This window comes from Salvia splendens, chromosome 1, assembly GCF_004379255.2.
Source record: "Salvia splendens isolate huo1 chromosome 1, SspV2, whole genome shotgun sequence".
NCBI lineage: Eukaryota > Viridiplantae > Streptophyta > Magnoliopsida > Lamiales > Lamiaceae > Salvia > Salvia splendens.
In genome coordinates, this window is record NC_056032.1 from 45388213 (window position 1) to 45504307 (window position 116095).

At 36.9% G+C, this 116095-nt stretch overlaps 12 protein-coding genes across 19 annotated transcripts; 5 read left to right on the plus strand and 7 right to left on the minus strand.

The window, feature by feature from the left end:
- Positions 1 to 1944: 1944 nt before the first annotated feature.
- On the minus strand, positions 1945 to 4601 carry LOC121801964 (sec-independent protein translocase protein TatB-like). Of its 2 annotated transcripts, none has more exons than XM_042201463.1 (7): positions 4378 to 4601; positions 3730 to 3827; positions 3376 to 3497; positions 2769 to 2907; positions 2607 to 2683; positions 2347 to 2539; positions 1945 to 2188 (listed from the first exon to the last, which is right to left on the minus strand). In XM_042201463.1, the coding sequence occupies exons 2-7, from the start codon at positions 3788 to 3790 to the stop codon at positions 2079 to 2081; spliced, it is 702 nt and encodes a 233-aa protein (XP_042057397.1). In that variant the 5' UTR covers positions 3791 to 3827; positions 4378 to 4601; the 3' UTR covers positions 1945 to 2078. The 2 variants fall into 2 exon arrangements, with proteins under 2 accessions (XP_042057397.1, XP_042057392.1); XM_042201458.1 differs by having other exon boundaries at positions 3730 to 3833.
- Positions 4602 to 8130: 3529 nt separating this feature from the next.
- Positions 8131 to 11613, plus strand: LOC121801977 (tryptophan synthase alpha chain-like). Its single transcript, XM_042201469.1, has 9 exons — positions 8131 to 8360; positions 9124 to 9270; positions 9372 to 9437; positions 9697 to 9805; positions 9970 to 10046; positions 10518 to 10595; positions 10922 to 10999; positions 11133 to 11192; positions 11286 to 11613. Exons 1-9 carry the CDS (start codon positions 8169 to 8171, stop codon positions 11418 to 11420), a joined length of 942 nt encoding a protein of 313 aa, XP_042057403.1. The 5' UTR covers positions 8131 to 8168; the 3' UTR covers positions 11421 to 11613.
- Positions 11614 to 11738: 125 nt separating this feature from the next.
- LOC121801984 (transcription termination factor MTERF2, chloroplastic-like) lies at positions 11739 to 14866 on the minus strand. The gene is made up of 7 exons (XM_042201483.1): positions 14249 to 14866; positions 14007 to 14144; positions 13688 to 13933; positions 13375 to 13488; positions 13089 to 13271; positions 12307 to 12524; positions 11739 to 12231 (listed from the first exon to the last, which is right to left on the minus strand). The coding sequence occupies exons 1-7, from the start codon at positions 14843 to 14845 to the stop codon at positions 11904 to 11906; spliced, it is 1824 nt and encodes a 607-aa protein (XP_042057417.1). The 5' UTR covers positions 14846 to 14866; the 3' UTR covers positions 11739 to 11903.
- Positions 14867 to 15614: 748 nt separating this feature from the next.
- Positions 15615 to 22445, minus strand: LOC121755531 (guanylate-binding protein 4-like). Its single transcript, XM_042150838.1, has 17 exons — positions 22059 to 22445; positions 21015 to 21117; positions 20170 to 20239; positions 20041 to 20079; positions 19825 to 19942; positions 19665 to 19722; positions 19125 to 19189; positions 18962 to 18968; positions 18788 to 18848; positions 18557 to 18616; positions 18437 to 18456; positions 18276 to 18341; positions 17769 to 17936; positions 17222 to 17479; positions 16936 to 17148; positions 16389 to 16660; positions 15615 to 16227 (listed from the first exon to the last, which is right to left on the minus strand). Exons 1-17 carry the CDS (start codon positions 22145 to 22147, stop codon positions 16095 to 16097), a joined length of 1800 nt encoding a protein of 599 aa, XP_042006772.1. The 5' UTR covers positions 22148 to 22445; the 3' UTR covers positions 15615 to 16094.
- A 2671-nt stretch (positions 22446 to 25116) lies between these two features.
- LOC121801991 (probable histone H2A variant 3) lies at positions 25117 to 27134 on the plus strand. 2 transcript variants are annotated; one of them, XM_042201497.1, is made up of 3 exons: positions 25117 to 25249; positions 25823 to 25963; positions 26600 to 27134. In XM_042201497.1, the coding sequence occupies exons 2-3, from the start codon at positions 25847 to 25849 to the stop codon at positions 26894 to 26896; spliced, it is 414 nt and encodes a 137-aa protein (XP_042057431.1). In that variant the 5' UTR covers positions 25117 to 25249; positions 25823 to 25846; the 3' UTR covers positions 26897 to 27134. The 2 variants fall into 2 exon arrangements, with proteins under 2 accessions (XP_042057431.1, XP_042057439.1); XM_042201505.1 differs by having other exon boundaries at positions 25153 to 25249; positions 25819 to 25963.
- A 15278-nt stretch (positions 27135 to 42412) lies between these two features.
- LOC121802000 (protein LONGIFOLIA 1-like) lies at positions 42413 to 45464 on the minus strand. Its single transcript, XM_042201515.1, has 4 exons — positions 45091 to 45464; positions 43889 to 45016; positions 43637 to 43817; positions 42413 to 43052 (listed from the first exon to the last, which is right to left on the minus strand). The coding sequence occupies exons 1-4, from the start codon at positions 45229 to 45231 to the stop codon at positions 42493 to 42495; spliced, it is 2010 nt and encodes a 669-aa protein (XP_042057449.1). The 5' UTR covers positions 45232 to 45464; the 3' UTR covers positions 42413 to 42492.
- A 10993-nt stretch (positions 45465 to 56457) lies between these two features.
- LOC121802008 (probable xyloglucan endotransglucosylase/hydrolase protein 26) lies at positions 56458 to 58551 on the plus strand. Its single transcript, XM_042201528.1, has 4 exons — positions 56458 to 56882; positions 57355 to 57455; positions 57710 to 57903; positions 58097 to 58551. Exons 1-4 carry the CDS (start codon positions 56702 to 56704, stop codon positions 58491 to 58493), a joined length of 873 nt encoding a protein of 290 aa, XP_042057462.1. The 5' UTR covers positions 56458 to 56701; the 3' UTR covers positions 58494 to 58551.
- Positions 58552 to 60876: 2325 nt separating this feature from the next.
- On the plus strand, positions 60877 to 63426 carry LOC121802014 (2-methyl-6-phytyl-1,4-hydroquinone methyltransferase, chloroplastic-like). Its single transcript, XM_042201541.1, has 3 exons — positions 60877 to 61604; positions 62249 to 62555; positions 62953 to 63426. Exons 1-3 carry the CDS (start codon positions 61051 to 61053, stop codon positions 63106 to 63108), a joined length of 1017 nt encoding a protein of 338 aa, XP_042057475.1. The 5' UTR covers positions 60877 to 61050; the 3' UTR covers positions 63109 to 63426.
- A 514-nt stretch (positions 63427 to 63940) lies between these two features.
- On the minus strand, positions 63941 to 70155 carry LOC121755538 (peptidyl-prolyl cis-trans isomerase CYP63-like). 4 transcript variants are annotated; one of them, XM_042150855.1, is made up of 15 exons: positions 70003 to 70145; positions 69667 to 69724; positions 68915 to 69020; positions 68737 to 68791; positions 68298 to 68386; positions 67526 to 67550; positions 67380 to 67418; positions 67181 to 67298; positions 66898 to 67058; positions 66451 to 66793; positions 65994 to 66136; positions 65666 to 65870; positions 65138 to 65479; positions 64737 to 64820; positions 63941 to 64486 (listed from the first exon to the last, which is right to left on the minus strand). In XM_042150855.1, exons 3-15 carry the CDS (start codon positions 68990 to 68992, stop codon positions 64135 to 64137), a joined length of 2034 nt encoding a protein of 677 aa, XP_042006789.1. In that variant the 5' UTR covers positions 68993 to 69020; positions 69667 to 69724; positions 70003 to 70145; the 3' UTR covers positions 63941 to 64134. The 4 variants fall into 4 exon arrangements, with proteins under 4 accessions (XP_042006789.1, XP_042006801.1, XP_042006781.1 ...); XM_042150867.1 differs by lacking the exon at positions 69667 to 69724 and having other exon boundaries at positions 65138 to 65476; positions 70003 to 70155; XM_042150847.1 differs by lacking the exon at positions 69667 to 69724 and having other exon boundaries at positions 70003 to 70155.
- Positions 70156 to 71575: 1420 nt separating this feature from the next.
- LOC121755561 (3-isopropylmalate dehydratase small subunit 1-like) lies at positions 71576 to 74114 on the minus strand. Its single transcript, XM_042150879.1, has 2 exons — positions 73307 to 74114; positions 71576 to 71837 (listed from the first exon to the last, which is right to left on the minus strand). The coding sequence occupies exon 1, from the start codon at positions 74076 to 74078 to the stop codon at positions 73314 to 73316; it is 765 nt and encodes a 254-aa protein (XP_042006813.1). The 5' UTR covers positions 74079 to 74114; the 3' UTR covers positions 71576 to 71837; positions 73307 to 73313.
- A 2442-nt stretch (positions 74115 to 76556) lies between these two features.
- On the plus strand, positions 76557 to 85574 carry LOC121755571 (protein transport protein Sec24-like At3g07100). 2 transcript variants are annotated; one of them, XM_042150898.1, is made up of 14 exons: positions 76560 to 76775; positions 78077 to 79236; positions 79317 to 79455; positions 80720 to 80910; positions 81568 to 81675; positions 81754 to 81957; positions 82160 to 82391; positions 82536 to 82685; positions 82886 to 83042; positions 83306 to 83433; positions 83645 to 83967; positions 84046 to 84219; positions 84815 to 85055; positions 85136 to 85574. In XM_042150898.1, the coding sequence occupies exons 2-13, from the start codon at positions 78115 to 78117 to the stop codon at positions 85046 to 85048; spliced, it is 3162 nt and encodes a 1053-aa protein (XP_042006832.1). In that variant the 5' UTR covers positions 76560 to 76775; positions 78077 to 78114; the 3' UTR covers positions 85049 to 85055; positions 85136 to 85574. The 2 variants fall into 2 exon arrangements, with proteins under 2 accessions (XP_042006824.1, XP_042006832.1); XM_042150890.1 differs by having other exon boundaries at positions 76557 to 76775; positions 83645 to 84219.
- A 6032-nt stretch (positions 85575 to 91606) lies between these two features.
- Positions 91607 to 110513, minus strand: LOC121755585 (protein SPIRRIG-like). 2 transcript variants are annotated; one of them, XM_042150914.1, is made up of 19 exons: positions 109743 to 110513; positions 108307 to 108376; positions 108094 to 108179; positions 107535 to 107670; positions 107394 to 107450; positions 106775 to 106948; positions 105928 to 106119; positions 105771 to 105836; positions 104715 to 104829; positions 103361 to 104508; positions 101955 to 102654; positions 101764 to 101866; positions 100547 to 101661; positions 98740 to 100390; positions 95537 to 98587; positions 94411 to 94719; positions 93958 to 94264; positions 93708 to 93854; positions 91607 to 93171 (listed from the first exon to the last, which is right to left on the minus strand). In XM_042150914.1, the coding sequence occupies exons 1-19, from the start codon at positions 109955 to 109957 to the stop codon at positions 91993 to 91995; spliced, it is 10821 nt and encodes a 3606-aa protein (XP_042006848.1). In that variant the 5' UTR covers positions 109958 to 110513; the 3' UTR covers positions 91607 to 91992. The 2 variants fall into 2 exon arrangements, with proteins under 2 accessions (XP_042006848.1, XP_042006843.1); XM_042150909.1 differs by having other exon boundaries at positions 108307 to 108379.
- Between the last annotated feature and the right edge of the window lie 5582 nt (positions 110514 to 116095).

The window sequence follows — 116095 nt, forward strand, 5'->3', positions numbered from 1 at the left end:
ACGGCCATATCCATCGCCATCACGACAAGGGCCAAGGAAACCGCCGTTGCCTCCGTCACCGCTGCCGCGATTCAGCATGCCCATCGGTGCTCTTGCGCAAGGACGGCGTTCGTGTCGTCGGCAAGAGCAGACCCCTGCTCGCCGCTGTGCTCTTGCCAACGACACAGACCTGCTCGATGCATAGAGCACGTCCGTGCCAACGGTAAGAGCACGAACAACCGACGTGGCATGCTCTGGTTGACCGTTGGTTTATCATTTTTTATTATTTTTTTTTTTGAAAAAACTGAAAAATTTAGATTTAATAAAAAAAATTATTTTCCCACTTCCTAATAAAATATATCCGTTTTTTCCACACTTTTAATTTGTTTTTTCATTATTTTTACCCCAAAATTCATACTTTCATCTATAAATACTCTCATTTCAAACACAAAAAATGACACTATACCAAACAACTCTCTCAATCTCAATTTTTAGGATTTTTTTTTTATTTTTAGCATTCTAATTATGTAATTTTTAATTTTTAGGATTTTAATTATGTAACTTTTAATTTTTTAGTAATTTGTAATAGTTTTTCGCATATTATTAATGCATTTAATATTGTGGAATGTTTTTAGTAATTGAAGTATTTAAGTTAAATAATATAATGGTGGGACCCTTGAGGAAGAGCATGAATGTGAGTGTTGTGCTCTTGCCAAAGAGCATGGAGTAAAAAATTAATAAAAGTGGGTCCGGGCCCACATACATGCTCTTTGTCAAGAGCATGGATGGGGATGCTTTAGTCTTCGTCTAATAGAATCTCTAATTCTTTCTTTAAAGTAGTCGCCAAAATTTAATTACTCTTTATACTTATCCTAGAGTAGTTCTATTTTCTCAAAAATAATTAAACTTGAATAACTATTGAACAGAATAGGAATCTTGGAAATAATGTCACCATATCTTAATATATTGTAAGGTTAATGCACTAAAATTTGATTGAATTAGTTATAGGCTCAAAATGCGGACACTTATTTGGAATTATTACATTGCAGGAAATTGAAAGTCGTATTACAATTACAAAATGCACGAATTATTTGAATTTTAATGAAAGCAAAACAAGAATTATTTGAGATTGATGCATAACGCTTCCAAATTGTTCCCGTGCCATTTGAATAGCTAACTCAAAGCAAAACAAGAATTATTTGAATTTTAATGAAAATAGGTGCACTATATAGGAGGAGCATATTTTTTATTGATATTTGATTGTGTTTAAATCAAAATAAAAAATTTCAAGTTTCATAATTGATTCCTATGACTTTGTGTTCAAATTACTTAATGTATACATTCATACACATACGTATATGAGTGTGTATAAATTGTGACAATTTATCAAACTCAATGCCACCAAAGTTTCCTAGGAAACCTGTTAATTGGAGAAAAATCGTTTTCAAGAATGCCAAAAGAGTGAACAAGTGGACCATTTTTATTTGTTAATTAAACTAAGACTTAACTGACTATAGCCTATAAAATTCATTCAAATTTTTTGTGCTATGCTTCAACATAATGTCACCAATAAAATAAGATTGGTAAAAGTGGGTTTCAAAATCTTTAGATATTTAGGAAGAAATTGAAACTAAGACTGAACTACATTGCTACTTTTCTCGAGTAAAAAACTAAGAGTAGAAGAAGTTACATAGTACTAATACTTAGAGAGTGGTGCAAGCCCATCAAAAGCCACCATATGTTACTGCGATAAGATTGATATGACGCGGTTAAGGGAAACGAAGAAAAAGTAGGGGCAGAAGCAAAGTACAGATGAGTGAAGATGCTCCTCGGAAATTAATTAAATCTTTTCGTGTTCTATTATTTGGAGCTGGGTAGGGCTCGAGTCATTTCAAGTAAAACAGCGAGCTTGATGCTTCCCAGTTTGCGCTTTGTTGCGTGATACTATCAAAACTCAGCCACAACTAAGTAGACTAATGCAATGTAATAATATGCAGCATAAAGATTATCAGGAGTAGTATTCAATTGCTTTTACTGGTTTGACAGTTATTTTTTTCCAAGACAATCTAACAAACTTGAGGAAAAATATTAGTACTTACTCATTCACTCTTTGTTTGGTTTTGGGCTTGAGAGAAGAAACTCTTTGCATTGCGGGCCACCTCTTCCTCAAGTACTGCCTCTAACAATAAGTCGGATCCACTCAAATCACCTGACCCCAAATTTACTAGTGAGTTTCTTAGTCCATGAAGTACGTGACACAATTTGTGCAGAAAAATAGGAAAAAGAGCTTTCTGCTGATAACGTAAATTGGTAGGTAGAAGCATGGTGATGAAAGAGTGTCCTAAACAGAAATTTAGATATGGTCACCTTTTTGACAGGGCAACAGTTTAGCAGTTTCAGCTGATATAGGTAGAACAACGAACTGACCAGAATCATCCTTTAACTCATTAAGAACATCGTCCATGGAATTTGCTGTCAAGGGTGCAGATTCAGCCAATCTTGCATATGCGCTTGCTTGACTATGTATATCAGACAGCGAAAAGGTCGACGGACTGTGATCCTTAAGAAAGTTGAAAGTTCAATAAGGACTTGAATTTATACTACTAGAATCATAGTTCTGAAGTCACCTTGGTCGTGCTACTGGAAACCGGGGTCTCAACTCTGACATTATTCTCCTGAGGAGGTTTTGAAGATACCTTTTCCACTGTAATCAAGTAACAAAACAAAATGAGAAAGACGAGAAAAAGCTACTTGCATACGACAACAAAAAGTTGTAACCAAATGGGTACCATTTGTAACAGGTGGTTGACTAGCAAGATTATCAACAAGTCTTGTAGTCAAGGGACCAGGGTTCATGAAAGAAATGGACCGAACTTCATGGCGTATTGCTTCTAGTTGTGCCATTGTATCTTGCAGTTCTTTATGCACCTGACAGAATTTAACAGATTTTCCCATGTTAAAACAATCAAATTGTAGAACGAGAACAGAAATTACTTTCAGACAATGAGGGTAATCTTGCATACATATATGACCATCGAAATGGAAATGGAGACTATCATACTATTTCCACTGAGAAGGTCATCACATACATAGCATCTGCCGGTAAAATTCAGAAACGGAAATATAACCATCACCTATTCACCTTAATATCTGAATTAAGAGATGGCACTGGTGCAATACCACTAAATGGCATAGCATACAACTAACAAACAAAGAATGGCTTTTGCATTTCAAAGTTTATGTCGTTAAGCTAATCCCTCTATAATTCTACAACTTAAACAAACAGAAGACAACATTAAAAACACCACTGCTAAGCAGAGCAATTTTCTAATAAGTTGCAAAATATAAACACCAATTGCATCGGAAGACATTAAAGCCCCATGCAAGAACCACTACCTGACGAGCTTGAGATTGATGCATAACGCTTTCAAATTGTCCCCGTGCCATTTGAACATATCCGATAGCGCGCCCAGCTAACCTCCCAGCCGTTCTAGCTATCACTGGAAGATCCTTTGGACCTAATTCAATCGCAAATTTAACCAATGTTATTTATTTTCACTATATTTAAACAACCACAAAGTTTACATGGTTTCTAAATTGCAGGAAACTGAGCCTAAAAGTAACATCACGCATTAGAAAATCCGGCCTTAAAATGCAACCATGGTACGATTCAGGGAATGACATGTGATGTGACGCTGATTGGACATATTCATACCGAATTACATATTTAGAGAGATAACGAGAGAGTACCAATAAGGGCGGCTGCAGCCCCAACAATGAGGAACAGCTCCCCGTAAGAAATGCCGAGCATCTTTATCCTGTGAGTAATTCTCCAGGGGGATGAAAATCTGTTACTGTATTGAAACACAGTTATGAGCAGTTCCTTAGCACCATTTTCAACAATCTGTTTCTTAAATATTAGTACATGAGAAACAAAAGTTCAACCAGCTTCCACAAAATATCAGTTAAAATGTAATACTAGTACCTAATATTTTGAACACAATAATGTACTAGAAGAAAAGATATTGTGAAGTTGCCATGATCAGTTGATTATATTCAACAGTTTCTCAACACTAGCCCTAATAGCTCATTGCATTCTCAATTGCAAAAAACAATAACCAGTTAGTAATGATTCAAAATTAAAAAATAAACTTAATTGATACATAAAATTTCATTTTTCCATACATCAGCTGTGTTTAGATTATGAACTTTTCCAGTTTCCAAATGTGCTGCAGAATAATTTTTCATCTTATTTCCATTTCTTAAAATTAATCAATACACGAAATATTCTTCACCAGAAAAACAAACAGCGCGAAGCTAGAAAATAATATGCATCCACAAAATCGAATGCAAGTGATGATATCTAATTTTCCTATACATAAAAACCTTAAAAATTACCTGTTCAGAATCTTAGGAGATGCTCCGATTGATTGAGAAGAAAATATAGAGAATCAAAACTTTAGAAATCGACATTCATTTCTTAGTTGGAGAAGCTCGAGAATATCGATTGATTTTCCATAACCAAAAATAACTGGAAAACGGGAAACGAATTTTATAAGAAAAACGTATTCTTCACATAAATGCGAATTGCTGCAGATTTTTCTGGGCTTTTTCTCAATTTTGAAATATTGGACTGTTTTTGGCTTTCACTGTTATTTAATTAATTTTGTTCTCTTTCTTCAATTTAGAGATATTAATACTATTTTCTATATTATTAGAATATATATCCCCAAATAACACAATAAAAACTTGGTTAATAATTTATGAAAAGCACACTGTAGTATAAAAACCTATCATTCTTTTATAAAAATTAGAATAACACTTCGTCCATTTACAATTGATAATCATGTTTTTCATGCCATAAACTTCATTTTTGGATACAAAATATTTGACTAATTTTGCATCATATGTATAAAATATGTGTGAAATAAATTTTGAGTTTATAGATGCTAGGATTAACTTAAATGGTTGTTGAAATTTTTGTTTGAAGAAATCTCAACTATATCCACAAAAATTTTGAGGAATGGCATAATAAATGTTCTTTTCCACAATCCCAGCCCATAATAAATTTTTGTAAACCTTTTCCATTAATTTCCATTGTCACACATTTGAATTTGTTTATAGCCATATTGCATTATTTTTTACTTTTCAATTAAGGCGCACACCTAATTGGTGTTGTTTTTCAATTAAAACACACCTAAATTGTGTTGTTTCGGACTAAATAAAAAAGAGTAGTGATTTAGAGACATAATGTCTCTATGCCATAATGCCCTTATGTCACTTTGCCATAACTATATTTTATATTGTGACTAATTTACCCTATTGTTATTTTAGAAAGACAAATCTTAAATTATGAAGTTTAATTAACTCATGCTTATCATGCTTACATTTAATGTATTCATAATTTCAATTAGACTATTTATTAGAGTATTATTAAATTTACGTTTAATAATTTTATGAGGAATGCTCATAAAAAGTTTAAAATATAAGATTAAAAATGATTGTCCTTATAAATAAAAAATATTAATTTTATAGATAATATAATTCTTGTGAGTAAAAGTTATTAATATTATTTTATTATATAAAATTTATTCTATTCATTGATAAAATTTATTGTCGTAATAAATAAAGTACGTTGTTATTTTCAAGAAAAAAATTGTTTTATGAATAAAAATTATTATCGTAAACAATGAATTTAATTAGTTTTAAAGCATCAATAGTCTTTTTCATCATATGTGATTGATTTATTGGATAGATGTGGAGCTTATTACCAATTGAAATAAACTTCATAACTGAATAAATTTTTTTATTTTAAAAATAAAATTTATATTTATTATGAAAAATCATATTTTTTAAATCTATAAAATTTATTGCTCTATTATATAGAATTATTATTCTTTTGAATAAAATTTATTACTTTAATTTTTTTAAATATAAGTTATCATTCATGAAAATAAAAGTTACTAAATTATTGTTTATGCAAAGTGTAAAACACAAAAGTTATTGTTGTTTTTATTAATAATATAAATAATTTGTTTCAGCGAATAAAAGTTACTACTATTATTTACTGCGAACAACCGTTATTGTTTATTGTGGACAAAAGTTATTTTTAATTTTCTATGTACAAGAGTTATTATGATTGTGAAAAAAAAGTAATCATTTGAAGAATAAAATGTATTTTACTATAGTTGTTAATAAAAGAATTATTGTAATAAAAATTATTTTTCTTTAAAAATAGTTCTAAGAAATAAAAATTATTACTCCAATAAATAAAAGTTTTTATGCGATAAACTCTATTATTCTTGTAAATAAAAATTACTATACCTTTTGCGAGTAAAAGACTGTTATTGTAAATAAAACTTAGCAATATTATTTTGTGAATAAAAGTTACTATTAGTTTAATAGATAAAAATTAGCATTATTTTAATTAATAAATAATTTTGTTCTATTGAATGCAAAGAAGTATTACTTTTTTGAATAAAAGTTGTGAAAAAGTTAACTTTTTTTATTGTTCCAAAATTCTAGTGAATACAAGTTTGTGTGAATAAAAATTAACACTATTTTTGTGAACAGAAAATTTATTTTTATGCATAAAAGATGTAATAATTTAAACCCATTGCTTTTGCAAATAAAAAAAATTGCTAAAAAAATTAATTTCGCTATTTTTGTAAACAGCGTTTACTTTTTTATAGATAAAAAGGTTGATCAAATATAGTGAAGTATATAAAAGTTATTGTTCTTATAAAGAAATAAAATGTGATAACTAATATTGATTAAATAGCTCAATATAAATTTAAATTTCCCTAATGAATCAATCTATCCTTATATAAAAGGCGAGTTTTGGGCATAATTTTGAATATTTATAAGTTTTGGATACTATTGCAATTACTTAGAATCTATAATTATATAATAAGTGTAATCATATGACTATCTAAATATTCTAAGCGTTTTCATAAAACGGTTGGCTAAGATATTGAGGCCATGCTAATTAATTAGTACTAATTAATTATGAGAATGAATACTCATGCACCATAGCTAATTAATTATGAATTAATTGTGAAAACTAAGAGTACTAATTATATACTAATAGTTGTGTATGACCGACCGTTTCATTGTTGAGAAAAATAAGAGTACTAATTGTGAAAAATAAGAGTACTAATTATATACTAATACTTATATACTAATTATAGAATCAATGGAATTACACTATTTTAAAACTTTAAATATGTGTCTTTAAATAAATGAATAGAAATATGAGATAAAAAAAAAGATTGTCAATCATAAATATAAAGGTTGTATGTAAAGAAAATAATTGAATAAGCATAATTAGAGCAATGTCCTTAATTAAGTATATTAATGAACAATTTAATGTTTTTATATGCACAAGGGTAGTATGGTATATGTACAAAACATTTATTTAAATAAAAATATAAAACAATCTAAAATGGCTACTATAACCTCATTATGTCTTAGACATTATGTCTCCAAAACATTTTTCATAAAAAAAATAATTGATTTGTACCGATTTTTTGTTTCTTCAAAATTTAGATTTTTCGGTTCGGCACCATTTGATTTTTAGATAAACAAAATCGAAAATTCAAATTCTAATACTTTTTAACCATTTTTAATATAAGTATGTATCTGTATCATGCTAATAACATTATGTTTGATTATAATTTATAAAAGGGGCTAACTGTAGTTTACAATTAAGTTCAAATGTTTACATGAAAATATTCGGTCTTATCCCCAATATCTGTAATTAATTTTTTTGTTTATGAATAGATTAAAAATTAATCATTTTTACTATTTTTATACCTCTAATAAAATGAAATGACTAATAATATTTTAATAACTATTTAAGTACTAGTATATTACAGACATTCGAGAAATAGGATGTACTAACTCTTTCAGTCCAATAATAGTTCGTCCATCAAAACTAGCCATTTTTTAAAACTTAATACTAATAATAGCAAGACTATCATTACCTATTAATATTAATATAACTTTTTTTATACTTTATCAAATTTATAATAAAATTCACACTACTATTTTAAAGTATCCAATTTAAATATTAAATAGGAATATTACCACACCAAAATTAATCTATATAAGTGCACAAAACCCCTTCTCTCAGGTAAGCGCACAGCAAAAATCAGCAGTTACAACTCCACAAGCTGTAGCAGAGATCAATGGCCGCTGCTTCTCTCAACTCCTCACGCTTATTCCAATCCAACGCCGGCAACGATTCAGCTGAATGCCGCTCGTTTGTTAGGTCTACCGCCAACAGGTCCTTCAAATTGAAGCCGATCACGGCCGCTCTCACTGCCGCGCCCACCGTTGGAATCTCCGAAACCTTCTCCAAATTGAAGAAGCAAGGAAAAGTGAGCTTCTCAATCTTATATCTGCTTTATCACTTTGATTGAGGATTGTTTTAAACATTTCAAGTTTATTTTAGTATTGAGTAATTCATATCATTGACTGATTTCTGACTCTCAGTGGTTGATAGAATATCATAGATTATAGAACATGTACATTGTTTTTTCTTTTTATGAGGTTTGGTTCATGATTTCGGCGGTCTATTTCATTTCATGCATTCAGTTGTTTGATTATGGCTGAATTTCTGAACATCCGATATGCTTATATTTGAGTATGTGATTTAATCTCGAAATCATCTTCGCTGGAAGATTCTGTTTTCAGCAGTGAATATTTGTTTAGCCTCAATTCGTTGCTGAATGGTATAAATATAATTTTCCATATTTATATGGAGATAAGTTGACCATAGCCGCAATTTGTCTTTTCCATCAATCTGGAGAAAAAGTGGCCATGGCAAAGTGATTCACTTTGTATTAAATAGTCTTTTCCATTAATTAGTTTTTTCCATTTATATGGAACAGAAAATGCCAAAACTTGTATGTGAGGTATCAGAACAAGTTGGTTGAATAACTTGAATTGTAAATGGATACAATGGATAGCTGCTGACTGTTTACAAATTTCAATTTTGCGACCTGGGAATGTTTTTGGTGTACAAATTCTTCCATAAACCTATCATTTTATATAATGATGGAAACCTGATGAACAAGTTGATTTCATGCATTCTTTCTCAACATTATGTTCTAACCATGCTTTTGGAATTTCGTGTAAAAGGTGGCACTCATCCCATATATCACAGCTGGTGACCCTAACCTTTCAACAACTGCGGAAGCGCTAAAGGTCCTTGATTCATGTGGCTCGGACATTATTGAACTCGGTGTACCTTATTCAGACCCCTTAGCCGATGGTCCTGTTATCCAGGTATAAACATGTGACTATGTATAATCTTGGCATCCAAGTGGTATCTTACCTAGCGGTTTTATTGCTCACGAATGATAATAAATCTATATTTTCTTTCATAGGCTGCTGCAACAAGAGCATTAGCCAAAGGAACCAACTTCGATAGTATCATCGCAATGTTGCAGGAAGTAAGTTCCACTACTTCTATACAGCATCAACAAAAGAGTATATCGTAGTTTTCTTTCTTGATGCATCTTAAACATCAAAGATATTGTAGTGCATGGGGAATGTTTCCTGTGGTCCATGATATACATATTGTTTTTAAAGTTTCAGAGATTAGTTTTGTTAAGCTTATCATTACTGTATTTTATGTTCTGTAGCTTCACTATCATTTTCAAACTATTTTGGTGTGATGAGACAGTTTCATAACATTTTGTCCTCTTAAAGGTGGTACCTCAATTATCTTGTCCAGTATCATTGTTCTCATATTACAACCCAATACTCAAACGTGGTGTGGAGCAATTCATGACCACTTTGAAGGATACTGGAATACATGGTAAATATACTTTGCAGCCTTACATTTTTTAACTGCAAATCAATGCCTTAGTTGCCCCATCTCTCATTTATTGGCTATATATAGCTTTTCTATTGCTGTAAATGTGTTCTACTATTATGCAACTACATTCTATTTAATTTCATCTCGGATTTCATTCATTTCAGGACTTGTTGTTCCAGATGTGCCTCTAGAGGAGACTGATACATTGAGAAAGGAAGCTGCCGAAAAAAATATTGAATTGGTTAGCTTTCCCATTGATAATTCATTTCCTGGCTATGTTTTATGTGTCTAGTTTGCACTGTTTGGCCGAATATTTTAAGACTTGTCGAATTGCCCCTGTTTTCTTCTTTTGGTTAGAAGATTTGTCCTAGTAATCATGATAGATGGTGACTTCTTGTAACTTCTCATTCTTTTTTGTTGGATTTTGGGTGTGGCATGTTCAGAAACTAAGAAAAAAATGATTATTATTGTTGATACCCAGCAATATGTCTCACCTTATGTTACATTTATATCTCTATTGATAATTCATATAATAATGCTTAACTAGAAGAGGGGCTGTAGTTCGTAGCTTAATTTTGTGCAACAATTTGATCGGTAGAGATGTGAAGGCACATGTTGTTGCAGAGTAAGATGATAAGTTTAGATACTTAGAAGTTAGATCTGAGCTGCTCTCATGTTTGCATTTTTGACATTAGTGGGAAATGTAATCCAGGTGCTGCTGACTACACCAACCACTCCAAGAGAGAGAATGCAAGACATTGTTGAAGCATCAGAAGGTTTCGTCTACCTTGTAAGATTCACATTTCCTTTTTGAGTAGTTACTGGTTGGATCAATTTATTTTTATCATTCAATAATAAAAAGAAAAAATAAATAATGTCACTAGCCACTTGTTGATTTTTTTTTCTGAATATTTGTTTGATCTCCTTCTGATGCAAAGCACATAAAAGCATTAACAACGTCAATAGCAAATGTCGATCTCCTTCAACTCAACTTCTCATTTTTGTCGATTATCTGCGGTCGTTACTCCAAGCTAGATAAACGTGACTCCAATTTAAGCTGCAACCTGACTCGTGAAATCAAAATAATTACTCTATATGTCCTTTGTCTATTAATAGGTGAGCTCGGTGGGAGTTACTGGAGCACGAGGTTCTGTCAATAATAAGGTTCAATCTCTTCTACTGGACATCAAGGAGGTAAAGATTTCTATCATATATAATGAGTCTCCAGTCTCCACACCTCTCAATCTCTCACTCCCCTTTTATAAGGCTCGAGAAAATCTTGGTAAAAGTCGATGCAAATAACGCTCACCCTTTTTACCCTCCACAGACAACGAACAAGCCAGTAGTAGTTGGTTTTGGCATATCAGAACCACATCATGTTAAGCAGGTATGTCTTGAACATGCTATTGTTTAGCATCTGATGCGCGTTACTTTGTTGTTGATAGTGGACATTTGTAAGCATGTAAATCGTCGTTTTCAGGTGGCGGATTGGGGAGCAGATGGTGTGATTGTTGGGAGTGCCATGGTGAGAATACTTGGCGATGCAAAATCACCTGAAGAAGGGCTAAAGGAGCTAGAGGTGTTCACCAAAAGCTTAAAATCAGCCCTTGAGTGATGAAATTCTTTCAAACTGAGCATCTAGAATTGCAGCAAAACTGAAAACCACAATTTTTTTATATGAATAAAATATGTTCAGTTTCCTACCATTAAAACAGTGGTGGTGGTGGTTGTTTCTTCTCCTATATTCTCTTTTCAGGGGTTTATGTTGTTTTTTCTCTTATGGAGTGCTAAATTAACCTTCTTTGTCATAGAATTTTGGTATGTATGTATATATATTTATCAAATTTGCTTTAAATAAATAAAGAATATTAAAAATATATATTCAGAAAGCTCAAAGTAAAAATAAAACAATGGTGAAAAACTCAACAAAATATAAAATCAAAGTGACAACCTATCATTGCTATTTCAAAGAATCCATATCATATACACAATCCTTAATTTTCTATCATAGTTTAATCTCATATACAACAACTACACAACCCTAAAACATCATGATAAAAAGAGAACGATCCCTAAAAACTAAGTGATTGCAAAGGTTTCAAGAGGGAGGAACAAGCACCTCTCCATCACCTATATATACATCTGCAAATTCCTCATCATTTTTGCCCAACATCTCCTTCAATGAAAGATCTATGTTCCTACTTTTCAGAACCCAATACCTCGGCTTTATCTTCTTCTCCAACGAGTAGCTGAAGTATCTCGGGTAATCCACCACGTCACGTACAGGCCTTCCCATGGTCTTCACTAGGAACTCCAGTTTAGGTCTCAAGACTTCATCAATGCTGTACCCGAGTAAAGGAAAGAACCTCCGTACCATGAACCCGACATCTTTCTTTGACAATCCGATCTCAATCAGGTACCTCATTCTGCCAAGAATCACATCTTAAGCATTTTTTTCCCTTTTTATGGTAATTATAGTTAAGTATAGTAAAATTCTTTACCGGGGAAGTAAAGCCCTGTCGACATCACAAACAAATAGTTCCGGGTATTTCCTGACAACTTGTGGGATGTTGGCTTTGGAGATGCCAATGTTAGATAGAAATTCCAACTTCTTATCAAGCATTTTGTCTATGTTTGCAGCGAAAATTTCAGGGCAACGGCCAAGCGTCCTAGCAATGGCATCCTCATCCATTCCTAACTCCTTAAAGAAGGACACCACCTGAATGCAAATGCAGGAAGAAAAAGAAAAAAAGTTTAACAAAAGAAATGATGCAAAAAAGGGTGCTCTGTATGCAATGGCTTCATAAAATCCTTCACCAAATTACCATGTTTTAAAGTTTTTTAAGTATGATAGTAAAATTTAAGATAAGAAAAACAGTCTGCAACACAAGATCAGGATTCCGTTTTACTAATAAAGATGCAACAGCCACCAAAACAATTTGCAAAGAGTAGCACATAAACCACGTCTTTGCAACATAACTCCACAAAAGGCCGTAAAAATAAACTATCATCATGATTCCATTATCGATAAATTGAACACATATTTCGACCAGGCAATCTGCCTCTAACTTGAATGGCCCAGATAAAAAAACAACATTTAGATTCTAATTCTGTGTATGATAAGCCTTTGCTTTGCCCTTATTCAACTGACCTCATGAGGTTCACAAGGAAAGCACCAAATTGGCACCAAATTGAACTGTTTTGATAACTAAACACAACAAAGTACAGTAAAGAAATGTTTCAATAGATTTAAGATTTATAAAGATATTTCTGTCGAACCAACCTGACGTAATTCCTGAGGCTTGCGAAGTAGTAGTTGAGGACTTGTAGCAATGACATGACCTAACTTCTTACTTTTAATATCCATTTTACTCAATTCTTCCACTATTAACTTCATCTTACGAACTGAACAACCCAAAATATGTGGCCAGCTTTTGATTGCTTGCGAGGAGCAGCTTCTTGGAACCTAGAGAGTGTCCAATAAAAAAATTGTAAGTACAAGAAAGATATCTATTCCGCAGCATCAGATTCCGAGATGAAGGAAACAAGCATCTGAACTCCACCAATACCTTCTCTTCATCGAAGAAATCGAGGATTTTCTCCAAGTTCTCTAGGATGCTAGCAGAAATAATCCATGGATACTTAACGAGCATCTTCCCAAGATCATTATCCTTCACGCCAATCTACAAGACAATATACCAATATAGCCAACCATGAACAGGCGGAACAGCCATATTAAATGTATCAAATTCACCAGCAACACAGCATCCTACTCAACAAGACGGGAATCACTAGATGCTCAAAATATCGCTTTGCAAATCATTGGCTCGTACACGAAGAAACTGAAGCAGCAAACTTAAAGAGGCAAATTGCCAATTGTACCTTCTCAAATGACCTCAATCTTGGTTTGATATCTATGTCAATATCATAGGTCAGAACGGGCGGGAACAGCAATATTAGGTTTCGTATGCATTCTTTAGGGACTCCGACGACTTCCAAAAACAACACGATTGGCTTCACACAAGATTCTAGAGGCAGGACAAGGAGACGAGGAAAGGATTCAATCAGATACCCAAAAGAGGCATTCTCAGAGCCTAATAGATGCAAACCCCCACGCTTCGCTTGAATCTGCACGATTAAAAATGAGATTAATACAAACCATGGCAAACGCATTATCAACAAACAATCTATCATCTTTAACCTTCTCTAAAAATGCTAAAGTTTGCTGCAATTCATCATCAGCCGATATGGAGATATGCGCCATCATTCTCAACGCATTTTTCCCAATGATTCCACCATCATCACTGCCACAAAATAATATTTCCTTCATATACTCAACCTATAATAGTAATTGAGAAGAACACAAAATCAGGAATGGAAAAACCACCATCACTTTTTTTCTGAAAGAAAAAAAAACAAAAAAAACAGGATTCGATCAAACACCTTGTGAATCAGGCGCGGAAGCGCGTTGGACCTGGAAGAAGAGAAATATCTCGCTAAGCGAGAAACCGAGGCGAGAGAAAGGCCAATACTCTCCAAAAAAGGAAGAACGCCCTTATCCCCTTTCTGCTCCGCCATTTGAGACACTTTCCTCTTGAATTCTACATTCTCCGAGGCGGCGGCCAACGAATTCCAACCGTCGAGGTCATCCACGCCGTCAATCAGCATGCTCAGATAGCTAGGGCAGTTTGAGGAAACGCAATTCGCGTCCTCTCGCGAAGCTTCGTATTTTTGCAGATACTCGGCAACGGCTTCCCGCGCTTCTCCAACGCGATTTTCGCGCGATTCTGGATCGGAATCGGTTGCGTGTGAGTCGGGGGCGAAGCTCGTGGGCTTTCTGCGCTGGTTTTGGAAGGAAACGGATGTAAATGTTTTGCTGAGGTTTAAGGGGGGTTTAGGAGAGATGAAGAGATTTGGTTCAGGAGCAGCGGGGCGCGTGGAATGGGAGGGAAAGGAGAGAGAAGAGGTGAAGTGGCGGTGGAGGGGCGGAGACGAGAGAGAATTGGAGAAATGGCGGTGGAGGAGTGGCGGAGCCGCCATTGGAGGTGTGTGCCGGCGTTGGTGCTCTCGTCTTTCTTTTAGCTTTTGATTTCTCATAAAATGGGCCCACAATGTAAGCCCATATTTGAAATTGTTGGGCTATTATAAATAAGGTCCACATCTATATTTACGATAAATTACTGAGTAATAAGTTTGGTCACATTTTGCTTCATTTTAGAATTAATCGGAAAAATTATACTAGTAGTAGTAAAGTTTACTTATTCGCAATTATCACACAACAATTTTTTTTTGTGAATTTGCATTTAATATTTATGACTGAGGATTTCATCATCATCGGTGGAGTACAAACGATGCAAGTCTATTCATAAAGAAAATAACGTTGTTTGGTTGAAAAACATCAACATATTACATGTATAGGATCAGTTTTTTTCGTCGCGTGATAATTGCAATTGACTCTTAACTTCAAGATATTTTACTGAGATTTGAATTTGCGGGATACACATCATAATTTAACCAAACTTCAGAATTATTCAGACAATTTACCCTTATAATCAAACTCGATTTTTTAAAATAATAGTACCAGCATAAAAACTTCAAAGTTCAATTTATTATTTTAATTCGTTTCAGTTTAACAATTTCAATCCTTTTTTTACTATTGTTAGATAAATGATTCACGTTTTACTAACTCATTCAACTCATATTCAATATATTTTTGTAGAACTATTGTATAAAATTGAGATTTACTATTATACACTAACCCTTTTTCCTCTCACATGCTTATTGATCTACTTATATTGTACGAACCCTCTTTCTCAATAGCTATTTATTTTTATCACTACATTAACAAAATGAATATCGACAAATCTATAGTGAAGCATAATCCATCACATGAAACAAAATGACCAAACAAACTGCTACAAAGCACATATAGTTGTGCTTTCTGTAACAACAAATCTGTAGCCGTTCTTGCCTCAAACCTTTCTTTCTGTTCAGGCTCGAAAACAAATCCATGGTTAAACGTTCGAAACGAGCTATCTAACACCGTAAAAGTGAACCTGTGACATATAAAAAAATCCGAACTGTACTCGAAGGAAAATACCATTTGTACATTTCGTTGTTACAACACCAAGAATCCAAGATCAAGCAGATCTGCCTTGAATCCCCTCCGGGTTAGTTGGTGTATATATGTATGTGGACACGAAAACCACGAGTGCTCGTATATAAAAAATGAAAAGCACCTGAGGCCGATTAATGGGATGGCTGTGTTGCACCACCATATATGTATGTTTCACTCTGATCTTCGTTCATCTTTCTGATTGGCATACAATGGTAACATCCAACGAGAACCGTGTTTCCTCCTCCCATAACACCGCCAGTAAAGCAACAGTATCCCGGCTATGACTACAAGGGGAATCACCCATCTGTAGAACAATACATGCACAATTAGAAGTTTTTTTTATCAAACGAATATTGGTTTTGCAACTTTCAACTTGTCGGGTTATCAACTCAAGAACAAAAATCCCTACTTGCCTCGTAAAACACAAAACATACGTAGTAACATACAGCACAGGATCGTAATTACCTGTCTAAATCGAGGACAGGACTGTAGACCAAAGTTTCCCAAGTCTTCACAATACCATGCCACACGGGGTTGTAGTAAAGAGATTCTGAGGACCAGAACATTCGTGTATACACCTCTAAGAATATAAAAAGTACCCATGCTCCCAACTCGATCAAAATGAACTTCACGATGAATCGACCCACCACCACCATGACCAGCGAGAAGGCCACCAACCAATTAAAGAGCCTTTGGTTGTATTCCTTGATAAAGAGAGATTTTGCTTTCCCCAACATCTGCATTCAAATATATATGGTCTTGAGATAACGGCAGGTAAAGGTGAATAAAAATTTATAAAAATATGCACTACTCATAGATGTCAAAACGGAGATTTTATCTAACGGGAGGAGATTCAGGAAACCCTCAACAAGGAGAGTTCAGCAAGCCAAACATAGGAATGAGCCAAATCTATCATTGATCAGTTTCTGTTTAATTGTACCTTCACCCAATCTGACAGAATTCTAGGGAATAAAAAGTTTACATAACCAGTATTAGATAGAGTGTCACGGACCTTCGACATTCGCATCTCGTACTTGGTTTTAGATGGTCCAACACAGTCGTGTTCAAAACTCTGGTTACACTGGTTGAATCCTGCATTAAATTTAGCCATAGATGGGAGTCTGAGTACTTGAAGTTGATCCATTTTTTCCTCGCATGAAGTATACAGACCCTCACACAACTTTGAGGATTGATATTCATTGATTAGAACAAAGTTCTTGTACACCTGCATAGACCTATGGATAAGCAGAGAGATTCCAACAACACTAGGAGGAAAGCTACTGTTCTTAAGTCCGTACCTTCTCAATCTCCTCCACCAACTGCTCGGCTGATCGCTTTGCATGATGATGCCCAAAATGTTGCTCATCAAATGCCACAAGAGATGCAGATTTGGCATCTTTATGAGTTTGTTGAAGAGACATCTCCGTTGTCGGGAAACTCAAAACAGCCATGTGACCATTATATAGTTTCAAACAACGCTCCAGAATACCCTTATTGAAGACCTCCACGAGCGAGCCTGTTGATGGAATCTCCCCTTTATTTAGTGCCTCAAGAATCTGGAACACAAATTTATCTATAAGGAACGGAAGAAAGCTAGAAAAGTTTCGCACATGTGAATTCACAGGGTAATTAACAATTCCTTCACCAAGAAGTTTAGACGATGTCTTAAAAGTCCACTAAACTAGAAAGGGTAATTTGATCATCCTTAATCTCTATGATCAATAGAATAGATTATAATCATTATATTTCAATATTTTGGACAGGAACAGAAAATAAAATAACAAGAAGCTACACGAGTTGTCATGCGAAACTGAACAAACGCCAGAAAGGAGTAGAAGATTGCACCTGCTTCAGGAAAGATACAAATTCCTTGCCATTGAGTGTATTACCCTGGACAATCTTTGGCCGGATTATAGAAGAAACGACTGCCTTCAACTGGTCCCTCTTCTTTACATAAATAGGCTCAAGTTCATCATCCCTCATATCACAGAGCTTTGTGCGCTGGAGATGGGGCTGTAAAACAGGGTACGGTTAGGATTTTACATCAGTATTAAACAACCACTACCAAAATGAAATGATAGGGGTCGTTCCTGCAGGATGGCAGATTGTTCCCAGCAGTCCATTATCTTTAGATCCTAGGATTTAGTTGTTCAGAAATATAGATAAGTTTAGCATTAGCTGTTCCGAGTAGTGGCCTCTTAGGAGGACAGTTATCTTTTATTTTCTATGTTCTTTTGTCTATATCATTCTATCTATTCTATGCTTTCCTGTCTTATGTTCAATTCCAGCAGCAATCACAATCTTCTCTATCAGAAAAGAAGAGCTGTGACACTTGAAAGTATAACCACAAACCTGAGGTAAGCTAAAGGCCGTGCTATTATCACCCATGACAGCCAATGACTCACGAATCTGGTTGACCTGAAAGCAATGATCAAAAATATTATATTAAGCCATTTTGAGCATCAGAACACACCATGCTAATGATAAAAGAAGAATCTAGAGATTTGACATACCTGATCAATATTCTTGTCCTCTGCTCAAAGAAAATCCCCCACAGTTAGATTTGCAATCAATGTAACTTTTTCTAATACACGGCAAAGAGGCAAAGACAATTTTCAGATTGAAAAACAAACCATTTGCATTAGGGACTCGACGCAGAGCCTCATCAACCATTTCTTGCACCGACTTCCCTTCTGAAGTTCCCAAATATGAATTTCACATAAGAAATATTAACAAGGATTAAAAGATAGGAAAAGGAAACACAGCAGCTATATTACCAAAAACTAAGGGTCTTGAATGTGACTTGACTGTGGACTATAATAATAGTAGGATAAGCAAGTAGATTAGGGTATTTGTACACTTACGTAGAAAATCACGCTGGATTAACCATAATAACTTAGCCGGTTCAAAAGCCACATCTTGCCCCTGCAATAAAAAGAAAATTTACAAAATTCAACTCTAAGCATTATTATCTGTATGCATAAATGTGTGTGTTTTTGTGTGTTCAAAGGAAAATTAGTTTGAAACAAGAGTATCACCTTGACTCTGTTCATCATGTTCATTTTCCAGAAACAGAAATAAAACAAAAAAAAAGTGTATCAGGAAAAATGAACTAGGTAGAAATGGCAAACAAAAATTAACCACAAAAATATATGAGCTATGAAAGAACTAGCAACTTCAAATTTACACGCTATTACGGACCTTCCATAAAATTCTTCAGCAAGCTCCACCGCAAATGATAATCTAGATATATCCGCCTCACGTATCTAAGAAAGAAATACCAAGCAGCTAATAAGTGCATTAATATTTGGTAAATATTAAATAATACCACTGCCAGTAGCAGTGAAGAACAACACATTTATAGGTATGTAAAACCATGCAAAAGCCATAGCAGCCCTTTCTCAACGTTGCAATCACCAAGGCATAATCTATACTTGCAATTTCCATACAATTAATCTTCTAGAGCAATTTAGCTTCTATGTTAAATTAAATCCCTGATCAATATACAACCTGGGCAAAGAACTGGCGGTGAATCTACTTGAGTGAGGCATTTATATAAACCTTTTGCTACCTCAAACTATTTTTCCTATCCAATAAAAGCCCATGCAACCCCATTCTATAGCCCCATACCATATCACAGCAGCAGGGTGCTTTCAAGATATTTTTTAATCATAAAAGTTGCAATCATCTGCATAAAAGTACTTCCTGAAGGGGATTGCAAGAGGGATGACAGTAACATACCGTCTCGGGTAGATTATATATAAGCACGGAACTCATTACAGTTGCCAGGGCAAAAATCCTACAGAGCAGGTGATGGAAATCCATATTAATCAATCAGAAGCATTTCTAACATACTTGGTATCAGTAACACACTAGACATATAAGTAATTTGGAAATTTACCTGTCATCATACACATTAGACTTCCCTACACTTTCAAAACCCTCTGTATCAAGGTAGAAAACAGAAGTCGTAACTCCATCGATATCCACTTCAACTGGAGTACCCCACACCCAAATACCTAGGGAAACCAATACAATGATTTGAACACACATATAAATCGTACTCATATATTATGCCATTTAGTACTGGCCAAGATTCAAAATCAGTAGCAAAAACCTTTGGTTTTAGTATCACGCATGTGCCCAACACCAAAACCTGCCAAATTATTACTTCAAAGTCAGGAATAGGGAAAAAGAGTTACAATGGATCAGCATTACTTAATATGCAAAGGTTATTAAACTGCACCTTCATCGCATGATAGGGAGAGAAGCTGATTAAGTAAAAACGATTTCCCAGACCGATATGGACCAATGACCTAGAAAATACAACATAAAACTGTGTCAGCAAAAAAAGGACGTGGGGTTTTGGAAAACATTACTAATGCCAACGAAAATTGCTAAGAGCATCCACAGTGGTGCGGATGTCCCGGCGGGCATCCCCGCGGACATCCCAAAAACACCTCCTGCCACGTCATAAGGACTTCCCACTGCACTGCCACGTCATAAGGACATCCCATTGCACGGTGGCGGACATCCCGACGGACTTCCCACAATAATAAAAAAAATTCACAAATTCATCAAATTAAACAATTTACAGAATTAAAATTTCGACACAAATACGGAGAAATTGCAACCACTTTATGTAAAAAAATACTCATTATTTAGAGAAAGAGATACTCGTTAATACAAGTGGTGCGAATGAAATGAAGTTCAACGAGCCGTATTTATCGAATTTTTGAAAAAATAATAATAAAATAACCGGGGACGTCCGCGCGGACGTCCGTGGAGTCAACGCAATGGCGGACGTCCCGGGAACGCCGCGGAACTCCGATGTCCGCAGCGGACGTCCGTATCCGCGTCACCGTTGCACAATGACGGACGTCCCGCGCGGAACTCCGGCACGCTGGCCGGACGTCCGCCGGGAGCGCCATTGTGGATGCTCTAAACATGAGGACATTTATTATCCTCCTAATCTAATGCTTCAAATTCTGTTATGTTCTTTTGAAAAGGTACGAACTGGACTCTTCCTCATGAAAAAATAAAAATATAGAGTAGCAATTGACATGCTGGCTTTATTAATCTATCCCTTACAGCAACAGCTGCTATAGGTGTGGTGATTTTCTCAATTGCTTCCAGGCCTTCTCTTGACAGGCGTAGTTTTGTGTGGCCAGGATCCGGTTCTATGATAGGAAACCTGTATAGAGAAAATATCAAATCTACGAAGAGATAGATATAAGGCACACTGGCCACTAAGATGATCGACTACGGCATGCTAAATCAGAATCCCAAAATAGATTAGGTAGAGTAGTAGGCAACCAACAAAGCAAATGTACAACAGAGGAAGAAACACGTAAAGCAGTTCAAATAAAATCAGATGGCCATTATAATGGCAGATTACACGCTACCTTATTCAATTTTTATTATCGGTTTCGTCTAGTTATTACCAGCAAACAACTTATGTTTATCAACAATGAACAGTTGTGTCAATAGTTCTAGTAGATTCTACTGCCCTTTCTAAGCTCGGGAAAGATTACAATCAGAGCCACATGCACACTATCATTCTTCTAGTGCTAAAAAAATCACAGCTAACAAAAAGAATGGAATTCTTTACCAAGCAAGCATCCACTCCAGCTCCAATTGCACTATATATTTTCTTTAGGACTTCAAAGCCAGCTCATCCATTCATCGACAAACACATTATGCAAGCAATCTCAAAGAAATCAAATACTACCTTAAACTTAATTGGTACGGAGTTCATCCTAGAATCCTTATAACTATTATGGCATCGTACTTTCTCCCATTCATGTCTTGCTCAATGTGACATATTTCAAAGCTAAATTTCAATACTACACTCTATTGCCCGTGAAGTGAGTACCGCAAACTACGCCCAACTGCAAAATTGTAAATATATTCCTAACCAACTCATCAAAAATATCAAACAAGCCTTTTCCATCAAATGCTTAAATTGAAACTAAAATCAGCCAAAGGTAAAAAACCCCCGATTACGCACAATCATTTCCAATGTTCATAGGAGCAAAAACGTTCACTACATCAATAATTATACAACTACACATTCACATAATCCAATACACTCTGGAAAATGCAGGAAAAAAAATGAAAAATAGGAAAACTCACGCTTGACGGAAATTCTCAATAGAGAGCGACACAGATGCGAAAAAGGAGAGAAAAATCGCCAAAACGGCAACCGGACTCAACGCCGGCATATCTGATCCGTGGAGAAGCAGCTATCCACAAAATGCAGTGCAGTTAAGCGCATAAATCGCACCACAGCAATCACAACGAAGGGGAAAACGTGTGGCTTTCGAGATTTGGAGAGAGAGAGGGGGTCAAGGGTGGGGGATCTCGAGATTAAAATGATAAATTTGAAGAGTTGAAATTGAATTGTAACTGGATTTCGGATCTTGAAAGTTGAAGGTGAAGATGAAGAGTGGAAGAAGAGTTTCTTCTCTTGATCCGTGACGGACTACAGTGGGCCGCAAAGTAGAGGATTATTTCGCACCCGTTTACAACTCCCGACAGCAATCCGATTTTAATTCCTCTCTGCGAAGTAAGCGCTCCGGACAAATAGCGACTTTAGTTTGTCTACAAAAAGTGATTTTTTAATACTTAAATAAATTAACACGGTTGACTCGATAATTTTATCATCAAACATTAATTGCTCAGATCGTTACAGAAATTTATTTCATTGTCCATAATTAATACTACTAGTCCACTTTTTTTTTGGGATTATCTATAACATTTACACATTTTGTAAAATATTTCTCTCTAGTAACATGGATTCCATTATTCAGTAGTAATATTCAAACACTTTTTTATCTATGTAACGTATTTTACTAATTTTAAATTAAAATTTATTTGTTTTTATCACTATCAAGACTATCGGTAATGAATGGATTATTTTTCCTTTGTTTTTTTGTTTACTTTTTTTTCTTAATAACTCGATTTGATTAATACAGTAAGGTTTACATATTTGTATTTATGTTATTAATTCATTTGTTTCTGCGAATTGTTTTTATTTGAGGGTATTTTTTGAATATGAAAATACATCACAGCATTAAATTCCATTACGAGCATTTTACCAATATATTTAAATTCAGTTCTACGAATATATTTAGTTTTCATTATATTTGTAACATTAAATTTTCGGATCCAAATCGTATTGTACATACCATTTCCAATTTATTTTAGTCAAACGATTTCCCATAGAAAATCTCTGATTAATAAACAATTCAAATTCAGGCCGATAAGGAAATTTTGGTTAACTGGTATTAATTAATAAATTTAACACCGAGGTAAATTGATACTGATTTCTGCCATAATAGCAATTATGCTTACCATTTTTTACTCAATTTAAATGTGCCTCGTTATTTTGTTTGGGAGGGTGTAGGGTTTGATTTTCCTAATCAATTTTCAATCATAAAATACAATTGGGTTTTAAATTTTAGTATTTAAAGTTATTGATAAAAACAAATAATAAAATAAGCTTTTGGTAAAAAATATGTATAATTAATACTCCTTATGTTTCAATTTGTATGATAACAGTTTTCGCTTAACTAAAATGGTTATTATAAAATGGTAAATTGCATATAAAATCTTAAACTTCTATAAATTCATATATTTCATACTAATTTTAAAATATTTTATAAACTACTGGACTATAGCTTGTTATGATTTTGCAACATACTTATAAAGCAAGTTTCATCACTCACACTAATGTGACCAAAACGACGTCACGTTTTAATCGGCAAAATAATATTGTATTATGCTAGATTAAATAATTTTTTTGTTGAATAAAATTTATATTAAATATGAATGAAAAGATAGTGAAAAAATGAGGAAAAAAAACAAAAAACGATATAAAAGATTTTATAACAAATAAAATTATTTAATTTAAAATAATACTTGCTCATAAAAAAATTTGTTTTTTCATTTTAGTTCGTCCTACAAAATTAGTCAATGTTTATCCTTGGTACTCCCTCTGTTTCTTTATAGTTGAAGTGAAACTTTTCGATACGGAGTTTTAGAAAGAAATGGTGGGTGTGTTAAATAAATAGATAAAAAAGTAAGAGAAAATAAAAGGTAGAAAGAATAAAGTATAAAGTGAATTAAGTAGAGAGAATAAAATAAAGTAAGAAAGAGAAAAAAGTTATACCATATATGGAAATGACTCAATTATGCAGGAACTTTCATGAATTGAAAAATGACTTAACTTTGAAGGAACGGATGGAGTAATTTTTTTTCTTATGGTGAGTCATATTCTCTGCTAACAATTTTTCAGCCACCTTTTCTTTTTTGCTTCTCTTATACTTTAAAATCGAGTCATTTTCAAATTCTTAATTCTTTAAGAGCATCCACAATAGCGCCTAGCGCACCGCCTAGCCGAGCGCCGGCGCTAGGCGGTCTATTGCAGCCGCCCAGCGATTTTCGCGAAAAAAACCGCCTAGCGCTCGGCGGTTCCGTGGCGCTAGGCGATCCGCTAGGCGCTATTGCAGCGTCCGGATCGCCTAGCGCACCGCCTAGCGCGAATTTTTAATTTTTTTTTGTTTCCGAAACACTATATATACGCGACTTGCTCATATTCGACTCCAAAGGATTTAATTGAAGAGTTATGGACGCGGAGGACTGCACGGCAGTAGTTTTTTTTGTTAATTATGTAATTTTTTTTAATTAATGTACTTTTTAAAATTTAATAATATTATTGAATTTTCTCGTATATGTATCGTAAATTAAATTGCGTATTTTGTGTGATTGTTAATTATTTGTTTTATATAATTTTGAGTGATGTGGCTATTGATGTGGCTGAGCTATTTATGATGTGCCTGGGCTATTTATGATGTGACTAGGCTATGGCTGGGCTATTTATGATGTGGCAGGAGGATTTTTATTGTTGATGATGTGTCAGGAGGAGTTTGTGGCTAGGCTATGGCTGGGCTATTCCTATTGTGGATGGCCTAATGAGGTACTACGATGTTATTTTGTTATCTATAATGCGATGTCGTTTTAGTTGAAATCCGAGACCACAAATAAGCCACGAAGCAATAACAACATCGAGATGGGCCGAGGACATGGGCCTAGACCTCGCATCTGAGCCCAATTGTAACAACAGAAGCTGAATTTCAACGCTAGGACAGGGGCAGAATCGTCCAAATTGAAATATTTTCCGGCTTGCGAAATTGCTTTTTCCCACCCAAAAGCAACCGCCAAAATTTCGATCCATATTCAAAAACCTTCACAAAAACGCAATAAATTTCCTCTCTTCACTGTTTACGCACACAACATTCCTGCTGTTTTCTCTAATTTCTCAGGTAGTAATGCTTTGTTACATCGTTAATTGTTTTCTCCTATGGTCGTTTTGATCTGTTTGGTGCTTGAGTTGTGGTGATGTTTCTGTTAGTTTGTGGATCAGTGATTTTATCACCTAAGTTGACCAGATCTGCTGTAGAACAGGACGTATATTAGATTTATGTTTGTTTTCTGGTTTTTTACAGCGATTATTTGTGAGGGTTCAGAAAAAGCGAAGGTTTTTGAGAAAAGATTTGAATGTTTTTCTAGTTTAATACTGAAAGTAGCTAGAGGATTGTAGAGATTTGTTTTAAGCCTTGATTTTTCTTGAGATTTAGTTGTGTGGATAAAATGATAAAAAGATTAACTAATTGTTACTGAGAATTTACATCTCTTGAATAAGCAATTAGTAGTGAGATTTGGTTCTTGTAAAGGTTTGATGAAACATCGTTTATACAAGGAAAAATTGGCCCCTATATTTGTTATTGGGAGCTATTTGTGCCTGGTTTAGTTTAGTCATTTGTTTTATGTTGAATCGTTGATGAACTGTGTATTTATTGATGTTCTGTCTAATTTGTTTGCCTTTATGAAGTTAGAGCTTAAGCTGCATTGAGATTAAAATGGCTGGAAAAGGCGGAAAGGGGCTTGTGGCAGGGAAGACAATGGCAGCTGCAGCAGCCAACAAGGATAAGGACAAGAAGCGGCCTGTTTCCCGGTCAGCTCGTGCTGGCCTCCAGGTATAAATACAGCTCAATACAACTGAAAACTTATAAAAACCAACATATAATTGACACAATTTCACTAGAATTTTAAATACTTGTTTCGTTGAAGTTAGCTTTCCACAGTCTGCGTTTCATTACTGATTAATCTTTCGACAATCATCTATAATATATCCAATGCATCACAGTTGTTGGAACATAACTATAACTTTCCAGTTGCCACACAATTGTATTTTGGTTTAATTGTTGCTGCTTGGTATGCTCATGTCCCAGCTAATGATTTGTGGTGTATGTTGAATATAAGTGCTCCATGAGTAGTATAGTAACTAGTAAGGCCCTTTGTCTTTGGTTAAATAGACAGTTCTGCTGGTCACATCTTTGGCATGTGGGATTGAAAGGGTTCGTGGTATTGGTTGCATAGTCACACCTATTTCTGAATAATATTCTATTAATATACTATAGTTTCTCTTATTTGCTAATTATATTGTCATATTTACTTTCTTTGGTGGCACGTTCGTTGTTGCCTTTTCATGTTTAGATTGATTATGGGAGAGATCTTGTGTAGAAAAGTTTTGATTTTGTTGGCAAATAGTGTGTGTTTATCTTGTCAAGTCACAAATGCTTCAAATTCTGTTCCTGTCTGTTGCTTTCTAGTTTCCCGTGGGAAGGATTCATCGCCACCTCAAGTCGAGAACCAATGCCAACGGAAGAGTTGGAGCCACAGCAGCTGTCTACTCCGCTGCAATTCTCGAGTATCTGACTGCTGAAGTGCTCGAGCTGGCTGGGAATGCCAGCAAAGATCTAAAAGTGAAGAGGATAACGCCAAGGCACTTGCAGCTGGCGATCCGGGGAGATGAGGAGCTCGACACCCTCATCAAAGGAACCATAGCCGGTGGTGGTGTGATTCCCCACATTCACAAATCCCTCATCAACAAAGCCACCAAGGAATGAGGATTACTGCCCCAGATCGATTTAATTTGATCCATAGTGATGCGTTTGTGACATTGCTTCTATTTGATTTAGATTTGTATGCTAGGAATTAGATTTCAGTCGTAATTATGAACAACCATTTGAACTGTTTGATCGTTTGATGTAGTTTGTTTCTAACGTTATGTTTGATGAAGTACCTGTCTTTTTAGTTTGCTATATGCAATTTGAATCATGCTGATTGCTGATGGTTCTATTGTTACATTATTTTGTTAGAATATCCATTTTATTTCGTATCAGAAGTTTATATATATTTATTTATTTATTTTTACAATATTTTGGATGCGCAGTTGCATGTTTATGTAAGACCCAATATTTTAATATATACTTCAACTAGTTTAAAATAAAAGATTTTAAATATTACTACTACTATTTCGAAAACAGAAGTAGTATGCCTGGTACTAGTATTTTAATTGAATTATTACACTTCTATAGTGGATTCAAAAATAGAACATAGGTTGGATACAATAAAAAGATCATAGTTAGCATCATAAGATAGAGCTAGTGTGACGATGTTACAGATAAAATATATAAAAATGGGACTCATATTTTACTATTTATTTTATTAACTTGAACGAAGTGACTGTTTGTACTATGTATCTACTAATCTACACTACTAAGGGCACTCGCAATGGGGCGTCCGATGGCGTCCATCGTCCTCGGGCGCGGACAATGCCCACATTGTGGGTGCCCGCCATCGTCCGCGCCCTACGTCCCCGCTCGATGCATCGTCCGCGACGTAGGGCGCCCCATTGCGGGATCGGCGGACGATGGTCGCGGACGATGTCACGCGTTTTTTATGGCTATTTAAACCTCGTTTCTCATTCACTTGTTCGTACGAACATCTCACCTCTCTCATTTCGCTCATCTCTCACATTTCTACCTCTCTCAAATATCAAAATGAACCACGACGATGACGCCACTAGTTCTAGCTCCTCGGAGTCGGGTAGTTCGACCTCGGCCACCTCGGAAGCCTTAGAGGCAGCCGTTGAAGAGGCCATGGCGGAATGCTTAGCCCAAATGCAGCGCGAGGAGGCTGCGGCGGCGGCGGAGCAGATCTACAGGCCTATTCGACGTCGGAGGTCTGTCCGACACGACCACGCGGCAGCTCACGAACGTCTGGTTGCAGACTATTTTGCCGATCAACCACGGTGAGGACAGACTGTTTTCCGCCGTCGGTTTAGAATGACGCGTTACCTTTTTCTCAGCATTGTCCGGACGGGCTTCAATGAGGTTCTAGCTAGATAGGCCACAATGCGCAACCAACATGACCATATTCAGCTGATGAACGACATGATTAAAGAAGTATGAGCCCGTAACCGCCGTCGCTGAGTTTGCGTATTTTTTTAAATTCGTATTATAATGTATTAATTTCTATAAATGAAATGAAATTTTTTCCTAATTTTTATAGTTATTTAAATATTTAAATAAAATAAAAATGCATAGCGCCTGCTAATGGCCTAATATACTCCCTTTTTTCAAGTGGAAATCACTATCTTACACAAAATATGATAACACGATTCCCCACACAATCACAACTTGAGCTGGAAATGGTCAGTCATAAAATTCAACATTATTTATGTGAAATGTTATAGGCATGCTTCACACACCAATCATTGAACCCAAATCCGATGAGAATAAAACAATTAAAGAAAACAAGAAAAACTCATTTGGTAAAGAAAATCTCTATATATCTTCTGTCAAACTAGTTTTAATAAATACTCCATATAAGCTCCTTTTTCAGGCTAAAAGAATAAATAATTCAACAACTTGAGTTTGCACTCTCATAAACTAATTGTGTTTTATAGTTTTTCATTGCATTAGATCCTATTTAAATACAAAAACGTAGTATTTCTGAAATTGCATGAATATAAATTAGGTAGTTGAGGTTCATAGATGCTAAAAAAAATTGGAAGGAGCTTTCAAGTATTGACAAATAAGAGGTGGAAAGTGGTTGTACTTAATAGCCTTTTCCCTCTCATGTCTTCACATGGTAGTCCCATTTTTGCTGTCTTAATTGTTACGACCTTAGATAACGTAGGTCCATTTCTATCCTTAAAAACAGTTATATTAACCTTTTCACTTCTAGGCTTCTACCATGTAAATTATAGTTTCGGTTGGAAAGAAATCAATTTGGAATCAATTAGGGACCAAAATTGATATGCTTGGTATTTATGCTAATTGATACTAGGGCAAATCTTTACCATGTATAGAGATAATTCTTTGTGTATTTAGGCAGCCTCCGCTCCTCATTGTAAGTTAAGTTGTTGAATGAATAAAATCAAGTCTTTCAATATGGTATCAGGGCATGGTTTTCGATCTCAATCGGTGAACTCAGAAATTGATTCATCATTGTTCGATACCTTCCTCAAACCTCCGACCAAAAACAGGGCAGAATCCATACCTACACAAACATGTCAGACAACGAAGAGGAGAAACCATACGTAGATGATTCGAAATTGAGAACGAGTAAACAAGTTACTCTGGCAGTCAAGCTCAATGGGAACAACTATCCCCTCTGGCATAAACTGATGAGGATAGCCATTGGAGGAAGACGAGCAAATCGACACATCACAGGCATACCAGCACCACCGGAACCGGGAACGAAGGGCTATACCAAATGGGAAGAAACCGACATGATCGTATTCTCATGGATAGTCGACAATATCGAAACTGATATCGCCATGGACTTTGCGCACCACCAAACCACACAGGCTTTATGGGAGAGTTTGTTCGTCACCTTCGCAAGCACCTCTGATCCATACCTGTTGTACGATTTGGAGGAAAAAGCGAGTACGATAGTGCAAGGAGAACAAGGGCTCGAGACTTACTGGCGATGCCTCCACGGAATTTGGATAGAGATAGATCGATGCGAAAATCGCCCAATCGATTGCTGCGACAAATGAGTCGGGCAGTTTCGAACATACATCGGAACAAGACGGTTGTTCAAATTCCTAACCGGATTGAATGAGAGATATGACGGAATCCGGTGAGATATCCTTAAGGAACAACCACTGCCCTCAGCCGAAGTCGAGTATGGGCAAGTGAAATGACTAATGAGAGGCTAACCAGCTCAAAATTATGCCACCGGCAGCAAGCTCGGATCTCCCGACTGGCGTGACAAACGATGATTCATCATCGAGCGGAGTAGGGCTCGGTTTCGCTGCCCGAAATCAACCTCAGCAACGCCCCAATCAACCCTCGCCGCCACGCACCACCGGACCCAACCGCAGGATAGGATTCAAACCGGACAAATCAAAGATGTGGTGCTCCCATTGTGGAAAACAGAAGCATACCAGAGAATCGTGCTTCCTCTTGGTTGGATTTCCCGACTGGTGGGACGATAATCAGTAGGCGAAAGCTCAATTAGCAATCGGGATGGAGGAAGGTGGAGGCGGTAGACTTTTTCCAGCCGGAGGGGCCAACCGCGAGGCCACCAACCCTCGGGGAAGGAACGGAGATGGAGATTCTCGGACAGGTGGGGGCGGCAAACGTGGAGAGGCGGACGTGATCGGAGAAGCAGCGTTTGCCGAGAGGAAAGGAAGCGCCGCCTCGTATGGAGGTAACGGATTGGGGTTTGACAATCCTAATCCACTAAATTTTTTGCATTCAGGTCCTCAAATTGTGTATGATACAAAAATAATACCCCATCATGTATAAAATGTAGAATTTGCCCCCTGTGTGAATTGTTGTGCTCAATTTAGCCCCCAGCATGTTAAAAACCAAAAATCATCCCTAAATTTGTCTGAAATATCATATGTGACCCCAAATCCCTTTGCACCCCTAGAAAGAATTTCCGCTGCATTATGGCCCAAAGTATAACTGATCCTAAGGAGAGTGGGTGGATATTTGATTGTGGGGCTACAGATACGATGACATATGATAAAAATGATTTTTCATTGATTAATGAGGCTACGAAAAGTTTAATCCAAACTGCCGACGGGGAACTAACAGCCGTTAGTGGGAGCGGGACCATAGAAATTTCACCAACCTTAAAACTCTCCAACTGTCTTTATGTGCCTAAATTATCCCATAAACTCATGTCCATTAGTCACGTGACAAAAGAGCTCAACTGTACATTATTGATGCATCCCAATTTCTGTGTATTACAGGATATCAGGACGAGGAGGATAATTGGGCGTGGCACTGAGCGTCAAGGCCTCTACTACGTGGATGAGATTACTCAACAAGGTGGCACCGCAATGCTTGCTCACGGATCTGCTAATCGAGAAGCCTGGTTGTGACACCGCAGATTGGGACATCCATCCTCGGGTTATTTTAAAATTCCGTTTCCCAAGTTTTCTAAGTTTAAAGACATTTCATGTGAATCTTGTGTTTTGGCAAAGAGCCACAGACAATCTTTCAAATCTAGTGAGACACGAGTTAAGGATATTTTTTCTTTGGTACATGCTGATGTGTGGGGCCCAACGCCTATTATTGGTGATCATGGTTTTAGATATTTTCTCATATTTGTGGATGATTGCACAACATTGACTTGAATATATTTTTTGAAAAATAAGCCTGAAGTTTTTGAAAAATTTGTCATTTTCTTCACTTTAATTCAGACACAATTCCAAACTTCTATTAAGGTACTTCGATCTGATAACGGTAGGGAATTTGTTAATAAAGAAATGGCAGAATTTTTTAAGAGTAAGGGCCTCGTTCATCAAACTACTTGCCCTTATACCCCAAAACAAAATAGAGTAGCAGAACAAAAAAATAGATTAATCTTGGAAGTCACCCAAGCCCTGTTTTTAGACTCAAATGTTCCAAATTTTTTGTGGCCTGAAGCTGTTGATACTGCTGTGTACTTAATCAATCGTCTTCCTATGAAAATGTTGGGTATACGAACCCCCTCTGCAGGTACTTTCAGCCCTTGCTAAAATTCTTGAACCTCTTACTCTTCCCCTTCAAGTTTTTGGTTGCTCTGTTTATGTACATATTCCCAAACATGAAAGAAGTAAATTTTATGTGTGTGCTCTTAAATGTATTTTTCTGAGATATGAGATTAATCAGAAAGGGTACAGTTGTTATGACCCAACTTCTAGGAAAATAATAACAACCATGAACTGTAATTTTCTGGAGTGTGAATATTTTTTCCAAGCCCAAACTCGGGGCCAGGGGGAGAGTTATGATAGCCAGGGGGAGAACCCGAGTGATAGCATTAGACCCCTTAGTTGGGCTGTGTTGCCACAATCAGACGACTCATTGGTGGAACCAACAGAGCAAGCTAGTGTAACCGCCGAGCCGATCCCGTCTGCTGTGGAGCCTCCTCAGCCGCCTACACCGCAGTTAGATCCTCCTCCAGTGATATCTAAGGTAATTCCTGAAACTAGCTCAGATGGTACAATTGTTACACTCCTAATGAGTCTGGTGTAGAAGAGAATGCAGTAGTTGACGGTGACACAGGGCAATATATACTTCCGCCAAGGAGTACTCGGGGTATATCAGCAAAGCGCTACAGCCCTGAAAGGACTAGCTCGAGAAGCCGGTATTCCGTGGCAAATCTGGCTAAGGCAAACTTGAGTGAGATGGCAAGGGCATTTGCAGCAGCCCTTTATGAAGAAGAGGAGCTCCCTCGAATAGCAGAAGAAGCCATGAAAATTGCCCATTGGAGATAGGCGATGCTAGTAGAAATGAGAGCTCTGATGAAGAACAAAACATGGGAGGTATGTCTGAAGCCGGATGGAGTCCGCACTGTGGGGTGTCGATGGGTCTTCACCATAAAAGGAGGCCATATGGATCGATTGAACGGTATAAAGCAAGGCTGGTGGCAAAAGGGTACACCCAGGCATATGGAGTTGACTATGCTGAAACGTTCTCACCAGTTGCAAAGATGAGCACTATTCAGGTATTGCTCTCTATAGCGGCAAACAGAGAATGACCACTACACCAGTTTGATGTAACCAATGCATTCCTACATGGGGAGCTATCGAAACCTATTTACATGGAGGCACCGCCAGGTTTTGCAGGGGAATTTAAAGGAGGAAAGGTCTGTAAACTGAAGAAGACTTTGTATGGACTCAAACAGTCACCTCGAACTTGGTTTGGGAGATTCACGGAGGTAATGAAGAAGTATGGGTACAAGCAAAGCAACTCAGATCACACACTTTTTCTGAAGAAAAGAGAAGGAAAGATCACATGCTTAATCATTTATGCGGATGATATGCTACTCACAGGAGATGATGAGGATGAGATCAACCAGTAGAGGAAAAAATTGTTTGCCGAATTTCAGATGAAGGACTTGGGCTTACTCAAGTATTTCCTGGGGATAGAAGTATTGAGGTCAAGAGAGGGAATCTTCATCAGCCAAAGGAAGTATGTGCTCGATCTTCTGGCAGAAACAGGTTACTTGACTGCAAGCCAGCTGACACTCCTATGGTGCAGAATCATGGTCTCCAGATAATTGAAGGGGCGGAATCAACCCATCGCACGAGGTACCAGCGCCTAGTAGGGAAGTTGATCTACTTATCCCATACTAGGCCTGACATTGCTTATGCAGTAGGAGTGGTTAGCCAGTTCATGCATGCACCACAAGCGGCTCACTGGGAAGCATCCTTGAGGATTGTTCGGTACCTAAAGGAAACACCGGGACATGGGATTATGTTTGAAAAACATGGACACCTGGAAATTCATGGCTTCACAGATGCTGATTGTGCTGGAAATCCAAATGATAGAAAGTCGACTGCTGGATATCTTACCTTCGTAGGGGGAAATCTTGTCACTTAGAGGAGCAAGAAGCAAAAAGTGGTGGCTCTGTCAAGCACTGAGGCTGAATTTCGAGGGATTAGGAGTGGGCTGATTGAAATCCTATGGCTGAAGAGGTTGATGACGGAGCTGGACTTAGTTTCACAAAGGTCTTGTAAACTGTTCTGCGACAACAAGGCGTCGATCAGTATATCTGATAACCCAGTCCAGCATGATGGAACGAAGCATGTCGAGGTGGACCGACACTTCATCAAAGATAATGTTGAAGCAAAGGTGGTGGAAATTCCTTTTGTTAGATCTGAAGACCAACTGACAGACATCCTCACAAAGGCTGTAGATTCAAGAAGTTTCCGTGGAGTATTAGACAAGTTAAGAATGTATGATCTCATTACTTAACTTGAGGGGGAGTGTTGGAAAGAAATCAATTAGGAATCAATTAGGGACCAAAATTGATATGCTCGGTATTTATGCTAATTAATACTAGGGCAAATCTTTACCATGTATAGAGATAGTTCTTTGTGTATTTAGGCAGCCTCCGCTCCTCATTGTAAGTTAAGTTGTTGAATGAATAATGTGAAGAACGAACCTACGGTTGTGATGATCGAAATGCAAATTAATGAAATGACAACATGCAAGGAAGAACACAAGCGAATTACGTGGTTCGGCGTAAGCCTACATCCACGGGCAGAATCTGGTGTGTTTCTTTATTGATCACTCGAGAAATTACAAACATAAGAGCACTCAAAACTCTCAAGAATTTACAAGATGGAAAACCCTCAACTCGCCCGAAAACTTCTTGCTTCGAGAGCTAAAAACGCACAGCTGAAAGATAACACTTCCTCTCTTGAATTCTCTCTCTATCACTTTTGATTTCTGTTGTTGTTAGTTCCGGAATGAATCGCAACTCCCTTAAGAAGTATCGATCAAGAAAACCGCCGAACAGCTTCCTTTGCCGAACAGCTTCCTTTGCCGAACAGCTTCCAATTGCCGAACAGCTTCCAATTGCTGAACAGCTTCCTTTTGCCGAACAGCTTCCAATTGCCGAACAGCTTCCAATTGCTGAACAGCTTCCTTTTGCCGAACAGCTTCCTTTGGCCGAACAGCTCCTTTTGCCGAACACGGTTATAACCGTTTCCAACGGCTAGTTCCTGTTTTGGTTCCCAACGGCTATTTCCTGACTTGATTCTTCCACCAGCTCAATCCGATCTTGATGAGCTCAAACACTAACAAATCCTCCACCTTTGAGCAATCTAAGATCCATCACCACCAGTTCCACCTTCCTTCCCATACTTACAAATTTCGGACCACCCCAACCAAATCCAAGCAATGTCGGAACTTGGATCTTGGTAGGGCTTTAGTAAGTGCATCAGCCGCATTGTGCTCGGTGCTGACCTTCTCAATCTTCACCGCACCCTTCTCAACCTCATCTCGAATGAAATGCAGCCTCACGTCTATATGTTTGCTGCGTTCATGATATGTCTGATGTTTCGAGAGACAAATCGCGCTATTGCTGTCGCACTTGATCACAACATTCTCTTGCTTCACCCCAAAATCACCAACTATACCCCTAAGCCAGAAGCTTTCCTTTACTGCCTCAGCAAGAGCTATATACTCTGCCTCCGTCGTCGATAGAGCCACCACGGATTGGAGATTAGACTTCCAGCTCACCGCGGAGCCGAACAAGGTAAATATGTACCCAGATTGTGAGCGCCTATTATCAAGGTTAGCTGCATAATCTGAATCGCAAAACCCAATAATGCTATCCTTATCTCCTTCATTCTCTGATTTGAACATTATTCCCAGATCACTACTTCCTTTGAGATACTTGAGAATCCCTTTCAAAGCCAACCAGTGCTCTCTTCCCGGACAGGACATGTATCTGCTTACCACGCTTACCGCATGAGAAATATCAGGCCTTGTGCATATCATCATATACATCACACTCCCAACTATGTTGGAATAAGGTATCTGGCTCATCTCTCTTTCTTCTTGCTGATTTCTGGGACATTGTGATTTGGACAGCTTAGTCTGTTGTGATAGTGGCACTGAGGTTGTTCTACTCTTGTCAATCTGATATTTGCGCAGTACTTTCTGAATGTAGCCTTCTTGGGACAACCACAACACCCTCTTATCTGCATTTCTGAATATATCCATTCCCAAAATCTTGCTAGCACTCCCCAGATCCTTGATTTCAAATCCCTTTTTCAATAAGGCTTTCACCCTATCTAGCTCCTGTCTATCTGGTCCAGCAAGCAAGATGTCGTCTACATATAATAGCAAATACACAGCAGGTCCCTCAGACTTTGATTTGAAGTAGACACAACTATCATATCTGGAATTTATAAATCCCATACTCTGCATATGTTCATCAAACTTGATATGCCATTGTCTACTTGCTTGCTTCAAACCGTATAGACTTTTCTTTAGTAGACAAACCTTATCTTCACTCCCATGTATCACAAATCCCTCTGGCTGATTCATGTATATAGTTTCCTCAAGCTCTCCATGAAGAAAGGCTGTCTTCACATCAAGTTGGTCCAAAAACCAACTTCTTTGAGCAACTATAGCTAGCAAAATTCTGATTGAGGCATGCTTTACCACTGGAGAAAATACTTCATTATAGTCTATTCCCTCCTCTTGTGTGAACCCCCGAGCTACAAGCCTAGCCTTGAACCTAATCTTGTTCCCAACCTCCAACTTTTTCTTGTATATCCACTTACAACTCACTGGTTTTTGTGTGGAAGGTCTCTTCACAAGCACCCATGTCTTGTTCTTGATCAGGGACTGTATTTCATCTATCATAGCCTCCATCCACTGCTTGCTCTCCTTAGAACTCATAGCTTCCTTGAAGCTTGAAGGCTCTGCATACTCTATGTTTTCTGCAACACATAGTGCATATAGCAAGTATTCTTCTTCACTGTATCTTGTAGATGGTTTAGGGATTCTTCTGACCCTATCTCTGGCTAGAACATAGTCACCCAAATCCTGCTGCTCTTCTTCAGGGTTCAAGACATCAGCATCTGCTTCTTCTTGTTCACTATGATTTCCCATCTGCTGTTCAGGCTCAGCAATTCTATCTGCTCCAGAAACCTCCACCTGAACTGATTCCTCAGCCTCCTCAGGTTCTGGAACACCCATCTCCACCATCCTCTCAGGCTCTGGTTCTTTCTCAGAATGAGATGGCCTCTGGCTCTCTTGAGCCTTTTCTAGAAATGGCATCCTACTTTCTTCAAATTGCACATCTCTAGAGATAATAACTTTCTGATTTCCTGGCTCTATGCACCACAGTCTGTAGCCCTTCACTCCCTTTTGGTATCCAATCATCACACATCTCAAGGCCCTTGGCTCCAACTTACTTTGCTTGATGTGTGCATAAGCCATACAACCAAAAATCTTCATATTCGAATAATCCATGGCCTTTCCATACCATCTCTGATCAGGAGTGTCAAAAGCTATAGCTGAAGAAGGACTTCTATTGATGAGAACTGCTGCCATACTCACAGCCTCACCCCAGAATCTCTTAGCCATTCCAGAGCCAAAGAGCATACATCTAACTCGCTCTAGGATGGTTCTATTCATGCGCTCAGCAACTCCATTCTGTTGGGGATTAGATGGAGATGTCCTATGCCTCTTCATACCTTTCTGCTTGCAGAAAGAATCAAACTCCCCACTCAGAAATTCCAGCCCATTATCAGTTCTTAAACACTTCAAAGAACACCCTTTCTCCACCTCCACTTCCCTACACCACTCCTTGAATTTCATGAATGTCTCTGATTTTTCCTTCAAGATAAACACCCATAATTTTCTAGAAAAATCATCAATAATGGATAGAAAGTATCTACCTCCACCCAATGAAGCTGGTGTAGCTGGGCCCCACAAGTCACTGTGGGCATAGTCTAGTGGTGACTTTGAGCTGTGAATTCCTCTTCCATAGGGCAGTTTCTTACTCTTTCCGAGCACACATTGCTCACACAAACCCAACTGCTCATTGGGATTTTCCAGCTTAATCAGCTCCTTCTTGGCCAATTCTTTAATTCCAGTTTCTCCCAAGTGTCCGAGTCTGAGATGCCACATTCTTAAGTCTAATACCTGCACCAGATTCACAGATCCAGTAACCACACTTGCCTTTAGATAGTATAGGCTTCTCTTTCTCTCAGCCATCATAACAACATCACCATTCTTGACGATGTTCATAATCCCATCAGATAATATGCAATTATATCCTGCTGCATCCAACACTCCAATAGAGATCAAATTCCTCTTAATCTCTGGAATAAACCTCACACCAGTGAGTAACCTGATGGAGCCATTATGAAGTCTAAGCCTGATGGACCCAATTCCTCTGATTCTGCATATCTGGTCATTTCCTAACAAAACTGATCCAGCTGCATTCTTGATTTCCTCAAAATGACTTCTAGTTGGACACATGTGGAAGCTACATCCAGAATCCATGATCCATGGAAGTTCTTCCATGTCCTCAGTCACACACAGAGCCTCCGGGACCACCAACTCTTCTGCAATATCAGCATTGTTCTTGCCATTCTCTTCCTCGGCCTGCTTCTTCTTCCAAACCCAACAATTCTTCTTTATGTGGCCTGGTTTCTTGCAGTGATGGCATGATCTGGTCTCTTTCCAGTCAGCTGTCTTGTTTTTCCATGGCTTCTTCTGTGACTTTCTTTTCACATTCTTCTTGTGATCAGCAACATTCAGACTCTCAGACACCATTTCAGTGGACTTTGGATTAGATTTCTGGATTTCCTTGAGCTTTAGAGCAGAGTACACCTCTTCATATCCAATCTTGGACTCTCTACCAAGAAGTATAGCATCCTTGAAATGCTCATAACTTGGTGGCAAGGAATTCAACAACATCAGAGCCTTGTCCTCATCTTTAATCTCTTCATCAATGTTCTCAAGATCATCGATGCATTTCCCAAATTCTTCGAGCTGTTCCAACACACCTTTTCCATCAGCAATCTTGAAAGTGAGAAGTTTCTGCTTCAGGTGCAGCCGATTTGCCAAGGATTTGGCCATGTATAATGACTCCAACTTGGACCAAACTCCAGCCGCTGTCTCCTCCTTTGAAACTTCTCTGAGGACTCTGTCATTGAGGTTGAGTATCAAGGTACTATATGCCTTGTACTCTCTGTCTTGAGCCTTTGCCTTCTCCTTTTCATCAGGCTCGGGCTTCTCCTCCTCATTACTGCCTCCACCATTTAGGGTTTCCCATAAACCCTGTTGCATCAAGATTGCTTTCATCTTCAGCCTCCATAGGCCAAAATCATTTCGGCCTGTGAACTTTTCAACATCAAACCTTGCTGCAGCCATTATTCAAACAGGTTGAGCGCCTTCTTGAGGAAACAAAGAAAGAACTCCCAAAACTTTATGCCTTCTCGATCAATTCAGTGGACGAATTTCCCACAGACGGCGCCACGTTGTGAAGAACGAACCTACGGTTGTGATGATCGAAATGCAAATTAATGAAATGACAACATGCAAGGAAGAACACAAGCGAATTACGTGGTTCGGCGTAAGCCTACATCCACGGGCAGAATCTGGTGTGTTTCTTTATTGATCACTCGAGAAATTACAAACATAAGAGCACTCAAAACTCTCAAGAATTTACAAGATGGAAAACCCTCAACTCGCCCGAAAACTTCTTGCTTCGAGAGCTAAAAACGCACAGCTGAAAGATAACACTTCCTCTCTTGAATTCTCTCTCTATCACTTTTGATTTCTGTTGTTGTTAGTTCCGGAATGAATCGCAACTCCCTTAAGAAGTATCGATCAAGAAAACCGCCGAACAGCTTCCTTTGCCGAACAGCTTCCAATTGCCGAACAGCTTCCAATTGCCGAACAGCTTCCAATTGCTGAACAGCTTCCTTTTGCCGAACAGCTTCCAATTGCCGAACAGCTTCCAATTGCTGAACAGCTTCCTTTTGCCGAACAGCTTCCTTTGGCCGAACAGCTCCTTTTGCCGAACACGGTTATAACCGTTTCCAACGGCTAGTTCCTGTTTTGGTTCCCAACGGCTATTTCCTGACTTGATTCTTCCACCAGCTCAATCCGATCTTGATGAGCTCAAACACTAACAAATAAAATCAAGTCTTTCAACAGTTTCAAATATTATTAGTAGCGGTGGAAGTTGGATATATACATAAGAACTTTCCGTGCGTGGTACAACCCAAAACATAAAAGAAAAGAAGAAGAAATACACAAAAATAAACTAATACAAGAAAATCAAAAAAAGAAAAAAAATTGCAATAAACATGAATAATGTCTCTTCTCGCAAAACAAAATACGCCCAGTAGTACTACCATATGTCCATATTTATAGGCGAAGCACAAAAGGAACATGCTGGAATCAATGTAACATGAATGCAGAAGTTACAATTTTTGAGTTCAAACATTGTCAAATTTAAGTCCAACAATCAAACCTAAAAACAACACGATAATCCCAAGTCCAAGTCTCAGGCTCACGGATTCTGAGTTTGAATCTCACATATGTTTGGATGCACTTTTTTTAATACAAAGAGAAAATAAATAAATATATCTATACTTATATGGAATTACGTAGGTAGACCAACTTCTAAAATACTTAGGTTAAGATTATTTATTTTTTTTATTTATTTGATCAACAATCCACTTCATTTTAAATAAATACATGTCATGTGATCATTTATCACGAGTCAACATATCAACTCTAAAAGAAGATATAAAGCTCATGCACAAAAAGTAGAAATCATAGTAGCTATCAGAAAAATATAATGAGCTGTGTTTATCCATAAAATGCGAATAGTTTTAAATAATGAAATAATGAGCTGTGTTTTCCGTTGTTTTCTCGATTATGTGTAACGACCTTCCAATTTTGAGTAAGTCCTTACACATTTATTCGGCCGAAAAATGTAAACTCCGAACACGAATCTTTAATCAATGAACGATACATTTTTATAAAGTACTCTCTCCGTCCCGGTTAAGATGACCTATTTCATTTTTTGCACGTGTTTTTAGAAAAATCATAATAAATAGTTAAAGTGGAGTGAAAATAAAGTAAGAGAGAGAATAATGTAGAAGAGAGCCTCTTCCACATTATTCTCTCTTATTTCACTTGCACTTTAACTATTTATTATGATTTTTTCAACAAATGCGAAAAACGAATGGGTCATCTTAAATGGGACAGAGGGAGTACGTAATAAAAGAAATAAAAAATATAGGATTTAGAATCAAGAATATAAATGTAGTTGGATACGAAGTCAGAACCTTGAGAATTTCAATAATGGCAATCAAGATCTTCTTCTGCAACTTGAATTTTTTTACATAATTGCAGTCTACGTTATAAAACAAGTTCAACTTGACCACATTGTAACTCTAAAAGCCTATATATGTAGCCATTTACTAATTAATTGTAAAATTTATTGTGAAAAAACTATTGTGTGGTTTTTAAAATCTAAATGAATCTCGTTCACCATTGAGCTATATAAGTATTAAAAACGATGAACTCATGAAAGTATATTCAGTCTATTATTTGGGTAAAATAAAAACTTAGACTCATTGATAATATATCGCGTGCATAGTTTAATAGCTCAAAACACTTAATGGTAACAATAGTTCGATAATACTCATCTTTTTGATACAGTTATTTAGAAATGTGAGTTAATTTTATACAATTGTAGAGCTCATATATTTAATAAAACTAATGTAAAATAATTATGAAAATAGAAAATGGATCAGCCAATCCACAAAGAAAAGTGATTCAAATCAATAAAGTAGAAGATATATTTTTAAAACTCGATTTAATTTGTAGTACTATTATACGTGCACATTCACCCATCTAAATTCATGAAATGAAATACTCCTCCAACATAGCCAAAGTGGGACAACTTTCTAAAATATATAAGTATCCTGAAATCAAATTAGTATCTTACTCTATTATAAAGTAATAATAAAATATTAGGCTTGGCCCGAAACCAGAATATTCGATTAATCAACATTTGGTAATTACCTATGTTGGAGTGGATTAGATTACAAAAATGAATTTTATCATAAGCACCTGGGGAGTGGGCCCAGTCTCACCCCACCCCATATGATTTTCACTTTTCAGACATAAATCATACCCCAATCAATCTAATTCTCTAATTATAAATATTATACCATATTTTTCATTTTTTAAATGAAGTAAAAATGCTTTAAACCAAAGAGATGGTGAGCATCGAGTTCGACAAAGTAGGAGACAAAAACGACATAACATTATACGGATCAATAAAAATAAAACAAGAGAATTAATAACTCCTCAAAGTGTATCATATCGAAGGGCAACGCAAAAACTAAAAGTATCGAAATCAAGAGAAGACCAATATACACATAAAAACAAGCGATGAAATTGTACCATAACTATTATTCCTACAAGAAAAAAAACTAAATGTTGGTGTCATAGTATATTATTTGTGTTCCAATAATAGATCACATCTATACCAATATTTAAGTGTATAATCATATGTTACGCTACTTTAGTGTATTTCTCTAATTTCGCAATTAAAAGTAATTATGTTGTGAGTAAAATTTGATAAAAAAAAAAAGGTTGGTAGTGCAGAGAATATATCCATTGCAAGTAAATATTTCCCCCTTTTTACTTTATCTCTCTTTTCCCTTTCAATAATAAAGTTATTACACCAAAAAAATGACAGCACATGATTTCTTTTATCTTTCTACTCTTTTTTTTTCTTGTTTTCATTTTCACAGTTTGCATGTAGCATTAGTGACAAAATGAAGAAAATACTCAACCACGAAATGAAAAGGGCATAATATACCACTATAGTATTTGTCACAATATCAAGACAAAATGCCCTAAGTAGGAGTTCAGAAAATCAACTTCCTCCTAGGCAAGGTTGGCAACATTGCCTTGTTACTCGACTCCAATGCCGCTAGATCTCGAATCACCTCGCCGATGAGATCCTTGAATACGAGCCGCTCAATGTCCAAGATCATCTCGGACATCTCCAACGGGCAATCCTCCCAGCCGGAGATCCCGTCTCCGGCAAGGTCTTTCTTGAGGACTCCACAAATGGTGTCGAACATGTCTTGAGCCGCGTCCCTCTCCCTCACTCTTTGGAACTCTGACCACACCTTGTCCAGAGATGGCCCGTGCTGGCCCCACGTGGCCACCTTCCACGGAGGCAACCGCCTATTCCTGTCAAGGATCTCATGCACCGTGTCGAAGATCAACTTCCTTTGCAGCCTCGACACTTTGCACGTATCCTTTCCCTTACGACGCTGTTGCTTCTCTAGCAAAGAGAAGATGTCCGACTCGTGTGGGAGGTAACGGGATGCCCTTACGATATCAGACACGTACACGAAATCATCGTCTTGCAATGAGACGATCTCGGAGCTCCAGTCCTCGACCAGTTCAATACACTCATCTGTTTGCATCATTCAAACATCATACTTTTAACTTGATGCAGTTTATGTATGCAATAGTAACATTTTCCAAGATTTTGTAGCTTAATTTGAGAATTTTTTATGACATGATGCAAGATTGATAGTGAGGAATTCACTCCAACAACAAGACGAATGAGTCTTTTTCAATTGATTATAAATCCAACAACACCACCATCAATGTGCAGGTGATACATAAGCCATATTAACCAAGGACGAAAGTTTTAAATTCTTGTTAGTCCCGCAACTTAAAAAAAAATTGACCGTAAAACCATGAATTTTAACATTTTAAAAAAAATTCTCCTTTTTTCTTACATTCTTAGCAAATGACTCAACCACATGAATTTAAAATATGTATTCACTTAATCAACAATATATTACCATTACCAATAGTAAATTGAGACATTATCATGGGAAAATTGAGAGGTTTTTTTTTTAAAATTAATGCTTTGTACACTAGTAATTTTTTAAGTTGAAGGACATACCAAAATTTAATTAAAATTAGCGATTTTTCTTCCCATAACGTTTAATATTAATGCCACTTAGCAGAGATAAATGAAGTTTGTACCTTTGAAATCAATACTACGTCTTGCCGTGATGGGGGAGGACTCGTCCTTGTACAAGGACGAATCAAGAACTGACACGGGGCTCGACTGCATTTCGGTTGCATTAATTTCCGCTATGCTGTGAAGCAGCTTATCACACCTCTCTAACAAGCTGCTGCTTCGCTCCCCCTCCCTTTTACACCTCTGCAATTTCGCATTAATCAGCTAATTACTTTTTAATTAATCTCTAATTAACATCCGTTAATCACAATTACCTCTGTATCGGTGGATGTGGTGACGGTACTGTTACTGGAAATCGACGACGATTCATCCTCTCCGCCGCCTGCCTTCTTCTCTTTCCGATTGATCTCCGCCGCTGATTTACTGTTTCTCGGATTGAGCTTCGGAGAACGAACCGGAGGGAGCCGCCGGTTTGACGCTGAGTTGGACCGCCTTCCGAATGCAATGCCTTCGGTTCGGTTCGTGGTCGGATTTCGACCGGTCTGTGGCGGATTCCTGTCACGGCGGGGGCTCATCGACGGTGAATTTTCTGCGGAGAGACCGTACGCCTTCCGTCCGCCGCTGCGATTGTGAATCGGCGATCTCGACGGTTTCATCACGACGATCGGGGAATCGTCGAAGACGAAGGTGCGTTGGGGGATTTGGTGTAGCTCGGAGTGTTTTCTGGAATGTAGAAGTCCTTTGAGCTGGAGAGCTTCGAGGATTTGCTTCAATGTCTCCAAATCCTTGGACGGCTCATCAATTCCTCGCAGTTTCAATCTGTTTTCGGTCTCGCTGAAGATAGAAACCGCCTGCTTTGGCTCGGGGAAGAAGTCGCCGGAGTCGACGAAGCTTTTGCGTTGAAATCCGCCGCCTCTGTTGAATGCTTTCGGCGTATCAATTTTAGCAGCATTCTTCAGCAGATAATTTATCGGATCTGAAAACAGGAGTGATTCATCAGCGGCGGCGGTTTCGAAAGCCTGACTGGAGGAGAAATCGCTTCTCTCGGAGACGAATCCCGAGTGGAAGAGATCTCTGGAGATTCTCGAGGCGGAGGCGGATCTTCGGAGCTCCGGCGTGGTTTCCGCCTCCGGCAACGGCTCCAGTCCCATGAGCCTGGCGATGACGCTGGGAGAGCGTTGATGCAGTGTTTGGTCGCTCTCATCGTCGTCGGCGGCGCGTATTTCCTTGGGGTGGAGGCCGCCCTTGGCATCGGTGGTGGCTCTGCTGTCGAGCGACAGGCGCGGGGGTTCTTTGCTGAATTTCCACGAACACTTGGCGGCGGCGCCTTCTTTCATCTGGAAATCGGGGCTAGGAGAGGTGAGCGGCGGATTTCTAAATTCCATCGAGATCGCCGGCGAAGCTGGGGCTGATATCTCCGATTCCGAAGCAGAATCAAACGCCTGAAACAAGTGGTGATATTTGACATTCATATTTAATTAAGCGTGGAGAGAAGGAAATGGTGAGGTGATAGTACCAATGAGGGAGGGAGGCGCTTGGCGGCGGAGTAGTGGCGTTTGGCGGAGAGAATCTGGTGGCGATCGAAGATTTGAAGGAAGCCGGTCATACAACCCATTTGTTTCACCATATGCTTCTCCAAGCTCTGCTCGTTCATCATGCCTGCTGATATCTCGCCGGCGCTGACGTCAAACTCCGGTGACTCTCTCTCTCTCTCTCTCAAGCACACAGGCACAGCACACTTCAGTCACCTACGTTAGCTTCATAGTAGTATTTGGGAGCTCTCTCCTTACTCTCTCACCCGCTTTCTGCTCTTTTAAAGGAGAAATAGCGCAGGTGGAAGAAGGGTGCTATATTCATTATTTGACTTTGATCAAAATTAAGTTCCCCAAATATAAAACAAACTGTATCATCTCTCAGCCATTAACTCTAATAAGTTGACGTGGCTCGATTTTAAAATATACTCATCTATTCGTCTGGTCCATAGTAGTCGATTCGTTTCTTTTCGACACGAGATTTAAGAAAAATTGTGTTAAATGAGTTAGTTAAAGGAATAATAAAGTAGAAAATGAAAAAGGTAGAGAAATGAAGAAAGAATAAAGTAAGAGAGAAATGTGATGATTTTACTAAAAAAGGAAATGACTCCACTATTATGGAACGTACAAAAATGACAAAATGACTCAATTATTATGGAACGGAAGAAGTACTTCACTACTACATCTTCCTTTGTATTATAAAAATATAAACTATTTTTAGTAATTTTTCTCTCTAAGTGAATTTAATTCCCTAATACTCCAATTAAATATGTGTTATAACTTGAGTTATCTCAAAAGTCTCTATTTTTATGAGATAGATGGAATATAAAAAATGATGGAAAAAAGGTAGTGAAATATATATTCTACTTTTTTATACTATGAGCATATGATATAGCACGACAATTAAGACAAGATTAATAAAGTAGGAGAGAAGAGGAAAATGATAGTTAAAGTAGTGATAGTGGATAATGGAAGCATGCTTGGTAGGGTAGATAACTCATGTTTTAATGGTAGTATGAGTTGTAAATAACTTGATGTATGCGGATAATAAATTGGGATAATTTTCTATTAATGGAAATACCCATATTTTTGTGGTATGAGCGAAAATGAAAATTATACATATTTTTATTGGACAAATGGAGTATTAGTTTTATGATCAAATATAAATAGAATGATTAAAATGTAGGATCCATTACCAACATAGTATTGTGACAAGAATTGACGGAAGGACCGAAAAGAAAACTAGCGGCAAGTAATGTGGACACAGAAAAAAGCTTATAATAATTACAATATTTCCTATTATAGTTTATAATCGTCTCTATTCGGTCACAAAACAAAAATAGTTTTTTTATATATATTATTAAAATTATATTTTTGAAATCTTTGTTATTGTAGATCAGTTTATAGTATGTTATTAATAATATGGATCTTCTTATCTATTAATATTAATTTAATTATTTTTTTACTCTCTTGTAGCATTAAAATTTGTGTTATCCTAGAATATAATTTTATTGAAATTTGCAAAAGTACTAAGTAGTAGTAGTACTCCCTACATGTTTTAGTTTGTGAATAATAAAATATTCGTTTGAGTACAAAGTTAAATTATAAAACAAAGTCTATTCGATAAAATTAATCAATGGACACCCACCTTGCATAAAAGAATGTCTATTAGAAAAAGCAACAATTGTTTTTATAACAATACGAATAACCTCAAATAAACTTGTTCAACTTTTTTTTTATCTATCATTTTGTTGCTTTATTTCTTTTTCTATTTAGGACCCATATATATTGCTAACTATATCTATGTGGACTTTATCCCATAAAAAAGTGGTCTTTTTAGCCCCACAGCATAAAAAGTGAAAACTAGGGCATTACCAATGGAGTTCTACATTAAAACAAGATTTGTTCTCTCTCTAATCCTTTTCTTATGTATTGCTAACTATATCTATATGGATTTCTAAGCATATGTTACAACCTAAATAAATGTTTTTAAGGATATTGACACTTAATATCACGTAACTTTCAAAAAGTTGGATTTTTTCCACGAATTTTATTTCGAGTTTGTTATTTTCCACCAATGAAAAAATTCCAGCAAATAATTACTTTTTGTTACAACCTAAATGTTTTTAACTAAGAGAAACTCATAGTCTAGAAGTATATTTTTACCATTTTGTTTTATAAAAAGAAAAGCTAGAACTCAAAGAAGTCGAGTAAAATCTACAACTATATATTTTATTCCCAAGTTACTTTTCTTTTTCAAAATTTATTGTCACATTTTCATACTACCGTGGACAATTTTGTTGGGAGCAGCAGACAAATATGTCTGCAAATGAAGAAACAGTAGTTTGAATTTATACATCACATAATTCACCTCATTTTCCAAAATTATCACATGAGACAGATTCATTCATAACATACACTGTAAATTGTTAGTCTTCTTCATCTTCTTCAATCTTCTATTTCATGTCGTTTCACCTCTGCCTCTGTCACCCAATTTACTAATATAAATTTACACACACAATAAATTTACAGAAATTTGAAAACCAAATATAGAATACTGTGAATTTCCAAATTATAAATGAGTCAAAATATTTTGACAGAGAGTAAAATAACAAAAACTTTGGAAATTGAGGAAAATAATGATTCAACTGAAAACAGTTGCTCATAAAGATAAAATCCCAATTTTTTCTCACATTTTTGTACAACAAACAATAATAAATGTGAATTGAAATCTGACAATCTCCACTGATCGGCTTTGAATTGTTGCGTCAATGTAAATGCACATTATTTGTTAAATATTTCTGTACAATAACAGAATTTATTGCATGTTTCTTATAGTCTTTTCACTCCATACTGATGGAATGAATATACCCTTTTTCTTTTTATTTCTTTTATTACGATTAAATCTATTGCAAATAGTCGGAAAAATTATACAAATGACCAATTATATAATTTTGAGATTTTTCTTAAATTGTCTTATGACAATGAATTATGTCATGTTTTATGTCTGAATTTATTAACGTGACACACGCATCTTTATTGACGCCGTCTTTAATTAGTCAACCATTTTGTACACATAATATTTTCCGTCCGCCACATCGTACATAATAGACCTCAAATCAAATAGTACTCCATTATAAGACAATTGAGAAAAATATCAATGTTGGTTTGTCATTTTTGCAAAATTGTGGAATTGACTATAAATTGATGATTGATCAAACTTGATTTTTCCGACAATTTGCCCTTAAATCTAAAGTATAGTTATGATAAATATTGTTAATCACTCTTTACCCCGCATCTCCTACCTCCTCCTTCTGGTTGTGTCAAATTTCGGTTTTTGAGTTGGGTTTGACATGCACGCACTATGAAGATGCTCGTATCATGAAGTCTCTTTAAAACTTTTAGGTTTTAGAAAATTTATAGTTTAATTGTTAAGATGATAGTGATATGTTACCAATATAAATGTCTAGTGGCTAATTGTGTACCTATATATGCAGTAATTAGAAATAAATCACTGTATATGATTGACTAATTGTAACAATATTTGTAAATGAGAATAAAGAGGTTAATAATTATACAAAAGTGGAGTTAAATGATCTTCATTAATAGAAGTGGATAGGTGCACGTTTAGCAATTTACTCAGAGAGATGAATTAATAGGGATAGTTAGCAAACAATAAAAATTCAAATGTCTTTTTCATTATTTTAATAAACAACAATGTATTTATTTGATAACTGCCTCTTAAATATTCGATGGCCAAACATGATCTGTTACCTTTTTGAGTTTTTCATTTGTTTTCTACTTTTTATGTAGAAAAATTACACATTATACGTTTTCCTTGATTTAGGCACATATTATTTATAAAGTGAAAGTGATTTTTCGAAACCTCTAAATTATTATTATTTTATTAAAATTAAAACATAAAAACAAACAAATAAACCTTTTACAACAACTATGGACTATATTTACTAAGAGAACGAAGTTATTTTCTAAATTTTCCTAGGTTTTAACCGAAATCGGCGTTTGAGTAGATGTTACGATTTTGAAATTTTTAGATTGAGAATCAGATCGGTAGAACTGATAGGCCATCTTGTTCTGGCCGTGATATGTGGTTCGATTCAACTATGCATCCCTCTTGTCGTTCTTTATTTTTATGATTCAAAAAATATACTCCCTCGTCCCATAGTAGATGTCACACTTTCCTTTTTAGTTTGTCCCACAAAAGATGCCACATTTTCTTTTTTGGAAAAACTTCTCTCTCACATTAATATAAATATATTATTTTCTCTTTACACTTAACACACAAAACAATACCTCATAAAAAATCCCGTGCCAATCCCCAAGTGTGACATCTACTATGGGACGGAGGGAGTAATATTTTTAACTTCAAAATTAGTTATGTTCTCTTTTAATTTAATTGTTGTAAAAATTTACCGGCACTACATGCTCCTATATTGGAACATTGTTTATAAAACAATTATCAACAATACAATTTAAAACTTCAGCTACAGTATCATTTATTATATATCAAAAGTTCATTAATTCTTAATGATCTATCTTGTTCGTCGGTGTCTAACGAACTGAAGCACTCTTACACCCTAAGAGGAAGTTTTTTTATCTTTAGAAACAACAAGTCAACCAGAAAACACTAGTTGAAGCGTAATTTATCTTACGAAAAAATGGTTTCCTTCCTCTCGAATTACAATTGATTTGTTGTATGTTTATACAACTTTGCAAATGACCATTACTTATAAATTTTCTCATATTTCTAAAAAACTTTTATCCTAGAAATGCTAAAATACAAGCACTTAATCCAATGAATTTCACTTAACTAGCTTTCCCTCCAAATCAAAACCTAATTAAGGTAAATTATCTAAAATCAAGGTCCAGGCAAGTGGCAACTTTGAATAACTCAACTAATATTAATTTTGTTCAGACTTCAAGAGGCCAAGGCAAAACGTTTAGTGCCCCCAAAATACTGATCAGTCAAATTGACATTTAATTTAGTCCTTAATTTTGGTTCTAAAAAACAATCTTATTTTCCTAATTTTTAATTATTTAATTTCGAATTTGGGAATGTGTGACGTCATTGAATCACATGCAGATACAATACAATTATCCAAAAATTTGTTTAATCTCAATTTGGGTCGGCCCATTATAAATTCTAATTATTCTTCGCAATTATTTATGAAAGGAAATTATGTACTCCTTTTATTTTTCCCTGACTATAATAGTCCCACATCTAAAAATATAAATAATCATTTGAAAATAACTTTGTAATATGCCACATAACTCGAAGAAATTTTTTTATCCCAAATTTATATTAGGCCCATTTCAAACAAATTGAACCTAAAAGACCCATGTATTATCTTCTAAAGATGGTTTCTACTTTATAGCCATCGCAAATACTATAAATTAGGCCCATTTCTGACAAATTAAACATTATACATCAGTACAATTATAAAGTAATTGCACTTAATTTTAATAACTCTTAAAATGTTACACCTATAACATAATTAATATTTCTTGTTTCGATCGGCAGTTTAGCTCATCGCCAAGTAATTAGTAAAACTAAGTTGTTTTATTTGTAAAACTAAGTCCTTTTATAAATTTGTCAGAACAAACTTTACCAAAAAAAATTAGAATGTTGTAAATGTAAAACATATTAAAATTCATACTTTTTCATAACAGAGTCAAGTTTTACAAATAGGATTATGATTTATTCTGCCTATAAATAATAGCCCCATGTTTTTTTTTCATAACTTTAAACTTGGTGTTGAGTCAATTGGCTTTTTTTGAGCGCTTAGCTAAAATATTTATTATTGCTATCATATGTGGAATAATTGCATTGTTCTTATTTTTATGGTTCAAGCCGGAGCATATCTACGTACAACAACGACAATGGTACATTTTAGAATATTCTAGTAACCCCTCAAATCATAATACCTGGACATCAAATTCCAATATCCTTGCAATTCCACTTATCTCAACATTACGTTGTATTGTGCCTCTTGACAAAGCTTCTCTGCCATCGGGTACTGCGAAGTCCCAGGATTCAACCACGGCTTGGGAACGGTGCATCAGGAGGCTGTGGTGTACCTCGTGTTACGACGCGCATCAAAAGCTTGCCCAAGGGTCAACAGTAGAGTTAAGGGTTGAGATGACCACTAGGTTTACACACGATAATAATTGCCGTCCGACGACACCAATGAAGGTGGTGGCGGATTTTCTTCTAAATGGCTCTAGCAATGTTTCGAGAATTAGTTGATTTTTTTTATAGGATTCTTTTTTTTTTCATTTGATTTCATTCAAATTGCTTTTAGTTTTCGGATGAAATTTTCGATGTTTGTTGTTTTAGTTCAACTAATATTTTATTTATTCCTAAATATTTCTATTATAAATTATCTTCAAATTTTAATTACAAAATCAGGCTTATCATTTATTTAAACACATTTCGTACAATAAAAATATTAAAATAAGAAGACGATGAAACGCTACTCAGTTGATATAACATTTTTTCTCAATTCAAAAGGTCAAGAATTCAGATCATCACAAGAATAAATAGAGAATCTTTATTGATCAATTTTTTGAAAAATAAATAAAAGTTGTGGATTAAGTAGGTTTAAGATGGTTTTCTCAATTTCATATACAATTATACTTCCGCAAGTTACAATTTGTATAGTTAATACTCTGATGCACTTTTTATTAGAACTATAAATACCTGCAAGTATACAAAGTAGGAATAGTATAGCTAAAGGTTAGTACCGGATATCGATCACGGGGAAAACAATCACAGAATGACTACCCTCTACTAAAACTCAATTACTATTTGGAAAACCAAAAGATTTTTTGAATTTTTGAAAACAAATAACGATTGAAAGCAATAAACAACTAATTGCAAATAAATCACAGAGATAAAAGTATAGAGATAAGGGAATTCTAGGGATGTGCGTTCACAGTTATGGTTATACAAATTCCAACTAAAATACCCTAGCACAGTTCTTATTTTAATAGAACGAGTCACCTAGTTTATGCTCATGCGATGCAAACGTTGGTTACAAACATTAGGGTTGTCAATCCTAAATACGTAACTCCTAAAAGCTCCTAAGACCCTTGAAAAGTCCTCACTCTCAATTAACAGTGTCGTTTTAAAGGAAACTAATTGTAGTGTCTATTAAGTGGACCTAACTCGCCAACCTCCTCTCACGATTATGTAGCAAGTTATATTAATTCATCACAGAATGTGTCACTCAAACGTGAAGCATTATACAACAACTTAAGGAAGAAACAAAGTAAGAACAAAACATATATTAAACAGAAAAGGAATTGTATAACCAAAGTCGTTACTAACACATCCCTAGAATCCTATGAATTTAGTTACACATGATAGAATAATCTAAAAACATAGATTGAAGGGAAAACAATTGGAACATAAAACTAAAACAAATAAAACCCAAAGGTTGAATCCTTGTAGCTTTGATATTCTTGAATCCTTCTTCAACTCCTTGCACAATGAAGTACTCTAACTTTTAATCTCTGGAAAATATATTGCAAAAAGAGGATCCTAATGATGAAGCTTGAGAGGCTATTTATAGGGGGAAAATCGCCCCTCCTCAGATAAGGAAAAGAGTTTCAAAATATGGTAGATCTTGGAGAGGAAGTAGTGCAAATTCTGCTCGCCGCGTTTTTGTAGCGGACCGCTGCACCTTGGCCAGCGATCGTCATGCATTGATCCGAGACTTCTGACTCTTGGGTGGCGGTCGCCCCAGCGGTCGTTGAACTTGTCTTCATCCCATGCACAAATTTCCCGGAACGGGCCGCTACAGATATGGCAGCCGCTGAGCACCGACGGTCGCCGGCAGTGTTGCAGCGGTCGCTGGACGCTCCCAGAAACTCCAGATTTCCTACTTCACGTTTCAACTCCCTTTTTAAACTCAAATATGCACATTTTCTCACAAAACATGTCAAAATACAAAAATATATAAAATATGCGAATAATTGACATGTAATGCAACTTTGACATTCAAAACGGACCAAATAATGACCTTAAAACCGTGCACAATGGCGAGCATATCATACTCCTATCAATTTTTTTTATTAAATAGATATATGAATATAGCAATAATAAAGTATAAAAATAAATTTATAACAGTAAAATTAATCACAACTAATAACTATAATCTCAATCTAGAGTAATATAAGTAAAATGTTAATACCAATTATGCAATTAGTATAATATATAAAATTATATTAAAACAAATGCACATATATTGATTAAAACATTTTTGGATATAAAAAGAACAATCTTATTTAAACAATACATAGTAAAATTTAATGTCAGCATATTGAAATTATTAATATACAATTTATAATTTTCAACATATGGAAGCCATTGTCATAGAAAAATAAAATAAATATAATCTACCTTCATATTTTATCAATTTCAAAGATCTAATATTAAATTAAACAATAAATTCATCGCATTAATCCAAGTCATCACATAAATCCATAAGAATTTGTTTTATTTTGTTTATTTTGTTTTTTTATATACGTTTTTGGAATTGTAGCACAACTGAATCTAGCCTTAAATCCATAAGATAAAAATAATAATCATGTACACTCTTCGCCTGTATAATTGGGTCAACTAATTAAAAAGTGTATTGCTAACAAACAATTTATTAGGTAGTAACTCATTCATATCAAAACATTCGTCTCCGACTTCTCTTTGTACTCCAATACCCCTCCACCTTATCATTTTCCTAACATCTTTGATCCGCATCCATCTAGCTCGGATGCCCTTCTTCATTACCGGTTATCATCTCCTGCACTTTACTAGTCCTGCACTGGCGCAATCTACTCCATAAGCCAATTTTTCACCATCTACATGTAATAATTTCAAATAAAAAGCAACTACATACCCTATATTATAACTTTTGTCATTTCGTTGACTATAGGTGCTCTTTTTGCATGAAATCTGTGGAAGTGACGAAGTTTGAGATGAATATGCAATGCATTAACTTCAAAATATTATAGATGGGCAGTTTCTATGATACATTCTATTTGTAAAAAATTATTATAGCTAAGACAAAAAAAAATTAAAACAACACTTAACAAAAAGTAAAACAAACTAACATTAAAAAAAGCTTAAATATGGACTAATATCACTTAAACATAACATGATCCTCAAAATAAGATTTAAAAGTGCTATTTTCCTTTCACCTTATGTCACAGAACTCTATCTTTGACTCTACCTCGGCCTTATTTTCCTCCCCACTCTCCAAATTGATGATTTATACATGTACGTCGAAAACAATGTGCTATTTTATACTCTATGTCTTCTTTGCTTCCATTTGTCATTTCGTTGACTTTGAGTGTTTTCTTTGCATGAAATCTATGAAAGCGACAAAGTTCGAGATGAATATGCAATGCATTAACTTCAAAATATTATCGATAGTCAGTTTCTATGATTTACTCCCTCCGTCCTATAATAGATATCACACTTTCCTTTTTAGTTTATCCCACAAAAGATGTCACATTTCGTTTTTTAGAAAAAGTCATCTCTCACATTAATATATATATATTATTTTCCCTCTGCACTTAACACATAAAACAACTTCTCCTAAAATCTCGTACCAATCCCCAAGTGTACCATCTATTATGGGACGGAGGTATTATATTCGTAAAAAAAATAACATTATGTAAAAAAGCTTAAATATGGACTAATATCACTCAAACATCACATGATCCTCAAAATAAGATTTATAAGTAATATTTTCCTTTCACCTTCTCTCACATGGCTCTCTCTCCACAACCTATCACGTCTTTGGCTCTTTGTCTTTCACTCTTTCTCATAGCCCATAGGACTATATCTCCACCGCCTTTGTCTCCATATATTATTGCAGGAGAACTCTCGTCGTCAGCCGCTTGAATTCTTCGAGGAAATAGTAATAAAATTTATCTAATGTTTGTATTGAAAAGATAATTCCACAATGAAAGAACATGTATTTATAGACAAAAATTAAGGATCAATAAAAGTGCATTTATCTTGCTAATCAAAAACAATTAAAATGACTATTAATTTATAACTAAAATCATTATTTAATAAAATTAGTGTAACCTCCGACTCCATTAACCAATGGCTGAATTATAGCATGTTTTGCACTATATGCCATAAGCTGAATTATGATGTTTCGCAGTAACTGATATCCACATTCAAATAGTAGTAGTATAAATTTACATACCGTTATGTCATTATTTATTTATTTTTTTGCTATGGTTGAATTTGTTTAGTCATGAGCGTGATATTTTATAAGATTTCATATTAAATAAAATTTATTTATATAAATAGCTAAAATAATTGCATACAAAATCGTGTATTCGCCAGCTATGTACTCTCTTCGTTCCATAAAAATATGAGCAATTGATATGACATTGGAATTAAGACAAAATTGATAAAGTAAAATACAAGAGAAGAAAAATAGTTAAAGTAATGTTTGTGAACAGTGAGGCCCATATCATTAGTAGTGTTTAATTATGATATATGTTATAAATAAGTTGATGTATAAAGAAATGGAATGCACATATATTTATGTACGGAAGGAGTATTAAGTATTCAATATTTGAATTCATAGATATTCAAATTCATACCCAAAACTTATAAACTATTAAAATTAAGGCCAAAACTCATCTTTTATATAGCTACATATAGATAGATTCATATGATTTACGTTTTGGTTCGGTTAAAGCATGCCTAATATTCGATATTTGCTGTTTTAGTTCAAATTAAGCCCATTAAAGACAAATTTAAAATCAGTATAATTATAAAGTTATTGTTAATAATATACTAGTAGTAATATTTTATTTTTTGTTTCAATCGGCAATTTAGCTCATCTCCAATTTGGTAATTGCATAACATATTAAAATTCACATTTTTTAAAGGATCTTATAAACATTACAAATTCAAATAAATTATTGGCGTTAACTAACCATAATATGAACTAATTCAATTGTCATTTGTCCAACCTGGAAATCAAAGAAGAGTGGATTGCGCCTAAACGAATGGTGTGATATTTGTTGGGTCTTTTTATTATAAATATTTTGAATCATAAAATTTTTTTTATCTAATGAAAAAAGGGAATAGCTTATTTTTTATTATAAAAGTTGCCACTTTTCATTATGTACGCCGAAAGAAAACTCTTGCATATAATTTGTTTCAAATTTCAAAGTCGTAATAAAGCAAAGTCCAGATCAAAATAATTGGTTTGTGCTTTTATAAATAATTTGGTAAACCCGATGCCTTTGATATAATTTAGTTTAATTTATCTGTTAATGATCACCACTCACTATGATCATTATACTACTAATAATTTAATATTCATTCATTACTTTAGAGATAGTAAAATAATCTGTATGATTGAGATTGAGACAGTTCTAACTAGTCTTCATTTTGTCTCTGCAAAGCGGTTTCTGCTGCATCAATTGTGCTAAATTAAATCATAAAGTTGAGGTGTTTATTCAAATATATACATATATGGAGTAATATATATATATATAGAAAGAGAGAGATTAGGGTGAAGATCGGTGGAGTTTGGAGAAATGGCGGGTTTTGAGTTTGCGATAGCAATGGCGATTGTGATAGCTGCTGCGTTGAATTCAAATGTGATTGAAGGAAAAAGCATGTTGAAGAGCATGCATTTGAGCTGGGGCACTCAACGCTCTGGATTTCTTCAGCCCGCCGGTAGAGATGATGTTACGCTCCTCCTCGATCCTGTCTCCGGTTCTCTCTCTCTCTCTCACACACACACCGATCTGTTGAGCAATTCGATCTTTAGATCATATCACAGATATTTTTACCGATTGATTGGGGAAAAATCATGCAATTTGAATCGGAGATGAGAACTTCTGCAACGAAGCTTCATCTCTTTTTCACACACACAACACACACCGCACCGATCTGTTGAGGAACTATCCTGTAAATTGAAATTAGATTAGTAGAATACATAACTGTAAAAGTAAGTAGTTCTGCAACAAAGCTCGCTCTCTCTCTCTCTCTCACGCACACACACACACATAGTACATTTTAACCGATTGATTGGGGAAAATTCATTGGAGGTGAGAACTTCTACAAAAAAAGCTCCATATCTTTCTCTCTCACACTGTCACACACACATGCATCGATCTGTTTGGGAATAATCTGGCTTCCGTTGCACAAAAATCTGTTGATTAAATTGTGTATGGTTTTTATGAAGGTTCTGGAATCCAATCGAAGGATCAATTTTTGTTTGGAACGGTTGAGATGCAGATCAAGCTCGTTCCTGGAGACTCTGCTGGTACTGTTACTTCATTCTATGTAAGTATCCCAAATATTCATAAATTATCCTTAATTTTGAATGGTATCTATGCGATCATCATACAATCACAAAATTATATTCATAAATATGTTAATCGACAGTAGTTTGCATCTACTAGTTGTTATTTTGATTCTATGTTGCTACTTTGATGATTACCATTTTTTAGGCTCTAAGCATATCGATTGTATCACATAGATGTGGAGAAACATAAATAATTTGATGAAATGTTACACATATTTTGTTGGTTTTGCAGCTATCTTCTCTAGGGGCGAAGCACAACGAAGTCGACTTTGAGTTTCTAGGAAATGTAACGGGACAACCCACCATTATACACACCAACATCTACACGCAAGGAGCCGCCGGCAGAGAAGTGCAGTTTTACCCGTGGTTCGACCCCTCTGAAGACTACCACAACTACACCATCCATTGGTCTCCCTCTCGCATCGTGTAAGCTCACGAGTTTGAATCCTTATCGATCTACTGCTTCTTATATTTTCGCAAGAGACCATTGCGAATTGTTATGCCAAAGTTCCCATCAATCAATTGGATTGCCTAGAAATATTAAAATTTAACAAATGTAAAAGATTATAGTCACATCTCTATATATATGTATAATGTGGAAATTTGACTATTCAATCAGGTGGTTCGTGGATAATATTCCGATTAGAGTATACAGAAACTATCTACACGAAGGAATCCCGTACCCGGACCTGGACCAGCCGATGAGGGTGTACTCAAGCATTTGGAATGCGGATAGCTGGGCGACAAGAGGCGGCCTGGACAGGATCAACTGGAGCAAAGCACCCTTCGTTGCCAAGTTGCGCAAATTTCGTGCTCGGGCTTGCAAGTTTGAAGGAAGCACGAGCGTCGGGCAATGTACAGCAGCTGCTGCGGCGAGTGCAACCTCCGAGCTCGGCCTTGATGGTCAGAGCCAAATGGAGCTGATCAGATATAAATCTTTGATCTATGATTATTGCGAAGATTATGATCGATACAAGGGATTATTTCCTGGTGAGTGTTTCAAACCACAATATTAATTAGATGGGATGTACGTATTTATAATTATTCAATTAACGTTTATTTCTCTTTTATTTATTTACATATTCTTTCTAGGATAAATATGATCGTTTTTGGAGCTATTTGTTGAGCATTGTTGGTAGATTTTGTAACATAATCGGTAGAACTAATCTTTCACTTTAAGAAATGGATTTTTATTAGGATGGAACTAATGATTTTGATTTTGTATCCAACTAATTGAATGTGCGAAAAGGGACAATATATTTGCAATAATTAATCAATTAGGTGATATACTCAATAAGAAAAATGTTTTGGAGACATAATGTCTAAGACATAATGAGGTTAAAGTAGTCATTTTAGATTGTTTTATAATTTTTTTTAAATAAATGTTTTGTGCATATACCATACTACCCTTGTGCATATAAAAACATTAAATTGTTCATTAATATACTTAATTAAGGACATTGCTCTAATTATGCGTATTCAATTATTTTCTTTACATACAACCTTTATATTTATGATTGACAATCTTTTTTTTATCTCATATTTCTATTCATTTATTTAAAGACACATATTTAAAGTTTTAAAATAGTTTTTTATCTCATATTTCTATTCATTTATTTAAAGACACATATTTAAAGTTTTAAAATAGTGTAATTTCATTGATTCTATATATTAATACTTGTTGAGTTTGTGGTTTTGATTTTAAAATTTTCATAATATTAATTTTTTTACATTCAAAAATTTTAATTTCTTTAAAATTCTTAATAAGAATTTCATAATACTAATTGAGTTTATGATTTTCATTATAAGAATTTCAATATTTTATTTTAGTTTCCAAATTTTCAAACTTTAATATCTTTTTAAGAACGTAAGTCGAACCTCAATAAAAAAAATTAGTTAATTACATATTTTTAACTCATTCATTTAATATTTTAAATCTGTATAGTTAATGCTTAGTAGTACTTTTTTTCTAAAGCATTCACCCTATCATGAAATAAATTAGTAGTAGAGTACTTTCAAATATACTACTTTATTAATTTGTTGCATATGGTGGATTGAGTTAATGAGGTCTAATTTTTATAAAGAAAATGAGAAAATTTTAACTGCATAAGTTTTTAATTTTAAATGAGAAAAATATTAAGTCATTAATACTCATATAATTTCCTCTTGGAGATATCGCTAATCACATCAAATATGCAACCAATTATCAAAGTGTGGAAGATTTTTAGCTAGTGTTATAAAAAAAGAACTCAATATATATCGCAAATTATGTCCTTAAATAAATATTCTATAAACATCGCTAGTATTAAAAAAATAACTAAAATTAATTTCAATCACTTACAAAACTTGTGACATTTTGAGGATACTTAATTAAATTTCCTAATTTGATGAGTCATAAACTCATAATCATGCGTAGAATAGTAGGAATTTGGACAAGGATAATTGATTTGATGTTAAAATACCATTAGGGTAAATTAGTCATAGTATAAAATGTGTTATGTCAAAATGTACATAAGGGTATTATGGCATAGAGACATTATGTCTCTAAATCTCTACTCTACTAATAATTACTGTAACTAATAAACAGAGTTAACATGGTTTTGCAAGTAAGGAAAGTCGATCCAAAAAAATTGAATCAAACTGTATTGATTATTGAAGTCTAAAATTAATTTCTGGTAATTTGATTTTTCCGAACTTACTACACCAACTACATTTCTTTTCCTTTTTATAATGACAGTACTATTTTGAGATATCTTTTCGTTTGAGAAATGTTTCTCTTTAATTAATAAATTGAGAATTTAAGTGGTTAATTAATAAACAGAGTAGCATATAATTCAAAAAAATCGATTCATATACATTCAATGGATTGGGTTATCATACAAATAGTACTATGACAATTTTGTAGTGAGAAATCATACACGGCAATGATGTGATAGTCAAGTTAAATACTTCCTTCATTTTAATATAGTCAAGACATTTTTTTTGCACGATATTTGAGAAATTAATGTTAAATGTTAGAGTGAAGATCTAATAAAACATGCGTGAAAAAAAATGAAAAAAACAACTTAATTACAGAGTTGCTCGAAAAGAAAGACGATTAGGAATGATAATTCTCTTCATTGGATTATTTGCCGTGACAACATATAGCAGTAATATAATTATACGATGGATAATATATTTAAAATTGATTGTCACCCTATATCACCGAAAAGAAGATGGATGATTTCAATGATTTATAATCCACAAGTGAAACTCAGCTAAAATTTGATCGATTTTTGCAGTAGTAATTTATCTGGTAATTTACCTTTAAAAAGCTAAGCTTCTCAAAAGTTTTATACAAATATAATGTACGTATTAATCGAATAAATATTAATGAAATGAATAATATTGTGGCTGCAATATCACTTCCACAACCAGTCACAGTCACAGTCACAGTCACAGCCTTTGGTTGCAGACTTCCATAGAAGTAGTCTCTTCTTCTCAACATTCACGCCCATTTTCTCTTCATTTCCACAATCAGCTAAACCAAATCTCCATAGCTGAATCCTCGCGATTCCTCAATTCGCCGCTCCAATGGCTTCCGCAATGCTCAACGGCGCCGAAAATCTCACTCTCCTCCGCGCAATGGCCCCAAACCCCAACCGATTAGGTCTCCACACCTCACGTTTCCGCTTACCCCCAATCTCCCGCAGCAGCATCTCAATTCGAACTGCAAGGACTCCGAAATGCAGCATCTCTGCTCCGGCTCCACGGCCGGCGTCGCAGCCGCGGTTCATCCAGCACAAGAAGGAGGCGTTCTGGTTCTACCGATTCCTCTCCATCGTGTACGACCACGTCATAAACCCTGGCCATTGGACGGAGGATATGCGTGACGACGCGCTGGAGCCTGCCGACCTGAACCACCGCGATTTGACGGTGGTGGACGTCGGCGGAGGGACGGGGTTCACCACGCTGGGGATTGCCAAGCATGTGGATGCGAAGAACGTTACGATTCTCGATCAGTCGCCGCACCAGCTGGCGAAGGCGAGGCAGAAGGAGCCGCTCAAGGAGTGCACGATTATTGAGGGGGATGCTGAGGACCTCCCCTTCCCCACCGACTCCGTCGATCGATACGTCTCTGCTGGGAGGTATATGTGTGTTTGTAGTATGGTGTTGTGTGTTTTCTCTTGCTTGCTTGATAATTTTGACGATTTTGTATCTCAATTAGTACTTGAAAGGTTTAGAGGCACACCTTGGAGAATCCGCTCTAATTAAATCCTAATTGAGATTAAAAAAAACCCTAATTGGATTTGATGTGGGTGGATGCACAGGTTTTTCCTGAGGTTTATGATTGTATCTCAACTAGTACTTGAAACTTGAAAGGATTAGGGGCACACCTTGGGGAATCCGCTCTAATTAAATCCTAATTGGAGATGAATAAACTCTAATTGGACCTTATTAGGGTGGATGCGCGCTGTACATCCGAATGCACAAGTTTTTGCTAAGGTTTATGGACCTCAGCTCTTGATGGCCGTAATTGCCAACTTGTTTGTGATTATTTTGATGTTTACAGGATTATATTATCTAGTGAGGACTTGGAGTTAAACTCGAACCATTAGTTATCTCGTGGTAGTGTTTACTAGTGAAAGGTGGGAAGGGTGTTAGGAACTTAGGATAGATGCCAAACTGTTGAGAGATTGACAGGGATAAGCCGATAAGGTATTGATTGATTCTGTTTAGAGATATCTTTTTGGGTATCCTATTAATGTTGGATGGTTCTTTGTTGTTTCAGTATTGAGTACTGGCCAGACCCACAGCGTGGAATCAGGGAAGCATACAGGGTTTTGAGACTTGGGGGAAAGGCGTGCTTGATTGGTCCCGTGTATCCAACCTTCTGGTTGTCGCGCTTCTTTGCAGATGCGTGGATGCTCTTCCCAAAGGAGGAAGAGTACATAGAGTGGTTTGAAAAGGCAGGGTTCAAGAATGTCCAACTTAAGAGGATTGGCCCAAAATGGTATCGTGGGGTTCGCAGACATGGGCTCATCATGGGATGTTCTGTCTCAGGTGTGAAAGCCAGCTCCGGGGACTCACCTCTGCAGGTAATCTTCGTATTGGTTTCCCAAGCACCAACTGATATGCTCTCTTTACCTCATGCCAGAATCCAACTTTGTTTTTTGCATTTCTCAACTCTGTTGAGTCAAATTCTTGATGAAATTGATAAGGATATCTCTTCAACATGAAAAGTATAGGGATGAATTTTGGTCCCTTAACTAAGATTTTCTCTGAAGTGTTAGTTTTTCTGTTGCTGGTGCGTTTGAACATAACTCATTACCGAGTACATACAACATAATGGAAACTATGTTACTTGTTGAACTCGGGCTTTACAGCTTGGTAGTTAATTCATAGATATCTACTTATGACTTATTGTCTTCCTTTAACATTTTTCCTTTTTATTTTTGGGAATGGCATCAAACTCTTGAGATCTTTGCTTTGCAGCTTGGTCCTAAGGCTGAGGATGTATCAAAACCTGTGAATCCATTGGTGTTTCTGGCCCGGTTGATTCTCGGTGCCATTGCAGGAGCCTACTACGTGTTGGTTCCGATTTACATGTGGCTCAAGGACCAAATCGTCCCGAAAGGGCAGCCCATATAGGAGGCTGATGCTAAAAGCAATCTGTTCGTTCCCGCTGTTGGACCTTTACTGTATTCCTCCTCAACTCAAATGGCAGTTCCCAAAAAAATTAAAAATTCTCATCCTGCAGATCGATAGGCGGGTTCCCTTGTAGTTTTCGAGTTAATGTACCAAACAAGATCACTGAAAACTTAGTTGTTCAAACCATGAAAGTTCCCCTCCAGTATTTGGATAATCAACCAAGACTGGTGAACTTAATAATGGTTGAAACCAGGCAGGCAATCCACATTTTGGTGCTTTTTGTGTAGAAAATCTGTTTGTAGAAAATATCGTTCTGCATTCCCTTTGTGTTGTGCATTTTCTGTTTAAATTTAGTTGATAATTGAACTTAAGTCATGAAAATTGGAGCATGCATTTTCTTAAATCTATTTTTTTTCCACTTTTAGATTCAATCTCATGTCTTCAAGTTCCATAAATCTTAGTGGCACTTGCAAACATTCTACTTCTGAACACATAAATTGTACCTAAAAATCACAAAAGTTATTGTGATATAGAGTAATCAGAACTAAAATATATACTCCTAGTATGATATTATGAAAATAGCAGATAAGTACTTATTAGTTGAGGCTTAAAATTTTCAATTCTACTATATCTTTTACCATGTCCTACCAACTTTTATAAATCCTAACTAATTATACACTAATTAAGATATGATCAAAGCTATAATCAATTTTATCCTGAATAAAATATCTATAATTAAATTTGTGAGCCCTGATAAGGTAAATTAAAGCACCGGATATTAAATTGAAGAAAAAAAATGTATAGAAACCAGAATTTAATTGTGGAGCAGAAATGAAACACCAAAAATGCACTTAAAAATCCCATAAACATAGTTAATATCCAAATCAGTAGAGTTCTCAACTCAGTCAAAAAAACATTCAAGATTTAGAAGAGGCATAGAGCCATAATTAACTATAGACTGATATTACAACAAAGAAGAATGATCCACGATTTCATGTTCCATATCTATAATAAGCACCAAAATAACTAACTTACCCCATTGTCTGGACTCAAGTCTCCGTATGATACTAGTCCACGTTGATGCCCACCAGAAGGGCTCGATGGAGAGCTTCCAGGCGAAACTTTGCGTGGATGCTTTCTCAAAGGTGATCTTGATCTACGGGGGCTGCGGCTCCTGGAGCGTGACACTGACCTTCCTCGAGGGGAGTCGTCACTCTTCTGAGGACCGAGACGTGATTTCAGTCTGTCACTAATCAGTGGGCGCCTATCTGAAGGGCTTGGGCTGCGCACAGGACTTCTGCTATATCGCCTCCCACGACCACGGTAGGCTCCAGGGCTTCGAGATGGAGACCTGCTCCGATTCCTCTTGCGTTCGTATCTAATTCCAATAACAAACTATAAGACAAATATGTGAACAGTAGAGGGCTCTGTAAACTGAAACAAGGAAAACCCATATATATTCTGGCACGCTGCAGGCAAACGGCCCATATTTGTGTTTCTAACAGATATACGAGTCTCACAGAGCATAATTTGTAAATGAAATCTGCAATGCCGTGCTGGCATTAAAGTGCATACGTGAGCAGGATATATGAGGAGATTAAGGGAAAGGATACTAGGGAAATATAGACCTGGGCGGGCTTCTTCCTCTTCTAGGTGGACTACGGTGATGTCTTTGGGGTGAGCGTTCATACCTGCCTCTGTAGCTTGGATACCTGAAACAAAGATTGCAACACACAACCCAGTCACAACTCTTCTCAGGGCACTCGCGCAAAACCTATATAATTTACTGACTTGGTCGTAAACAATAGCATGTTAATACATTCAACAAAAATACTGGACATCATGACATAAGATTATGACCAAATTTCTGCAACAATTGTTTATAGTAGAAAGTTAAAATGAGAACATAGTTTCTCGGTGAAAAAAAACATGCATTATCCAGATCAACTGACAACTTCTGATTAAATGCATATGCCAACTAAATAATTCATAATACAACATGCATACTTTTAAAGCCATCAGAAATCACCTTTCATGATTCCTTTGAAAATTTCTTCCTCCGTAATGATAAGATCTATCAGGTGAACGTTCTGGAGAAGGTGTACGGTATTTTCTAACAAATGCATATCTCTCAGTAAAGCCTCGGCCTTTTCTTACACGCTTTGGAGTTCCACCTGGAGAGCGGCTCCGTGACAAATCCCGACCATGAGTAGAAGCAGGAGGCTGAATACCTTTGTCAGAAGGACTCCTGACTGGACTCTGAGAATGATTTTTCTCTCTAGGAACTTTACTGCTCTCTTCAAGTGTGGGAGTCTTAATTGGACTGCTGCGAGGACTGGGCCTTCCACCAGAACTTGGAGACCTACTCCTGCTAGTCAAAAGAAGTAACACAATGTGTAAAAGCAAGTTAACTACCAACCTTACAACTATTGGAGAAAGCAGAGTATCAACCAATCCCAATTGATCTCAACGACACAAACAAGGAGTACAGATGGTGCGGTCCACATTGCAAGGGTTAAAGGCAGGTAAATAGCATGAAGCAAACCCTTCAAATAACCTGGATCTGCTTGAATAAGCTTGATGTCCTCTGGCGGAAGTTTCAATGTTCTTGATATGCCCTTGGCCATTATTCATGCGGCTACCATTCTTTTGAGGAAGTTCACCCTCTTTGTGAGAGGAGTCACCCCTAGTGTGTTTCCTGTCATCACCTTTTTGCTCATCTACAGATCCTAAGCTAGGACTTGGTGGTTTTCTCTCATTCCCTTCACATTGGTCAGTCACATTAGATACACATATCAGATACTCGGCTAAAGGAAAAACAAAATGGCAAGATACAAATGATTATGCTTATTCAAATGCAGAGAGTCTAAGAACTGTACAGATACCACGAATGCGGATCGGCTTCTTCTCTTGTTCACTTTTCCTGTTGTTTTTCCGTGATCTACCCCTACGTGGACTTTCGTCATCAGAACTGCTGGTAGCAGAACCACTTCCACTACTCTCTGTATCACTAGAGCTTCCCGAGTACCTAAACAGCCGATGCCAAACATGTTTTTAATTTTTCCAAAAAAAGTATTGGAAGACAGGGTTGCAGCACTACATCACAGCAAAACATTTATCCGGCAGTTATAACATTAATTTGTTTCTAAAATTTGTGCACTGGTAAGATTATTCTTCTTTATCCCTAACATAAAGCACATAAGCAAGAAACGTTAACATATCTTCCATAGAAAATTGAATACTGAGAGAGACAAAAACTTGCTTCACAATTATGATAAAGGAAACAGATATTCCCATGGCATCTATTAGAAAGAAATATAATCACAATACATAAAGACAGACCTTCTCAATTTTCTCTTTGATCTATGACTATGACCTCTTCTCTTCTTCCTTTCTCCAGCCCCCCCTTTTTTCCCATGTTTACGATTTCCCTTCTTAGCCAACTTCCTCTTCTTCCTACGCCGTCCATCTCTGGATGAAGTTGAAGAATCTGACTCTGAAGAAGCATCCGATTCGGAGTCTGAATATGAATCAGAGCCAGATGAATATGAATCAGAGGCAGAGCTATCAGATGAGTAGCTCCTCTTTCTCCTTTTATCCTTCACATATACTTTCTGTTTCCGTTTGGCATGGCTGTCAGAATCGTCATTAGATGCATCTTCGTTTACTGATTTTTTCTTCTTTACTGAATCATAACACAAAAACAAGATAATATTATTTTTAAACAAAATATATGTTAAAATTCAAATAGAAATATATGCAGAAACAATTTTCTGACAAGCTCAATACCTTTATCAGCTACAACTAAATTTTGCGTCTTTGCATCAGACATCTCACCACAATCTATGATCTTAACAGTTCCATCTGGCCTCCCATCAGCTGTTCCAAGCTGTTCCATTTTCTTAACAACATCCATTCCACTCACAACATTTCCAAAAACAACATGTTTTCTGTCACCATAAAATGAAATTTGAGGGAGGAATTGAGAAAATAATCATAACCAACTTACATGGTAAAGTTTAACAACTTACAAAATTGGGCAGGTAATCTAAAAAAACAGAGAAAGGCATACCCATCAAGATGAGGCTGTCGCTTGAAAATTATAAAAAACTGAGATCCATTTGTGTTTGGACCTCCATTAGCCATCGAGAGGAGACCAGCTGCAGTATGATCAAGCTTGAAGTTTTCATCTGTATAGAAATAACATTTATATGTAAGCAATAACTATTACCAATGGGGAGTGTAGGAAACTAAAGACGGGAAAATTTTACCAGAATATTTCCCTCCATAAATGCTTTCCCCACCAGTTCCTGCAAACCATCAAGAAGTAATGATGTACAAGTCAGTATGAAGACGCAAGTTATATTGTGTACCAGCATCATTTGAAACCACCACATCCGGAAGAAGAAAATCGTACCATTTCCTTTTGAAAAGTCACCGCCCTTCAGGTGGAAAAAGGAAAAACCAAAACGTAGATTAGACTTTCCATAATACTCTTCTATATACATGTCTGAAATCTAACTATTTGCAAAAAGACTATTAAGACAAAGATCTGTTTGCATGAGCTTTCACAACTACATATTAAAAACTACTCAGACCAACAGTGGCAAGAAAGGTGGCATAATTGTTTTCAATTTAAATATTTTTTAATCAACAACAATGAAAACAAAAAAGTATAACCCTGTGAGGGGTCAAAGAATCACATATGGATCCACAGAAAAATTTGTCATCAAATTTACAATGAAAAACAGAAAAATGAAATGCAGATGCACACAACATGAGTCCATATGTTTGGACTTTGGCATACTGTTTTTGAGGTTCAAATGAACATGGACAGCAACAAACAAGCAAACACTGCTTTCGGCTAAGCAGCCTCCAGCAATGATAAGAAGAAGTTGAGAATGAGATGAGGCGTGATGCATCAAATATCCAGATCGCCTACAGTGCAAGATACCAACAAAATTTTCTAGGCCTACCATGGAGAATCAGTCCTGGGAAGATGTAGGGCATGTAAAGAGGTTTTATTAATCCATTTTAAAAAAAGGGATGAAGGAATTATCAGGCATCTAGTGGAGTGAACTAATGAGAAATAAGTAGATAACAACAGATCGCGTGAAAGTTAACAAAAACAGCAACAGTATTGACATATTCTTTCTTAAACAATTTTTTATGAGCATTGAACTGCATACTTGAGCCATAAACCCTTTGATTATGCGATGAAATGTGGAACCCTTGTAGTGAAGAGGTTTCCCCGTTGAGGCTCCAATGCCTTTCTCACCTAAAAAGGGAAATGAATATTGCTTTAAAGACTGCCAGGCAAAAGGAAAATACAAATGAACTCTTGAAATGATGGTCCAACGACCAACGCCAACCAATGGACACTTCCAACAAACTCCGCAAACATTTCGAGTTTTCAACCAAAAACCTCAGCAAATTTCAATATCATAACAGATAAAAGCAATCCTTGCAACGAACAATCAAGTCAGCTTTTAGATTTATCATCAATGACAAATTAAGAAGAAGCTGGAGCTCAGAATGTTTCACTCCCCCTCTTGTGGGGTCTTTAATATTTCAGTATTACTGTTCTTTGTTTATGAAAAGGAAATGAGGAAAAGAAATTCAACTTACCCGTACAGAGAGCCCGGAAATTTTCAGCAGTCTTAGGGACAACATCAGCAAACAACTGTATTACAAATTAATTGAGTAAGAGAAAGACAATGGAAGGCATAAATTATAATCACTAGATACCATATTTGAAGTTTAAGCCAACTAAAGGGCTTGAAGGTGTTTCCAATAGGATAACTACCTCAATGATAATTCTTTCGGCAGCATCCCCATCAATGGAAACATCCAAGAAAACCATTGGGTTTTTTGTCTTCTTCATAGTGCTTACAGTTTTAAGATAGCAGACCCTGAAAAGGAAAACCATTTCGATAAAGTCAAATGAAATCAGCAACTATAAAAATATCATGGCCAGTAAGTTGAGCTAAATTAATATACAGAGTATGTCACATAGCACAGATCCCCAGAATATTCACACTAATGCACACAATGAAGAAAAAAAGAATAATACTTGTAGAATTGCTAACATGAAGAACAATAATATTCTCCTTACATATATCCCCCACTGAGCATAAATTCTAAAATTTGCAGGCAATAAAACATTCAGGTGATTTACATGAAATAGGTCCACAGCTCAAAACAACTTAGAAAACCTCAAGCCCAACTTAGAAAACCTCAAGCCCGCCGACAATGCAAGCAACAAAGAAGAATCAGTTGAAAAAGTGAAGCAAACAACCAGAAAGGTTGCAAAACTATCACAACATAAACAAAATGATAAATCATGTTGCCTGAAATATTCACATAAAATTGAAATAATTATCAGAAGCAAAAAATGTATAGGAGAAACTACTGCTTAAACCAACTCACCCACACCGTGACAATATACAGTGTCAGATGATAAAGCAAGCTACCTCAAAAGGCATGTATACTTCAAATCCAAATGCCCTAACTAGTATGATCGCTCATTAATCAGTACCGAAGGATTTCAGTTCATACTAAAAACATGGAGTAATACGCATTCATCTCCTCCTGATTGCATCAGTTTCCACAACAACTGCTTCTCAGAAAAAGCAAAATCACACAAATGAATGAGTATAGCTAAAGCACATGTCCAAATGCCAAATTCAACTGGGCAGGGGAAGAGAGGGAGGGAAAATCCAATCGACTCCGAATACCAAATTGAATCAATGAGCATAAACTCAAACCAAATTAAACTCTGTGAATGCGGAAACAGTGAATCCAGCTCAGTCACGCGAATTCTACACAGTTGGAACTCAGTGGAGCATAAAACCCTTAACCCTAGCATTGCAGAAAGACAAATTCGGTACATACCTCGATCTATACAGCTCTGAGCAAGCGAAGAAACACCAATTCTGCGAAAATCAGAGGCGACGGCTGCCGCAAAAACAGCAATTAAATATGGAGAAAATGTTTGGTGCTTCGATTTTTATGCATTTCAGATTCTTGGTGAAAAGGGTAAAAATAAAAAACTCATGCCCTCTGTTAATATACTTCTCCAATGGGCCAGGAAAATATCGAAAACCCAAATTGTGGATATTTTTATTTCATTTTTAAAAGTCGATGACAAATTTTATTTTGGGCCCAACTTGACAAAAATCGGGTATCCAGCTCCGATTTTGCCCTAAATCCTACACTGACCAAAATCGAGTGCCAACTCGAGAAACTTTTGTTATAATGACCTAGTACCCAACTCGTGTACTAAGAAACTTGAAAACCCGGTCGTCCTAGGTCTACCGAACAAAAATTATACTCTCAATAACACTTAACCTAATCTATCTCTATGTTGCGTTTGCACGAGTCTTTGATCTTAGTTAACGCACCACACACATACAGTGAGCATCCTCCAACCAAGGAAGAAATTCAAAAAATGATGAATGAGGCTGAATATTGATCATGATGGATTCACTGATTGGGCATGCAGAATTAGAATTGGAGCTTCTAATTCCAAATCCAATGTTAGGTACCACAAAGTATTTGGATTTGGAATTGAATTACAATTCTAATTCCTCCTAATTCCACAATTTAAATTCCATATGAAAATTAGATAATTGAAATTTCAAGTAATAATAAAATTGTACGTTCACACACAACACACATTTACACACACCTGCACAGACAACACACACTTGCACACACCTGCACACACACACACCAGCACATACACTCACACCTGCACACACACACACACCTGCACACACAGTCACACTTACCACACACCCCTGCACCTACGCACACAACACACACCATGCAGATACACACAGCAGCCCCCACAAATAACACATACCGTCACAGACACACACTACATAATTTTTTTGAATTCAAATTCTTATCGATTACTATCTTTTTACCGAACAAGGGATTTGGAATTGAATTATACTTTCAAATTCAATTCCGCATAATTCTAATTCCAATTCAATTTTGTGTACTGAACGGACCCCAAGAGTTTTTAATTATTATGGAGCCAAAATGAAGGTAAAGCAGCATTTATAGTAGTACTCCATTTAGGTTAAAATTTTCAGAAATTTGATGTATGTAGTTTAGTTTGATGATCAAATAGGAAAATGTAGATGAAGAGGCTAAAACAAGGTTTCACATTTTTCAACCGCGATAAAGATGGATTTATATCGTTTATTGAGGTGAACGCAAACATATCTTCATATACGAACTATATCCTAAAAACATCTATCATGGCTCGTTTCAAACAGTTGAAAGATGTATTGATGAATTTGGGAGGAGTGGGTGATGAAGAAGTAGAAGAAATGATTAACGAAGTTGATCTAGACAGAGATGGACAAGTCTGCTACGAAGAAATTGCAAGGATGATGATGGCATACTATTTAATTATATCATCAAGATTGTATTTTAAATGGATGAAGAAAGATGATTTTGCATCCCAAAACATTTTTTCACATTTATTTAGATCAGTTTAAATGCAGCAAGCAGCCTTACAATAACTTGATCTCTAGTCTTAACACAGCACAGCTAATAAATAAGTTTTCAACTTGAATCACTAAAACTAATGTAGGATAAAGAAGCATCATTCTATCACACTACAAGCACACATGAATCTATTTTGAAATCACAATGTCACTTCTCAAGACTGATGGAGATGCTGGGTAGCTTACGGTGTCAGGATGTGAAGATACCTGCACCGAAACAAAAAAAAAACGATGATAAGCATAGCGTCTGATAACGGATTTACCAATCAGTTAAAAGTCCTAGCTTGTATGAGATGCACAACAAAGAGAGCATTGAGAATCCAACACATTTGATCTCCTTCACTCACGAGTGTGAGCTTCAATACATACCTGTCTAGAATCATGTTTGTGGATACGTTTTGTTGTATAACATTCTTATTTGTATATGTTAAATCAATAGTAACTGCTGATGCACTTCAAAATGGTAGTATTGCCCAAAATTTCACGCACAGACACAAAAGACGTCTATCAATCATACTTCAGCAAATAATTAGCAGGAATGAAAAAATTCAGCCCATTGCTACCATTTCCATGTACCAAAGAAAAGCACAATTCAGCGTCTTTGTGTTTATTTGATTAAAAATATGCAGATTAGGCCGCTTTCCAGAATACTTTTCTGTACACATATATGAAGTTAAACTATTTGCAAAGAAAAGATTAAAACACGGCTCTGTTTGCAAAAGCTCTAACAAATCCATATTAAAAAACTTCAAGGAGCAACAGTAGCAAGAAGTGCCATGGTTGTTTTAGAATTTAAATAGTACTACTACAATTTAATCAACAAAATAGAAAAAGATGTAACCCCAAAATGGGGTCGAAGAATACAGATGAATCTACAGATTAAATTGTGTTTGCTAGCTTCAAATTATAGAACATAGCAATTAAATGCCATAAACACGTAGCATGATTTTGCATACTGTTTTGGGGGTTCAAACAAACATGTATTACAACAACCAATCAACCACATAAAGCCATTGAACAAACAAACTGGATATTGGATGCATAAGAAAACCAGAAAGACTACAACGCAAGACACCAACAAACTTATATAGGTCTACCACGGTGAACCAGTCCCAGGAAGATATAGGGCATGTAGAGAGGTTGGTTTTATTTAATCCACTTTAAAAGTGGGGACTACCAGACATCCAACTGCGTCCTACTTCGCCCGTAGACATGTTACACAAGTCATCTATTCCCTTCATAATGCAAAATTTTTTAGATTGAGTTTGTTTATATGCTCTTCCTCATGAGCATGATGCACATCGCAGCGTTCTAAATAGGGGAATCAAGTTCTTAACCAGTCAAGAAAAACTATTTTCTTCAAAATTCAATTTTCTTATTTTTTACTATGTACTATATATATGTCAAGATAAGTAGCAAACGCAATAAACACACAAAGACCACATTTAATTGCTCGAGAAAACAGTGATAGATCAACTACGAAAGCCAACACATTATGCATTCTATGATTCAGGTTCACTACTTTAGGCCAAATTTCACAACAGACCACATTCAATTGCTCAATAAAATGGAGATGGATCAACTACGAAAACCAACACATTATCCAGTCCATGATTTAGGTTCACCAAATATAACAACAGAACAGCGTTGATACTGAAGGAATATTGTATAATTACCGAAGAATCAGGCATCGCGGGAAGGGATCATCCCAGCTTTCCTAGCATAAGCAAAGATTCCACCGGCCTCGATGACAGGGCCAGCATCCCCAATCGGCTTCAGCTTATACTCTTTCCCCGTAGTATGATTGATCAGCTTACTCTCCCCAAGCTCAATTGTCACCACATCCCCAGTCGTACACTCGTCGCACAATCTCCCCTCCGATTCCAGCGGATAAATCTCCCCAGTAGCAACCGAATTCCTAAAGAAAATCCTCGCATACGACTCCGCCACCACCGCCGCCACGCCAGCCGCCCCCAGCGCCACGGGAGCGTGCTCACGGGACGAGCCGCAGCCGAAGTTATCGCCGCCGATCACGATCGAGTACTTGGTTTTGGTGGCCCCGGGCTCGACGAATCGGGCTTCGTATGTGGAGGGGAGGCCGATTAGGGCGTAGGAGCCGAGCTTCTCGTACTCGTCGGGGTTGGAGGGGACGAGGGTGAGATACTCGGCGGGGATGATTTGGTCGGTGTCGATGTTGTCGCCGACGACGTAGCATAGGCCGTGGAATGTGTTGGTAGGGTTTGCGGCGGGGAAGGCGGCGGATGGGGAAGTGGCGGCGGAGGTTACGAATCGGGAATTGCGGTGGAGCTTGAGGGATTTGGAGTTGGGGATTGATGGATTAGCATTGGAGGAGGCGAGCTTGGGGGAGGAGAGGGAAGGGGAATTAGGGTTTCGGGAAGAAGAGGAGAGGTTGAAAGTGGGTGGTGTTACTGTTGAGATAACCGCCATTGTTTTGGGATAGTGAGAGAGGTTAAAAATGGAGTAAGATTTATAGTAGTGTTCCTTTAAATTGCTACAACTAAAATATTCTAATAGGCCATCCACAATGGGACGGAGGTCCCGATGGACTTCCCAAAAACACCTCATGCCACGTCATAAGAACATTCCACTGCATTGCCAGGTCATAAGAACATTCCACTACACAATGACGGACTTCCCCAAGGACATTCCGACGGACATCCAAAAAAACAATAAAAATATCGTGACGTCAGCCATGTCAACGCAATGGCGGACGTCTCGGAAAGCCGCGGAACTCCGGTGTCCGCAGCGGACGTCCGTATCCGTATGCATGTTGCCTAATGGCGGACGTCTCGCGAGGACGTCCGGCACTCCGGTCCGACGTCCGCCGGGACATCCGCCATTGTGGATGCTCTAAGGAGTAGCATAAAAAAATAAGTTTTGGTAACTCTTACAAGTAGTAGTGATAATTTTATTTTCAATTTTTAATGCATGAATGGATGTTTTTTATTTAATTGTATCCCAACCTTAATCATCTTTTAAACATCCAATTTGTATCATCTCGTTGTAGTATTTGAATTCCAATACAATATTGCGAATTTAATATCCATCACTCATGTACCGTTACTCAAACAAAGTTACATTGACTATTTTTATATAGATAAATGTATGGTAAACTGAGTGGTTAGATTGAGCTATTGATTTTTATATTTATAGTACTACTATTTGGGAAAGAATTTAGTGTGAGGATTTCATCCTTTCTTCAACAAAATGGAGATGAGATTCTGCTGAAGAGGAGATTTTCAGGTAGTACTCTTGAGCCCTACCATTTGTTGTCATGTGTTGATTTGTAAACTACTTTCTCCTCATTAAAAATTTGGATTATATACATTGGATCATCAAGAAATAAGAAATTTGTAAGTTCATGGAAACCATGAGTTGTAGTTTTGGACAGACTATTTAAAAAAAAATCATGTTCTTATACACTTTGAATGGTTGTTTATTGGTTATGTGGAAATATCAAAACCCTTCATTTTCACACATCTTATTAGTTATGATTCACATCACAAAAGGTCATATGGAAGTAGATATAAATTCATACTACAAGCTTATAGGAATGCTTATTACTCGCTTTGTCCCACAAAAATGTGCACATTCAAAAGTGGTTATGTGAAAAAGTTCTTCGGCTATATATGTCTTGCTCAAATTACCGGTGCAATTTGTTTATTTATTCTTGAAAATTAACTTAGTTCTCTAATATTATCTCCTTATACTACTATTGAGTAGCTTGCTTCTTTCCTTCTCCATACAGCTTCTGATAAATCTTGATTTGCTGCTGGCCATATCCCAGAATCTCAAAGGAAATCGAGGGCTGCTTGCATTGTCATATACGTGTCGCTGTCCATGGCGAAACACGTTGTTTCAAGTAAGGCCAAGCTGAGAAGCCCTCCTCCTCACACTGTCCTTGTCTCCTTGAAACCAATGTTGTGAGGAACTTGTTGCTTCAGCCGCCCTACCACAGCCATTCTCGTGATCTTGGAGTTCAAAGGGAGGCAGATTTCCGAGGTGAACGAGCCGGTGAAGAACACTCCTATCTACAATACTCCACTTTTGTGCTTAGCCAGATTTTCAATGAGTTGAACTCTAGGAATTTGGATAAGAAGAATGTGTTTAAAGGGATTCATATTGTTTTTGTTTTTGGGTTCATTGATGTGATTAGTTTGTGATGGTTGAATTCTCAGGAAATTTGCTGATACAATTAATTTGAGTCTGTGGCAATGGGGGGGTTTGTGTTGCATTTCTTGCGTTTTCAATTTTCTTTATTTTATTTCATATTGTTTTGAATTTCAATATCAAAGTGATTTGGAATAAATACCAGTTTCTTAAATTTAATACTATCGGTTTTTACTATTCAATAACAATAAACAGTTTAATCAGTTTATATTGGCCAAATACCAGGTAGTAATATTTTGAATAAATAAAAGTGTACTCTATTTTCCTTTCCTAATATTTTTTTAAAACCTCCAATCTAAGGAATTCAAAAAATCAAAATGTCATGCAAGTCTGATTTGATTAAATTTTTTTAGCAACCACTCATTTATTTCTTGTTTTGCTTATAATAAAAAATGTCATTAATGAATTATCTAACTATTATACAAGTTTTATTCCACTCTTTTATTTGTTACACATTTCGCACCTTATGAATCTGATATGAATACAGAATGACGTAATACACATTTAGTTCTTATTTTGCTCCTATCTTATAAATTGTCACAAGCGGAATTTCTTACCATAGAATAAATAATCACCAAACTATTGTCGCATTATAAACGAATTTTAAAATTAAAATAAATCAATAATTCAGTAATTTATAAACGAATTTTAAAATTATTATATAGCAATAGAATCGGTGAAACTTTATTATCATCTCTCCAATTTGAAATGAGAAAGGAATACAATTCGAAATAAGAATGGAATCAATCTCATAAACAATACAATTGCACACGAATTTTTTTATAATACTGGAATTATACTCTTATTTTTTTGGACTGCTTTTTTTTCACTTAATTAATAGAACGAAAGTTATCGGACTCGCCTTTCGCTGTGTTTTCATCTCTCCTCTCCCTCTCCTGATCGTCGGCTCTCGATTCCTCCACCGCGCTCTCCGCCGGCGAGATCTCCGATCAGGTATTCGGAATCAGGATTTCCTTATTAAAATTGTGTTGTTGGATTATTGGAGTAGCGAATCTTCCTTTTCCTTTGATTCAAGCTTGGGTTTTATGTGTTCACTCGCGAGATTGATTTATGCTGAATCACTGTGATTCTACCTTTTCGATAGGCGGATCTTGATTGGTTATGTCATATTTTGCAAACTGAGATCGAGTGCATGTGCGAGTTCGCGCAGTCAACACTGAATTTCGGATTTCAGAATTTCAGTTATCATCTGCTGTCTGTCTGTGAACTGATTTAGTTTAGGTTACGGAGGGTTTGGCGAATTTAGATTTGCAGAGAGAAAAAGAGGCAGCTTTGACAAAATTGGGTCGTGTATAATTGTGTTTTAGTTGTTAGGTTACTAGTGAGAGGTTGTCCTAGGAAAATACAGATGTACATTGTTCTTGTTGATGCACTTCTTTTAGCTCACGAGATCCTTTGTTTCGAATAGTGTTCCATTGAATTCACTTGCATCGCCACACAATCCATTTGTGCTTGATAGCATCATAAATCTACATTTGGCATGTTTTGATGATTGTTTTAAGCTAAAACATGCCATAACTGCAACATTACTTAGTCTTCTTTGCCTGTAATTTTGTGGAAAAGAGAGCACATTCGTTCCTCACCTTCCGAGTTGCAGAATGGGCATGCCGGACGGGCAAGAAAGTCTTACTTATTTAGGTCTAGTTATGAGTTTGGTGAGAGTGGCCCATACAGCTAGCTAGTCTACATACAATTACTGAAAAACAGAGATCTATCTCTCGAAAATTGATCAATACAATGGATTCCTGTCTTAAATATCTTAGTTTCTTTGGACTATGTTGAATTTCTGCATCTTATTAGATAAAAGTAAATATGCACTTACTTTTGTTTTTTATGTTCAGGAAATAGGTCTTGATTCGAATATTCTAAGAAATCCATTTAGGTGGTTTAGAATGGCCTTAGGTCATAAGGTTGCTTTGCCGGTCTCAATGTATAGAATTGTAAACCTTGCATGTTTTCTGACATTGTTAAAGATTGGAGTATCATGCTGCAGTATGACCTCTTGCCCATATAGGACCCCTCGCAATTCCCTTTTAACTTAAGTAACAAATCATTTTGCTCTTATCCAACTTTATAGGTCTTTGACTTATGTGACTTTATTTTCAAGGGAATCATAAAAAAAAACTGAATCTGCTACTCCAGCTTTCTCTCATCATTTAATATATATGGATATGTACACGTATATTATATTCTGTTTCTTACGGATTTTGTGACTTGTGCCTCCTTGCTTGCAGAAATTCAGCCATTTCCTTAGTGTTCAATCTCAATCTTTATGGGGCCCGAAAATCCTAATCGTCCAAACTATCCATTAAGACCAGCTGCAACACCCTTTGCTTCTCAGCAATCTTCAACACCTTTCTCATCGTCTGGTCCTGCTGTTGGATCAGAAGCACCCGTCTTTAGGCCTGGGCCTCCTGCAGCCTCGAACTTTCAAGCACCTCCCTTTGCTGGGGGACCTTTGGTTGGAACGGAGATCCCTGCCTTTAGACCTCCTCCATCAATTAGACCTGGTGAAGTGGTCCGCCCACCTCCTCCACCATCTTATGGCCCACCTACCTCAGGATTTCAGAGATTCCCAAACCCCCCCATGTCGTCAGCTGGTCAAGTACCACCTCCTCACATCTCTCTTACAGGTCAGCCTGTTATAGCTCCACCAACCAGACCTCCTCCAGGTCCTGCTTCTCCTTTTTCACATCCCCAGCCACCTTTGGTATCCATGGGATCTCCACCTCAAAGCATAAAAACTGGACAACCTAACCCAAATATCCCACCTCCTGCAGATCAACGCTTCTCTACTCCCATTCCCAGGCCAAGTTCCCAGCCTTCTTCTCCACCAACTGGGACATCTTATCCAGCTGGCAGGGGTACCTATCCAGGGTATGCCAACATGCAACCAAATTCTGTTTCCCAAGCTCCACCTATGCCGCCTGCCTCCTTTCAAATGCAACAAGGAGGTTATGGTCCACCTATGCAGTCATCCTTTCCTTTACAACGAGGCTATGCTCCACAAGCACCTCCAACATCTCTTCTAGCTCAACAAAGAGGTTATGCTCCTGTTCCACCTGTTTCAACTTCTTCTGGCCTCTATTCAGGGAACCAGTTCCAGCAACATGGCATTGCACCTGCTCACCAGGGTTTGGCTGAAGATTTTAGTTCGCTCTCTCTTGGATCAGTACCAGGATCTTATGATGCAGGACTTGATATCACAGCCTTACCAAGGCCATTAGACGGTGATGTGGAACCTAAGTCTTATGCTGATATGTACCCAATGAATTGTGATTCTAGATTCTTGCGACTAACAACAAGTGGCATACCAAATTCTCAATCATTGGCATCACGATGGCATTTGTCTATTGGGGCTGTTGTTTGCCCTCTAGCAGAAACTCCTCCCGGGGTTAGTCTTTATTAAGAAGTTGATTTCACACATATGTAGATGATCTATTTGTTTTAATTGTAACTTTAATTTACTTCCAGGAGGAAGTTCCAATTGTTAATTTTGCCACAACAGGAATCATTAGATGTAGAAGGTGCCGTACTTATGTGAACCCATATGTCGCGTTCACTGACAATGGAAGAAAGTGGAGATGCAATATATGCTCATTGCTAAATGATGGTAAATTGTCCCCAAACTTTACTTAAGTCTTAAATTGTATGTATAATTATATATGTATATCCAGGGGAGTGATCAATTGCTAACTCATCATTTAATTGCTAACTACAACTAATTTAAGACCATAGGATTTTAGAAAACTTGTGGTCTACAATTTGCCACGTGATATTTTAATTTTTATTAATTAAATCGAAAAAGATAAAAAAAAACTACCAAATTAGGGTTTTGGATGAAAATGTCAATATAGTGTTTCGAAAATATCAACATAATGCTTTGAGAATGTCAACACAATGCTTTGAGAATGTTAACACATTGCTTATATTGACATTCTCATGTATTATATTCTACATGTATTATATTGACATATTTTATATATCATGTTGACATTTGTTGCTCGAAAAAATTGAAAGTTTTCGAAAAAAATTTCAAAATTTGACATCGGAACATATGCAAGCGAGATCTCGTTAGAATCCTTATGAAATTATCTTTAATTTGATATATGTTGTGCGAAAAAATAATTTAAATCGAGAAAGTTATATGCATTTTAAAGTTATGGGATATTTTTCAAAAGTTTGTTACAACTAATTGTTGTAAATTGACCTTAATACCCTTATTGACGTTTTTTGTTGATCGTATTTACATTCCGGGGCTAATGATCTATACCCTTAATTTAAATATCTAATGACTATTATTTAGTTGTAGTTAGCAATTAAGTATTGAGTTAGCAATATAACACTCACCTGTATATCCATATCTAATTTTGATGTTTTCTTTTAATCACGAAAATTGAGAAGATTTCTGCTATAGCTAGTTGCTAGTGTTTTGCTATTGTATTCATTGACTATTAATTTTCTGTTACTAGGTTCTTAAAACTATCCCTTTTGTATAAGAACACCTTGCTAAATAGACAATGATTTAGTAAACCTTTCTATTGATGCTTTTCAAAGGTTCATTTTTTCCTCGATGATGGGTTGTAAACTTAAACTAACAAATTCAAACAGTTTCTGTTTTTACTTAATCTATTTGAAGTGGGTTTCTTTTCATTTTGCATTGGTTATTCCTTCATTGTTGGTTTACAACTATGACATGATTTAACAGTCAATCTGGAGGAATCAATTTTTTGATTTAATGTCATATCTGCCTTGTTAATTTAGGATTACTAAAAAGTCTGAAAAATTTAGAAGCAACTCAGGGGAATTTATTTGGGTCCTTTTATTTTTATCATTTCAAAAGGTTCTGCACTGTTTACCAGTAGATTCTTATGCAGTTCCAAGTGATTATTTTGCCCACGTGGATGCTAGTGGAAGAAGAGTTGATTTGGATCAAAGGCCTGAACTTATAAAGGGTAGTGTTGAGTTTATTGCTCCAGCTGAGTACATGGTCCGCCCTCCAATGCCACCACTCTATTTTTTCCTCATCGATGTATCAATATCTGCTGTTAAAAGCGGAATGCTTGAGGTAAGTTTTCTATACTGATTTTTAATCCACTAAAATGTTGTTTGTAATTGAAGTACAACTCACTGTATAGTTAACAGGCATACTAATATGTTACTTTTATGTAAGAGCTAATATCAATTTCCTGTAATCCTGCATTGGAACTCAAGACAGATTCTATGCCATGTTTTTCTTTTATCCATAATTAATGCATTTGGTAGGAGTGAAAATAGACTTGGATCTGACTGTATTCTCAACGTAAAATTTCTGGTTTGAGATTCAGCTGCTCTGCATGTGCGAGTTATCTATTGAATCTACTGTTCCAATACTAATGTCTGAATTCTCTCGTAATAATATTGTAGGGGTTCATTTATCCTATTGTTTAGTTAATAGGGTGGTTCTTTAATGGGTGCTTTGAGCTAAACAGTTTAATGGGTGATATGACACAATTTATTTGGAAGCTTATTCCATTTTCCTTTTTAGAGTACTTATTCGATTTTAATACATATATTATTTCCATATCATGTAATTTCTGAGTCATCCTGTCATCTTATGTTTTCTCGTGCAAACTGGTTGAAGAAATATTTACTTTCTTCCTGGAACAATAAAGCATTGACTACTACTATATCCCAATTATTTGTTTCTTCTATTAACTAAATTAATGCTAATAATAAATTTCAGGTTATGTCACAGACTATTAAGTCTTGCCTGGACAGCTTACCTGGTTCAACACGAACACAGATTGGCTTTATAACTTATGATAGCACCATACATTTCTATAACATGAAGGTAAATTTTTACACATAAAAGTTATTTTTGAAGTTTTATCTTGCTTAAAATAATGTTTGTGGCTTTCTCTTGCATCAGTCATCATTGGCACAGCCTCAGATGATGGTTGTCTCGGATTTGGATGATATATTTGTTCCATTACCAGATGATCTTCTAGTCAACTTGTCAGAATCTAGGAGTGTGGTGGAGGCATTCCTTGATAGCTTGCCCTCCATGTTCCAGGAGAACATGAATGTTGAAGCTGCATTTGGTCCAGCTCTCAGAGCTGCATTCTTGGTTATGGTGTGTCTCCCTCTGTAACTTGCACCATTTAAACATTGATTAGTAACTATGAGTATGAACTTGATTTTGAAATGATATTAAGGCTAATGCCTTCTCTTATTTGCCATTCATGTTACTAATCTTCAGTTTTCTGTTAAGGGTTGTACTTACGGAAACTGTTCTCCTTTAGCTTAGACTAACAAGCTTTCCCTTCAATTGTCAGAGCCAACTTGGCGGTAAATTGTTAATCTTCCAGAATAGTCTACCATCTCTTGGTGCTGGCCTCCTGAAGCTGCGTGGGGATGATATTCGAGTTTATGGGACTGATAAAGAGCATACTTTACGATTACCTGAAGATCCATTTTATAAACAGATGGCTGCTGATTTTACTAAGTATCAGATAGCTGTAAATGTATATGCATTCAGTGATAAGTACACGGATATAGCAACTTTGGGTATGTTATATTGTCCTTCAACCTCTTGTTTTAATTGGAACCGTCAATGGTTTTTGACTTGTAGGCCTTGGCATAACCGAGGCCTTGACTTGTTAAATGATAATTAGATTTCACTTTAATTCTGCCATCGTTGATGCTTCCTAGGAACACTGGCAAAGTATACTGGCGGTCAGGTGTATTATTATCCAAATTTCCTGGCTAGTATCCATAAAGAAAAGTTGAAACATGAGCTAACCAGAGATCTTACCAGAGAAACTGCATGGGAAGCGGTCATGAGGATAAGATGTGGAAAAGGTAGATACTTTTAAGTCACAGGATGATGAAATTTAGTTGTTAGGAAGTCTATGTCAATCTCTCTCTCTCTCTCTCTCTCTCTCTCTCTCTCTCTCTCACACACACACACACACATTCACACTCACCTGCAGATAATTTAAGTATTGTTGGATACGCTTCTGATGTTGGAAGCTTGTGTTTTTTTTGTTCTCTGTCTGTAGGAGTACGGTTTACATCTTATCATGGAAATTTTATGCTAAGATCCACAGACTTACTCGCACTCCCTGCTGTTGACTGTGATAAGGCTTATGCAGCACAGTTGTCTCTTGAAGAGACGCTGTTGACTACTCAGACTGTGTACTTTCAAGTTGCACTATTGTATCCTTATCTAACCATTTTTTGTGTAACTATCTATTTGATCATATCTTGCAAGTTAGTACATATAACTTTCAGATTCTTTGTTCTAATAACATGAAAGGAAAATTCCTCTTCTTTTGGGAGAACTACTGACATTCTATTATCACGTCTTTTGTCTTTTCATTGTCATTAATAAGCCATCTAGGTTATAGGAATCTTTAGGGCCATCCTCATGACCTTCAACTGGAGATGTTAGAAAACTAAAAGCCTTAACCATTTATAAGATACACATCATCTTCTGGCGAACGGCGTATCAGAGTACACACTGCAGCTGCTCCAGTTGTTACAGATCTGGGAGAGATGTACCGCCTAGCTGACACTGGAGCAATTATTTCTCTGTTCTCCAGGCTAGGTAAGGATGATTTTTTTATCATATAAAATTGACAACAAAAATTTTGTTCTTTTTACGAATCTAATATCGATAAATTCGCGAGCCTGCCCCACTCTCAACCTCTTTCCCCTCAATCGGAAGGAAACAAAATAGAGAAGATATAAGTGTATAATTATGTTCTTTTATAATGCCCATGCAGCATTGGTCCCAATTTAACATGATTAATCTGCAGCAATTGAAAAGACTTTGTCATCCAAGCTGGAAGAAGCTCGGAATAGTGTTCAACATCGTATTGTCAAAGCTCTAAGGGAATACCGAAATCTTTATGCTGTTCAACATCGCTTGTCAGGAAGGATGATCTACCCCGAGTCACTAAAATTCTTACCGTTGTATGGACTAGCATTGTGTAAATCACTACCCCTCCGTGGTGGGTATTCCGATGTGCAGCTTGATGAGCGCAGTGCAGCTGCATACACCATGATGGCTTTACCTGTTAAAAGTTTGCTGAAACTTCTGTATCCCAACCTGGTTCGTGTGGATGAGTGTCTTGTAAAAGTAAGTTTATTGCATTCTTGTTTCTTTTGTTGGAGTGTGATTTGGTGTGCATCTTACCTATTCCCTATGTCTCCTCAGAATGAAGAATTTGACACCAAAAAGAGGCTTCCACTAACCGTAGAGAGCTTAGACACCAGAGGTCTCTATATCTTTGATGATGGTTTCCGGTTTGTCATATGGTTTGGCAAAGCACTTTCACCTGACATAACTAAGAATTTGGTCGGGGAAGATTTTGCCACGGACTTCTCAAAGGTGAACTTCATTGACCATTTTATATAACTTCTCATAACTTTCATTCTGCACTTACTTTATACGCAAAGTAATAAGATAATCATGTTCTTTACAGTTTGTCTTTTAAATAAAAACGATTAAACAGGAATAAATAATGTGCGTATCATATAAGCATGCACACACTATGCATTGTCTTTGTGTTTAGTTTTCCCATCTGTACACTTTTTAAACTCTGGAGGCGTATAGTATAATTTAGTTTAAAATTGGTTTTATTTTTACGCCGAAGGACTAAATTTACTTGTATGTTATATTTACCATAACTACAGATATGTAAAATTTCTTTATATTTGTATTGGGTGCGACAATACCCGAAGTATTTCTAGCCGATAGTTTGACCATCACTCGCAATTATTTTACGTTTTAAAAATGCAATTTTCTTTGACTACATTGACTATGCATCAATTCGGATGTTAGTTTATTGTTTCATATCTCTGTAGCTGGTTATAATTTTTTCTATGTTAAATCATACTAGTCTTTCATTATTTTCTTTGAAGTAACTCTTGTTTTGCCTTTGTATCCTGTCGTAAGTTGTTTTCCTCTTCATCTGTGGATCCAGGTTAGCCTCTCCCAAAGAGACAACCCCATGTCTAGAAAGATCATGGAGATCCTTAATCAATGTAGGAAGAGCGATCCGTCATATTTTCAGCTATGCCATCTTGTGAGGCAGGGTGATCAACCTAGAGAAGGCTTCTTCCTACTTACAAGTCTTGTCGAGGACCAGATTGGTGGTGCCAATGGTTATGCTGACTGGATGGTGCTGCTTTTTCGGCAAGTCCAACAAAATGCATAATAATCGGGTAATGATCTTATAATGAAACTCCAAAATTCCCACGATGTCTAAGAGAAATACTCTCCCTCTGATGTTGTGACTGCCCAGGAAATTTGATATTACGGGCATGTGAGTGTCTCGAAGCAGACAGCAGCTCGCCCCTCAGATTCCATACGTCAAATACATGAAGGCGAATAAAAAGAAGAGGAGATCTAGATTTCGAGATGAAATATTCAGGAGTAGCAGCTAGCTAGCGGATCGGCCTTTGATCGTGGTGTTTATAGTTGTGAAAAATGCAAGAGATGATCCATTAGTTATTCTATATTCATCCTCTGTTTGGTTGGCACTGTTTTTTTGGGTTTATAGATTTTTACTTTTTTTTGGTGTAATTTCATGCCAACTTAAATTTGCAATACCGGATTTAGGGATGTGTATTTAGATTATAAATATATGTATTCAACAGTATTGTCTAAGCATTTTGGTTGTATTTGGGATTAATCTTTTGCCTCGTCTAATGTTATATGAGAGTTGAGACAATTTTCATTTTGCTGGCATCCCAACTTTAAATATGTCAACGAAATTCTCTCTCGATACATACATATAGTACTACTCCCTCCGTCCCGCACTACTCGCACTTATTTCCTTTTTGGGCGTCCCAAGTTACTTGCACTCTTTCCATTTTTAGTAAAAAAATTCACCTACAGCCGTCATTTTTGACTTTCCTATACACTCATTCCTTAATCTCCGAGCCGAAAAGGAAATGAGCGAGTAGCCCGGGACGGAGGGAGTATTTAAATGGATCAAAATGAGTGATAAATATTCTTGAATTTCTCAATACAATTAAGACTTAGACACACAACCACAAGTAGAATTCATCTCTAAAGTCAACATCTCAAAGTAGTACTCCTATAATTTTAGTAAAATTTTGCCATGAAAACCTATGAATTTAAATAATTCAAGTAGAATTCATCTCTAAAGCCAGCCTTTCACAGTTGTACCCCTATAATTTTATTCAAATTCTGCCATAAAAATCTATGAAATTGTTAGATAAGTACATGTCAACAAAAATAAAATTGGACATTAAGCCATAGTTTCAAGTCAAGTGTGAAATGAAAGAGATGAGTATTGAGTAGTATATATATTCTTGGGGATAATGAGTTGATGTAGGAAAGAGTAAACTTCGGTGGCTGCGAAAACACACTCTTGACTTTCTTTACTCTAATTAGTGTGAACGAACCTTCATGGCTTCATCCAATTTCTTGTTTCACACCTACATTGATTTTTATGTACCTCTCTTACTCTCACTTTCTCTCTCTCCAAATATGCAGCTATATAAATAAAGTCTTTCTTGTATACTTTTTTACGACGGCAGTCTCTTAGTATCCAAAGCTTCCTAAAAATGGCGAGTTGCTTGCGTTCTCATATATGATATTCCCCTCTCTCTCAATGAGTAGATAGATACATTGATGAGGGACATATATATATATGACAATGCAAGCAACCCGCCATTTCCGATGAAGCTAATTAGTGTGTTGCCCTATCCCGGTGCGATGCAAGCCACCGCGTCTTATTGCAGAATGCAGAACCATCATGTTTAAGGTAAGTATGGAGGTATTTTTTAGTTTATCTTAGAAAATTCAAATTTATACGGATGTCATTTAGATCGTTTTAGGTCATCTTTTCAGCATTATAATCATTAGTTCTAACTTGTCTGTCGTCGAGAATTCGTCTTTAATCATGGAGTATAGTAGTATGTTTGCAAATTCTCATAGTAGTTCACTTGAATTTGATTTGGAAGTTTTTAGAGGTTGATTTATTCTTTTTCCTATGTCAAGATTTTTGCAAGAAATGTCATCAAAATGTTGCAGTGGTATTATTTGTCCTAAATGGCTAAACGTATTTAAATTATGGATATGGCGAAATCGGTAGACGCTACGGACTTAATTAGATTGAGCCTTGGTATGGAAACTTACTAAGTGATAACTTTCAAATTCAGAGAAACCCCGGAATTAATAAAAATGGGCAATCCTGAGCCAAATCCTTTTTTCTCAAACAAAACAAAGGTTCAAAAAACGAAAAACAAGGGATAGGTGCAGAGACTCAATGGAAGCTGTTCTAACAAATGGAGTTGACTGCGCCGGTAGAGGAATTTTTCCACGGAAACTTTAGAAAGGATGAAGGATAAACGCACCTATTGAATACTATATCAAATGATTAATAATGACTAATGTTGACCCCAATCTGTTTTTTAATATGAAAATGGAAAAATCGATGTGAATTTTTTTCCCGTTGAAGAATAAATCGAATATTCATCAACTCATTCACTCCATAGTTCGATAGATCTTTTAAAGAACTTATTAATCGGACGAGAATAAAGATAGAGTCCCATTCTACATGTCAATACCGGCAACAATGAAGGTGCCAGAAATTAGGGCATAGAGTAATTTAAAAAGTATTCCACTGATTTTTATTGGATTTGTACAGTTTTAAAAAGAATCGATCTGTTACAAAGTAAATAAAAATAATTGTTATTTGTGATACTCTTTCGGGAAGTCAAAGCCTTCCCAACTGAATAAGGGGAATGCAATAATTATCATGATTGACATATTAAATTGGGTCGACATATCCTCCAAATTAATAATTGATGATGAAAAGAAGAAAAAAAAAACAAGAATCTAGCATGACACCATGAGACAGCTAGAGATCCAACAATAATATTCCTAAAAGAAGTGAAAAAAATAATATATAGTAGTTATGTTTGTTGAGGTACAGACACAAAATAAGAAGAATCTCTGTCTGTATATATATGTATGTATGTCTCTGGAGAGGAAGGAGTGATGCTGTCAGAGCATGACCTAGTTTGGGACAAGAACAATTTCTTCTTGCTAGAAAAAATTATCAAACCATCCCAACATAGATCATGCTGGCAGCTTCACTTGTTCCTCTCTTAGATCTCCAAGTTCAAATCAAGAAGAAATGGGCTATTAATAAGAGGATGAGAGAAGAAGAATGGAGAATTTGTGTTTAATGTTGAGAGAGGTAAGGGTATTTATAGGAGGAGAAATCTCACATTTCTTCAACAGTAAATTTAAGGCCTAGTCATGTGGGAAGCTATTAAAGATGGAGTCATAATGAAAAGGAAATATTTATAGCTAACTACCTTTATAGTACCTATATATATGTATTGAGAGAGGGGGCTTCTGTTGGGTAATCATCAGAATAAATAAAAATAGAATGCAAAGGTAGGGTTTTGGTCTACTCTATGACACTTCAGGTTTGTTAAAGAGCAGAGAAGGATAAACTCAAATCAATTCATTTTTGAAACATATCAAACATAAGTAAGTATATATACTACATCCATGTGTATTTTTTTCATGGAGTGGTCAATTTTACTAGTGATTATTTTTCTAGTTTCATGGTTAATTAAAGTTGAAATCAAGATGCAATGATGCATGTTGTTGGCTTGAGTCTTTCCTACTAGAGATATACTATACCTCAAGTTGTATTTATCCACCAAGATGTTTTACAAAAACTATATTCTATAAAAATGTTTTACGCTTCAAAAAGTGTTTTACAAAACTATAGTACTATTCTATAAAAATGGAGAATATTTGAAAATAATGCATAAAGGGATAGCTAGTACTCAATAGAATATAGATAATTGTTTTTAAACAGGATGAAAATAAATAAAATATAAAAAAGAAAAAAAAAAGAGAAGAAATTTGGCTGGTTTCAAACATGACAGGTTGTAGATATAAGAGAAGGGGACCAGAGATGAATGGTCAAAGACACTTGTATAGCAACTGTTGTAAAATCAAAAGAATAAGATGATGTAAATTAGTACTACATGACAAAATACTTTAGCTATAGTTTTAATTAAAATGCTACTACTATGTTTTTATAGCTGCAGTCTTTTGCACAGATAGCCTTATGCCTAGACTGATTTGTCACCACTTCTTATTAAATTTTTTAAAAATATGCTTAACAAGAGATTCAACTTTCAAGCATGAAATATTAGAAATATATATATGTTCAAATATGATACAGTTTTGATTCTACAATGTGTGTTTTAAACTGATTTGTTTTGTGTCTATTTAGGAGGGGAGAAGATCTTTTTATCTTGAATAATTGTTGGACTGTTCCTATTTAAAAAAAAAGAATAGATAGTAGTAGTAGTGGTGGTGTAGCAAATAGTAACCCTAGATAATACCAGCATGGTATAGAGGTAGAGTGGTCCAATGGCTAACAAACCTACACATAAAATGAAATTGAAAAGAGGAAGACTGATGAAGATGAAGATGAAGCAGAAAGAAGACATGCTTTTTATTTACAAAATAATTCTTTTTTTGAATTTCTTCTTGTCTTGGTATGATAACAGTAATAAGTAAACTAAAATATGAGTATTTATGTCTGTTTATGCTGCATGCCTCATTTATTTTATTGACATTGCCAGCTAAGTTTGAGCCCCTCTTTTCTCACACATTTTGACAGTACTGAGTGAAGAGAGACATCAATTAATGAGTCATAAACAAAAATCAGAGAGACATCAATTAATGAGTCATAAACAAAAATCAGAAAATAGGTGACTCATGCTATTTTTGCAATCAAAATGCCACCCACAAGTGTATGGGGTATGTAGCACGTGGCAAGTTAAATTATCGATCCACGAAGACTAAAAGCTGGTTTGAGTACTATGATGCAATTTTGAACACTATCTAGACTAATAAAAGGGGCTTTTTGGTTTTCTTAAACTAAGAGCAAAGAGTAAACGATCAAGTAAAGACAATTAACTAAGAAAAGTAAGTAAAATATGGTTTTTACGCAAATTGGGAAAGGATAGGGAAATGGATCCGTTAGAATGGATAAAGGATGTCATCTAAGGGTCATGCTTATCTATTGGGCCTCAAGTGTGGTTAGGAAAGTCGGGAAGGTTGGTTAGACTCCCTCTCGGGTGCATCTAACACATGGATCAATCTCTAGAGTAGGAGTCTTCTCCATACAATTCGAGATTGACTCCCTAAAACAACGAACCCAAGCCCTCTCTCTAGCTCATACATCTCTCGATCACATGTAATGCACGGAGTTGTTGATTACACATCTATCATAATCATGCATTTCTCAATGACAACAATTAGGCAAAAAGGATGTATCTAATTGGTAGCTAAGCAATTAGATATTAAAAGCTCAAGAATAAACAAAACCAACAAAATGAGATAGATAAGTATTCAACCATAGATTCAATCCATACAATCCATTCAAACTTCACCAAATCCCTAATGGAAATCTAGCTACTCATGGTCAAAGACAAAACAAAAGGAAATACAAAGGAAATGAAAAAAAAACATAATAGAAAGATAAACTAGAACTTCCTATAGGTGGGATTGATGGTGCGGAGTCTTCTCCTTCAATCTCAAAGAGAAGCTCATTGGCCTTCAAATCCTCTTCATTATCTTGTTTCAGCTCTTAATTTGTTAGTGTGGGAGTTAGGGTTCGAAAAATGTGAAGTCCCTTTTATATTTGGGGTGAAAAATGAGCAAAATAAGGAAGCTGACAAATTTGTCCGACCGAGCGTTTTGTCTGGAACCCTCAATTCACTTCAAAATGCCCGGGCGGACGTTTCTTCGGATGGAAAACGCCCGACCGGGCAAACTCTCTGTATCTTGATGAGCAATTCCAGCCAGAACGCCCGGGCGGGCTCTGTATTGTCCCCGTTCAACTCTGTTTAAGCTTGTTTTATACCTGTTTTTGCATCAAGGCTTCGACAAACTTGTTAGCTCTATAAATAGCAAATAAGTGGATGAAACCTAAATATTACACCTCAAATTACTCAACAACTTGTGTTAATCACCCATCTAAACATCCTAAACTATGAGTTTGTCAATAGGACTACCTAAAAATACTAAATTGGAGAAGGAGAAATCCAAGCATTCAAGAAAGTAGTTATAGGAGTCATAAATACTACTTGATACATGATAGGAATGAAATGCATATATGAGTATGATTCTTTGCCATTATTTTTTCAATAATCATAGATTTTCTTTTCTTTTACAATGTTTTTTTACTTATAAATATAGACTTATATATCAAGTTGTAAAATGATGCGAAAATGGATTAAGTGTAGGAGATTAATGACTGTGTTTTCCTAGCTGAAATGGAGTAGTTGTGCATGAAATAGGATTAGTCTCAGTTGATTATAAACAATATAGTCTCAGTTTTCAACAATCCGTTGTCGTCTAGCGGTTAGGATATCTGGCTTTCACCCAGGAGAACATATATTCACATAAAATGTCGTCGTCCTCATAGAATTTTTACCTTCCTACAACTAAATACAACTTCACCTATACTAGACTCAATACTAAATTTGTGAAAATAATAATATTCATGATTTTCGCAACCAACAGAATTTAATCAGAATCGTGATTTTTATTACCATTTGCCCAAAAATTATTTATAGAATAATTTTCATTGAGCAGGGCAGATAGAAATGACAAAAAAAAAGGGGGGAAATTACACCCTCACAAGTTAAGATATATATATATATATAGATATATATATATATATATATATATGCACTGTTCATTTACACTCATTTCACAACAAAAAATGGAGCATGGCTAAGATGGTGGGGTCTCTCCTTCATTGTTAATAAGATTAGCAGAGACTTACAATCCGTGCAAACACTCACACACACACATATATATATATATCTGTACAAGATAATTTTACAGTGTCAAAAACCACGCCTCCACAATCCTGCTGTTGCAATCCACCTGCAGCACCCCCGAGCCTCGACCACGCGTATTCCGCCACGTATCCGAGGTTGAGCTCTCGTTCGTCCTTGCAACACACGGGCGCAGCTGGCATTGTCATCTCGGTTAGTTTCTTCCTCTGTCAAAGTCATTCCAAGAGACCTGATCTGCCTGTGAACGAAGGGAGGATTCGACCACCATTCGCACTTGCTCTCATCAGCCATGGTTAATTAAGGATCTCAAGCGATCGTCTGGTAGCGTCCACGAAAGAAGGTGGCCTCCCAAATCCCCGCTCAGTAACTGTTTTAGGTCGCTCGACAGGTGAAGGGCGGTGACTGGGAATTTGTGGGACTTCAGCACCTTGTGTAGGATCAACCGATACTCGGGAAGTTTAGTTCCGAGTCCCAGGCCAGCTCTGGGGCTGGTGTTTTGTTTGGCTTTGCTCGACTCCTCGCTCGAAGAGTGAACCATCTTCCACACTTTGACTGCGCCACTTTGGTGACCGGATGCATACCACTGTGTATCTTGACAGTCTGAGAAAGTGCTACCTGTGAGAGAGAGGATGGAGTCCGATGGGAGTTGTGATGTGTTCACCACTGCAAGGCAATCACCGTTGATGCTCCAAACAGCGAGTATCACGCCTGCTGCAGTCAAAATTTCTCCCGTCAGGTCATTCACGTAGATTGCTGATATCGGTGAAGGGAACTCGGGCAGCTGCCTCACGAAAACCAAAGAGCTCAGATCCCATATTATTACCGAGCAGTCCTCAGAGCCACTCACAATCATCATGTAGGGCTGGCTAACATGAAGGCAGGTGATTTTACCGGTATGACCACAAAGAGCTTTCTCTAACTGCAGGTGTTGGACTGCACGAGGTCCATCTTTGCTGAGTCTCCAAACACAGACCAAGCCGTCGTCAGCCCCAGTAACCAAACTCTGACCATCATGTGTCGCACCAACACACTGGATCTGGCTGCCCCCGTGAAGATTTTCGTGGGTAGAAAGAAGCCTTTCTTGATCATATGTCACGAATCTCAAGCTCCGATCAGGAAAACCCCATGCGACATTTTTTGAATACGTTCTTGGTTTTAGCAAATTATTTGCACCAGCAATAAGAATCTTGTCGCCAAAATTCACAATTTGAGATATAGGAGACGAGCTCTTGCGAATCTCATGAGGAACAAGCAGTGGAGAATGCCGAAGTGGGTGAGGGAGATGCCTTCTATCTGTTCGTCTCTTGACGTGGGGCTTCTGGAAGAGTTGTTTTGGTGTTTGTCCAAAGTGATTAATCTGTGCTAGTATTGAAGCTTTCATAGCCGGATCTGCAACTGAATCAATGTCAACACTGCCTTCGTAAGTATAATGGTAGAAGACGTTAACAGCTTCCTCAGCAGCCTGGAAAACACGTTGCACGCATCATCAGTTAATACCATATACACATATGAATAGAGCGTGAATGAGCTAACAGCTGAAGTTTTAGGCATGAAGACACGTGATGCATATAGCAAAACGTGATACAAATTAAAGCCAGTATAATGCAAAGAATCCGAAAGCCATCTAGGACCAAAAAAGATTCAGGCCGACTAAATATGAAACTCACTATCCTATTCTTCTATTCCAGAACCCAAATCCATAAATAGGGAGTATGGATAATACAAAATACATGACCGATAATTTAATCGAAGAATAAATATAACCCCAAGAGTAGACAAAAGGTGACATTGACCACATATATTGCAAGAGCTCTTTTATGCTCAAGAGATCATAACGACACCAACCCGACAAAAAAGTGGAAATAAATGTAGGGAGTAGGACTATCCAAAAAATACGGTCATAATTAACATAACAAGATAAGAAGCAACTGACACTGATAGAAAAAGTTTAAATTTTTATTTAACATTATCATGGAAAATATATTCTAGCACGCTCACCTTCCCTCTTTGTTTATATCCAAAAATAAGATCTATCCAGTGATGCAGATGCTGTGAAACATAATCAGACTCCAAAGCTTCCCTGTGCTTCTTGATAAACTCCCTAGCACTGCCATTGGCCCATGGTGGCAAGACAACATCACCAACCTGTAGAAGATTATGCTGTCAGTAAACTCAGATATGAAGTAATACAGGAGAAAGGTCAAATTGAGGACAAACTTCTTCAACTTTTAGAAACATATCCACGCACCTTCTCTCCTGATTGTTTCTCACCCAAGTCAAGCTCGAATCTGTTCTCCAGAAATTCAGGCATGTAGAAGAACTCTGGAATTAGTTCCTTGACATCAGAAGTGTTGCCTTTCCCAGCAGCACTCAACCAAGTATCCCGTATACTGTTGAAAAGACGATCAGCGTGATCAAATTGTCCACCCTGCAACTTTTGGTTCTCTGTACTAAAGGGAGGCAGGCGTAGGAGATAGAAGAGAACTATCCCGGCGCTAGAATAATGAGAACCATAATGGAACTTGGGGACCTCTGGATCATCCCAGCTATCGTATCTGTATATGACATGAGAGAGATAGAGAGAGAGAGTATATTAGAAAAAACATATTTATGTTTCAAGAATGGAGACGAGGAGTGAGAAATGAAGATATAGGGTGACAACAAGATCAGGGAATAGAGAATTAATAAAAGCACTGTCAACCTCTTCCTGAATTCCTCTTCTCCTTCTAATGATTGGCATCCCATTGGTTTATCAAGTTTCCGGAAGGTTTTTGGATCTGAGAAATTAAGGGTTTCACTGTCATAATCTTCCAGCACCCAAGGAAACACAGGATACTGCGTAAGATCACTATATCCACGGCCAGCTAGTGTGTTGAGATGCATGATGTACTGAAAATTGCTAATTTCTCCATTTTGCCATCTCTTGGAGAAGGACTTTGCCATAACCTTGAATAGACGGCTACCTTCATTGCTATCTTGTTTGGTTGAACCAGAGATTGTGGAATCTAACCTGTAAATTATATATCATGAATGTTAGCTCTATTGAGAAAATGGTAAACATAACAGAACCATAAAGAATAGATTAGTAAATATCTATTTGCATAAAATAACCAACAAAAAACACTACATAAAAGTTGTTACAGAAAAGCTTGCGAAAGAAACAAAAGGAAAAAGCTACAATGACCAAAATCTCCACAAAGTAGAAGCAAAATCATATTAGCCAATATATACCAGGATAGTTTCAGACAGCCATATTAGCCAATACTCATATACCAGGAGAGTTTCAGACAGCCATATAAACAAGCATCATCCAAGTGAATACTTTTGTAGCATCAAGTGGGCATCGGAGCACTAATTTGTGAAAAAGAACATATCCAGCAAGATTTTCTAAAGGAAATCAAATCCAGAATTGTGTTTCTATCCCGACAGCCACCAATTCAGAAAAGAATAATCAGAAGCTGACACAAATAAAACTCAGAACTTTTTAAACATACTTGTAAGGCAGTGACAGTACTCATGATCCAACCTAAAATGAAATCTCTCTCCAGACATTCTCTGGTAGCTAAGAGTACATGTTCACAACAAAGTATTGACATCTCCAGAAATAAAAGTTATAGCAAAAAGTTAAAGAACTGTTTAGACAATTTGTCTTAATTGTTGCCTGTAAGATCTTCAGAAAAACATCACTGTATACAAACATAATGGACCCCTAGCTAGCCAAATTAGTTATAGTAACAAAATCAACAGGCTGCCCATAGAAGCAGTAATGAAGCCAGGTAAAAAAGTGAAGTAAGGAGCCACTGAGACAGAAAAAGTTAATAACTTACATGCTGTTCCTAGGTAGATTCATGGCTACCAGATTTCTGAAAACTTCTTCTCGTTCTTTTTTGTGGAAAACCAATAGGTCATTGCAACCATCCATGCTGAAAATCTCAATGGCAACTGGCCGAAGCTGATAATCACGCTTTAGAAGCTCATGGACACTGTCAAGCTTCCACATATGCCAAAGATGAGGCACATTACCACTACTCCCCACTTTTTCCTTTCCCCAGGCACCACCATTGTATGCCCAGGCCTTAGCCCCAGCATAAGCTTTCACTGTAGAACTCCACGACAGAGTTGATTTGGATTGAGAATCCATGCAAATGGAAAAATCTTTCTTTACACCCAAAGCCTGATCAATGACAGAGAGGTCATCTTCGCTCTCTTTTTCGCATATACACCCAGAATCATCAATGTAAAAGTTCTCAATGACATACAGGGACAATTCTCCTATCAGAAATATGCCATCATGTTTGTCAAGGCCCACAACCCTTTCACAATTGTACTTATACTTGATCCTTTCTAATGGTTCGAGATATGGTCTGATCAAGTGTTCACCATTATCATTTAGTTCTTTATCTGATTTATCCTCTGCTACTCTGCCTTCATCAATTCTTGCAGAAGAAGATTGCCTTGGAGAGCCTAACTCAGACTTTCCTGGAACACTTTCAGCTCTTAGAGTTGATCCAGCACTTGACTTGACACCAAATTCTGTAGCTGAATGCAGACTTGCTTCATTTATGCTACTATCACGATCATCATTCCATCCGACCCCGGAAAAGGCTATATCCCTAGCATCTTCTGATTCTCTGAAAGTTGATGCATCATATAATTCAGAACTAAAAGATTCATCATTTGGCTTCGCAGTTAATAATCGTAAAAAAGAATCTGATTCAGTATCAGAGGCATGATCTCCATCTTCTATTTTCTCCTTGGACAGTTCTCCTTCCTCTAACAGAAATTGTGCATTCAGAACATTTTCAATTGTATCAATCTTTAGTTTACACCGTTCAAGCTTTTTCCGCATCCTATATGGGCCTTCAATGGGGCAAAGATACCACTCAGGCTCCTCCTCACTCATAGAAGATCTGCTGATCGGATATATTCCTCGCTCATGCACAAGTTGTTGGAGGTGAGTTTGCCACTCACTTTCGGCGTGAAGCACCCATCCATACTTATCCTGACGGATAACACGCAGCTCAGTAGCCATGGCATCACGAACCAATTCAAGTGCAATTCTCCGTTCATTCACCTGCTCCCAATGTTTATGCTCCACTTTTGATGTATCCCTTGTTTTTTTTGCCATCTCTCTTTTACGACGACTATCCATGCCCTTTATCCTAACTCCAGGAAACTTTGCTGACCCTGTAATATATTGTACCCACATAATGGCAGCACACTGTTCCAACACTTTATTAACAATTGACTGAGAATTATGAAACCAATCAAAAAATCCAGGTAAGTTTCCAGTCAAAAGTTTATCAAAACCACCATGCAAAACATCCAATGAAGATCCTTGGTTATGTTTAGAAACAAAAAACTCTTCGAGTGCGGCCCTTCGATGTATCAAAAGATACTTGAGAATATCAACAGCTGCAACTTGGACATTCTGCCTATGATCGTGGAGAAGGGATATTAAATTTATGCAAAGACAGCAGTTCAGATCCGTCTCAAGATTACTGGGACAAAATATTATTCTCCTGTGAGCAACCAGTAACTGCAACACAGTGAAAATGTCAACCCCTTCTTCCTCTGGTGATGGGTACACAAACAATCTTTTCTTGGGCTCATTCAGCAGGCCCAGGCGCGAAAGAAGATCATCTTCCCCTATGGTGAGTAAGAACGATGGAAGGAAACAGAACAGTATCATGCGATTTGTATTCTTAAAGAGAGCATGTATGTAAGTATCAAGTTGTCTGATTCCTCTCCCAATAGAAAGGAGCCTGCCAGTTGGAACTGTTTCTTCAATGTGTCCATCTTTATTTGCCAACTGCAACATGGATAACAGAAACTCCAGAGTCTTCAATACACTAGATGGCTGAGGAAAAGCTCCCATGTATACACGATCGACTATCATCCAGGACAGTGCATCCAGATTTAAGGACCACCTGGTCTTGTCTAACTTCTTCTCATCTTCCTCATCATCACGCAAGAGACGTCTCTCAAGAAAGTTCATTACTCTAGCAAGGCATAAGCCCTGAAAAACTAAAACAGATTCAGCATCAGCATACTGAGGTACACTTTCCAGCACAGTTTCAACAACTGAAGCAGCTTTCATTTGCTCAGTGAGAAAATCAGCAAGAACTTCTGCTACAAAATCTAATACTGCAGTGGCACCAGCGGAACATGGACCACCTCCATAACCACAATCATCAACTTCCAGCAGAAGCATCGGACTGATTGCTAACATGTTTGTATCAGGTTTAGTCTGATCAGAAGGCTTGAAATCTGGAGTGAGATAGGTATCATTCAATGATACATACGAATCCATGGATCGAGCTGACTGGGATCTTCGATCAATTCGACTGGAACTCCCCAGCCAAGATGTCAAAGCTAAAACTGGAGAAGAAGAAGAGGTTGGCGAGATCATGGAATTAGCTTTTTCAGACATAATAGGAGATTCCAGCATAGTGGAAGACAAGGTACTATGCAAATCCTTTTGATGACTAGGATCTGATGTACTTTTTGTATCATGAAAACTGAACTCATTGCTGCAAGAAGTAGCATGGGATGCCTGCTCAACTGCTTCAACATCAATGTTCCTCACTACTTGTGCATCTTCTTTCAGTGGCTGGTATTGTGTTTCCACAGTACCAATATCTGGTTTTTCACTAGCCACATTATTTGGGAAAACATGAATATCCTCTGAACTAGCACTAGCATTCCCATGGGCAAAGCTCCCTATGCTAATAGAGGTCTTTGCTGAAAGCTCATGTTCTTGAGGCAAGCTAGAAAAGGTATTGTGGGAGCTAGTGCCATCTTCTTCACCATCATTCAGATTCTTGTCTTCTGTTTTTACAGAAACTTTCTTGGCCATTCTCACAGCATGTGCAGCCCTGGATTAACAAACAGAAACTTAGTTAGCCAAAAATAAAACAGGCACAGGCACGATAAGTTGATGAAATCATATGCTGCATGCATCAAACGTAACATATATCTGCATATTATGGATTATGAATGAGGCTAGGCATGAAAATATGTCTGAGACCTGACACAGGAAAAATAGAGGTCGATGCAGATTTCAAGAAACTCCACACGTCTGCAGACAGCAGAAAAGGGAAGACACATTTTTGCAAGATCAACCATGAATCTGAGAACTGAAGTGGCAGTAGCAGGCGCTGATGCCTCTCCACCCATCAAGCGAGCAGCATAAGTTTTGTGCATGAGAGCTTCACCTTGGAGCTCTCCAGACACGTCCACATTTTCATCCGTGAGTTCTGCTACAAGGCTAGCACCAACATGAGAAATATTTCCAGTTTGATAGGCAAGTGTTGATTGCTTGCATAACCTATCAAATGTTGATTTTGCCATGGCAATAACAGATTCGAGAAGTTCTACGAATTTCAACTCTATGTAACTACTGTCACTAGGCATGAGTGCATGAAAGTCAAGCATGCGCACTTCTGGCAATCTCGGATATACAGGCTTCCCAAATATCAGACAAAACAAAATGTAATATATATCAGGAGAATCGTAGAAACTTGGGAGCACCCTTGCCAAACCTTGATAGCCTCCACTTGCCCGAAATTTAAGTGCAAATGTAGGAGATGATGTCAGACACACACCCAAAAGAGTCGTGATCCACCTCATGCTGGTAGGATGAACAGCCTCATCAAGAAAATAAGTGATTAATTTTGACGAAACCAATTTATGCCATTGCTCAAGTAACTCCTCTGAGTGAATTGTCACCTGAAGATCAATTAGCATCTCAAGTAACATATTTCTTACAATGATATGCTTCCCCATTGCTTCTCGCATAATATGAACACGAGATGTTAGCTCAGGAGGATCGAATGTCATAATCACGAACCTCACAACTAGCTCCAGTTCAGAAGGAAGAAACCCATCCTCCAAAATGACACCCAGCAGAACAACCAACTTTTCTAGCACTGGCACTTCAACATCGCCCCTTTGCAGGGTAACCAGCAAATGTTGAACAAGATTAATTCTACGAAGAATTGTCAGATTGTGATTTCTGTACCAATGCATGGAGACAAGATGCTCGAGAAATCCAAGTAAAGAAATTTGGATTGGGACTGGAGCTCTCACCCAAAGGGTCCAATCCAGCAACACATGCTCAACCATATCAGCATTAGACAGAACAATGCAATTAGATGTAACTGTCTGCATGTCTGTATTTTCCAACTCTGATATATGACTGAATGAATCTTTTGTTGCAGAAAAGTCATCAATATCCCCTGGAGACCCAACTGACGAAAATTCATCACGGAACTTTGATAAAGTAATATCATTAAAGCTGGACTCATTAATGGTGCCTGCTGGTGAGAGGTTGTTATGCACCGTTTCAATTTTTCTAGGTTCAGAGAATGAAGCCTCACATGCGGCAATTTGGAAAAAGATCTCAAGTGAATGCAAGTCGAACAATGACATTTTGCGCTGAAGAAAAAGAGCTAGCAAGTGGTATCCTCGGTATTTCTGCATGTCTCTGACGTTCTGAGGATTCTGATGAAGCGCACATGCAAGCAATGTCAACGACATGTGAAGCATGTCCCTTGTTTCAGCAGCTTCAACAAGTGCAAGTACAACAGACATGCCACCGATGGGGCGTATAGTATCACCAATGACACATTGCTTACAAACATATATATCTCCAACAAGTCTGCCAAAGCGTGGTATCCCTGGAAGAAATCCATATAAATGTTTAAAACTTTAGCATAAAATGTAATAATCAAACAATTAGCAGAGCAGTACTATGGTATTATATGTGTATATTAGAAATGAGTAGACAAATTACGTCATCTTACGAATGAAATGAACTATATTAACTTACTCACCCCCTATAGGAGAAGCGGCAACTGAAAGAGGATCGACTAGATTGAGCATGGATAAGGTTCCAGATGCTCTGAACATTTCTGTACTCGTCCCATCAAATGCAAATATCAGTTTCTTGCCCCACAAATGCAGTGATAGGTTTCCTAATTTATCAGAATCCCAAACAATTCCACTTTGATCCACTTTAGTGACGCCTTGTTTGCCAGCACTCTCAGGCTTTTGCTTGTTAGCAGTCAAAGGTAAGTCTGTGTCTAGAGAATCTAAAATAGCCATACTGCCCCCTCCACATGCCTGATTTGGAACAAATTGCAACAGGTTGCTATCCTGGAAAAGACCTCTATATCCCCTTCCAAGAATGTACATAAAACATATGGAACCTGGTGAAAGCACCTCTTCAAATAGGTAGCAAGATCTGAGTTTCCATGACAAATCATTAACCTTTGCACAGGCGACTGGTGTCCCAATATTTACCTGTAGAGACTTACCCGCAGGAGAGGGAGAGTATCCAAGTTTCCCAGTGTGCCTCAGTTTTCCATTAACATATACATAAGCTACACTAGCTTGAAATAGCCCAGCCAAAGCATTTGGTTTGCTGTGCACAACTGCTAGGTGATGCCACCTACCCTCCTCCATTTCTAGCCCAGAAAAGGTCAAGGAGGAAGTGTTACTTGTCGCAAGGGTTATAAGTCCATCATCCTGCAAAAGTAGTTCTGCATAAAAAGTATTTCCATTTTCAACAGACCCAACAGAGAATATTCGAAGAACTTGGGATCCAAGTTGCTGTCCTATTGATGAGCCGCGCCTTCTAGAATAATTAACTTTAGGAGCTTCAGTCTCCCTTGCTGATGACTTCAGAAAATTTCGGAATTGAAACCAGCACACAAAAGAATAACCAGCAGCTGGAGGCCATGACCTTTCCCCTAATGGCACTTGTATGGAAGCATGTCCAGTCTTGCTCATGTCCAACTCTACAAAAGGCGCAAGAGATACATCGTCTGAGCCCATATCTTCTAGAAGGATCAATCTCTCCATCATTTCAACAAGACAGCGACCAGTACTTTTTACTCTCATTTGAAATATATATCTGATAAGAATTCTAAGTTCTGGAACTGATAGCCTGTCAAAATTTTGCAACCATAGATTATTTTATCTTGCTATTTAATGAATGGCCTAACAGAAATACAGATGCATCCCTGCCCAAATTAGTCAGTGTCATTACCTGTAGGCACCAAGGACTTCAACAATCTTCAAAGAATGGGAAACCAAAGGAGAAGCACTAGAAATGAAGGGATAAATAGTCTCCAAAAGAAGTTGTACACAACCTAGCAGCAGAGGAACAAAAAATTATTATATGTGATCACTACAATCAGCCTAATAAACAAATTTAAACTTGACTTTGAAGATTCGCACCTACAGATGTGAGGTTTTCTTTATTGAAGGAGCTACCACAAGCAAGTTTTTCAATAAGGTTAAGCAATTCAAGTTGCACCTTTGGAGTGCACCGCAATAAGGTGCGTATGAGCACTCTGATAGCAGCAGCATTGTACACACGTTCCTTTTCAGGAATGAAGGAACCTGATGGTGTAATCAAAGGAAAACTAGTTGTTTCATTTTGCATTTCACTAGTTACTGTTGCTGCATCAGATGTTAAAAATGGTGGAAGAACTAACTCTACAGCAAGTTCCAGAAACAATTGTATGACTTGGCGTTCATAGTCAACACAAATGAGTCCAGAATCACATAAAAGATCAGAAAAAGTATGTGATGCCAATATTGTGTGCAGTCTCATCCGATTCACCGCGTTACCAGAAACCCCTGCTGTCATCGCACGCATCACATATGTAAACACCTTGGCCCTTGTAGACATCAATGGCTGGATTTTCTGTTCACCGTCATTCTGAAAAGCGTGAAGTGTGGATAATAAAAGAGAAAACCCAGTTGCTTCGCCAAAAACCCTCTGAGCAGAGCCATTAACTCCTAATATGCGCCATAATGTTCCAAAAGCATCACATTTTGCATCATCTCTAAGTGTGTATTGAGATCCCGAATCACTTGTGACCATTCCACTTTTCAAAATTTCAACCACAGTACCCAATTCTTCCGAGTGAGCCTGATAGCATATGGGGGTAAGGCAAATTAATACAGTAGGTTTAGTTAATTAAAAGAAAAAGCACATTGGTTTCTTGGAACATCAGAAGTTATACACCTAAAATATGTTTCACTTGGATCATAGCATACGAAAATACATTACTGCAAGCTTTAGATGATTTGTTCCAACATGACTAAGACATTATGCCTTGACACCAATGAACTTCCAGAACATCATCCACAAGCAGCAATTAATCTCAATGAGTGATTTCAACCTAACTCATCATAAGCAAATGGAAGACATAGTGATTTTAAGAATGTATGAATGCAGCCATGGATATGCTAACTTTGAAGAGAACTCTAATTAGACTAATATGAGTGGTTACCATACATGTCAATTTTCTCTGTACTCCCCAAGGCTAAAACCACTAGTGCAAAATAGTAAACGGGCTCAGAGATACAAAAGATGTGTCCCATTAACCATCTTACACGGCCAATTAAAAAAAGCAAAATTTAAGGCATCGTCTATGTTATACCTGATGATTGATCCTGAGGACATACAAAAATAATTATACGACATAGTTAACACCGACATATCAAATTTAACATGTGAAATGGACATGCATAATTCTTATTTTAACAATAGAGACAAGAACTTCATCAAAGTTTAAAACTAAAGCACTAAGGTACTAAAATATTTTTGAAAAATGCATAAAGAACTTTCTTACTTGTTTGACATCCTCGATTATCAAACATGACAAAACCCTCAGGGTACCAGGGCGGTGTACATCAGAGGCCAAAAGAGGAAGTATAACAGAGACACCATTAGCAGAACGAAATGATGCTTGATTAGCTTCTGCTTTCTTTAATAACGAGACTAAACAATCCCAAGCAGCAGAGATCGTCCCCTCTACCTCAAAAAGAGGGAATTTCCCAGAACCGGATTCTGAGAGTTTTGGTGAAGAAAGAATTGCACCCTCTATGTCCAAGTGCTTGTTGAAGCTGCTAGGGCTAGTTTTTCTCTCCAGTTGACCATGAACACCAATTAGCTGCTCAGTCCCCAGGAAAAATTTATGCTGCTTTAGATCATCCAATAGAAACTCCAACATACCAAGTTCTCTTAGGATTTTCTTGTAATGTTGGTCAAATGATAGGAGTTTCACAAGAAAGGACAGAATTGTCTGATTCAGTTCAGCAGATCGTTTTTGCTGCAATAAGCAGCAAAGAGATAGCAACTCTTGTTCAGGGATGATATTCACTACAGTAACTGCATATTCAAGAATTTTCAAGATTATCTCTTGTAAAGACAAAGGAAAACCAGCCATGTTTTGGATCAAGAGGGGAACAGTTCTCAATTGCTGACACATTTTGTAGTTTTCAGGATGGCCAGAGAATATCTTAAAAATTCTATTCAACACTTCGGTCTGCAGTTCTGTACTTTCTGCTTTAATTAAAATGTCCTGCAGCATTTGTACGGCTTCTAAATCTCTTACTTGGCTATCATCCTTCTCCCAAATGTCCTCCACTGCTCTATCACTAGATGATATATGGCCTTTTCCATGCTTGCTTGTCTTCATATTAGAACTTTTCGAAGCTTCTGAGGGACCTATCTGGGAAAAATTAATAATGACATCAAGGAGCCTACAAAGTGTTGGTGAGAGACTGTGCGGCGAGTTCTTTAATACTACTTCTTCGATTGAGCTCCTTCCCTCCACCCCCTCATCTTCATGTAAACTGCCTGAAGAAGAATCTTCAGATGTAATGGAATAGAAAGTCTGGCCAGATCGATTTTTTGACAGAGTCAAGGCAAAATGAACCAGGAACTGATAGCCATGAGCATTGTGAATATCCTCTCTGAGCCTGATACCACCAGCCTCTACACGAAAATGAAAAAAGATTAAACAAGAGTATGCCAAATCTATTTGAGCAGTTCAGTATCTGTGTGAGAATCCATGGTGTCTAGTTAGATCACACCACACTTCTCACTCAAGCTATACTATTATCCATCTTTAGTAATAAAGAAGAAACGGATATTTTATGTTCATGTCAGTTTATAAGAAAATATATACAGTACAATCTTACCAGGTCTGTAAGATAAGTCCACACATTCAAGAAGCAAGTCTACAATGCCCATAGTGTAGGCTGGATCCCCGCAATCTGGGTTGAAATCCTTCACGGCCATTAGGAGAACTTTAATCTGCCAAACAGAAAGAGAACAAGCAGCTTTATTATTAAAATGTAGATTATACTATATATTATTAAGGGAGTCAATAAAAGAAGTGACCAAAAGGAAGCAAAGGAGCAGAGACCGATATTTGAATGAAATTTAGTAACATTTTCCTTTCACATGTAATCATGTATACCAACTCTGCCATAAACAAGATGCTATCTGTAATCATTATTATTTGGCAACAGCAATGAGCTTGGCATGGCAATTTAGGTATCATATGAAAATATAATCTAGTGCAGACATTTTAAAAAATACTTGGTAAAGGGAGTTGGATAAAACAAAGTGTTGGGTGCTAGCATTTTCCTATTGAAATATGAAGCCATAATTCTCACAATCTTTAACGGAATAGCATAATGATATGATATACAGAGAAAAGATTCATTCTATAAGCGACACCATAAGACTCTCTCTCTCTTACTTTACTCTATCTCCACTCTAACTATTAAATTTCATTTCACCAAAACGAGTGCTTTAAAGAAGCGCCTCGCTTATGGTGGGACGGAGGGAGTAATTGATTGTAATTTGCTGTCATTTTTAATAGAGAGAAAGGTATGCCAAGTATTTATTATAGTAGATGGACAAGAGAGAATATAGGTATTCAAGGTTTCATTGTGTGATAATAAATGGGAGCAATGCATCTATGACATTCAGAGTTCATATCAAACTGCCTCCAAAAAAAATAAGTAATAATTAAATAGTTAATTCACAAAAACTAGTTCCGAAGACTGTCATCTTTCAGTGATTGAAGAGATTTAACAAAGTACACAACAAATATCATTTTAAGAGGAATACAATAATTACATGTTCTTATGTCTTCTTAATTCAACAAACCCAAAGACATAATATGATTGGCAACAAAAAAATGAAGATGCATGCTAAAAATAAATTATGTGCACATAAATATATACCAGATGATGCTTGCGTATGTACTTGGCAGTGCAACCATTGTCGTTAACCAAAAGAAGACTGAGGATCTGCAATAATAAGCCAGTTAGTCATCAGTTGGCCACTTTTATGTGCAAATAACTCTTCACTATTCCAACACCAGATGAAATTTTCTGTTACCTGCATAGCATGTCTATGAAGCTGAATGGCATGCAGAGGAACTAGACCTTCTTTGAATTGAGAGAAAACCACCAAAGAACCATTGGCAACCATGTTAAACAGTAATTGAAGTGAGTTATCTTCTATCAGACTTTGAGCAGCTAAAGGATGGCTAGCCAATGCTTTCATAATATGTACAACACTGCCTTCAACCTGACAAAAAACATTGGCAGGGTAAGTATTCTCAAGATCATAAATAAGGCTCCTGTTTATTAAGCAACTAAAATAACCAGGAAAATACCTCCCCAGTTAGTGGATATATTCTTATCATAAGGTGACACAGAAATGAAAAATATCATATTTGAATCATGGGCATCAAATTATATTACAACCAAATAAGTACAATAGAAAGCAAGAGGCACCAAAGTATATAATATCGATTTTGTGAGCAACAATCTCCAACAATTCAAAGAATCAACAAATAACATGCAGGAAAAGAGGGGGGGGGGACACAATTTGTTTTACTGTTACAAACATAATAGAACAAAAACAAACTACAACGCTGCAGTATATACAAAGAATGAAATAGGTCGACTGAAATGGCATAAAATGCAGGAAAGTCAAATATTCAACATGCAGGAGATAGTTGAGAGTTTCAATATAATCAATCTATTAAATGAAGAAGTCTACAAACCCTTATTAAAAAATTCTTGGAACCTGTTGAACAGCTATTAAATTAACATTAAAAACACTATCACTAGCACATACCAATACTAGAAAATGTAAATGGAGTAGCTTCGCGCTTCAAATACTACAATGTAATACAATAAACTAAAAAATTCAAAAATGAAATGTCGGAAAATACAACCTCAAGCTTGCGAGCAGGTCTGGTTCCGTCATCATTTTCATCAAACGTAGACAGGTCTTCATTGTGATTTGACTTTTTAAAATGACTGCTACCATCAGGAGCAAGAAGTGTATTTAGGACATGAATAAGACAGCAAAAGATCCCAGAATCAAGAAATGATTGTTTATCAACTGGCTGCAATCACAAAATCATCAAAAGCATAAGCAACAAAAAAGTGAACTGAATCAACTGATAGAGATAATAAGAAGAATGAGGTCCACTTGCACTAGTAATTATAACTCAAAGTTTATCCCCAGTAACATGTTCAGCAGCGCAACATGTGGAAAAGTTACACTCCACTAACAAATATAACAGCCTAATTTGCCACATACAAAATCCAAAAATTCACATTGGCTTTTTAGCGTCAAAGTCATGAATGGAACGTAAAGCATATGTATTAGACTGTTTGGGGTGCCAAAACATGGACAATTTGAAATTTGAATACCAATGTTGTGTCAACGTAGGACATAGAAGTAACCAATTTGACTTATCCTAGATATTCAAAAATGTAGCATCAAGAATCAAGAAAGTAAAAGCCAAACTATTCTATTGAAATCTTCATATGGATCAGTTAACAAACCCCGGAAACAAGGACTTCCACTGCATGTAACAGATTTGCGCCAGGTGCAATGCCATCCTGCAGTGAATTATGAGCATAAGTGACTGAAGAACATGACTCCACCAAAATAGGAATACGTTGTACCTGTACATCTGAAAATACCTTTGTAATTTCTGAGAAAAATAATAAAACTTTCTCAGCTTCCAGAGCTCTCGTTTTACTGCTAAGCTTCAGCTTGTCTACATCAGTTACAAAAGCCCTTCCCACAACAAATGAAAAAATGTGTGTCTCTACCAATCTGCATTAATTGCAGTCAGGATATAAAATATTAGCATCACCAGAAAAACAATTCTTGTGGATATGCTCCATAATGATTAACCATATTAATTTTAGTCTAATAGTACATCACCAGAAATTCTGTAAACAGCTGGAGAAGATAACGAACAGTTTCACGCAATTTAGCAAAACTTACTGAAAGATCTCAGGACTAGTTTCCATGATGTGTTGATTTCATTGTACTATAGTAACATTCACAAAGTGTGACATTTAAGCTTTCTAAAACATATAAACAAGTCTTCTTTTAAAGATGGCTCTTCATAAACCTCATAAATTGGCAGCAAAGCAATATTTTCAACGTCTGAGGCAGTAGAAATGTCCATCCAGTCAAATGTATTTTGAACTATATCTACATGAAAATTAAACGAAGAAAAGTCTCTCTTACATGGATATTAATTGGGCAACATTTTTGTGTTCCCTCTCTAATCTACAAAAAATTTCTACAGTCCATGTCAAGGCCCTCTCCTTTTCCTGAGACAGAAAATTAAATGATGAATATATCAACAGTGGTGATAGTATTGGTAAGTTCAGTAGTAACACACAACAAAAATACAACAATAAATAAAGCTATACACACTCTTATGACATGTATCCACACCTTTTCGGAATTGGAGGAACGAAACACTTCCCAGCATCTCTTGAAATCCAATTCCAGATCATCTTTGTCTCTGCTTTGAGGAACAAAAAAATGAAAGAAATTTATCACTTTCTCTAGTCAAAAATCCACATACGCAATCAGAAAATCCAAACAAAAAAGTAAATGTGGAGGCTCTAAAAGAGTAACATCAATAGTATGATAATCTGCCATATTTTAGTTGCATGTTGTATAAGTCCAATATAGTACGAAGAAAAGCCACCTGAGGAAAAGAAAAATTACTACTCCACGATTACTAATCTCAGTATTTCCAGTTCTCAATCTACCACTATTCTTTAAGATTACCAAATATTGTACTTCATAAAACATTTAGTGTCATTCATGAATTGTAAACTAGATCTCAATCTCTACCATACATCATTCCATGATTCTTACACTCTGCCAATCTCCTATTTCTTTGTACCCATTCCGGACCAAAATTGTATGACAGTGATTCCATAATAATCCGCCACTCTTGCTAATACTGTTCCCAAATTCCAATACCATTGCTAGCTCCTTAAACACTCTACCTACAAATAGAGTCTAAATGTGTAGTTTTGATCCTCTAATGTGTTATTACACTTCAGTCACATATTCCTCAAGAATCTATAACCTTCTTATTCTGAGCAATGGTTATAAAATGTCTGACTATAAGTACTATAAGTACTATAAAGTATAATACAAAAAATCATGAATATGACAACATGGAAAATGGTAATATAGTATGTTTTTTCAGAGCAATATACTGCAATTTAAAAATTCAATGCATAGGCTTGCATCCATAAAACTGTCGATCCTGCAGTGCAGCTCTCTGTGGGAATTTACTTTACAACGGAAACAAACAAAAACCTCTAGTGCTGTAGTGCATAACATATCCTAGACATGTTTAATATCAAAGGGTTTTCCACTTTGACATTTAACACCACCACTAATGAGCGTATATATTTCCTAAATGAAAGCACAACAAAGCAAAGTAGTGGCCAAAGTAAGGCAGTTCAAATGCACTATCACTTTCATCAAAATGATATGGTGCACGGACCTCTTTCTCCAATGTGATGTAAAGAGGAAGTGTAACAACTCAACATATATCACCAATATGTATGCACTTAAAGTAGTCGTATTCAGTATACTGATTAAGCGGTAAACCTCATCAATAACAAAGAGACTCCAATAAAAATAACTAAAACCTCTACTCCAAATTCGCATAGACGAAATTTTAAAGAGGAACCAGCTGATCACTACGTATTCATATCTAACCACCTAAACTAATGTTGGTAGCTCCTTGAGCTCAGAATACTGCAGTTGATTAGTCAAAATTACGATAACATAAAACAAGGAGAAAAAAGAAAGGTAAAAGTAAGAGACTCGGTCAAAGTGCCTTGGTAGAATAAAAATCGAACCTTAAAGGCGATGCAAATGACCAATATTCTGGGCTGGTCGGCGACAACAAATCGTTAGCATTGCTGCTGCTGCTGCTGATTCTATCCCTCGGAGGCGGCGGGGACGGAGTTGTTGGTGCCGATGCCGGAGGCGATGAAAGACCGACTTTTTCCTTGAAGTCTTTAAGCAATGTTACCCATTTCATCGTTTTGTTTCCACTTGAATTTCCGAACATATATGAGCAGATGTCTCAACTAATTGGAACAGATGATAAAAATGTACCAAACAAGGCAGCTCTCTCATCCGAGAGCCAATATTTCAATTTTACCAAACATCAACAATCAGATCTCAAACACGAACCCTTCTAGACATAATCTAGAAGGATCTCCCAGCTCATCCCCCAGATTTATTTCCCCAAATAAAAGATTCGACACAGCCAAATCCAAAACCTAAACAAAATGCGATCAACTGGTGACGGATTAGGGATTAAGAGCGGCAGGATCCGCGTGTATGTATTCAGTCGCTTCCTTCTAATTGAGAGAAACAAATCTAATTATGTGTGCTGGATTAATCAATCTGTGGACAATCGAAAATGCCAGTCAAACAATTTTCTCATAGATGATCGAGGCGGTCTTGAATCTTAGATTTTGCCCTAGAAATTGGGAGTTGAAGAGAAAAAGCTTAGAGCAAAAGAGAAGAAGAAAGGAAATGCAGCTTGTTTTCTCTGTTGTTTCGGACGGCCTCTCGCGCCTTGTTTCTCGCTCTATATCTCTGACATGTTTCTTTCTCTCTCTAAAATTTATTCATATAAATAATATAATTACTACCTCTTTGTTTTCCCTTTATTTTTTCAATTCTAGGCTTAACTTAAACCCGCGTCCCTACCTTAAAACTCTCGATATTCCACGGAGGCAGCTCACATCAACGTCCATAAATCTGCCACGTGGCTTACGGGGATCGACATCCTCAACGTGAGCTCTACCTATTTCACCCAATCCATTTACTTTATTTTTAATATTACTATTATTTTTTTAGATATATCATTCAATATTGTAGTAATCGAGACTTAGAAAAAAAAATCGTATCTATATTTAGTTATTAGTGTAGATTATAATAACGAGTTTGTTGAACAATTCTGAAAATGTCCAAGATAATATTGTTGGATGTGCTGAATCTTTATTACTGATAGTCGTTTATTTATTTGATATTAGAAAGATACTTGCATTTGCGTATAGTTATTATTGCATTCAATATTTATATTATGTGTGGATTTACTTGCCTTTTTTCCGTGTTCCTAATCGTGAAATGCATTTTTCAAAAATCAAAACCATAGGAGTATATATTTTCAAATATTTGCCATGAATAATTCGTGATAAGAAAATGTGTTGATTAGTCATAATATTGCGATATTCAACTAATATATTGAGTGTGATATGATTAAATAATATACTACTCTTGTAGAATGTAATTATTATAATTTTTACAAAAATGAATTCAATATAAACAAAACAATGTGAAATTAACCAACGCAATTCGGGCATTACAAAAGGAATCCTTTTTAAATACATGAGGCAATTCAGAAAAAATTGAATTTTTGTACTATAATTTAATATTCCATTTTCAAATACTAGTATAGAATTAATTAAAATTAACTAGACTTCGTGCTTCAAGATACTCCATATTCAACTATTGTGTTTGGCATCTGAGAAAATACGAAACCGGATAAATGGTCGTTATTTTTGTCTGATTTCATTTAATAACATTATTCATAATTTATTGGTTTGATCAATTTGGATGAACCTTTGTTTGTATTCTTCAAAGTCGAAATTTGACTTATTTCGTGTGAACTATGTGTATTTCTTCCTTTCATAAGAGTATAATATTCAAATTTTATAAAATTATTCTAGTATTTGAATGTGGAATTTTCGTATCTCCACTATAAATTAAAACTTGTGCATTTTATATTTGTCGGTGGTATTTAAATTTTGATTATTTTACTTAAGAATAGTGTTAGTTGAAAATTGATACTTTATCAAACTTTTACTTTTCTTCGAGTATTAGAGGAAAAAGCACTGTTTATCAAATAAACACTAATTAATTTTACTACTGCTACTTTTCGTGGTCTTTGCTATTCCTAAAATCTAATTCACATGTTCAAGAAAACAAACCTTTCTTTACGATCTTTTAACATTCCTTACTTAATTTAATTAATTAAAATCATATATTTATATAGGAAATTGATTATTGTCCTTTGTCTATTTTCGTAGGTTTTAAGATAAACTTTAATCAGTACTCCTATAAAAGAAACAAACTTATATTAACGTAAAATATTGTTTCTACTCTTTTAATTACATAAAACAAAAAAGTGTCATTCTTAATTTCATTAAGACTAAGAGGCTAACTGCAATAAATAAATCTTTAACTTATTTTATTAATTCTTTACTCCGTCCATATAAATAATTAGTAAGTCCTTTTCGGTTTCATTTTTTTGGGGGGGTTCATCATAACATGCTTTACAAATACAATTAGTGCTTGATGGAGTACGTACTAAACAAGCCCAACAGCAGTAAAGCCCAAGAAAGAGTATCAGTTCGGCATGACTAAAGAGTATCAGTCCGGCATGACTAAAGAGTTCAGTTCGGCACAACCAAAGAGTTCGGCCCCAGCCTACAGCTCGGTAAAAGCCAACCAATCAAACTCTGCTCTCAGGTCGGCATCAAGCTCTACTCTCAGATCGGCAAAAGCTGCTCGGCAATAATTCAGCAGTTCGGTCTCAGTATTCGACCGAACTAGGAGATAGTGGACTCATGCAGGATTTCCACCTCCACTACACCCACGATCTATTTAGTGGTGTCAAGCAGTCATTAACTCATGCAGGATAGTGGACCCATGCAAGATCGCCACGATCTCCACGACATCCACTGCCTAGTAAATGGTGCTGCATGCCACGATCTTGGTTCAATGTATAAATAGAACTTAGATCAGATAGAAAAAGGTTAAGTTCAAAAGAAGCTCTCTAGAGATAAAAGATCATATAGCAAGTCTGTATTGTAAGCTGTAGAAAACAGATCAAGCAATACAACTCTGCCCTCTTTTCTTCCCGTGGACGTAGATTTACCTCAGTAAATCGAACCACGTAAATTCTTTGTGTCGTAGTCTTTATTCTCTACCGGCATTTACTAACATCAAAAATTCGCGGATTCATCACTGGCGCCGTCTGTGGGAAACAGAGAACCAAATTTGTGATAAAGCGAATTTTTGACCCTTTTTCCACCCCAAAAAAATGCATACCAGATCACATAACACCCATAATACCGTTCGTGATAACCGTGAGGAAGCTAGTCCAGCTCGCAGGTCTGAAAAACGGCCTCGGGAGACATCTACCTCCGGTTCTCACGAAGAAGGAACAAGCCACTCCAGGAGAGATCGCACCGAGTCTTACCAGCAGCCCGATTTAAATGAAGCTGTCAAGCTGTTCTTGGCCGAGAAGCAGGAGGAGTTCTTAACCTTCCTGCAGAAGAGCCAACAGCCGGAGAAGACAACGGCGGATTCTCCCTCCTCATCCAGACATGAAAGTCACTACCGCAGTAGTGACGTGTCTTCCAGGAGAAAGAATCCTCAACCCCGACATGTTCCTATTCCTCCTCGGTACCGGAACCACAGGAGAACTCCATCTCCTCCGTACCGAAGAGATGTCGGGTTCGCCATGTACGGAGCATTAAAGACTCCGTTCTCGGACGATATCACCCGAACTCCTTTGCCGCGGAACTACCGGACACCGTCAATGACTTATGACGGGTTGGTGGATCCTCATGACTTCCTGGGACGCTATCAGTATAACATGGCGAACCAGGGTCTCAATGAGGTCCATATGTGCAAGCTGTTCCCCGAGCTGCTTATCGGAAACGCGAGAAGGTGGTTCGATAGCCTCCCCCAAGGCAGCATTAGATCTTACCGAGATCTAATGGATGCTTTCCACAGGAGGTTCTTTCAGAAAGCGGAAGCCCGGATCACTTCGGCTCAGCTGCTTTCTATACGTCAAGGTCGCGACGAAAAGATCAGCGACTTCATGACGAGATTCCACAAGGAATGCCTACAAGTAGATGATCTCAACGATCTACTTGTCATTTCGGCATTCCAAAATGGAATCCTGCCCGGAGCTCTCTACAGAAAGCTCGTGGAGTGCGGTCCGCAAACAGCTCAAGAAATGTGGGACATTGCGGACCAGTTTTCCCGTGCGGATGAGGCAGACCGTCGAAAACGGTCTTTAGACAGCTCATCCCGAGAAGAGAAAAAGAAGCCCGATCTAAGCGGCCAGGTGCTTCCTCGCCGAACTCCTTTTGAAAGAATTCAAAGGGCACCGGTACAAGGCAGATTGGGGCCACGTCTCAATCCTGAGAAGCCGCCCGCTCAGTTCGTACCATTAAACAAGTCAAGAGCGGAAATTTTTGAACTACATTCCGATATGTTCGAAAAGCCAAGGCGGATGACGAAATCGGCCGCGCGCCGACCTCAGGATCAATATTGCTCCTTCCATCAAGACTACGGTCACGATACCGAGGAGTGCCGACATTTAGCTGCAGGTATTGATGCCCTTGTGAAAGCAGGGACGTTAAAAAAATACCAAAGCAAGCAGCCGAAAAGGAACAAAAAGCAGGGAGGTGCGAACTGCGCTCCTCAGGATCCGAAAAGGCAACGGGATCCCGAAGACGATAACGAGCCGCAATATGATGGAGTAATCCTAACTATTGACGCTCTCCCTGCCGGGAAGACTAAATCGTCTCTGAAGTCATAGAGCAGAAAAAGGCTTTTGACGAGCTCAAAAGTTATTTAGCCGAGCTTCCAATTCTCTCTGCTCCAACAGATGCCGAAGTGATTTTCTTATACTTAGCGGCATCCGATCAAACCATTAGCGCGGTGCTTGTACGAGAAGAAGGCCTAAAGCAGTTTCCCATCTACTTTACAAGCCGAGCATTAAGAGGTCCAGAAGCAAGGTATCAACCTCTGGAAAAAATTGCTCTGGCGTTAGTAAATGCAGCAAGGAGACTGCGGCCATACTTCTATGCTCACAAGGTATGCGTCTTAACCGATCTGCCTCTTCGGCAAGTTTTGACCAAGCCAGAAGCATCAGGCAGAATCGCCAAATGGGCCATAGAGCTGGGAGAACACTCAATCGAGTACCTACCTCGAAAAGCCATCAAGGGACAAGCCTTGGCAGATTTTCTTGCAGAGGCTAAGTTCGATCAAGCAATCCCTGTCATTGCCGAACAAAAAAATTCTGCCAATGCCGAACTAGCACAGCCATTGGAATCCGAAGAAGAGCCGCCGGACTGCTGGAGCGGATTCGTAGATGGAGCTTCGAATAAAACGGGAAGTGGAGCTGGTATTCTGCTTATCGCTCCCGATGGACACGAGGTAACCTATTCACTTCGGTTCTCATTCCCAACCACTAATAACGAAGCCGAATACGAAGCCCTCCTTGCCGGACTCCAGCTAGCGCAAAGTCTATGTATCAAGTCTCTCAAAATCCATTGTGATTCACAAGTCATAGTGAATCACATGTTGGGTACAAGTGAAGCCCGTGATGAGAGGATGAGGAAATATTTAGACAAAGCGCAAAGCATTAGCCGAAGTTTCTCTTATTTTCGGATAATCCGCATTCCCAGAGCAGAAAATAGCCGAGCAGATACCTTAAGTAAGTTGGCCTCAGATCCGAGCTCAAAGGCGGAAGAATTAATGCATCGAAGCATTGATGAAGCCGAGGTACATTCAGTATCCAGCTCGCCGAACTGGATGACGCCGATCTTGCAGTATCTGGATCAAGGACAATTGCCCGAGGATAAGAGAGAAGCTCGGAAGATCACGTGCCGAGCACTTCGGTACGAACTTCATGAAGGAGTCCTCTTTAGAAAGTCTTACCTCCAGCCGTTATTGCGGTGCGTAGGACCAGAAGAGACGGACTACATCCTCAGAGAAGTTCATGAAGGATCGTGCGGTAGCCACATCGGAGCCAGAGCTTTAGCTAAAAAAGTTCTGAGATGGGGATATTATTGGCCAACCATGGTACAAGAGGCAGTGCAGCTCGTCAAGAAGTGTACGAAGTGCCAAATTCATGCAAATGTCCCAAGGATGCCGCAGACCGATCTATACACTATGCAAAGCCCTTGGCCTTTCATGCAATGGGGCATAGACATAGTGGGACCACTTCCTCAAGCTCCTCGGCAAATGAAATTCCTTATCGTTGCCGTGGACTACTTCACGAAGTGGGTGGAGGCTGAACCATTAGCTGCGATAACGAGCTCAAAGGCATTGGACTTCGTCTGGAAGAACATAGTGTGCCGATTTGGCATACCCCACATCCTCATCTCGGATA

Bases quoted from the DNA above. Each gene is read 5' to 3' on its own strand.
- LOC121801964 (XM_042201463.1), bottom strand. From the start codon at position 3,790: ATGCTCGGCATTTCTTACGGGGAGCTGTTCCTCATTGTTGGGGCTGCA. The intron at 3,498-3,729 runs GTACTCTCTCGT...CGATTGAATTAG, and splicing joins GGCTGCAGCCGCCCTTATTG to GTCCAAAGGATCTTCCAGTG. The intron at 2,189-2,346 runs GTGACCATATCT...ATTTGGGGTCAG, and splicing joins ACTGTTGCCCTGTCAAAAAG to GTGATTTGAGTGGATCCGAC.
- LOC121801977 (XM_042201469.1), top strand. From the start codon at position 8,169: ATGGCCGCTGCTTCTCTCAACTCCTCACGCTTATTCCAATCCAACGCC. The intron at 8,361-9,123 runs GTGAGCTTCTCA...TTCGTGTAAAAG, and splicing joins AATTGAAGAAGCAAGGAAAA to GTGGCACTCATCCCATATAT. The intron at 10,047-10,517 runs GTTAGCTTTCCC...AATGTAATCCAG, and splicing joins CCGAAAAAAATATTGAATTG to GTGCTGCTGACTACACCAAC.
- LOC121801984 (XM_042201483.1), bottom strand. From the start codon at position 14,845: ATGGCGGCTCCGCCACTCCTCCACCGCCATTTCTCCAATTCTCTCTCG. The intron at 14,145-14,248 runs GTGTTTGATCGA...TTACTATTATAG, and splicing joins TTCCGCGCCTGATTCACAAG to GTTGAGTATATGAAGGAAAT. The intron at 12,525-13,088 runs GTTGGTTCGACA...ATTTGCATTCAG, and splicing joins AGCCTCAGGAATTACGTCAG to GTGGTGTCCTTCTTTAAGGA.
- LOC121755531 (XM_042150838.1), bottom strand. From the start codon at position 22,147: ATGCCGGCGTTGAGTCCGGTTGCCGTTTTGGCGATTTTTCTCTCCTTT. The intron at 18,617-18,787 runs GTAAGTGTACAA...TGGGAACTTCAG, and splicing joins AATCCAGCGTGATTTTCTAC to AAGGGAAGTCGGTGCAAGAA. The intron at 18,457-18,556 runs GTTTGTTTTTCA...TTCTTTGAGCAG, and splicing joins TCGAGTCCCTAATGCAAATG to AGGACAAGAATATTGATCAG.
- LOC121801991 (XM_042201497.1), top strand. From the start codon at position 25,847: ATGGCTGGAAAAGGCGGAAAGGGGCTTGTGGCAGGGAAGACAATGGCA. The intron at 25,964-26,599 runs GTATAAATACAG...GTTGCTTTCTAG, and splicing joins CAGCTCGTGCTGGCCTCCAG to TTTCCCGTGGGAAGGATTCA.
- LOC121802000 (XM_042201515.1), bottom strand. From the start codon at position 45,231: ATGATGAACGAGCAGAGCTTGGAGAAGCATATGGTGAAACAAATGGGT. The intron at 45,017-45,090 runs GTACTATCACCT...CACTTGTTTCAG, and splicing joins AGCGCCTCCCTCCCTCATTG to GCGTTTGATTCTGCTTCGGA. The intron at 43,053-43,636 runs GTACAAACTTCA...TGATGCAAACAG, and splicing joins ACGTAGTATTGATTTCAAAG to ATGAGTGTATTGAACTGGTC.
- LOC121802008 (XM_042201528.1), top strand. From the start codon at position 56,702: ATGGCGGGTTTTGAGTTTGCGATAGCAATGGCGATTGTGATAGCTGCT. The intron at 56,883-57,354 runs GTTCTCTCTCTC...GTTTTTATGAAG, and splicing joins CCTCCTCGATCCTGTCTCCG to GTTCTGGAATCCAATCGAAG. The intron at 57,456-57,709 runs GTAAGTATCCCA...TTGGTTTTGCAG, and splicing joins GTACTGTTACTTCATTCTAT to CTATCTTCTCTAGGGGCGAA.
- LOC121802014 (XM_042201541.1), top strand. From the start codon at position 61,051: ATGGCTTCCGCAATGCTCAACGGCGCCGAAAATCTCACTCTCCTCCGC. The intron at 61,605-62,248 runs GTATATGTGTGT...TTGTTGTTTCAG, and splicing joins CGATACGTCTCTGCTGGGAG to TATTGAGTACTGGCCAGACC. The intron at 62,556-62,952 runs GTAATCTTCGTA...TTTGCTTTGCAG, and splicing joins CCGGGGACTCACCTCTGCAG to CTTGGTCCTAAGGCTGAGGA.
- LOC121755538 (XM_042150847.1), bottom strand. From the start codon at position 68,992: ATGAAGAAGACAAAAAACCCAATGGTTTTCTTGGATGTTTCCATTGAT. The intron at 67,419-67,525 runs GTACGATTTTCT...GATGGTTTGCAG, and splicing joins TGACTTTTCAAAAGGAAATG to GAACTGGTGGGGAAAGCATT. The intron at 65,480-65,665 runs GTTATTTGAAGG...TCTTTTGACTAG, and splicing joins GCTTATTCAAGCAGATCCAG to CAGGAGTAGGTCTCCAAGTT.
- LOC121755561 (XM_042150879.1), bottom strand. From the start codon at position 74,078: ATGGCGGTTATCTCAACAGTAACACCACCCACTTTCAACCTCTCCTCT.
- LOC121755571 (XM_042150890.1), top strand. From the start codon at position 78,115: ATGGGGCCCGAAAATCCTAATCGTCCAAACTATCCATTAAGACCAGCT. The intron at 81,676-81,753 runs GTAAATTTTTAC...CTCTTGCATCAG, and splicing joins TACATTTCTATAACATGAAG to TCATCATTGGCACAGCCTCA. The intron at 81,958-82,159 runs GTGTGTCTCCCT...TTCAATTGTCAG, and splicing joins GAGCTGCATTCTTGGTTATG to AGCCAACTTGGCGGTAAATT.
- LOC121755585 (XM_042150909.1), bottom strand. From the start codon at position 109,957: ATGTTCGGAAATTCAAGTGGAAACAAAACGATGAAATGGGTAACATTG. The intron at 108,180-108,306 runs GTGTGGATACAT...TTTCTGTCTCAG, and splicing joins GTTCCTCCAATTCCGAAAAG to GAAAAGGAGAGGGCCTTGAC. The intron at 94,720-95,536 runs GTAAGTTATTAA...TATAATTTACAG, and splicing joins AATCTACCTAGGAACAGCAT to GTTAGATTCCACAATCTCTG.